The sequence below is a fragment of the Lemur catta genome, chromosome 2, assembly GCF_020740605.2.
Source record: "Lemur catta isolate mLemCat1 chromosome 2, mLemCat1.pri, whole genome shotgun sequence".
NCBI lineage: Eukaryota > Metazoa > Chordata > Mammalia > Primates > Lemuridae > Lemur > Lemur catta.
Window position 1 is genome coordinate 107,797,417 of NC_059129.1, and position 117,123 is coordinate 107,914,539.

Consider the following 117,123-nt stretch of genomic DNA (forward strand, 5'->3'; position numbering starts at 1 on the left):
CATGCCCGGCTAATTTTTTTTCTGTATATATTTTTAGCTGTCCAAATCATTTCTTTCTATTTTTAGTAGAGATGGGGTCTCGCTCTTGCTCAGGCTGGTTTCAAACTCCTGACCTTGAGTGATTCTCCTGCGTCAGCCTCCCAGAGGGCTAGGATTACAGGGGTGAGCCACCGCGCCCGGCCGTAACTTTCTCTTAACTCTATTCCACAGTCACTCTCTTGCCCTAGATCTTGGAGTCAACTCCCAGCACTGATTTCCTTCCTATCCCTGTGTTCACTTTGACATCACACAGAACAGTGCCTGACAGTAGAAACTTTGCTAAGTGAACACAGAGAAAATGAAAAATGTGCAATTAACCTAATTAAACTCTCAAACAGCAGACAAATGAAATATTTACCAGTAAGGAATAAGAAAGTCAAGTTGCACTGTCCAACTCCAAACTTACAACCAGCTGAAGTACCTACATTTTTCACTCCCGCAATATTTATATGTGACACTTGCATATGTCTCTCTTCTCATAATTTGTATAATTAATCACACTGTGATTTATTTCAGGATCTCAGAAGTTCTGTGTTAAAACTCTGCAAATTTCTGGGTGAAGACCTGAGTGAGGAGGTTGTGGATGCCGTGGTGAGACAGGCCTCGTTTGAGAACATGAAGGATGACCCGCTAGCAAACTTTGAAAACACACTCTACAGGGGCTTTGGGCCAAAACTACAGGAAGGCCATTTCCTTCGCAAAGGTGAAGTTCAGCAGTGAAGCAGTAACAGCTGGTTTCCACTGTGGTGCAGATGGAACAGAGTGTAGCCCCAGGGTTTCCTGGTAGAGTTTCAAAAAGTGGAGCCCTCTTGGCCCTCTTCCCTTCTGTAGTCAGTTTCTATTACATGATGTCTGCCTGGTGCTCTCCATGTGACTACATTATCTGGTCCCTAAAGGGTATCTGATGGGGAACCTAAAATCACAAGGTCTTCTCTATGGCCTCTGAAAATCGACTGATGCCTAGCACAGTGCCTACCTGCCACCAAATGGATATTCACTTAGGATTAGATGCTTTTCCCTCCCAAACAAGGGCATAGCACCTGACAATGGAATATTGACAAGTCTATTGGCCATCAATGGCCACTCTTGCATCACCATGATTTATCCTGGACCTCTCACTGTGATGAAGGAACAACACATACTAGCTCTAATGTTGGTATTAGGATGGACTACTAGCTACATGTCTTTTATTAAACTAGTGTAACACTTTAAGAAAATTTATAGTTGTATTCCATTTATCTGACCTCTGGAGAATGAGTTTTAGAATACATGGATTCTTCATACAACTGCTAGAATCAAAAATATTAAAATATTTTAGTTACACTACCATTCTATTTATATTTCATGTTTGTCAACTTGGTATTACACAGAAATATAGACATAGGTTTGGCACTTAGTAATTTCATAGGGTTATATACCTTATGTCAAGAAGCAATAAATATTGGCTTTGTATTTCTCTAAGTTAGTGTTTCCTTCCCTCCTCTCTTTGGTGTATCTTTTCCCCTTCTTTTGAAATACCTGAAGCACTGGTAGCATTGAGCTGACCTGAAGAGGCACATGCCCATTGCCATTAGTCCCAGCACATCCTTCTGTCTTCCAGATGCTGAGGCTACTGCATACCTCCGTTAGCACTGCACTTGCATTTTGCATTCGAAAGAAGACATTTTTCTGTGTTTTGGTGTATTTAGGAAACCCTGACAATGAGAGACTGAAATGGCCATAAGAAAAAAAAGAGTGATCCAAATATCTTTGTGAATGTGAGCCATGTATTTATTTTGCAGAGAAACAAACCGGTCTCTCCTTTATTTTATTTACCTGATCACCTTTTGCTTTCGCTTTAGCAGTCCTGCACTAGGTGTTTGTGTTCTTAGTTCATTCAGTGCTTCAGTTGTTTGTTTCAGTTTTCAGTGTGTTTTCAGTTCAGCCTGTCATTTCTTGCCTATCAGCTACTATTCCTCATGACAACTGTGTGTCTTTTGAAGTTTAGTTTAAGGCCATCTCACAAGTAATTGGGGTAAAGGTGGGACAATTTCATCTCTGCCATTATAAAATATATAATCTTGGGCTGTTTTAAAAATTCTCTGAGCATCTGAGTCTTTACCTGTAAGTATTATCTCAGTGATGACTTATCTTATAGAATTTTTAAGAGACTTCTGTAGATTAGGGGAACCAATGTGATCTTGGAACAAAACAGTGATCAAGTTGTAGTTTTCAATTTCCTAGGTGCTGACACTGTAAATGTAGGTGATGACTGTATCTAATTATAGCAAAATTGCAATGATAAATGTGTTTATCTGCTTGCCATAAAGTGAGAGAGTGAAGAGTCTTAGCCAGGTAGAGGAATGCCTGGGAGCTTAATTGGCAGAAAAATAAAAGTGAGAAAAATGTTACTCCCAGTACTGAGTTATATGTTTCTTTTGCCCCTCACCACACCACAAAACTTCACCAAAGCAATTTCTCTCTTATTTTCTACCAGGTACCATTGGAGACTGGAAAAATCACATGACTGTCCAGCAGAATGAAAGATTTGACAAGATTTTCCAAAAGCAGATGAAAGATTTTCCACTGCAGTTCATCTGGGATGTAAATGAATCACAGAATTAAGCTTAGCACACAGAATCCTAAGAAAGCACCTTCAGCAGGAAATACATTAAATCTTACACTTCAATCTTTGACTCTCTGAACCATATTGTAAAATTTCACTGATTAATGAATATTAAAACCTTCATATTTCTGCTATCAGGAGAGCTTTCCATGTCCAGACATTCCTCCTTTTTTGATCCTCTGAGGATTCCTCATGTCGTTTTGGCATATAATCATGAACAGTTGTACTCTTTACTTTTACATTTACTTAGAAACTGGTTATGATTTTCCAGACATATTCAGAATTTTAATTTTCATATAATACTATGAGTCCATCTTTCATTTCATGGCTTCTGTGTTTTATGTTTTACTCTGGAGGGCTGTTTCTCAAATGTAGTCATATATTCATAAGTCATATCTTTCTTTTATTTGGATTTTATTCTCAGGCTGTAAGAATACTATTTAATTATTTCTTCTTATGGACAAGTTCACGCAACATCACTTATTAAATTGTCCACCATTTTCTTACTGCTCATAATAGACGTTATTATTTTCCAAATAATTGTATATACACAAGCTGACTCTGTATACATTGTTCTGCTTTCATTTCCTTTATTAAAACCATGCCACTTAAATTTCTAAAATAATGTTATGAACTCTTATATAGAATCCTTTAGGAATTTTGTTAGTTATTCCCTTACATTTAAAAAAGTCATTTAAAAATTGACTTCATAAATTGAGCCTTGCCATTCAGAAATATTTTGTGTTCATCATTTATTTGCGTTTTTATTCACGTCAGTTGCTACGGATACCTGGTTCTTATAAAACCCTTAGTAAGTTGCCGTTAAGTTTATTCCTAAACAGGTATATGTAGAATTTGTAACTAACAGAAGGACGATGTTTATTCAGTTGCATTTTCTAACTGCTTTGCTGCTGTTTGTGGGTTTCGCCTGCTCATCCATAGTCCGGGATTCTGGTGTTAGGCCTGGCTGGGTGGAAAGCAGCGCAGTTAGCTGGAGGTCAGCAGTACTACAGACGGTGACACCACCAGCCGGCTGAGTGTGCAGTTGTACTGGGGCACCCACTCACTCGGGCCCACCTCGGGCTGCTGGCTGCCTCACTCGCTCTTATTTCAATCCACCCTATCACTCTGATCACCTTTCCTAAGCAACACACATCATTTCTCTCATAATCTACTGCTTGAAAGAAGAAAACAAAGGGCCCTGAAACTGTTGCACCAGGAGAGGATTTACCATTCCCCTTGTCCCTCCTTGTACACTGTCTTTGCCTTTCTGGGCTCCTTTGTTTCACGGGCTCACAAATTCCACATGTGTGGGTTCCACATATGTTTCCAGAGAAATATTCCATTTCTCCTCTTCATTTAAAATATTTTTTATTTTTCCTTTGAGTTAAGTTAAGCAACAGTGATTTATTCATTCATTCTTTCATACAACAAATTTATCCAGTGCCTCCTACATGCTGGGAACTGTGCTAAGCACTTTATGAAGCATAAAAATCCCTATTTTCCTTTCAACTAATATATTGTGAGGAAAGATATACACTAAATAATATACATAAGAAAATTGTTTAGTAAATTGGACGGTGATAAATGCTCTGGAAAGGGAAAACGTGGAGTAGGGAACTGGTGAGGAGAAGCACAGGAGGGTGTCAGGCAGTTTGCATTAGTGACTAGGGTAGTTAGGGTTGGCCTCAGGGACACACAGGTAGGTAGAAATGAATGGAATGATGTAGTAAAAGGCATTTCTTCTTGTATTTCTAGTTAATTCCTGAATATTTTCCTCAGATCGTTTAAACTACGGACAGAAACACATGTATCTCTGAGCCGTATCTGCCCTGTAGGATCCTTACTCACACACAGTTACATCGTGAGGCTTTGCTCTGGTATGCAAGTTGTTTCCTTCTCACGGGATTCGTGTATAATCACCCTAACTCTTTTCAGGACCTCAGAAATACTGTGTTAAAAATCAGCAAATTTCTTGAAAAGCCATGGGTTAATGAAGATGTAGAATCTGTGGTGAACAGGCTACTTTTAAAATCATGAAAGATGACTGCAGAGCAAATTATGACACTGCGGTCCACAGTCTTGGAAGGACAGAGAAAGAAATCTTTTGAGGAAAGGTCATAATAAAGTACTGTGCTTTGTTTCAAAATCAGGGATAGGGTCCTACTATCAGAATGTTTGTTGAAATATTTTTCTGGCATGTAGATCAGTTTTGCTAATGTCTTCTCACTCTACCCCAGCATCTCTTGTGTCTAATTACTTGCCTTGGTTAACTGTGATTCCACACCTCTCAGGCAGTGCTTGGAAATGTAATTGTTTGAAAAGGATGATGTTCTGGGAAACTGATCTGAACTTTGAATATCAAAGGAAAAGCCAAATATATATAAGTCACAGTTCAACAAGAGTTATCAGACAGGTGATGTGGTTAACCAAAATTTTAATGTTACAGTACACATTATGCATACCATGTCTGAAATTAAAACAATGCTTGAATTTCTAATATCATCTCCTATGTTATGATCATACTCTGACAATCCCGCTGCTTTTATTTGGCTACTTGCACTCTTTGTAATAAGATTCGTCTGTGAACCAACATTTACACTATTGCCCTTATCTGGATCTTTGATTTCCAGATTGACATTCCTTAACTAACATTGTACATTTAATTAATTGTTCTTTTTATACAAAAGGCACTGCCTTTTCATGACCAAGTCCCTTGTAATTTTAATTATTCATATTAAATGTGTGGTGGCCTTTTTACCAGTTACTTTTCCTTTGGACTCTTCTATATATTCTGTGGTTTCTAATAAGAGGGATAATTATGATGATGCTATTAAAGCCCAAACAAATTACAGCTCATAGTATCCCTGTTCATTTAGCAAAAATTTGATAGATCTCAAAATAATATTTAGAAATTTATCATTTTTCCACCTCATTTATAAATCTAGGTGCATAATATAGTCCCCAGAGAAGACCACCAAACTCTTTTTCTAACTTGTGCACATGTTGATTATTCTAAAGGTAACAAACTTGAGAGTATCTCTCTTCTCCTTTACGAACTGCGATATTCTTTATCCAGAAAATACAGTCTTTTCTTCATCTTTCACAAGTCTAAATCTTTATCCTTTATGTAAGATAACACAACATTTCAGAAAGTATTTCTTTTTATAGGATGAAAAAGGGTTTCCTTTACCCTAGAAAACACTACTGCTTTATCATCTGTTGCCTTTAATCTGGAGCCACAACCTTAATTGCAGATATATGCTCACATTCAGTTATTTTCTCTAGATTCCTTCTTCACCTTCTCTGAGCCAGACTTACTGAGAAACTAATGAAACTCAAGCTGCAGGGCCCCACAATTGTATAATCCCATTGCCATGCCTTGCAATTAATTTTGTAGTCATAATTTTGTATTATTTTTCTTGAGACCTCTCCAAATTATACAAGCTTCAGGCCCTCAAAATCCTGGCTTTTCCTAATATGGGACTCAAGAGGAGAGGGTTAATGCAATTAAAAAGCAAGCCAGTGTCCTGATTTAAACTGAGATTGTAACTTTACATACTAGCAATCTAATTCTCTTGGGTGACCAACTTTCCTAGGTTAGTTTGAAGTGAATGGATATAATTCGTTGTGGCTTTAGTTAACTTTAAGTGCAGTCTGCTACAGAACCCTATGTTACAATGAGGAATTAATAGTTCTGGGAATACCTGTGTGCCATGTTGTTGATATAAAATACTTTATTTGACCCCTACTGAAATCCCAAACCATAGGAACTATAGTCTCAAACTCTCAGAATATTAAGGTAATTTGTCCAAGGTCAGATAGCTAGAAAATTTGCATCTGGGATTTAAACCAGTTCTGTCTTACTCTAAGGCTCATGGAGCCTCTGCACAACACAATTGTAACGCTCTTTCCCACCGCCCCCAAATTGATATTTCATTTTACCAAGATCATCAGCAGAATACAAAGTTAACAGCAGTGTGGGAGATAGGTTAACCATATATTTTCAAAATTAAATTACTCAATAATGTGAATTAGACATATCACCTTATTTTATTTGCCACAAGGTAAAATTGTCAATGAGGACTATTTAAAGGAAGTGTTCGACTCGCAATGGGATGGTGGCCCACCATTTTGCTCTACAGCAAAAGATTTTACTTCCCCATACGATTAACATTGCTATTCTTTTGTCTGGAGCTTTTACCTGACAAAGGATGATTAAAAATAGAGCATGTCCCAGTTTACTATTTGGCTAATGGCAAACTCATTTAACATTTTGGGAATGGATTTATAAACTCTGGCCATAATTTTGCTAAGCATCTACAAAGCTACTTAATTCCTTAATTCTTAGGTGCAGATTTCCACAGCTTCTGCCAAATGCCTGAAGCTCTGCTCAGTCCCAACTGTGACTCTTCTGTCCTTGCTGCCGTGGGGACTAATTATCACAGTCCGGAAGGTCATCGTAGGAGTAGCCCTGGCAGCCTCTGTATGCTCCATAGGCGATGAATAGGTGGTAAAAGCCAGGCAGGAACACCAGGATGCCAATGACCAGGACAGGAACCGCCCGGAGGACCCCCACTTCGCTGACGTAGCCTGCCAGCAGAAGGCAGCCCGTGATGATGAGAAAGGAGCCGATCAAAAACTGCACGGTGGCGCAGGCGATGGCCTTGTAAGGAACCTTAGGAGGGTTTTTCTTAAACTTAAAAAAGTGAGATCTCAGGACACCTGACCTTCTTTTTGATTCACAGCTGGCTTGAACAGTTAAAGTTTTCTTCTGAAGCTTAACGTGTCTGTCGTCAGTGCTGGAGATCTTCAAGTATTTCGCTTTGCTACTGGGGATCCCAGTGGCCACGCTGGGACGAGTGGGCCCCATAACCTGCGGAGTGGGGAGGGCGCTTCCAGGCAGCCACAGGGGCGGCGTTTCAGCCCCGTTGCCCCAGCCCAACGGACTGTCCCCACCCTCGCGACAGGTTTCCCCAGTGTCTCTCCTTCATCTGCCTGCACCTAATTAACTATTTCTGGGAGACTGCCATTTTTTAATGGTATCTCTTTTTTGTCAAAGTTGCGATTATCATTGAAACTATTAACAGACTCAGTAGATTAGATTGTATTCATTAGATTTTACTCAGTCAAACGCATGGAATTTCCATGTTCTCTCTGGCCTCCCTTCCTTTCCATTTGTCTAACATGCAATAGACATAGCTAATTAAGCCTCAAAAGGCCAGTCAAGAAGAGAGGAGAGATGGTGAGTTTTGGAATCAAACCTGGGGAAAATCCTGGTGCTGCTTCTTACTAACTGTGTAGCCTTGGTCGTAGTGCATATCCAGGAGTCTAGTTCCTTCTGGATAAGAACATAGTAACTTTGCTGCATAAGATTATTGAGAATATTTACTGAACGAAGACTGCAAACTGCCTTGCGTGGCTCCCTCCACGGAGCTCCCACCCTTACATGATCAAGGACAAGGCTGTTTGTTCAAAGAGTTTGAGGCATTTCACTCCTAAATTTTGGTTCGTTTTATAGATAACGGTTTTCCTGCTAGTTGTATTGAATTGGCTGCCTTGTTGGAGTGCTGTGCCCTTTGTCATGCCAGGGTCTGATCAGAAGTAGTGTGGTCTTCTGGTAGGGTATTCTAGAGGGGGTGCCTACTTCATGGAGCTTGAACTGACACTTCTAAGCTCTTTCCCACATCCACCTAGATTCTATGAACCTGAGCTTCAGCCTCTACTCTGAAGTTCTTTATCAAACAAATACATGATTCTCTCTCCTCTGTGCTCTAGGCCTACTTCTTACTAATCTAGGCTCTTAGTAGTTAACAATTCATCTTAAAATTTATCACCTACAACATTTATCATTTAATTCAATTCAACCTCATTTGGGTTATGTATTTTAAATTCAACCAGTGAGTTCTATTTTTAAAATGTATTATTTTTTACTTGGGATTATATCATCATCCCAACTAGAATTACTTCTCTAGGGAAGTAATAGTAGTTCTTCAGAATTTTCATAAACACCAAGAGCCTAGCAGTAAGTCATTTACTTTTGTAAACCCAGTGTTTGTTGTTTAAATTTACTATAAAATATAAATATATAACTAATTAAGATAATTCTCTATAACTTTTTAAATTTGTAACTTTAAATTTAATATGAAAGCTTAAATCTTACCTTCATTTTCATAACATTTCCTACAATCTCTTTCCTCTAATGTATCTCAGAAATATAAAGTTGGACTTGTATACTTTATGCAGTGTCACACAGTTGGTTAATATTAAAGCCAGGAATGACTTACATGTAGAAGATCTCCCAACTATTAAGAAACTGAGGTACAGTCATTTGTAATGGAGTTGAACTTGAATTTCATTTCAATTTAATGTGTTATCTGTATATGATCACGTTTGGTATAAACTACATGATAAAAATAGTGTCTCAGAACTGTCAGTTATGGGTTGTTGAGACTGGATCTTTGTTTCATGAAAGAGAAGAGCAGTTAGGTGAGATCTGTATGAGAAAAGAGAATTAAACTAGGGCAAGAAAGTGCACTCTCATCCTGAATGGGTCAACTTTCATAGCTAGGCTGACACCAGGGCGTTCTAGCCTGGGCAACAAAGTGACACTGTCTCAAAAATAAATAAATAAATAAGCCCCAGAATAGTGCTAAGGTGCCATATAGTATTCCTAAGTGCAAAAAGGCTGTGATGTGCCTTAAAAGGAAAAATCTTGTCTTAGATAAGCTTTGTTCAGGCATGAATTATAGGACTGTAGCCATAAATTTATGTTAATGAACCACCAATATGGTACATCCAAAAAAAGAAAGAGGACATTCACCAATCTATATGAGAGGCCACTACAGGAAGTGCTCAAATAACATCTACAGTGTGTGGTGAAGCTATGGAAAAGGTGGAAAAGTAGCTAAATTGGTGGATTCATGAGATGCTGAACAATAAAAGCAGCACAGTGGACAGCACTATTTTGAAGAGGAAAGCTAAAGTAATTTATGGTCATGTAACTGTGTTCAGGAGAATATTAAGCCTTTCTCTACTAGTACTGGCTGTCTTCCATGATTAAAAAGGCAAAATAGTCTAAAATATTAAAAAGAAATAAGGAGTCCAGCTGCTGATTAAAAACATGTTGATTTTTCAGGCTTGACCATAGGCAATTACAAAGAGTTTACCTGGCAGGCCTCCCCACACCAGTACACAGTCACTAAAGGGAATTAGGGTCAACGATGCTGGCCTGTTGTGCTCTTCATATATTTGCATCCCTTGCCCAGGTAGCTTCTTTCCTATGTCTCTTCATGTGAGGACTTGGGCAGAGGTCTTCCTTAGGCACTTTTGCCCAGTCCTCCTTATTAGGGAGAGGAGGCGGAAAGCTTGAAGACACTTTTCACCATTCTAACTCAGTACCTAATAGTTTTTCACTCCTAACCCTGCCTCCTCCCCGACTCTAAGGTCCATAAAACTCGAAGAGCCTTTGTGCTTGGGGCTCCCTCAACAGTGAAACAAAACCCAAGTCAGTAGTGGTTCACCTGACCCATCACCAGCACACTGTTCACGGGGAAAATGGACAGGGACTTTCTGCTTTATCCTGTTTTAGACTCATGTTTATGCCAGGGCAGCAAGTCATCAAAGACTTCACTGTTACTTTCATTTTGGTTCGTGGTTACTTTAATTGGCTACTGCGAAACCAGACGGCTCAGCTCTGTCTCCAGTTCAGCTGAGCTCCTGACAGAAATACTGAATGTAACTAATTGTAAAAACCATAAATTAAGTAAGGTGTTTATAAACAGAAAAATACATAAAATGAATTTATGTCTTGATCAGCTGATGAAAATATTGTTAACGGAGCCTTGCAGAAACCTAATCCTATATTCACCCTAGGAACAATGGCTCAGTATTCACTAATCCATTGCCCATGGTAACTTTACAGAACATAACTACTACCCAGCAAGAATCAACGGTGTATGTGTGTTTGTGCATGTGTGCATTTCTCTAATTTCTCATTTTTTTCAGAATATTATGGGGGTACAAATGTTTTGGTTACGTGAATTGCTTTTGTATAGATTGAGTCAAAGTTATAAGTGTGTCCGTCATCCAGATAGAGTGCATTGTACCCATTAGGTGTCAGTTCACCCATTCCCTCCTCCCTTCTCCCACTGCTTGATTTCTACTGAATTTTATTACCATAAGTGCACATGAATGTTGATCTGTTAGTTCCAATTTAGTACTGAGTTCATGTGGTTTTTGTTTTTCCATTCTTGTGATATTTCACTTAAAAGGATGGTCTCCAGTTCCTTCCAGGTTGTTAGAAAAGGTATTAGTTCACTATTTTTTATGGCTGAGTAATATTCCATGGTATACATATACATATACCACATTTTATTAATCTACTCATGTATTGATGGGCACTTGGGTTGTTTCCACACCTTTGCCATTGTGAATTGTGCTGCAATAAACATTTGAGCACAGGTGTCTTTCTGATAAAATGACTTATTTTCCTTTGGATAAATACCCAGTAGTGGGATTGCTGGATCAAATTATAGGTCGACTTTCAGTTCTTTGAGGTATCTCCATACTACTTTCCATAGAGGTTATACTAGTTTGCAGTACCACCAACAGTATATAAGTGTTCTTTTCTCTCTGCATCGACACCAGCATCTATTGTTTTGGGACGTTTTGATAAAAGCCATTCTCACTGGAATTAGGCGATATCTCATTGTGATTTTGATTTGCATTTCCCTGATAATTAGAGACCTTGAGCATTTTTTTAATATGCTTATTGATCATTAGTCCATCTTCTGTTGCAAAGCTTCTATTCCTATCTTTTGTCTACTTTGTAATGGGGTTGTTTGATGTTTTCTTGCTGATTTGCTTGAGTTCTTTGTAGATTCTAGTTATTAGCCCTTTATCAGATATATAGCTTGCAAATATTTTCTCCCATTCTGTAGGTTGTCTATTCACTCTATTGATCATCTCCTTGGCTGTGCAGAAGCTTTTTAATTTAATCAGGTCCAATTTATTTTTGTTGTTGCTGTGATTGCCTTTGGGGTTTTCTTCATAAATTCTTTGCCTAGGCCAATGTCTATAAGAGTTTTTCCAGTCTCTTCTAGAATTGTTATAGTTTTACGCCTTAGGTTTAAGTTTGTTATCCATCATGAATTTTTGTGAGTGGTGAGAGGTGTGGATCCTGTTTCAGTCTTCTACATGTGGCTATCCAATTTTCCCAGCACCATTTATAGAATAGGAAGTCTTTTCTCCAGTGTATGTTTTCATCTGCTTTGTCAAATATCAGATGGCAATATGAGGATGACTTTATATCTGGGTTCTCTGTCCTGATCCACTATTTAAAACAATGATTATAATACAGTTTATTGAATGTATAAAATACATAGATATAATGTAAGTACAAAGCTACACAAATTAGAGATGCTTTATTATTTTTATCTCATTGAAATAAAAAGAAATTATAATGAAACTTAAAAAATAATTTGAATTAAATGTAAATGAAAATACATAAAATTTATGAAATGAGCCCAAACAGTGCTTACAGGGAACTTTATAGCTTTAAATGTCTATATGAGTAAAATGATCTGAAATTAAGAACCTAACCTTCCACCTTAGGAAACTAGAAAAGTAGAAGAAAATTCTTCAAGGAAAACAGAACAAAGTAAATTATTAAGATTAGAGTAAATATCAATTAAATAAAAGCAAGAAAACAAAAATCTAGAGAAAATCAATAAATCTAAAAGTTGCTTATTAAAAGAGATCAACAAAATTCTCAAACCTTAAGGTAAAATGAATAAGAATAAAGAGAAAATACACAATTAAAAATGAGAGAACATCAGTACAGACACTACAGAATGAATTTCAGAATAGAATAGAATAGAATAGAATTTCTGAATAGAATGTTCAGAATGAAAAGGGCAGTAGGGATTATTATGGTGAATGTCATACAAGCAAATGTGGTAACTTAGAAGAAATGGAAAAATGCCACAGAAAAACACAAATTACCAAAACTGACTGAAGAGGAATTATAAAATCTGAGTTGATTTATATCAATTAAACAAAAAGAATTGCTAACTTAAAATTTACCACAAAGAAAAAAATCTAAGCTCAGATGGATTTTCAGGTCAATTCTATCAAACACTTTAAGATGACACACCACCAATCATTCACAAATACTTTCCAAAACTAAAGAGCTAGGGAGAACTTTCTAAATTGTTTTATGCACCCAACACATACAAATATGTGCCAAGAAGTAAAACTATAGACCAAAATACCTCATTAAATTGTTAACAAAATATTAGCAAGTGGAATCCAGCTATTTATATAGGAGAGTATGACAAAGTGAGATGAATCCCGAGAATACAAAGTCAGTTCAAGCATCCAAAAATTAATTTAATGAAATGTACAATATTAATAGAATGAAGAAAAATATCATAATAGCATCTAGTTAGGCAAAGAAAAGGTAATTGACCAAATCCAAACTTAGTTTTCATAAAAGCTCTCAGCAAACAAATATAGTAAGTAACTTTGAAAAACTGATGAAGGAGATCTACAAGAAACTCACAGTTAACATCATACCTAATGGAGAAAGACTAAATGCATTCCTCCTAAAATAGGGAACAAGGCAAAGATGTCCATTCCCATCACTTTTATTCTACCTTATACTGGAGGTTTTAGCCAGTGCAATAAATGTAAATGAATGGAAATTAAAGCATCCAGATTAGAAAGGAAAGGGTAAAATTGTCTTTAACAAAATATATTTTATTTCCAAGATACCTACGAAAACAATTTCAGAAATAATCATTTTAGTAAGGTCATGAGATATAAGAATAATAAAAGAAATGCATTATATTTTTACATAATGATGGAAAGTATGAAAAAGAAATTAAGCCAAAAATAAAATTCACATTAGCACCCAAAAAACAAATTTAACAAAAGAAATGCAAGACCTTACATTACAAAATGTAAAAACTTAGTGAGAGAAGTTAAAGAGGATCTAAATAAATGGGAAGACTTACCAAGTTCCTGTATCAAAGTTCCAATATAGTTAGGATGGTAGTTCATCCCAAATTTATCCATAGATTCTGTGTAATCCCAAACAAAAACTAAGTAGGGTTTTTAAGTATAAATATCTGAGGTGGTACTATAATTTATTTGATGATTTTGAATTTGTATGATCATTATCTTAGTGGTTGCTCTAGGGCTTACATTTTGCATATTACCTTATTAGCCTCTACTTCCAAACTATACTAATGTCATTGTGTGAGATATAGAATATTTACTTCTGTATAGGTTTATTCTCTCTTCTCTGTTTTCGTATTATTATTGTTGCACATATTATATACACATATATGATACATTACATATATAATAATTTTATGAGTTTTATTAAAATCCCCAACAGTGCATGGTTATAACTATTGTTACATACCTTTGTTTTCTAAAAATGTTCAGAAAACGGGAGCAAGTAGACATGTATAGAGTTTTTGTATTAATCTCCTTACCATTCTAGTTGTGTTTAAGCACAAAGTAGGAGGAATGTGACCCTGTGTGGGAGAACTTTAAGGGTGTGAGAGTTTCATTCAAGTTGTGCTGTGAAGAGCAAGTTTTGCATTAGTGGCAGGACAGTGTATTTAGTGTGTGCACACACGTGTTCATAGTGGAGTAGGGTGGGCCCTTAATCCAATATGAACTAGTGTCTTTATAAGAAGAGAGAAGATACAGACACAGACACACAGAGAAGAGAACTCACGTGAAGACAGACACAGAGGGAGAATGCATTGGCAGAAAGTGGAGTGACACGGCCTCAAACTAAGGAATGCTTGGGGCTACCAGAAGCTGGAAGAGGCAAGGAAGGATTCTCCCCTAGAAGACTGATTTCAGACTTCTAGTCTCCAAAACTGTAGAAAACAAATTTCTGTTGTTTTATGTCACCCGTTTTGTGGAATTTTGTTACCACAGCCCTAGGAAACTAATACACTTGATAATGTATGTTTAACATCCTCCATGGTATTTTAATACTTACTCATTCTTTTCTATCCTTAATTCAATATTGCTCATTCATATTTTCTCTGGAAAAGCATTAAAGCCACCAATATTTTACAGCTTACTAGCCAGGTGTTGTAATGAATAGTGTCATTTGAATTGTGGTCATATGTATAACTTACTCTTTCTTGTTTGTGTTTTCCCTTTTAGTTAGCCTGCCAGGTTGTACCATTCATCTTTTCAGGAAAACAGAAAGAAGATGAGCATTTGTATTTATTTATAAATCCCACTATTAGTCTGTTTTCAAAATATTAGTTTCAGTTTTTGTCTTGTGAATGCTTTTCTCCTTTTCTATTTTCTAGCTTCTTGAGTAAAATGCTTAGTTTATCACTTTCATTATTATATGTTAAAATAAAAGTACTAAAGTTGTACATTTTAATTGACATTCATCAGCAGGTTCTCCTCAAATTAGAGTCAGCACAATTAGATAAAATTAATCTTCTCCCAGCTTCTCCCGGAAGTCAAGAGGGCATTTCTGCACACTGTAGAATAACCACTTTTCCAGGCAAACATGCACCCACCAGCAAGCTCTCAGCATGTGCTCCACAACCTGTGTGATCCTGGCAGGTCTCCCACACTCCCTCTCCTCAACTCTCACAGCAGCCCCACTCTCTTCTGCCGTGGAGTCTTTAAGACTAATCCTATTATACCCTTGATCTCAGACATGTTGGTTTTCACAAGAGACCTGGGATTCCAACTCATCCTTCCCACTCCTCTTCCCCCTTGCCCAAACTCTGGACATTACTTTTGTTGAGTACATATTCTATCACTCCAAATTCCTGAAACACTATTTCTGTTCCCTTTGAAATCATGATTAATTATTAGTCAAATCCTCTAAAATCTAAGCCTTTTCTCAGACATTATACCCTTCCCCCTCTCCTGAAACCTTTTGAAATCCATGGCCAATTATCAATCAAATACTATATAACTTCAACCTCCTCTGGCAAGGTGTTCTTCATCATCTTGTAACAAACTTGTCTCTTCCCAGTGAAGTTAACGCTTCCCTTGTAACTCTTTCAAATAGTAGCTGTTTTCTTTCTCATGAGTGTGGTTTTGTCTTCCTTTCATCTTATTGCTTCTTTCAGACAATGAGCCCACCCTCCTCCACAAAAACACCCAGTTTTGAATTTCATGTCATCTACTCGTATCACCCATGTATGAGCTCCCCATGAATTCTTCTTGGCCCTCTGAAGTTCTGATGAAAAATCAACTTGAAAAAGGCAGATTAATTGGGAAAAAAAGGAGTACAAATTTATATAACATGTACACATTGGAGCCTTTAGAATGAAGACCAAAAGGTATAGAGGAAATTGTCCATTTTTATGCTTAGGTTAAACAAAATATAGGCAGCATGTAGCAATATGATTGGACAAAAAGGGTATGATCTAATGTTAACAGACTAAATGGGGAAACCCAGCAAGGCCTGTCTGTCTAGATTCTTCTTGGCTTCTCTGAGCATACATTCCTTCCTTCTGGGTTTGGGTCAGGACCCTCTCTGGAATGGGGGTCTTTTGACCTATAGCCAAACAATGACCTAGTGGTAAACTCTCCATTGTTTATTTTTTCCTCCTATATATCCAAGCCTGGCACTAGAGCAATCTACACCTGGAAATTCCAATGTGCACAGACTTTGAAAAGCCCTAAGAAGGTCTGCTTTCCATAGACAAAGACTGAGAAAAGAGAAGCCTTGAAGAACAAAATCCTTTTTCATCCTACCACTTTACTCAAGGCAAAGACGGCAGTAGAAGCCACACTCTGTCTCCTGCACATTGGGTACTGCAGAGCCAGTGGGTTATAACCTCTTTAACCATCCCTTCTCTACATGAGCACCAGCAGAGGTGGCATCCCCTCCCGTCCCCACTGCGCCCTGCATTTGTGGAGACTGTGAGGTAGAGTCCCCTCAATCATCCCCACCCTGCATTAATAGGAGCAGAGGCAGTACCTATTTCCCTAATTTTCATTAAGTGAACAAGGGCAAAGAGGTAGCTCACCATCCCCTCTCAATTACAGAATGGGGTAAAGAATATGGATAAGAGGCTGGGGGTGGGGTGGAATTCTCTAAGTCTGCGTATAAATTTCTAAGCAAAATCCCAAATGGCCTATGCATAAAATCAATAAGAATCAACACAACAAAAGCTGTGAAAATTGAATTATTGTGTGAATACTGCTCATATTTCAAATTGACCTCTGTGTAGCACATACAGAGGCAGACCAGAATTTTACTTCACAGGTTTTCAAAACTAAATTGACTTTCAAACTATAGCTTACAAAATTGGATTTGGACATGTATTATGAATTTAAAAAAGTTGACTGCCTACTAAAATAGAAGATTTATATAGGAAACAGGGTCTCAAAATATAAAAATATCTAGGATACAATCCAAAATTATTTGTCATACCAAAAACCAGGAATTCTTAACCTGAATAAAAAAAGACAACAGATGCTAATGCCAAGATGGCACAAATGTTGGAATTCTCTAACAAAGATTTTAGAGCAGTCATCATAAACATACTCCAAGAAGCAAATATAAACACTCAGGAAACAAACGGAAAAATAGAAAATCTTAGAAGAGAAATAAGGGGGTAAATAAGAATAAAATGAAAATTTTAGAACTGAAAAAAATAATAACATTAAAAAACTCGCTAGATGGGCTCAAAAGAAGAATGGAAATGACAGAGGAAATAACCAATAATCTTGAAGATAAATCAGTAGAAATTATCTAATTGAGCTTTATAAGGTGAATAGACCAAAAAAAAAAAAAAAAAAAAGAAGACTAGAAACTCAGGGATCTATGGAACAATAACAAAACTTCTAACATTTGTTTCATTGGAATAGCAAAAAACAATGAATGAGTGCAGGATGGCTGAAAAGTTCTAAAATTTGGTGAGAAGCAAAAGCATACAGATTTAAGAAGCTGTGTAAATGCCAAATAAAATAAATCAAAAATCAGAAATTTAACTTTGATATAACATCATACAAAGTATATTCTCTGACAGTAATGAAATCATATAATTATATATAAATTAATCACAGAAAAAATAATAAGAAAATCTCCAAACACCTAAAAACTAAACATCACACTTAAAAATAATTTATGGGTCAATGAGAAAGTCTTAAGGGAAATTTTAAAATATATATTGAACTGAATGAAAAAGAAATAAGACATCAAAATCTGTGGGATAGAGCTGAAAGAGAGCTTAAAGGAAGTGTATAAAACCTTAAATGCTTATATTAGGAAAGAAACCTCAAATCAATAATCCAAGTCTACTTCAAGATACTAGCTAAATAAAAGCAAAATAAAGACAAAGTTAGGTGAAGGAAAGAAACAATTAAGAACAGAAATCAATGAAATTGAAAACAAAAAACAATAGAGAAATAAAACTCAAAACTAATTTTTTATAATATCCAGTAGAATTTATAAACCTCCAATAAGACTGACAATGAAAAAAAGAGAAGACAAATCATCCAAGTCAAGAATGAAAGAGGAGATGTCATTAATAGACCCCACAACCATTAAAAGGATAAGAAGGGAATACTACAAAGAACCCAGCGTACGTAAATTCAACAACTTAAATGAAATGCATAAAATGCTTTAAAATCACAAACTACCAAAATGCATCCAAAATGAAAGAGATCACCTGAACAGTCCTATAACTATTTTTAAAAATTGAATTTGTAGTTAAAATCCTCTTGAAGGAGAATTCTCCAAACCCATACAGTTTCACTATAAATTTTACTAAAAATTTAAAGAAATGATGCCAATTTTACACAATCTATTCCACAAAATAGGAAAGGGGGAAACACTTCTCAACCCATACTATGAAGGCAGCATTAAGGAGAGTGGCTTATGTTGAAGATGGGAAGGAAAGTAGGCTAAGAACTTTGGTCTTTATCCTAAGAGCAATGAGAAGCAACTTTAAGATTACTACAGTCAAAGTCTTGTTAGAGCTTTGGGCTGAAAAATGAAGCAGGAATAATAATAGGCATTTTCTTAGATTGTTCCTTTCAATTTTTCTTCTTTCCTAAAGTAGAGAGACAAGCAAGTTAAATCTGTCCCTTCATGCATCCTTTCTCCTGTCCCTACCACTCTGCTCAGTCTTGTCTTTCCAAGAAAAAAAGCCTCCATCATAGCTTGCCAGCTGCAAGGGAGAAAATAAGGAAAAAAATGCTAACTCCTTCAATCCTTCTACCAATTACCAAAAAAAAAAAAAAAAAAATTATATTTCTAGTTTATCCTAACCTTTCGTTTTGTTTTCAGAACCCCAAGCATTCTATTTAAATCCCAGGAGTCTGACTTTAAAGAGTCCTGTACCAGCAGAAATTATATGCAACATTTTGGGTGTGTGCACACGTGTATTTTGGAAAGGGTAAAGATCCAAAGCTTTTATCAAATTATCAAACTGGGTGGAGGAGTATTATGTTCTCTCATTAATTTAGAATTTATGACAAACTTTTTGCTAAGTGGAAGTTATTTCAATGTAAAGTGTCAAATACCAGTTAAGAGTTGGTATATTTTAAAAGAGAGAGAAATACAGAACAAATTAATATTAAAGACTTTAATTAATTTATGGATTATAGTCAAGGCCAGATATGGTCCATTCCTCTATATCTTCTCATGTTGGACACTGCATAGTATAAATTAATAGTCATAATCCTGACCTTAAATCATTTCAAGATTATGAAATCACATTTATACAATCAAATAAAAGTTATATTATGCCAGTGTAGTTTAGTGTTAATTTGAATTTCAGTAATCAGAAAACAGGTAACCTACAATCTGTCTATTCATAACATAGGGTAAATTTCTACATCGCCTTCTCATGGAAGGTAATATTCTGCCTACTCATCAGAAAGATTCCATATAAGGGGGAAGAATGAAACTCAAGACTTCTCTGTTTTCTCTCCAAAAGTCTCCAGAGCAGGTTGGTTAGCACAGATGAGACATCACTCTAAGACTTGGGCTCTCCTGGTCTGTACACTGGGATCCCACCGTCACCTGAACCTCCAAGATTCCCAGAGTCCCAAAGTCTCTCCCTCTCTCACGTCTTTCCTTCTCTCTCTCCCTCTCTCTCTCTCCCCCGCATCCCCCTCTGTAAGCGCACTGTCCATACACTCCACTAAACCACGCCTCGCTCCGCAAAGCACAACTTGGATCAAACTCCTAGACCCTTAAAAATCTCCCGCTCTTCCGCGCGGGGTCGCCACTCCTCCTATTTTGTGCTCTGGCCTCAGAACGAGGCGTTCTTGGGTTTCCAACCAAGACTGCGGGAGTCCAGGTCGGATTGGCTGCAGTAGAAAGAGGGGCAGGGGCTCCACCAAATCACAAACCTAGGATTTTCATCTCTTTTAGTCTCCTCCCTCTAATCCCGGCAACAGGTGTGCATTGTTGTCCCTGCCCGGGGTTGCTATGGAGACAGGACGCTGCAACTTGCTGAGCAAGTAGGGCCCAGAAATCGCTTAGGAAACGGCGGCAAAGCGACTGCCCTGCGTTGTCTTCCGTATCTGCTCGCCCCCTTCTTCCAGAACATTTTTTTCTCTTGACTCCTTTCATGGAAGAAGATTCGACCTTCCTGAAGCAAGAACAAGAAAACCAAGAACGGGGAAAAGCAGGGCCGCCATGGGAAGGAAAGACAGCAGCCTCTCCCCAGTCTCCTGAGCCAGAGTCCTCTGAGCCCTTGGAGGCGGAGCGGGGACCAGAAACTGGACCCCAGCCCAGAAGCAGCCCTCCTTGGAGCCCCCAGTCTAAAGTCATCACGTCTCTGGGTGACCCCAAAGGGCCAGGAGCATCATCTTCCCCTTCCCCTCTCCAGGAGCCCTCTCCCACTCCTTCTCCCCGGGCTCTGGCCGCACAGGACCCTGCCGCACCGCTGCAGTCAGACCCGACCGCTAGTGCGACTCCGGAAGCTGGGACGCTTCGTTCTGATCCTTGGGAACAATCGTCTGACAAAAGAGAATCCGCTCCTCATCACTCAAGCCAGTCAGAGGCAAACACCTTTCAACAGTCTCAGCAACCCGGATCTCCCTTGTGTGGATCAACGGATGTGAGCTATAGCAACTCTAAACAAAAAGAGCTGAGATTTGACACTTTTCAGGAGGAAGACTCGAACAGTGAGCATGAGCTAGGCCAGCCCGGGCCTGGGGCCTCTGGAGCGATGCCCAGCGTGCTTGAGACGGCCGTTCAGAATGCCAAGGCTTACCTGCTGAAGACCAGTACCAAGTCGGGCTTGAATCTGTAAGTCTTGGAGAAAAAAAAAAAGAAAAGTTTGGCAAAGTAGAAGGGTGTGTATGTGTGAGAGTGTGTTTCTTTAGTGTTTTGTTTTGTTTTGTTTTGTTTTGTTGAGACAGGGTCTCACTCTGTCACCCGGGCTAGAGTGCAGTGGTGTCATCATAGCTCACTGCAACCTCAAACTCCTGGGCTCAAGCGATCTCCTTCCCTCAGCCTCCGAAGTAGCTGGACTACAGGCATAGGCCACCATACCCCGCTAATTTTTCTATTTTTTGTAGAGACGGGGTCACACTGTTGCTCAGGCTGGTCTCAAACTCCCAGCCTCAACTGATCCTTCTGCCTCTGCCTCCCAAAGTGGTAGGATTACATGCATGAGCCATTGTGTCTAGCACAGAATGTGTTTCTCTGGGTGAATAGAATTATATTTGAAAAGATTGTGTTAGTTAGTGATTTAAGTCCTTGGATCACAGAACTCAAAACAGTCACTGGTAGAGATTCTTCTAGCTTCTTTTATTTTTATTTTTATTTTTATTTTTCTTCTAGCTTCTTTAAAGACCCTAGACACACACAGAGAAATAAAACGTAGGAATTACAGAGTCTCAGGCTTGAATGAGACCACAAGGACCATAAAGTCCAAACATTTTTCCAGGACACATATAAAAAATAATTTTCTACCAGTGTTAGTGAGCTAATGTCTAATCTAATCATTCTAGTGTTTGCATGGCTTGGTTTTGAGGCCCTACCCAGACCAGTGCTTGGATGACCAACCATCCCAGTTTGCCTAGGACTGTATTGATTTGAACATTGAAAGTTCTGCATCCTATGAAACCTTTTAGTCCTGGGCAAACTGGGAGAATTGGTCACTATAAAGACCACCCAGAATACTTGCCATTTAATCCAGGTCTCTCTTAAAATGTGATGACCAATGACCCAGGTATGTTCTGGCCATCCTATTATATCTTTAATTTTAGAACTCATGATGAGTATAGATTCCTAGATAGTATTGCTTCCAGGGTTGCATAATCATAGGGTCAACAGAATTTTAGGGCTACAAGGGATTTTAGAAAACACCTAATACAATCTATTTGTTTTTTAAATGAGGGGACTGCGTCTGGAGAACCTAATTTGCTCAGGATTCCAGTGGCTCACAGCACTCCCTGACTCTTGCCTCTCCCTCCACCACTGTGCTCCATCCAGCCCATGGCTTCAGTTCCCACGCTGCTCCCTCTGCCTAGCAGACTTCTTCCCTGAGTCTTTCCCTGGCTGGCTCCTCATTCTCCAGAACTCAGCTTCCATAGAACGCTATTATAACACTCTATTCTTTTCCTTCATAGCACATAATGCAATTTTTATTTATCTATATCTATATTTATAGACTTATATTTTAATGTCTGACTCTCCCACTACATTACAGCCCCAGAGCCCGAGGACTGTATGAGTTTTCTATGTCACTATGAACTTAGTGCCTAGCACAATGCTATCAACTATTAATAAATAAGAATGAATGAATGGGCCAGGAGCAGTGGCTCACACCTGTAATCCTAGCACTCTGGGAGGCTGAGGAGGATGGATCATTTGAGCTCAGAAATTCGAGATCAGCCTGAGCAAGAGTGAGACCCCATCTCTACTAAAAGTAGAAAGAAATTATATGGACAACTAAAAATATATATAGAAAAAATCAGCCAGGCATGGTGGTGCATGCCTGTAGCCCCAGCTACTCGGGATGCTGAGGCAGAAGGATTGCTTGAACCCAGGAGTTTGAGGTTGCTGTGAGCGAGGCTGACACCACGGCACTCTAGCCTGGGCAACAGAGTGAGACTCTGTCCACCCCCCGCAAAAAAGAATGAATGAATGAATGGCAGCACAGAGACTAAAGTACACACCTTCTGGATGTAGTTCAGTTTTCTGGAGAAAGAACTTACGCAAACTCAAAGTGCTTTTTCTATTCTCTCAACAATAATCAACATAGAAGACTTCTGTGACCAAATATAGGACAGGGGGTTTCCCCACCAACAAGCAAACAGTCAGTCCTACAGTGGACACCAGCTGGGAATCCTCCAATTTAATTCTGATACTATCTACCTGCAGATAGCATCAGATCCCACAGGTTGAGGGCTTGGTCCCACAAAACCACCCCCCACTTTAGATACCGGTCTCAAGTCTGGGCCTACGGAACTTCTGACCTACCAGCTGTAAGTTGGGATTCCTACAACCCCCACTTTGGGTTTGATTAATTTGCTAGAGTGGCTCACAGAACTAAGGGAAATTCTTACATTCACCAACTTATTATACAGGATATTAAAAAGGATTAGATGAAAAGATGCACAGGGCGAAGTATGGGGGGAAGGGGTGGAGACTTTCCATGCCCTGCCCAGGCAAGCCATCCTCCAGGAACCTCTACATGTTTAGCTATCCAGATACTCTCTGAATCCTGCCCTGTTGGGCCTTTTATGGAGACTTCATTGGGTAGGCATGATTGACAACCATGCAGAAATGTGAGTGGACAAAAAGAGTATGATCTAATACTAATAGACTGAGTAGGGAAACGCAGCAAGTCTTGTCTATTCAGATTCTTCTTGGCCTCTCTGTGTAGCATTCCTTCCTATCTGATATGGGATAAGACTCCTTCTGAGATGGGGGTCTTATGACCTATAACCAGACAAGGTAAGTCAGAAAATTTCTTTATGGCCAGAGGTGGAGGAAGATTACAGTATATTTTTGGTTTCTAAGGCCTGCCTTGGGGAGAAATAACAAGACTATAGGAGTTATGAGCCAAAAACTGTGTGTGAAAACCAATATATATATCTCACAATATAGCAAGTTCTCATCATAATCTGCTAAAGTGCTTCCTGATTAATCAGTAAATATTAAATGAATGTCTACTGAATATACAATGTGGCAAATATTTGCAGCTATTATTAGGATTTAAAAATATGAGATGTAATTTTAAGGTCTAATGAATAAAAAAAAATTTATGTGAGAAACCTTTCATTAAACCTGATTGGAAATTTAAAATATTATATATAAGTTATTTTAAACTATAATTTACTTAAGCTGTAAGAATGTGAGTTGCTACTCAGTAGTGGATTCCACTTGAATTTCGGATATAAACTTCTTGTTACAATGCCTTGAATTAAATAACAAGCATGAATTTACAAACTTGTTAAAATTGCAAAAGAGTTCATTATAAATACATATGAGTTCACTAACAATTTTTTCAATATATTTTTTTTAAGAGACAGTCTCACTCTGTCACCCAGGTTAGAAAACAGTGGTGCAATCATAGGATCATAGCTCACTGTAACCTTGAATTCCTGGGCTCAAGTGATCCCCCTGCATGAGCCTCTCAAGTATCTAGGACAACAGGCACATATTACTAAAGCTTGGCTAATATTTTTATTTTTTGTAGAGACAGGGTCTCACTATGTTGCCCAGGCTGGTCTCAAAATCCTGGGCTCAAGTGATCCCACTGCTTCAGCCTCCCAAATGCTGGGGTTACAGATGTGAGCCACATTGCCTAGTGAGTTAACTAACAATTTAAAACTGAATACAAAAACATGAAATGAGAAAATTTCCTTAATTGAATTACTGTATAACTGACATTACTTACATATAGAAATTTAATTTTTATTTCCAAATGCTATATCTGAGCCAATAAACAAATATCTTCCATAATATTCACTGTTATCCTCTAAATACTTTCAGCCCTGTAGTTAAAAACTGCTTACTAAAAGATTATTTTATCTCTGTCTCTTATATGTAGATCTAATTTGACAGCTACAAAAGCTATTTCTGTGGTAATTAAAACAATCTTTGATTACCCTGATCTGATTACCATACATATGTATTAAAACATTACTATGAGCCTCATGAATATCTACAATTAATATTTGTCCATTTAAAGAAATAAAAATTTTTTAAAACAAACTTTGACTAAAACATAGGATCTGAAAATAGTTTTTCCTCATTGAACAAAAATCCCACAGATAAGAATTGCTTCCTTTTTGTCTACCATTCTATAGAGCAAGTTATTAATCCTCCCTAATTAAAAAACTATAATTATGAATCAAAATCTAATAAACATACTTCATAATTTTACACAAAGGCATTTTCAGATGTGGACTTAAAGAACATTTATATAATATCTGGACAGAAGAACAAGGAATAAAGCACATTAGATATTATATTGAAACCTGAAAAATAAATGAAAATTTGGACTTCAAGTCCCTGTTTTGATGTTATATCATACACATTCCCTATTGGAGTAAATCAAACACTCCAATTACAAACCCAGCTATTGCCTGGTAAGCAATAGTATGTTTAGTCTTGAGGCTTCTCCATGAGTTTCAACACTAAATGAGTAGCAAAGAAGTTTGATGGAGTTTTAAAGAAACTCCTAGCGAAAACATTTCTGTTCATTTATAAAAATAGTAATATTTGAGGAAAGAATAATATATTCTTCAAATACCATATAATATTTTTAACTGCCCTTTACATTGGTTGCCCATATAATCTACATATTTTTCTCTGACATTCCTAAGGTCCGTTAGATAAATACAGACATTAAAGAAAAAAAATAGCTCAGATCAACAGAAAGTAGGCTATTATTAAACATCTATTTGTTTTGTTTCACTATAATAAGAGAGCAGATATATTAAAAACAAAACGCTAATCTTGGCCATTGTAGAACCTAAGACAGTTGCTGAATAGGAAATACATAATATATAAAATTTCATAGCAGCGTATTAGTGTTTTCAGAAAGGGCTACTCTAAACCGAGGAAGAACGGTTAGGGAATGACTTGAGTGCTAAGTCCTTGAGGATAAGGGAGTTTTAGATTATTTTTGGAGAGAAATTATATATGTGGGACATAGTAAAGGCTCCTAGACTTTCTGTCTAATTGAATTAATAATTAGAAACAAAGTTGGAGAAATACAATGCATGTCCACTGAAGAGGCAATTTATCCAAGTTTCCACATTAAACAGAGGAGTTTCTTTTTAAGAAAAGAGCACTTTAACATGACATGAGAGCACTTTGACAGACATTTGGCCTCTTAAATGGTAAATCTACATGTGAATCTGGTATTTGAAAGAGCACACACTAGCAGTTGTGTATAGAATGTAATGAACTAATGGGAGAGTAGAGGCAATTTCACTGATTCAGTTGTGAAATAAAAAGCTAGGGCAGTGTTTTCAATAGAACAGAAAAAAAATATGAGAGTGCATTTCATTTTAATAAAGGTAATATTTAATGACATTTTTCTTTTAAATGTGTGTGGCTGGAGGTTGCAATATGAAATGCGTTCCCTGTAGGTCTAAGAAACACTGAAGTAGATAATTGGCTTTTAAAAAAATGGAATGAAAGGAAGAGAACAGATCTTAAAGACAGAGTAAACAGGATAAGAATTTAAATTGGATTTGGTGAGAGTAAGGGAAGGGGAATAAAAAGAAGTTAGGGTAAAAAAGTAAAAAATAATGTTAATCACTTTTAAATGTATAACCAAGAGATTTTAATTTCAGAAATAAAGTGTGAAAAGTTACCTGCTATGGAATATGTATGTTGTTGTAATATGTTTTTCTTTAATAACTTAATCATCCTGACCCTTTTGTAGTTCCTAAGTGTGATGACTGGGTGTTCACGTGCACGTGTGAGATGTGCCTCCCTTAAACTTTGTTACAACATCAGCACATTACCCATCTGACATGAAAAAAAATTTAAAAATTAAAAAACAACTTAAACATTCATATCATATTGGAGGCATTTCCAAAGGAAAATTCTAGGATAGGTTATTTCTGGCACAGTAGAAATTACTTTAAGTGTTTATCCACTGAAGGCATCAAGATATTGCAGTTTCCTAAAAACCAACTAGCTGAGTTTGCATAACATGCTTCTCCAAATGCTCTTGACATGTATATTGTCTGGAATTTTCTCTGTTTGAGTAGATATGATCATCTTTCTACTATGCTGACTAAGATATTAGATGAGCGTCCTGAAAATGCTGTTGACATCATTGAAAATATTAGTCAAGATGTGAAGATGGCACATTTTAGTAAAAAATTAGATACACTCCAAAATGAGAAGGAGATGCTTCCAACCTATGAAATAGCAGAGAAGCAAAAGGCTCTTTTTCTTCAGGGACATTTGGAAGGAGTTGACCAAGAACTGGAAGATGAAATAGTAAGTTACTAATATAAATTTTAATACTTAAATCTTAAGTTTTTATTTGGTATGCATGAGTTGTGGCTTTAAATTTATACCAACTGTCCTTTATAGCTTCCTAAATAGAATATGCATCTTATTTTTTTTTAAATCTCTTCCACCTTTTTCTAATCAACCTCATTTCACACCACCCATTTCCTTGTTTATGGGTTTCTTATTTTTTCACAGTGTGTTTTGGTATTTTACAGGCCTTAGCTGTTTCTTATACATTTGTGAGCTGTTTCTTGATATCAGGGAAAATGGCTTCTTCATATTTTATATTCTCCAAGGTGCCTGATATAGACCTGGGTATATAGCTGTTTCTTGTTAAATATTTGTTGAATAATGAATGTATTTCAGATAGTTAAAAATTAAGTTTTAAATCAAATTACATATTTCCCCTTTAATTTACTAGAAAATTTAGAAGTATTTCTGATAGCATTTGCATTCTCTTCTAAGGCAAACTTCTCATATTATGGTTTGATATTATGGATACTATGTCAGTGGGACATAATATAAGAGGAGAGCTGTAAAATACTTCTTTTAATCTTGGTAGACAAGTTGTTGAAAATATTTAGAGAAAAAGTTGGTGACAGAGGAGAGCAAAGCTATAATTAAAGAATAAAATCTGGCCGGGCGTGATGGCTCATGCCTGTAATCCTAGCACTCTGGGAGGCCCAGGCGGGTAGATTGTTTGAGCTCAGGAGTTCGAGACCAGCCTGAGCAAGAGCGAGACCCCGTCTCTACTAAAACTAGAAAGCAATTATATGGACAACTAAAAATATATACAGAAAAAATAAGCCGGGCATGGTGGTGCATGCCTGTAGTCCCAGCTACTTGGGAGGCTGAGGGCAGGAGTACCACTTGAGCCCAGGAGTTTGAGGTTGCTGTGAGTGAGGCTGATGCCACAGCACTCTAGCCTGGGCAACAGAGCCAGACTCTGTCTCAAAAAAAAAAAAAAAAAGGAATAAAATCTGGTACATCACAGAAATTTTAGCTTTAAATATTTCAAAATACTATCCCACATTTTATTTTCTAAATGCCTTTATATATGTTTGCTGAGCTTCCACATTCTATTACCACTAGACTATTTAAAATATATCTATCTATGTACTTGCAAATCTGATGCTCAGAGTAAGGTATGGAGTCCTTCAAAAAAAGGACTCCATCGGGGAAAAGGTAAGAGAGAGACTTAGACGGGAGGTGTACCCTCTAGGGCTCAGCAGCCTGTGGTAGGAGACCCGACTTGACACAGTGAGATCCATAGTATTCAGACAGAAGTAACAGGTGATATATGTCAAGAAGTTGACATCAAACAGCTTCAACAAGGTGACATTTGGTTATGTAGCAATATACAGTGATGATAAGTCTGGAACCGAACAGCATGTGGAGATCAGGCAAATGGATATTTTCATGGAAGACTTAGTCAAAGAAAGGTCAGATTCCAGTATAAGAATGGGGCATTGCGTTATCTATAGGCACAAGATTACATGGTAGGGATGTGCATCCTAAACTAGGATATGGGATGAGAACACAAGCTCTTTTGATCCTGGAACCTGAGCCCCTTAACAAGATCCCATAAATTTTCCTCATAAAGGGTAGAATTGGTTTTAGAATCTAGGACAGCTGGGTCATAAGTTAAATATTAAAAGCTCCACCTCAGAGAGTGGAAAGATGCAGGAACAGGAAGAGAGGCAGGTCTCTGAAGCATTGAAATATGAGCCATGTGACCAACTGTGTCTCAGACTTACATGTTTACAGTATTCATGATTGCATTCCTGTCTTTGCACCAGAATTCCTATGCTTAGCCTTCAGCATTCATTTATTCATTCACCCATTCATTCGCAAATATTGTGGCTACCTACTGCACACCAGGTAATGATATATACATGTGAAAAAAACTTTTTCGACTTTGTTTACAGTTCAGTGAAAGAGGCAAAAAGATTGGAAAGCCATTCGATTAGTACAATAAATAGATAACCTTGTTACTGAACCAAACTGGGTCCATTTGCCAGTGGGAAAGCCAAACACTGAAGCACCGGTTCTTTTGTAGAAAGAAAAGTTTATTGCAAAACTGCTGAGTAAGGGAACAGGAGCTGGGCTCAAATCTCTTTCCCCAAGCTGGGGGCTGGGGCAGGTTTCACATGCAGAGAGTAATGAGGCATGATTTGATTGGATCTTGCAATGAGGTGGTGCCAGGGTTGGTCTGATTTGATCATGTATCATGCCATGAGGTGTCCGCTTCTTAATTAGATCCCTGTTCCTTAGTCCTAGCAATTAGGTTCTGCCTATTGCTGCACTCCTGCTTCATTGGGGCATGCCCAGGTTATGTAACTTGCAACCTTGGGGTCCATGGCAACTGAAAAACAATTCGCTATTTATTATACAAAGTTGAACCAGATTGAGCTGTTTCTGTGGTTGTAGCCTCATATGATAGAAAAAATCATGGGGATTGGAGTTAGCCAGGTCTGAGTTAGAATCCTCATTCAATCACGTACTAGTTGTGTGACTTTGAGCAAATGACCAAACTTTCTAAGCTTCAGGGATAATCATATGAAAACAACCTGAGGGGTAGAGGTGGTATATATAATGGATCCGGCATATACTAGGAACTTAATCAATGGTAGCAATTGTTACTATATTGTTTGGACAACAGGCTACAAGACAGAATGGAACGACTAATTCTGCTATTGGGACTTGGGCCAGGTTTTGTAGTGGAGGTATTTCTTTTGGATCATGGATAAGTCAGAGTTCACCAGGTGAAGACTATAAGAAATAAAATTTTGAGAAAAAAGAACAATAAAAAGCAAGATTATTTCATGTTTGGAAAAGAAGAGTGTCAGTTTGAGAGAGTAAGTAACGGATATGAAGCAAACAAGGTGCTTAAAGCCAGACTGCTGTTTGCAGGTTGATAAGAAATTTCTTTCTTACGTACGATGAGAGGATTTTAACAGAGAATAACATGGTCTGACTTTTGGTTTAGAAAGATAACTCTGGTAGTAATGTGAAGGAGAATGAAAAAAAGAAAGGTAAAATAGGGGGAAGGAGGAGAGCACTTAGAAGCGTTTTATTATAGCACAAGCAGCAAGGATGGTGACTAATGTGACAGAAATGGGTAAAAGAGGAGAGGATAATGCCAACAAATTTTTATGTGCTCAAATCAATAGTACTCTAACTACTTAAATATTAAAGGTCAAAGGAGTCAGAGGAAGCAAGGATGACTGAACTTATTGGTGTGAGAAACTGAGGGAATAGTGATGTTATCAGTGAAGAAAGAATATATAGAAAAAAGAGAAAACTTTGAAATATGAAATAAATATTAACTTGAGATATCTGTAGAATACTCAGATTAAAATTTCTCCTATGTGGCTAGAATTACAGGTATGAAACATGGGAGAAAAGTCAGAGTTCGAGAGAGAAATTTTAAACAGCCGTATGTTACTTGCCATGGTGTGGAAGAAATTTTCCAAGCGTACAGTATTGAGTAATGAGATGATTGAGAAGGAAATTTTGAGGATACCACTAGTTACAGCTCAATTAAAGAGAAAGGAACCAATAATTAAAGAGACTAAGAAGAAATAGTGCTAGAGGGCCGAATAAGATCAAGAGAGAGTGGTGCAGCAAATGTCAAGGAAAAAGTTTTAGAAATCTAAATCAATGGGATGAAAATTGAAAAATGTCATTATATTTATGTTGACACTACAGTTATAATATAAATAAGAGCAGATCATTTGTAAGGGTAGCAAAGTGCTCTCAATTTCTTCATCTTGAGGGTCATGATGCTGTCTTGCAAGTTATCTTAATCTCAGTTAAGGTTCTTTCCTACCTTTTCACAAATATTTCTCTCCAGTATCCTTGAGACTCTGCTTATTTATTTTTCTATATTTCTTTTATGGAATTATTTTTCTCTTCATTGTTTTAAATTATTTATTATAAGTAGAGGCAAGTATCTGACAATGTTTTATCTTCAAGTGTAGTCATGCTGAGCATTTACTTCATTATTCATTTCCTTTATTTATCCTATATGTTGCCTTATATATAGGATGCCATATTGATTTTTATTTACCCTATGTTTATAAAACCATGTATTTAATGAATATTTTATAAAATATGCTAATATAAACATACATCAAACCATGTTTTTCTACATATGTGTGTACATAAGTTATACTACATCTTATTTTAGGATAGTAAGAGAGTTGCTTAAACATTTTTCATAAAACAGGGATGTTGAACTGTTATTGTTAATAGTAGTTATTAAATCTCTCTGCCTAACGTACACACATAGAACAAGGGAGCTATTATAATATATTAATGAGTATAAGATACAACGGTAGAAGCTACATTTATAAGTAATGAGAGAAGAATTGAAATTCATGAATTATCATAGTTGGATCAAACTCTTGAAAGAAATGTCAAAGAAGTGGTGGAGAGGGAAAAGTAAAGCTAATATCAAGATGTATAAAAGGGAAACAAGCATTCACCTTATTGATAAAGTTTTAACCACAGCATTTGTTTTCCCAGGCAGAAAACTCTCTTCCCAATGTAATGGAGTCCGCTTTTTATTTTGAACAAGCTGGAATTGGTTTGGGCACAGATGAGACTTACCGCATATTTCTTGCCCTCAAGCAGCTTACTGACACCCACCCAATCCAAAGATGCCGTTTCTGGGGCAAGATCTTGGGTCTGGAAATGAATTATATTGTAGCTGAAGTGGAATTTCGTGAGGGGGAAGATGAAGAGGAGGTTGAAGAGGAAGATGTAGCTGAGGAGAGGGACAATGGAGAAAGTGAAGCTGATGAAGATGAAGAAGATGAATTACCGAAGTCCTTTTACAAGGCCCCACAGGCTATACCAAAAGAAGAAAGTAGGACAGGTGCCAATAAATATGTCTATTTTGTTTGCAATGAACCAGGGAGATCATGGGTGAAGTTACCGTCAGTTACACCTGCACAAATTGTTATTGCAAGAAAAATCAAGAAATTTTTCACTGGGCAATTGGATGCTCCCATCATGAGCTACCCACCATTCCCAGGAAATGAGAGCAATTACTTACGAGCACAAATTGCCCGAATTTCAGCAGGAACCCACGTCAGTCCTCTAGGATTCTATCAGTTCGGTGAAGAGGAAGGAGAGGAGGAGGAAGAGGTAGAAAGTGGGCGAGATAGCTTTGAGGAAAACACAGATTTTGAAGGCATCCAAGTGATTGATCTAGTTGAATCCTTATCCAATTGGGTTCATCATGTACAGCATATTCTCCCTCAGGTATGGGTTTTGCGATTCTCAACCTATAAGCTAATTAGCAAATATTTCTTAAATTGTCCTACCTTGCATAAAGAAATACAGAATGAAGACCTTCAGAGTATAGATAAAGAGATCATTGAAAAGATGAGTAAAGGCTAGGCGTAGTGGCTCACTGTAATCCTTTCAATGTGGGAGGCCGAAGCAGGAGGATCACTTGAGGCCAGGAGTTTGAGACCAGCCTGGACAAAATAGCCAGACCCTGTGTCTACAAAAAGTAGAAAAATTAGCCAGGCGTGGTGGTATGTGCCTGTAGTCCTAGCTACTCAGGAGGCTGAAGTAGGAGGATCGTTTTGAGCCCAGGAGTATGAGGTTTCAGTGAGCTATGATGACACCACTGCACTCTAGCCTGGGTGACAGAGGGAGACCCTGTCTCAAAAACAAAACAAAACAAAACAAAACAAAACACAGAGTACTATGTAATTGCCAGGGCCCCAGGGATCTTCAAACATTTTTTTATATTTTCAAATGGAAATAAAGCAAATACTTCTGTGGAGTATTTGACAGATGATGTATGGATTTAGATTGATGTGTTCTGAAATTACTCGATTTTTTATATGTTAAATACAGATGAGTACATCAATTTTGGAAACAGTGCTTTTATTCTATCTCTATAACACATGGCAATTTAATGCCAAGAATAATAAAGGAGTATAACAAAAGCAAAAAAGAAGCAAACAGTGATATATAGCAGCTATATATAGCACCTATTGTACGAGGTGCTGTTAATAGCATATATGTATTTACATAATTTAATCCTCACAACAACCCTATGAAAGAGTTAATATTATTATCCTTATTTTACATATGAGAAAATTGAGACAGAGAGCTTAGGAAATGTGACAAGGGGAATAAAGCTAATCAGAATCAGATGTGAGGCTGTGCAGAATGGACCCAGAGTCCATCCTCTTAACCCCTCTGCTCTACTGTCTCACCTACAGGTAGAACATCTTCATCATACTTTTATCTAGATAAGATGTAATCTTAATTATCTCTATGTAAGAGTTAATTAAATGGAAATTATTAATATAAACCCCAAACCTCCATATATAACCGTATCACCACATTTAAAATTTTATTGTTAATCATTATCATCATCATCATAGCTTTACCTCTTTCATATAAATTATTTATTACAAACCAGCAAAATGCATTATTACCTTTTCACTAAGTTTCTGCTAATTTTAAAATATAACTGAACCCTCAAGTTCTGTAACTTCAAGAAATTAGCAAATTCTTGAAATAAATAATACAATCTTTTCCTTGAAAGAACCCAGATCAATATAGCGCTTGGAAAATAATGTATGTTAAACGAACAAATGAATAATTGATGAAATACCTACACAGTGAAACCCCCTGCTGATAATTGCTTCAATGCAAATGAATATTTTGAGATTTTAAGTTCCTCATTAGACTACTAAATCTTGCAACCTTGCAATCTTTCTAGGGTCGCTGTAATTGGTTCAACCCTATACAAAAAAACGAAGAGGAAGAAGAGGAAGAAGATGAAGAAAAAGAGGAAGAAAAAGGAGAAGAACCCGAGTTCATAGAACAGGAAGTGGGGCCTCCTCTTTTGACACCAGTCTCTGAAGATTCAGGTTATTTTACATAGCTATTATCACACAGAGACACACAAACTATATCATATACTATATACATTATATAGTAAATATATGAGAATTGTAAATCTCTAAAAAGTGGACAGGAGCCAAGGTTTCATCCCCTTCCTCCTTTGTGTGTTCTGTGATGGTGGGGAGTAAAGAATGTAGTTGGCACGCCAATGTTTGACAAAGCTGAAGGAGTGATGCATATGAGAAACATAAGGGGGCTGCCTCTTATTGGAAATGCTGACAGTTGTCTTGTGTATCATTCTTGTCTTGCATTCTGCAGACTATAAACAAATGGCATAGTTAGTTATATTAAAATACCACATATGATACTTTTAAAAAAATCTACTTTTGTCCCTATATTCTTGTTTCTTCCCTTTCAGTTTTGGAGTATATATGCTTATAACCCTTTATCTTTTTAATAATAATGATTTGACCTTTCATTTGGTCATCAAATATTACTCCCTTTACCACATAAGCTTCCTCTTCCTTAATAAAATGTCTTGTCTCTGTTGCAAAAATAGAGATATATATTTCAAATTTCATTGTTCCAAAAAATTCATCAAATATCCTTGATTTAGCTTCTAATATTTTATTTTCCTTTCTATATCAAGTGTGTGTGTGTGTGTGCAAGTGTGCATGAAGATTTATTAATATAAAAATAGCTTCTGTATTGCACGGTAGATTCTTGTCTATTTAGGAGTTAAGATTTTGAATTTCTCTTTGGGTTGCAGAAATTCAGAATATACCCCCTTGGACAACACGATTATCCTCAAATCTTGTTCCACAATATGCCATTGCAGTCCTCCGATCCAACCGTTGGCCTGGAGCATATGCCTTTTCCAATGGCAAGTAAGTATCTGACCACTGACAAAGCTATCATTGTGACTGTTTAAGCTCTGGAAATTATAAATTATCACTGGAATGTTAAGTTGCTATTGTTTTAACTCATCTTTGGCATATTAGGTATGTGCCATAGGATTTATTAAAATAACATTTGTATTATACAGTAAAGCATCAAATTCAGGACATTAGAGTAATTCAGACTTCTGCTTCTTCATCTTCATTATCCAATTAATCAAAATAAGATATAATTTTTCATCTGTGATTATTTGGGTAATTGACTTAGTCATTCATTTAATAGATTAATGGAGATAATTCTAAGCAATGTTTATTTTAAATCTCAGATCATTTTTGTTGGACATCTCTATAAAAGATAATTAAAAATATGCCTTATTTAGCCCATCACTTTCAAAGGAATTAAGACCTAAAGAGGATACTAAAAATCCTTTTATCCCTCACCTAGGACATATACTTCCGTTTGTCTTATGCTTCCATTTCTTTCCTAAATAATCCAATGTCAGAAGCTCAGCTTGAGCTGGAGAGAGAGCTGAGTTGCCAGGTGTCAGAGTAGCCATTAAAACAACAAGCCAAAAGTGAGAGTTAAGTCTTTAATCATTTACTGTGATAGTATAAGTAAGAGAAAGCGTTGACTTCCTCCTGTCTCATTTTCCCCCATGGAATGGCCCACCGGTGGACGGTTGGGTGGGTCAGCACAGATGTAGATATCACAGATACTGAGGTCATGGGGATCATCTCACTGACAAGGGAGTCCCCAGACAAAAGGCTTCTCCAGTTTTCTGGACCTGGAGGCTAGGAGGAGGATGTGAGGGCTAGAAATGTAAAAGTACTGAATACAGAGAGGGGGGAAAATAAGTGCCGGAAGGCCTCCTAAAGAGACCTAGAAATGAGGGCACCTGGGCTAGGAATACAAATATATGAAGAACATGGCCAGCCAGAGGGGCCAGCGTCCTTGACAGCAATTTCCCTTAGAGACAGCAATGCACTGGTGGTGCACCAAGTCTGGTGGGGAAGGGCATCTTTCCCTGGGTGAGGCCTGCCAGGTAGTCTTTGAAGTTCCCTATGGTAGTGCCTGAAAAATAACACATAGCTTTTAAACCACAAGCCCAACTCCTCACCTAGCCAAGAATTTGCTGGGTTAGCAACTTTTTAAAATCTAACTGTATGAAAGATAGTAACTTTTGTTTTCCTGAAAATAACTGAATGAAAAAAGCCTTTTACTTGTGGTCTAGTTGTAGGGTAACCTTTTGACAGCGTCTGGCCCCATGGTTTTCTTAACCAGCTTAAGTGGTTCGGATCAAAATAATTCTGAGGTAGAAGAATCATTGAGAAATATTTCACAGTTAGCATTTTAAATTTTTTTTTTTAATGGGACGATGATACTCCAAGCACTTTACTACAGAAGGGTCTTTTCTAACAGAGAAATTATATGCTTTTTTTATAGAAAGTTTGAAAATCTCTACATAGGCTGGGGTCATAAGTATAGTCCAGACAATTATACACCCCCAGTTCCACCAGCGGTTCATCAAGAATACCCCAGTGGACCAGAAATTACAGAAATGGATGACCCTAGTGTGGAAGAGGAGCAGGCTTTCAGGGCTGCACAAGAAGCAGTTGTACTTGCAGCTGAGAAGAATGAAGAGACTGAGGAAGATGAAGATGAGGAAGATGATTATGACTAAGAAAATCAGCCTGGTCTTATGTGGCACTGATACACACTTCCTTACATGGGACTGATTTTATACGTGTGTGTATATGTATGTGTACATACACACACATATAGGAAATTATTCATCTGCAATGTCATTCCTTAAAAATACACAACTTGGAATTTTATAATATTCGTGTTTATAGAAAGATGCTCAATGGGTTTTCTAGAGGTGAAATGACAGGCAATCACATCACTGCTCTAATGGTCATGGCTAATGTGCTTGTATATTCTTGTTTTAAAAAGTTCTCAGGTTTAAGTTCTAATATGGCAAACATTGAAAGATATAACCCACAGAAGCTTCTTGGAAACTTTAATACTTTTTAAAAAGTGTCAAGGGCTATGAAGACCAAAAACAAAAAAAAACCAAAAAGCAAACAAACAAAAAACTGCACAAAATAAAATAAAAAAAAAAACCTGACAACCACTGAACCAGAGCATGTATTCTTCAGCCTGTGTAATTGCCTATGTTGGGTCTGTGACCCTGTGTGCAACTACTGTGTATTCATTTTTCACCCAGGAAGTGTTCATAATTCCATCACCTGCTCAAAAACTGTAGGAAAAAATTTTTAACCCTTTTGTTACTTAACTCTCTCAATCTGACTCCTTTATCCTACAGAAATTAATTTGAACTGATTGGGGATTGAAGAAAAATAATTTGCAGATATGGTTAGTTGGGATATACAGTGACTTCAGATTATATTTTCTACCACTGTTTCCCTAAAACATTATTTTCCTTCACTAAAAAAAAGTATTTTTAAGTCCTATATGTACCAAACATGCAGCTATGAATAAAAAGTAGGCACTGCTCCTGAAATCAGAGCTTTCGTTCAAAAAAGGAATATAAAAAGATAAATAGAAAATTAGAATAGATTGCAATTTAGCAAGGACTGTGATATTACAGATATTACAGGGTACCACAGAACAGTGGCAATTCTGTGGTAAAGAACCAATTAAAAAAAATTCCAACCCATTGCTGTTATTTTTGTAAAATAAAATGACACAGCGGTTCTCAATTTCTGCACTTACCTTCTCACAGACTGCAGATCACCAGTCTACACTTTGAGTAACATTGTTATCAAGCACATGGTAGGTGTGTTTAATCCAGACTTGAACAGGTCAGGAAGCTATAGGGGAAAGGTTCTAAGCAGCACTAGCTACATTTTGGCAAAAGATTTTTGTCTAGAAAAAGTGAAACTTCCTCTGAAGAGTGAGCCTGGCAAGGTAAGCAGAAGCCAGATTGTATAGGAAGTCTGGATTTTACCCATAATGGAAAAAAAAAAAACCAAAAAAACCCTAGAAAGTCACACAAACATATTTGTATTTTAGAACATTTGTTTTGGCTTCAGTGTGGAAGGATGACAAGAGAATCAACACTTCAGACAGGGAGACCAGTTAGGAGGTTATCACATCTAGGTTAAGAGATGTGGACAGCATGAAAAGAGTATAACTGCATGGGGATTATAAAATAGAGAACTGGTTACTAGTCCAACAGACAGAATATTAGAAGGGTTTCCACAACTCTCCAGTTGGCAATACTATTTCATCCTTGAAATGCAACTTTTGGGCTTTGTTGGAGTACCTAAAATTCATAAAACTTAATTCAAGTAGGTTCTTGTTCATTTTTTCATGATGTAATAGACACTTGCTTTTCTTTTTTGTTGCTTAATATCCTTTTCCTCATCTACCCTGATTTCCTTTTGAGGAACTACCTCTGTCCCATTAGATAGTCTTGTGCCAATCAGATGTGCCCTCTTTGGAATCTGAATGTTGAGCTGAGACATTCTACCATGGCTCCTAACTGCATTGCTCCTGCTATAAATTAGACCATGTTCTAGCCTCCACAATTGCCTTCGTTCTACCCTAGTTTTCTAGCTGCCCATTGATTGTGAACTTCTGATAATCTTTTAATGAATTTCCTTCTGTTTACATTGGCCAGGGTAAGATTCTTGCTTGTAACCATACATGGCATATCCAACAAGAATTTGAAAGATTCTTTCCCACAAAACACCTTAAACACAAGATTCTAAATCATAGTTGTATAGTGTAAATATTTAATAAAAGCAAATCCATGTTTTTAAAACTATCTTAATCTTAAGATTATTTCTAAGCAGTGAACAAGCAATTTCATTAAGTATGTTCTCTAACAAAAGACAGCCAAACAGTGTAATGGTAAGAGCCTGGAAGTGAAACAGCCTAGGTTCACAACCTGAGTCACAATCATTTTCTTGGGCAAATTAGTAACCTCCCAGAACTTTAGCTTCCTCATGAGGCTAATAATAGTACTTATCTCACAAAACTATTTTGAAGCTTGAACTCATTAATGTGTGTAAAATACTTAAATAAAGGTACCTAATACAAGGACCCAATATATACTAGCTTATGGCTATAAAACAAGTTTCTGAAATGTGGATAAGAAAAGAAAAACAAAGCCCACAATGCAAACAAGATACTTTATTGAAATAATTACTAAACAATAAGGTTACAGGAGTAATTAACATTAAGCATTTTAGAAATGAAATTATAAGTTGAGTAGTTAAGAGAATTCATAGATTCGTAAGTTGTTATTAAGGAGTTCAGTATCTGAATTGGGAAAACAAAGCAAAATTTTCAAGCACTGAAATGCTTAATTCTTCAAGGAATCTTCTCAGCTGTAAAGACTTGAGAGGCTTGTCTCCTGGCCTTGAAAAGGAATTTTAAAAAACCATCAATTATAAGCTAGAAGTCAGTTAATTAGAATATGTATTATCATTCTACTATAAAAATAAAATCTGGGATTTTTTTCAATAATGAAAATTCCTATAGAAAAATTACAATCTCAAACTTATGAAATTAGGAATAAATGTTTTTAAAGATAAGCCATAAAGAAATTAAACAAATGAAACAGAATGTGTTGCTTTTTTATGAATAATGATCAAAAGTAAAATGCTGGCTCAAAGTCAGAGAGAGAGGGAGATAAAACACAGAAGACGGCCAGAGGGAGATAGGGATATGAGCAAAGAAACTTTAAGAAAATTATCTCAGGCCGGGCGCGGTGGCTCACGCCTGTAATCCTAGCTCTGGGAGGCCGAGGCGGGTGGATCGCTCGAGGTCAGGAGTTCGAGACCAGCCTCAGCAAGAGTGAGACCCCGTCTCTACTAAAAATAGAAAGAAATTATCTGGCCAACTAAAAATATATATACAAAAAAATTAGCCGGGCATGGTGGCTCATTCCTGTAGTCCCAGCTACTCGGGAGGCTAAGGCAGGAGGATCACTTAAGCCCAGGAGTCTGAGGTTGCTGTGAGCTAGGCTGATGCCACGGCACTCACTCTAGCCCGGGCAACAAAGTGAGACTCTGTCTCAAAAAAAAAAAAAAAAAAAAAAAAAAAAAGAAAATTATCTCCATCATTATGGCCTTAAAAATATCACTTCAAAAAGCTTTTCAATGATTGTGCTATTTTCACAACCTAAGTTCCAAATCAAGATATATTAAACCAAGCTAAATTAAAACAAACTAATTAAATCAAGTTGGCACAATGGAAAACTAAGAATGAAGTGAGGTAATTTTATAACTGTATATCAAACTGTGAAAAAGAGTTGAGGAACATGGTTATTACATAGATGTATATTTATTATTTGACTGAATTGAATTAGAAGGTATTTTCTAAAATAAATCCCTTCACCTAAACAAGTGCTCTAACATCTAGAACAGGATCTGGAATGGGCAGATACTCAAAATATTAATATATTTATGTCAGAAATGTCTTATGGTAATTTTAAGACAGTTGCCAGTATAAAAATATTTTTGAAAACCACTCACTCTCTTTGAATACTAGTTGCATGATTATTAAATATCAGAACTAATCAGAAGTCCAAATATGAAGAACAAAATATAAAATATAATTATAAATATCTATATTTTGGTATACTGTAAAATATCAAATTTGTTTTTAATACAATTTAAAAAGTCATAGTTATTACTTAGAAGAAAATGGACATTTTAAAACCAAGTTATAAAAACTAACACAAAATAAAAGTCATTATTTTGTCATTATTTATTTAAAGCTGCAAATTTCTGATGGTCTGTAGATCAACCACTATGTCAATATTTGCTGAATTCCTACAGTATATAAAGCACTGTTGAGAAGAACAGAATAATTATAAGACATAGATGCTAGAAAAAAACCTGAAAAAAACCACAAAGGCTTGAAGGCAATATGCAAAAACCAGTTATGTTAAATTAATAAGATTACATATTTTTGTTTCTCAAAATGTAGTATCTTTTCAACAATAAATGTGAAATTATTCATATACGAGGTCAGCAAACTTGACACTATGAGGCCTTTTTTTCCTTACAGAAGAGGCAATATTGGGCAGGGCTTTAGATGCAAATTGCCTAAATTGGAATCCTGACTGCTGCTTAGTATCTGTGTAACGATAGGACTATAAGGACTTCTTTATGCCTCAGCATTTTCATCTGTAACATGGGGTTGTTGTGTGGATTAAATTAGTTAATATATGTAAATTGTTTAGGATAGCACCTAGCACAGAATAAGCATTATACAAGTGTTATTTCTATTATTATTATAATCATATTATACTTATTATTCTTTTTCTACCTGATGGTATTGTGCATTGTTAGCCAAGTTATGATTCTTATAAAGACACAGCTACACAATTCATGGCTCAAAAACAATGGAACAGCATGAAATGCACAGTGTGGAAAGTATATTTTTAATATTCTAACCCCACCAGTGACTCAGTTTCCAAAACTAAAAAGATAACAGCTAACTAAAATGTTCAGCTAGAGTCCACAACAATATTTAACCACTCTCAAAAGTTATGTGTATATTGGTGAGCAAGGATCTTAGTATTTTAAAATAATTAAAATGAACCCTCAACTTTATTTGGCCAAATTAATGATAAGGTGAAAAAAGTGAATGCAATTTTGGTATTTAAGTCCTTGCAAAGAAATCTTTTAATGTATTATAATTAAACTGAAGAACCTCTTAAACAATCTTTGCTTTTATATATGTTATGAGGCTGAAAAGATTACTCTAACTCTCTTTTCAAAAAATTATAGTCCTTTCCCCCAAGATCCTATTATTTTCCCTAACTGTTTCTTTCCAATCCTCTGTTTATGTAAATCAATGTGAAGTACTCAAATAGGGGCATTACTTTAAGATACCAGGGCCTGTGCATTTTCTAGACTTAATGTGCTATCGCATAGCTTCAGTTCATACCAAGTAGAGGTTTTTTAATTTTTAGAAATTTTTCTATAATATACCACTCATCACTTAACTGCAAAGGATAAAGAAAAGAGGCAACTCTCCAGTTAAATTCTGGAACTGTGCATATCCCCAAGCACATAAAGTAGAGCCTCAGGAAACACAAGAATCACATTTTAATAAATAATAATTATAAAACTAGTATGAGGTATCTTTGGATTAAGTTAGGTTTTCTTACCATACATATTGTTAGGATTCATCACTCACCTGACATTAAACATTAAATATTATAAAACTGAATATTTATTTGAAGCTCTAAGTAACTGATAGTCATTCTGTACCATTTCAAATTTAAGGATGCCCATTCCAGAAGTGAAAAACCGTAAAATGTCTTTGCTAACTTAACGAAACAGAATGAGGTGCTAGAAGATACAAAGGGACAGCACTGATTTTAACTAAAAATTCTAAACCAACCCACTCAAGCCTCACATAATAAATAGATACTTACAATTTTCTCCTCTGGAGAAAGTGCACCCTCTATTGCCACTATCTGGTATTGCTTATGTTTTAAATTTCCCATAGATTTCCTAAGTTGCTTGAGACTGCTGGCTTCTATGTCTTGCTTTAATAGTTTCTGCATTTCTCGAGAAGGACATCCAGGGTCAAATATTAGTAACCATAATGTTCGGTTTTTTCTCTCTTCAATTCCAACAACTGTTCGACTATGACCTATCAAAAGATTTAAAAAAACAGCTATGTCATATTAGCTGTAGTTATAGTCTCTCTATATAGTGTGTGAGCATATCTATGTTTAGAACATAAATACACATATAGCCAGTCTCTCTGACATTTATATACCTGAGCTCTCCTAAGACACAAGAGTTCAATTCTACTTCAGTTTTCTTTTGTTCAATTTTGGTTTTCTAAAGGCTTCATTACAAAAAATTCTGCTTCTACTCTGCCACACTTTTCCTTTCCCAATCCCTTGAGTCCTCTTATACAAATTATCTCAGATGAAAGGATTTGAAATTTACCTATGTACCTATTCTGGAACAAAAACTCTCATGGTTCCAAAAGGTAAACAAAAGTAAAATTATATATACTAGAATATCAATGGGGAGAGCTTAATCTCTTATAGTTTGTATTCCTAAATAATGAAATTCCTAACATTTACTTCTCTTTATTCCTGTCAATTCAAATCATCAATTCAACAAAATATACCAAGTAGCTATGTGCCAGGTACTATTCCAGGCAGTAAGGTATACAGTAAAAATCAAAATAAACACGCTTGCCTGTTTTCATGGAGCTTATATTCTAACAGGAAGAGATATTCTATGAACAAGGTAAATAAGTGAAGTAAATGCCAGTGGTGGGAGGCTGGGATAATGAGTTGCACTTTGAAATAAGGTGAGGTCAGAGCAGGCCTCACTTAAGTGACACCTGGGTAAAGATCTAAGAAGGTAAGGGAACAAAAAAGGAAGGGTAAACAAAAAAACCCAGCAAGTCCAAAGGCCCAGAAGATGCCAGGAATCATCATTCTTTATTACTCAAGAATGTATTGTACTAACAAAGTAGCTCTGAAAATCAGACAGACTAATGTCACAACCCCTCCCCATTATCAGAATCTTAACCTGTCCTAAAGTAATAGTTTGTTGTTTTATAAATAACATTGTTACCTATGATTTATACTAACCTTGATGCTGAAGATAGATAGGAGGTTTAGATGTACACACTACCTTTGGACTTCCTTCCCTCTCTGCAGAATAATAGTTCAATATCCACTCAAATAAGCGAGGGTGTGTACCCAAAGGACCAGTCGACTTGTGAAAATCAACAATACGGCACCTATGAAAAAAAAATTGACAAAATGGATTATGTAGAGAATATTTTTAAATACATTAATTAACGGAGTTTTCATATACAAAGAATTCTTAGTTTGGAACTAATTTTATCTAGCCATTACTTCTCTATGAAGGAAGAAAGAAAATTAAATAGACTTTTTTAAATTTATCTACAAAACTGTCATTTTTGCAGGGAAAGTAATTATTTAAATAACTATTCATAATGCTGATGACTAATCTAAAGGTTGCAAACCTTTTCTGATACATAAACTTTTCATGAATTATAAATGAGGACCATACTTGATCAAAAAGTCATCTACATATAATCTGGGACACAGCTTTTATTCTAATGTTTAATCCTGATGATCAATTAGAAGCTGACTTCTGATTTTAATTTAATAGCCATTTGCATATATCAAAAATATCCTGAATATTTTTCCTGTCAGTTCTCTCAAATTCCAGTAACAGACAAGAATACCTGTAAAGATCATCGAAAAATGTGTGTATGCCCACATCTATACAACTATCTCCTATACATCCTCAGTAGTATTCTATCTTCAAGTGGGAGTCACTCTTAAATAAACAATTTTTTAACCAGAAGCACTGTATATACTACTCAACAACCATTTTAAAAAGAGTCAAGTATAACCAAAAGCATTTAATAGGTTTATCACTTTAAACAGATACCTGTACTTGTCTCTCTTGGTGATAAAACACCCAAATTGCAATGGTTGTTAACCTTAGCCTAAGCAAATTTACTGCTGATACCTTGCAATTGATTACTGAGTTTTAAGTGCTCAAATGAAACTTCTGAATAAATTGTTTAGAAATAGAAAGAGTGCTTTTGGGTTAGCAGTTTTCATGTTTACATTTAAAATATGGAATAATACCTACAGAGTGTGATTCATATAGAATGCAAAAGGAAGGCATTTCAAATAACTAGTAAACAAATTAGGGGATATTAATAGAAAAGATTTACTAAACTACTTAAGGTAGCAAGAAAAAAGCTGGATACATCAGGCATTTTAGAAGGAAATTTTCCTTTCCTTAAGAATTACTTAAAAGCACAGAACATGATAGACTATATATAACTGAAGGTGTGAACAGATTGGCAAAAAGAAAAAGAAAAAAGCAGAAATAATTTTAGAGGGCATTAAAATAGTTTAAATAATTCAAGAAAGTTATATGCACAATATTAGTTTTCTGTTAAAATGTAAGAAATATTTTTAGCCCTAAAATTAAGAACATGGAGGGATCATAATTATCAAACAACAGTTAACATCTGAATTCTTACTACATGCCTGTCACAGTTCTAAACACTTTATCTCATTTAATTGTTGTTTCAATTCTATAAAGTAGTTCCTATTAACATATTCTTCTATCAATGGTGAAATTAGGATATAGACAAATTAAGCCATTCACCTAGTAAGTAGGAAAGCTAGTATCAAGTTTAGGTAGTCTGACTCCAAAGCCCAAAGTCTTAACTGAGATCTTACAATTCACAACTCCAGACTTAAAGGGAAAAAGAAGTGCCCAACACAATGAATCAAACCCCACACTCATGGGGACATTTCATAATATCAGGGCCAAGAGAAGATGTGAAAAATTTCCAAAGAAAATAGATTATATGTAAAAAAAAAAAAAAAAAAAAGAGAATCAGATGGCATCTTACCTTCTCAACAGTAATACTGGTTGCTATAAGTCAATAGATTGGAAACTTAATTTGATCTGAAAATGATTTTAGAGATAAAGCCATCCAAACTATCATTTAAGTAATAAGGACTAGACACCCTTTCTCACGAAGCAAAGGAAGCAAGTGCTCAAGAAAAAGGGAGTAATCCAAAAAAGAGAAAGACATGGAATCCAGAAAAATCCGGGTCCCGTTACAAGAAAATAGTGAAGAAATGCTACACGGGAACAGCTGTGGAAGGGATCTAGAAGGCAAATAATCCAGATTGGCTCAACTAGGACAGATGGCTCCAAGAAGGAGGTGTCTGGAAATAAGGAGGACCTCAGATGGAGAGTTTAGAAAAACTTGAGACCATGATGCAAACAGAAAAAGGGGAAAAGAAAGACAATTATTAACACAAGAAAAATGTTAAAAGCTTGTTAGAAAAGGAAATACAATTAGTAATGAGCAATATTTAAGAAATTCTAAAGATGTAAATTCGATGACTTCACTAAAAATTGAGATTTAATCATATTAGAAGGATTGAGAGTGAGCAGGTGGAAGATTTAAAAAAACACAATAGACACTACGTCAAACTGATAAAACAAGAAATAGCTACAAAAGCATATTATTTAAAAACAATGGAAGTGACAGTTGCTGTGAGAAACAGAACTTGAGAGTAGAGAGGGGCATGAGATAGGGAATAAGCTGCTAGTTTTCAGTATAAGACTTTTAATACTACTTAATTTTATTTTTTAACTATTTCTTTGATATAAATAAAATTTAAAAACACAAAAGAAGCTCCCAGATATGGCACTAATATTTACTTGGGTTTTTAGGTACATACTTTATCCTTAGGGAGGTCAGCAGTGTATATACTTCACATGCTCCAATCCAGGCCTTTGTTCCCTGTAACCTATTATTAAGTTGAGAGGCCCCCTGAGGATCAAAACCTTCCTTCCATGCATCTTCAATCATAGACTGAATTTTTGGAATGCAAGGAACCGACATACCTAAAATCACACAAATAAACATGTTATGTGACAGGTACTAAAGTACTGAACATCACTTAGCAGTGTTATCATATACTATAGAGGAACCTACAACACAGTGTTTAGGACTGTTATTCCTAACATCTTCTATTATATCATCTTCTCTTCTTCCAACCAGAATTCAGGTTTCTTATGTAAATATCCCCTAACTTTGTTGAAGCTATAATTGTCCCTGCTATATATTAATTCATTCCACATCAAACAAATTTTATCATATGACAAGTTCAGAGTCATACCTTTCAAGCAATCATCATAAGTATCATTTTGTAATAATGATGAAAGCAGCATCTGGAAATTTCTATAACCGCAACCCCAACCTTTGTCACCTAACGATGAATGAAAGTGATCCACCATTGTAGAAAGCCACACGTGCCTCACATCTGTGGCAGCATTCTGATAATACCTATGAAGTGCTTCCATAATTCCTAAAGCAGAAAAGAGATACAGAGATTTAGAAGGATTTGTTATCACCTTTATATGGCTACCTCATACATTTTTAGTATCAACCTCTCCCTCAAGTTACACATCTAAACCCTGTCAATTCCATATTCTTCTTTCCCTTCTTACTGCTCCAACTTTAGTTCATGTCCTTGGCTTGTTACTACAATCCAATTTTCCTAACACTAGCATATTACGTGTTACACAGAATTGAAACTGTTTGCATCTTTCATCTCTGCATTTGCAGAGATTTTATTATGTGACAGAACTAAAATTTGAAGATGACTGTCCCAGGAAAAGGGTAAACATATGCACCCCTTTCCATGTTCTAGTCTTCAGATCTGGGTAGAATCGGAAGGCCAGTCACTTGAAGTGGAAATGCAGTGTTCTGGGGGAAAGCACAGGCCCCTGCTTAGGAAGTGAGTGGTTTTTATAAGAGTTTTTTGTTTGTTTGTTTTACTACCATCTCCCAAATTTTAAAACAAGATATTTGGTGAGGACTGTGGATTTTCATGGTGGCAGGGAATATGGAAAGTATACACTGCTAATCTTTTGTCTAACAATAAGCAAGTAACAACCAAATGCAAGAAGACAAGCTATTTGAGCTCCCATGTGTACACAACACAATTCAGAAATAACCAGGAGGACTCCTGCAGGCTTAACGGATGGCATCCTATTAACGTGTACTAACATTTATTACAAGAGAACATAAAACTTGGGGAAGCAAATTTTCTTTTATTTCTCACCCAACTGAAAGATAAGGAAGGTGAAACCATCACCAGAACAAAACAAATTTTTTCCAAATAAGTACATTCATAGTACTGGGTTGGCAGTTAACTCTTTTGCCCGCCTACTAAATACGAGAGAGTCTCTACCTTGTCCTGCATATTTTCTACAGCCTGAGAAACATTTCTATTGTGAGGCTACTTGGTAGTGTCAATGGGCTACTTTTAAAACTTCTATTATTAATAGCTCAAGCTAGTAAAACCTTATACTTCTCTATTGTGCTGCCATTAAAAACACCATTAGTGCAAAAAAAAAGACAATAGAATAGGTAATTCATTTAAGAGTAAATTAATTCAGGCATAATCAAGGAAATGCAAATTAAAACATATGTCATCCCATGACCCACTAAATGGCAAAAATTAAAAAGTGTCACCATCCATATTGTGAGAGTACACAATGAATGCAGATTACAACCACTTAGAAACTCTTGAAGAAGATCTGTTCCTAACTTGTAACAGTAAAAAACTGGAAACAACCTAATATTTGTCAATATGAAAACAGGTAATTTGTATATAATTCATAAAAGGAAATACTAGAGAGCAGCTAAAATGAATGATACAGCTGTAAGAGCCAACATATTTGAGCAAAAAAATTTATAGCATACATATTGTATCCCATTTATATACAGATTAAACACATATAATTATATATTATTTATAGAAATGTACATACACATATGTTTAGAGTATTCAAACATGTATGAGACTGATAAATATCAATTCAGGATAACAGTTCCCTTGTCGGGGAGAAGAGATTAGAATCAGAGAAAGGGTACACAAACGGCTTAAAAGACACATAAAAGGTTTTATACCTTTAAAAACTTTTAATATGACAAAACATTAACATTAAAAAAATCTGGGTGATGGGAACAAAGCTGTTTCCATATAAATTTTGTTACTACACTAACAGATATACAAAGAAAATAATTTTTAAAAATACTCATCAGGAAAAAAGACATGCTTTGGAGTGCAGCAGACCTGACTGTGAATACTGGCTGAGCCAATTAACTGGCCGTGTAACTTTGCCTTAGGGAAGTCATTTAACCTCTTTAAACATAATGACATCATCCAGAATATGTAACAGTACACAAGAGGATGTTTGTTTTGAGTTAAATGATACAATGTATATAAAGCCCTTAGTGTCTAAAAATGTACTGAATGATAAATAGAAAAGTAGCTAGCCACTTGTGGCTATTGAGCATTTAAAATATGGTTTTTCTAACTGAGATGTGCTGTAAAGCAAAAAATACAACATGCATTTTGAAGAATGTATAAAGAATGTAAATCATCTCATTAATTAAAATATCTCAATATTATTTAACATTGATTACATGTTGAAATAATAATATGAATACATTGGGTTTAAACTATTAAAATTAATTTCACCTGTTCCTTTTTACTCTTTAAAATGGATTCAAGAAATTTAAAATTATACATGAGGCTTATAGTATATCTCTACTAGACAACACTGGTCTTCTAGACCATCGTTAGTATCCAACAAAAAGTTTTTTAAAAGGTTCATTTTTAAATGTCAAAAAAATTAACATAATATATAAGAAAATTATCTTTAAGTGAATTATTTATTGTAAAAACAGAAGTTCAAAAGTTTCAAAACAATATTTGAACACAGTCTTATGCAAAACTACATAAACCATGGATCATGAAAATTAAGCAAAATTCAAATGATTTTGATTATTACTTCAGTGGTATATGCAATATTAAAACTATGATTTTGCTGTACTCACCAGAAGTTTTTGTATTTCCATCATCGATACCAATTGCTAGCGATTCCATCATATCAGCTTTTCTCCTATGAAATTCAGATGGATGCATTCTTCCCCTGTTTACTTCTATCTCCATATTTCGCAGTTGCTGTTGTTTGTAGCCTCCGGAATTATCTAAACCATACTGTCTCTATTAAGACATAAAAGACATAAAAAAACTCACGTAACTTTTATGTCCCTGTGCCTTGATGAAGATGTAAACTTAACTACATTTTTATTTTAAAATATTTGTTGAAACATTTTGGCTTATAGACTTTATACAAGTCAACTTAAAGATTTCTAGGAAACCTAAATCACACACACGCAGATCCCTGACTTAGTAATAATCACTTCTCTATAGGCAAACTCTACGGCAAGAGTCTTACTTTCCTTGTAGTAGGGAAAGTAGAGGATTCCTGTCTTTCTATTACAGGTATTGTGAAAGGCAGAAGAGTTCTGAACATATTGTTGATTTTTTTCCAGGTAACTTGCCAGTCTTTGTTATTTGGTTCCCAGGCTAGTCCACAAAGGCCTATTTATTTCATAATTCATTCATTCAATCATGCCATCCAGTAAATGAACTATGTTTCTGCACACTGGACTGAGAATCTCAAATTGTATGTATAGAACTGATTCTATCTAAAGAACTAACTTGCAAAGATATATAATAAACCTCCTTAAATATTGGAAACTTTTTGTATTGATGATGTTCAAAATTACATAAGGCAGGCCGGGCGCAGTGGCTCACGCCTGTAATCCTAGCGCTCTAGGAGGCCGAGGCGGGCGGATCGTTTGAGCTCAGGAGTTCGAGATCAGCCTGAGCAAGAGCGAGACCCCGTCTCTACTATAAAAATAGAAAGAAATTAGCCAAAACAACTAAAATATATACGAAAAAATTAGCCGGGCATGGTGGCACATGCCTGTAGTCCCAGCTACTTGGGAGGCTGAGACAGAAGGATCACCTGAGCCCAGGAGTTTGAGGTTGCTGTGAGCTAGGCTGATGCCACGGCATTCACTCTAGCCCAGGGAACAGAGTGAGACTCTGTCTCAAAAAAAAAAAAAAAATTACATAAGGCATAGAAGACTTAGGAAAACCCTATATTTTCTTTCCTCCTCTGAATCCTGGTGGGAAAATATTTTGCAAGTAAATGAATCATCAGTGAGAAAAAAATCCTAAATTACACCTTCCAAAGCACATTCTAAGGAAAAATAGATATTGTGAGATGTCTGACAAAAAAAAGGTCAAATAAGTCTGGGAAAATTATGATATGTACAATGCATGTTAGTATATTAAAGGCTCTGAGAAGTCCTGAAGTATACAAACCTGTTTAATTGAACACTTTCAAAACTACTCAATCATAAACCCTTTTTATTTATACGCTATCCTATTAACACATAGAAAAAGAACATTTAAAAACTCTATGAGCATTATTAGCACAGATGATGCTAAGGTCCACAAATTGGGACTGAAAAAAGTAGAAATGGATGTTAAAAATGAAAATGTATTAAAAATATAACAGATGCCGCCAGTTTAGTTCAGTAGATACCACGACCCACCTAAGATAAATAAACTCTCAAATATCATCAAGAAGTATTTTCCATTAAAAATGGTTCTTTCTAAATACCTGAAATTGCAATCTGTAAAAGAACTGAAGACTCAGGAGACATTAATTCTAAGTATAAATTTCATTTCCAAGTACCTATAAAAACATTTAAATTCTAAGTCTTGGTTTCCTAATTTGCCCCATCAACTAACAGAGGTTTGAATCCAAGCTTTACCACTTAATAACTGCCTGACCCTGAGCAAGTTACCTAACCATTCTTTGTCTCCATTTCTTCATCTGAAAAAAAACAAAGGGGGGCTAAAATAACTTCTTTATGTGTTTGTTGTAAAGATTTTGAAAAGACTATATATGAAGGGATTACCCCAGTACCTAATCAGAATGAGTACTCATAAATGGTGGCTGTTATTAACTATAAAATACATATAACAATTTTTTTATTAACGACAAAAATAATAGGCTGGAGTTTTGAAAGCATATTTGAAAAATAAGAACTCCACCAAATCAAAATATATAATTGTTATTAATCTTTGTACCTGTAGCTTCTGAAATTCTTCTCTTTCTTGTCTTGATTCCTCAGATTTCCTCTTTCTGTCTTCTTGTTGAAGCTGGTGAGCCAATTCTAGACCACTGGAACACTGGACTCCATCCATGCCTGTTAGACATTTTTAATGTTCAAAATGAAATAACTACTGCAATCAAAGCTTATTAGCTAATACACATTTTAAAAAGAGTAAATGCTATTATTTGTCATTTATTCATGACTATAATGTCATGGAACCACCAAGTAGAAACCTAGCAAAATTCAAAACTGCTTCGGTAAGGGCTAACCTCCATATAAGTAACAACTAATGTTCACTGAGGGTTTAAGCTATGACATTTTCATTAGTTATCTCATTTTACCTTCATGACAACCCTATGAAGTAGGTATTACTATTTGCTGAGGAAATCAGAATTTAAAGAGGTTAAGTAACACCCTTCATTGATGCTCCTTAACACAACTAAGGCAGATTGATTTTTCAAAGAAATACTAGGGGAGAAAATGAAAATAATAGAAAACATAGAAATGTATGCTTACAAAGTACAGGTGTTAGAAAACTTAATTACAGTTTGGATCCAAACAAATGGTGCTACTTTGTAACATCTTGCCCTGCTTCCTCTCTCCCCATTGTGCCCCAGATCCATTAGTAGTCAGTGGCTTCTGGCCAGTACCTTGTCTCCCTAACTCCACAACCTGATGGTTAAATTATGTTACTAAATATTCTTTCTTTCCTTTCAAGCCTCTCAACAACTGCTTTGGTCCCCCCTTCTTTCTATTTGGTGTCCCCTTCCATTCCTGGGGATATACAATTCACGAATGATTTTTTGTATACCCTGACACTATCTACAGTGATTTACTCAGACCGTATCTTTCTCACATTACCCACTATTGGCTTACAGCATAATACATGTGCCCATACAAAGCCTATCATAAAGAGTGAGAATTATCAGATATTCAGCTTCAAAAGGATTATCTATCCTTCCACAGTACTCTCTTGCAATCTTGTCCAAAGGAAGATAACTCACCAGCTGGAATAGTTAGTAGAAAACCACCAGAATAGAGAAGTATTCTCATCTAGGGGTTAGGCTGAGTGAGCAGATAATGCTGTCCATGGAGATCACTGATATGTAGTAGGATCATTGATACTGGACAGTAAAGATCCCTGCATTAATAGGAGCTATCTATGTACCTTAAGAAACTATAATAGGGTAGAACACAATTGGTTTCTCTCAGGGTCCACTTTATATTTTCTTTCAGTGGGTTTGTAAAACTCATATAGGATCTTTTCACTTCTAAGGCATCATAATGATTAATTGAGCAATGTCATTATTAAAAAACATATGGGACAAAGGAAACTTTTATAAAAGAGTCACTAAAAAACCAATAAGTGATTTTGGAAGCTGGAGTAAGCAGCTAGAAATGCACTGAAAGACATTTTGGTTATATAGTTCGTATTCATTTTAAAAGTGTATATGCCATACAGCAGTTTCTAATTTAACAATTTTTGCTGACCATATGCTAAATTCAATTACTTCTAGCTGCTGAAGGAATGCCCTCAACTTGTAAATATAACACTTAAAAAAATTAAATCACAACATATTCATCTTTAAACATAAAAACATACCTTGTCGAAAGGCACTTTCTTCTAAATGCAAATCAACATGTTCCTGGAGAATATGGTAATTTGTACATATGAGCCCACACATAGGGCAGTCATAGAGTGGTTGATCACAGTCTGTATAAGAGACGTCATAAAGTAGATTTTATTTTTTAAATTTTTATATTTTTCACTTCATATCAAAAATTGTCTACAACCTATTAACCCTACAAAAATAAGAGCTCTTTAAACTTGGATTTAAAAGTTATTTCTCCAGGTCTAGGGTCAAGATAGAAGACTGAACATAGCACAAACCTCTCTTACCATTCAAAAAAAAAAAAGGAAATATTAATAATAAACATTCAGATCTGTAGTCAAAACAAGAAAAGTAGGAAAGAAAACCAAAATGGCAAGTAGGAGCCAGTTTGGATATGTGTTTTTAGAGCTAAATTCTCAGCACCCACCAAAATGAGTGGTGGTAAGATGCTGAACTTTAGCATCCAGCATAAAGCTGGGAACTGGGACCACACTGACTACCTCAGATCAGGGATTAAAAAGCTGTATCTATCAGCACTACAAGCAGATAGGTCCAGCTTGCCAGTAACAGAAGCAGCAGAACCTCTGTAAGACCAAGGCCTGGCAGAGAACAGGCAAAGAAGAGGGACCCAGAATTATGCATATACATAGAGTGAAAGCACTGAGCAATCCATACTAACAGGCCTTCTCTGGAAGTGGAGACCGAACAGCCAAGGTGAAGGAACCATGAAACTGCTTCACTGGGAGGAATCATGAGAGAAAACTCCCATAACAGATGAATACTAAAATTTGAATTGCAGAACACATTGGGAGGGCTAATGCCATGAAAACCAGTCCCAAAATCCACAAACTGAAGAAGTCACTTGTGAAGAAATGGAGTGAACAGTAATTTATAAAGGATTGTAAAAATGAGTATGTTCCAAATAGTCACTGAAATAAAGGAGGAACTGAATCTTTGAAACCAGGACAGAAAGCTATGAAACAGAAACAGAAAGGTAAAAAAAACCCATAAATATTAAAAATAAATGATATAATCATTGAAATAAAAAATTCAATGGCAAAACTGGAGAGAAAATGAGGTATGTAAAAGTATTCAGAAAATATTTCCAAAAGCAGCATTAAGCAATAAAGGTATATGGCTTCCATAAGTAATGCTGCAGGATGTGAGAGGACATTCAGCCAGTTCTCTACCATAAAATGCCTCAGAGTTGGCCAAGAAGGCCTTTGTTCATCTCTTTGATCATCACACTACTGCAAGCCAATTTCTAGTTTGAAGTGATCACCAACCTTCTTCAACACTGAACCACTGCACCTCACATCTCTGTATACTTTCTTTACCACTGGAAGTCTAAGCTTCATAAGTTAGCCATTATCATTCAATGGAGTCATCGAGGGCTGACTTAACCACCAACACTGTTGTGGGACAATCAATCCATTCTAACTGGTTATTGGCTGTGTCTTAACAGCCTTTAAATATTTGAAGTACATCCACAAATCTGACCCAACCTATCACCCCTCCCAACTTCTCAAGGCCTACTACCTCATCGTCCAGAAATCACAGTCTATTATCAGTCAGCCTCTTTATAACCACAAGCTTTCTCTATATATTCACTAAACCTTCTTGCCTTAACTGAAATCTGGTCGGCCCATGAGACCCCATTTTTCCTATTGCCCCCTAAGACACAGGCAATTTTTCTTTCATAATTCAGGGTCCTAGAAGTAGAAAAGGTGTCCCCTTTGCTCCATTTCATCACTGTCAAACCAGTGTTTTTCCTACCTTTTTGAAAGCTCCATCTTTTTACCAGTTCATGTTACCAAAATATATAGCATCCCATACCTTTCTTAGTGGCTAATGTTTTATTAAATCCTACATACTTCCTTTCATTTACTATAGATTTTAGCACCTGAATCGAAATCTTCTTTTTCTAGCCCTTATACTGTGATCATTCTTAGCAACTTCACTATCCATAAGGATAGTTCTTTGCCTTCACTTCCAACAATCTTGTCCTTCACACTAATTTAGCCACTGAATGGCATAATCATAACCTTGATTTCTCAGCACCAATAACTAAACCACTTTTGAAATCTCAATTTCAAACATCCCTCTTCTAACTACCTATCCTTCCACCTCACTTCTTTTAATTGCACCACTCTAAAGTCTTTGCCCTAATTAAAACCACCAATATAGAATATAATGGCCTATTTTTTTGTCATTCATCACCTCTCTGATGTTTTTATTTACTAGATTCCATGCATCCTCTAAATGATAATCATTCCTTTAAACTACCTGCAAACTCACCTAATCCATTTGTTGTAACTAAAAGTTGGTTACATCTAGCTGTCTACCTATTCCACTTCTATACTTCTAATGACAATCAGGTCTTTTTTGATACAACTAAATATATGGACTCAAGACTACCATAAGCCACACACCAGTTTACTGAGAAACTTACAGGAAACAGTGTATAAGTGCAATGTGTCTGGCATTTCTCATCAGTGGGAATCCTTGCAGCAGTCCACAAAATTTTCATTATCAGCAGATAATAAAATCACCTACTTAGAACACTCAAGGTAATCAATGGACAACTATTAAAATTACTAAGGGTTGAACAAGATTAGATACCTTAGCTATATAAAAAAATTGATAATGCTTCTATAAACCTGCAAAAGTTAATTAAGAGGAAAAAATCTAATTTACAAAAGCAATACAAACTATAAACTATGCAGGAATAAAACTAACACAAATGTATAATGAAAATCAACGTAAAATTTTATTGAGGGATTAAAAAAGATGGCCTGAATTCAGAGGTGTATCTTGATCTAATTTCAAACAAAATTCCAACAGAATTTTCATGAAACTTGACGAAATGGTTCTAAAACTCAAACACCAAATGAGAAGGTCTAAGTTAAAAATGAAAATGAAGAATGAGGGAAGTATTATCCTATCTGATGTTGATGACATCTAACAAAATTATAATTTTTGAAATGGTATGATAATAAGAAAACAATAGCCAAGCAGATAAATAAAGCAGAACTAAAAGACTTATCCAAATAAATATGAAAACTTAATAAAAGATAAAGTATTATGAATCAGTGGTAAACCTCGTCCATACAGGAAAAAACTAGAAATTTGTTTTTTAGTTCACACAATACACACAGTACACACAATACACTCACAAACACACACAAGCCAGATGGAGTAAAAAAGAAACGTGAAGAAAAGAATATAAAACATTAAAATTTTTAGAATAAAATAAGAGAATACCTTTTTGATGTCAGGGTACAAAATACTTTTTTAGACAATACATAGAAAGCAAACATAAACAAAATTTAAATCCTGCACAAAATTAAAGGATAATCAATAGCCTATGGCATACAGCTGAAGTCCAGGATTGGTAATGAGAATATATTTCAAAAGCAAGTGAGGAAAACAACTCAATAGAAAATCAGACAACATAAATACAGTTGAAAAATGCACATAACTTAATACATACATATACAAAAATATAGAATGCTACTTCACAATAGAGGAAATTAAAATAACTGCAAAAAAGATATTAATTTCACTAAGAATCAGGGAAATGCATGAAAAAAAGAATCCACACACTGACTTTATACCTTTTGCAAAGATTCAAATGGATCGTAGATCTAAATGTAAAATGCAAAACTATCAAACTTTTATTTAGAAGTTGGTAATAAGTTTTTAGATACAACACCAAAAGCATGATCCATGAAAGAAGCAATTAAACTGCTCTTCATTAAAATTAAAAACTTCTATTCCACAAAAGTCCCTGTTAAGACAATGAAAAGATAACGCAGAATGGGAGAAAATACTTGCAAAATACTTCTCTGATAAAGAACTTGTATTCAAAATAAACAAAGAATTCTTAAAACTCAAAAAAAGAAAAAAATATAAGATCCTAAATGTGTACACACCAATAAGAGAGCCTCAAAATACATAAAGCAAAAAACCTTACAGAGCTTAAAGGAAAAACAAATAAACTTATAGTTAAAATCAGGGATTTCAACAACCCCTTCTCAAAAATTGGTATAACTACTAGTCAGCACTAGACAGGGAATCAGCAAGGATATATACAATCTAAACACAAACAATAGGAGCTAATTGACATATATAGAACAGTCTGCCCAACAAAGCATAATACTCTTTTTTTTAAGTGCCCACAAGACATGTACCAAGATAGAACATACTTTGAACCATAAAATACGCCTCAACAAATTAAAAAAAAAACAGGTATCATACAGAGTATGTTCTCTAATCATAATGGAGTCAAACTAGAACTCAATAAAGAGTCCAGGACAGTCCAGATGCCATTGAGCTGGTGGAAATAAAAAGAATAAGCTCCAGAAACTGGGCAGAAAGGTTTCAAAATTACTCTCAATATAGCTGAAACATCTTATATCTGCATCAAAATTCTTTCTCATAATTCTATTTTTATATTGCAATAATGGCAAATGAAAAATGTTACAGACATAAGATGGAGTAATGCAGTAATCTGACTTACAAAGCAACTTTTAAGACCAGATATTAAATTGAGAATACTGTTACTTTTAATAATTTATAATAAAATGAACACTTTACCTTCTAATGGATTACCTAAAAGATTGGCATGCTTTGTTTTCACGTGAGTTTCCATATCTTGACTACACTCCTCTATTTTTCCACAGAATGGACATTCGGGAAGACTGTATACTGTTTCATAAATCGATCCTTTTCTTTCAGTTACGCCAGACTGTTCTTCCTTACTTTTCAGGAATTTTTTAGATTCAGTTAAGTTCTCTGCATAAAAGGCTTCATGTTTTAAAGTACTATCTTTAGGCAGGCTTTGAGCTGAATTTTTCAGATGATTAGATGCACAAGCTGAATGAATACTTGAACTAACTTCTGTTCTAGACTGTAGGATGTTGTCCTTTTTGTGATTTGAAGCTCCATATTGCATTGTATTTATCCTCTCAAAGTTTCTTTCCAGTGTATTCTGCTCAAAATGAGCAGTTTCAATATGAAAACACATTTCATCATAATTCACACCTGACAACTTGCAAAATGGACACACAACTTCATTTTCCATGTGAACAATTAGTAGGTGAGTCTTCATGTCTGATTCTGAGGTTACTGTTTCACCACAAATATCACAGGAAAGCATGGTATGACAGGTAGCTAGGAAAGAACACAACATTAATTTAAGTTTCAAAGAACTGAATAAAAACTCATGTCATAAAATGATTTGAGACAATTGTTTAGTATTTAATGCTAGGTTATTTAGATGAAGTAATTTTCAATGTACTTACTGTTCCTCACATATACAAACTTATTTATAAATCTCAACCAAAATTTCAGGTTTATGGTTTCAAATAAAGGCAATAGTAATGTAAACAAATAATTTTTAAAATAAAATATTTCAAAAAGTGTCTGGTCCAAGGTGAAGAAAAAGTAATATTTAAAAAATGGCCTGGCTTGAGCAAGAGCAAGACCCCATCTCTACTAAAAAAATAGAAAGAAATTATATGGACAACTAAAAATATATATAGAAAAAATTAGCCGGGCATGGTGGCGCATGCCTGTAGTCCCAGCTACTCGGGAGGCTGAGGCAGGAGGATTGCTTGAGCCCAGGAGTTTGAGGTTGCTGTGAGCTAGGCTGACGCCATGGCACTCTAGCCTGGGCAACAGAGTGAGACCCTGTCTCAAAAAAAAAAAAAGGCCCAGGTAAGGTAACTCCAGTAACAGAAAACAAAGAGAAGAAACCTGTTTATCAATTGATGTATCTAAATATAGAACACTAAAGTTGATTATAATGGTGATGGTAAAAATAATCTCTAATAATAAGACTTAACACTCAAACAGCTTTATATGTATAAAACTAATTTAAGCACTACTGTTAGAATAAGAGATTAGAAGACAGGGCTGAGACCGTATGGTGAGGCTTGCAGATTTGGGTGCAGGTGTCAACCCTCAAGCAGAAGCTCTAACTAGAGGGGCTGATAACCACAGACAAGAACCACCTTCAACTGGCTTGTCAGCTATCTCTGCCACCTTTCATGAACTTCGGCTAATTATAATATCATTTACGTTGTGATTTCAAAATTTCTCTGCCTTTTAAATCACCATGACAGTTCCCAGACAACCATATAAAGTATGAAAATGGGAGGGAACCTAATCCTAGAAATTACTACCCAAATTTTTAGTAAAAGCCAACCCCTTGGTCTTGAATATTCCTCCCCCCAAGTAGTACACCTACAAAAAATCTAAAATCATTTCCTCCCAGTACGGCCGCTCTCTTTCCTGTCTGCTTTCCCCACTGAGAGTATACTTTTGTTTTCAACAAAAACCTCTCCTTGCTTGGCTTACATGAGATGTCCAGAAATTCTCTTCTCCCAACGTTCACAAAAAACCTGGAAGAACCACCATGCGGAGGCAGGTAACACTATTATCATTCTACACATAGGGAAACCTTGGCTCAGGTAGGTCACCAAAGCCAGAATACAGTGGAAGCCAAAATCCTAACCCAGTCATGCTCCATGGCCTAATTTACTCTCACTCCAAAGTAAAAAAGCGGAGGCGGCATGGTAGAAAAGAGCACTTATTCCAGTGTCGAGAGAACTGGGTTAAAAATCTCAGGTTTCATCATTTTTTATAATCTCATCTCTTTGAAGCTCAATCAGTAAAATAAGTCATACTAGATCAGTAGTCACTTTTGGATTTTATGGACTAAGGAAGTACTGGCTACTGACACAAACGTAATGTCGAGAAATAATTTGTAAAAAGCAATCGCCGCCATCACCTTCCTACTACACACCATCGTTCAGCTAAGGACTATTTAAAGACAAACAGGAAAAGAAAAATAATGACACTATTCCCTTCGTTTAAATAAGTTTACCTTTACAAGACCTCCCTACATTGTCTGTATGTTTCTCATTTCTCTCCAGCTAAGTGTTAGAAGGAAGTTCTCCCTACCTCCCCTCCCCAGCCGGGAAGAACGTCACACCCAGAGTTTCTTCTCTTCCGGCGGCTGGGACGCGGCCAAACACAGGATACACTTGGATATGGACTCAGAAGCGGGACAGAGACATAAGAAGGCCAGTGGCAGGTGCCGGGCTGGGTACGTGCTGGGGGAGGCGGTAAGGGCCGGAATGCCACAAGGCATGTCTGCGCCAACGGCCAGAGCCAAAACACAAAACCAGCCCAGACACTAACTAGATCAAAGCTTTTGGCGGGGAAAAAAGGGATGCAACCATCAGTTCTTACCCGCCCGGAAAGGAGGCAGCTGCGACACTGAGCTCCGCTCGGCTTCCTCTTCGGTCCTCGCCGGAAGAAGGGTGCTTGCGCGGCATCCAATACCTCTCCCAGCCAGGCCCTCCCAGTAACCAGAGAGTCACCGTTAACCGAGAAAAGAATCAGGGACTCCAAGAAATTCTTACGCCTCAGTACCACATTCAAAAAAGCACTTCCTTGGTCTTCCGGAAGGGAAGGAATCCCAGCATGCCCCGCTCCACGCCGATCTCGGATGTAGTGCATTCTGGGAGACGTAGTCATTTTTTTTACATCCTTCCCATTCCCATTTTTTTCTCCCCCATCTGGGTTCCAAGTCCTGATTTGCTAAGAGAGAAAACTAGGCTCTGAGGTCTTAACTCAATCTGGGTGAGCTCATACGGCGGGTCCTAGGCCAAGCACGAGTCTACCTTACTCTGTCTAGGGCCTCCTGAATAGCACTCTCTAACTACAAACTGTACTCCGCAGATGGAGGATAAGTAAGATAGGTTTTTTCCTTGCAGTTACAAGATCACAAATATCTTATTTTTGTCATTCATCCCTTATTTAATTCAACAAATATTTAAAGAGTGCTTATTAGAAAGGTATTCTGTTTGGAAAAGGAGCTGCCGAAGTAGTACACAAAATCCATGACATTTGAAGCTGACAGTCTTATGAGGCGGAGAAAATAAAAAGTAAATGAACAGATCATAATAAGTGCTATGAAGAAAATAAAATTGGGTTATAGAGATACTAATGTTAGGAAAGGTCTCTCTGATGAGGTGAGTGTGCTGATGAAGAAACCTTGCACCAACAGGAGGAAGAGCATTTCAGACAGAGAAAATATCAAGAACAAAGGCCTAACGCTGGAGCAAAAAGCACACTTTGTGACCAGAACATAATGCAGTAGGGTGAAGAGATTACAAAATGAGGTCAGAGTTATAGACAGGGACCAAATCACGTATGACCTGGTAGAAAGCTATTAGGATATTTAAATAGGAGGATGACATGATCTGATGATAAACAGTATATTTTTAAAAATTATTCTGGAGGTTTGTGGTTTAACATGGCAGGTTGAACATGTACATTTATATTCCCCTGTCTTTCAAAATCTACTAAAATGATAGTAGTAGAATAAAAATAATAACAATGAAGAGCTAAAGAGAGTCTTACAAAACTTTGAAAGCTAAAAAACGGATAAATGAATAATAATTAACTTAGCTAAGAACAGAAGTCAACAAAAAACAAGTCAATTCATACCTCCCCAAAATCTGGAAGTCTTCAGAAGTTAAAGACATGATACTTCTGAAGAGGTTGAAATTTGGGACTGAAAAAAGAAACATTATGCTGAAAGTCTGAATAAGGAGCACTTAGAATCTCACCTTCAGATTTCCTTTGTCACCAGTGTGAGTTAATTTTAGGTATTAACTTGACTGGATTGGGGGATGCCTAGATGGCTGGTGAAGCTTTGTTTCTGGGTGTATCTGTGAGGGTGTTTCCAGAGGAGACTGATGTGTGAGTCAGTGAACTGACAGAGGAAGACTTGACCACAGTTTGGGAAGACACCATCTATTACTAATTGGGGGCCCTGCTAAGACAAACTGATGAAAGAAGGGTGATTCTCTCTCTCTTCCAAAGTAGGACACCTTTTCTCCTCCTTCCCTTGGACATCAGACTCCAGGTTCTTTAGCTTTTAGATGCTGAGACTTGCACCAGTGGCCTCCTGGGGGCTATCACTTTCAGCCTCTGACTAGGGGCTGTACCCTCAGCTTCCCTTGTTCTGAGGCTTCTGGACTGAGCCACATTACTAGCTCCTCTGGTGCTCCAGCTTGCAGATGGCATATCACGAGACTTCTTCACCTCTGTGATTATGTGTGAATTCCCAAATAAATTTCCTCTCATATATCCTGTAAGTTATGTCTATCTGGAGAACCCTGACTAGTACAACTAGGTTGTTATGTGACTCAACTTTTCTGTCCAGACAGAAGGCTAAAGATTTAGTTCATGAAGAAAATGAATCAGAAAGGCTATGAACCCAGAAATGAATAGCTAAGGGTAGGGTCAAGGTGCTGGACTGAAAATGGGAAATGGAGAAAGTTAAATACTAAATCATGAACCCTCTAACCCTTTTCCCCATCACATTCTGATGTCTGATTTGTGCCCCCAAGGCAGGAGATTAAAAAATTCCTCTGCAGAGAAGTTGATTGTCCCAAGAGAAATGAGCTATAGATGTCAACTTTTAGGAAGTTCTGCAATAGAACAGTGAGGTCTCCATTTTACCACTTTATAGGGAGGCCACCGATTGACAAATAAACAAGCCCCATTGACACGCAGCTTGCAGTAGGTTTCTTTAGTGTCTTACTCTTAAATATGAATGGATACATGGATACTCAAGGACTATCAGGCATTTGAGTACATCCTATGGCAGGTAAGATGGAAACCAAGAAAAAAAAAAAGAGTGAACTCTGAAGAAACAAAGAAAGGAGAAAAACGTTCAATGGAAACTATAATTAATATCTTCAGAGTGATAAGAAAATTTAATCTTTTAATAAAAAATAGGAAATAGTTCTTGGGATTAAAAAATGTAATCACAGATTTTAAAATACATATGTCATTAGAGGGCTGAAAGATAAAGCCCAAGAAATTTCTCAGAAAACAGAATGAAAAGAACAAGGGATGAAAAAGAGGGGAAAAAAAATCAAATGATAAATTGTGTTCCACATCCAACTAATAAGAGATACAGAAAAGAATAACAGCAAAAACAGTGGAAAATTAATTATCAAAGAAATGATACTGAAGATAATTTTCCCAAAACATTACTTCTCATCCATTCTAAGTTCCCACTAAAATGAAAGAGGAAGCAAAGAAAGTGTAAGATACGGAATTCAAGAAGCTCCTCCAAAATGAGGGAGAACAGAAAGAAAATGAAGGAAGGAAGGAATAGAACAGAGAGAGGGAGAAAAGAAGCAATTCACAGATCACTTTATGTTTGTGATCTTTCTGAGAGAAATATACCCTGTAGTAAGCAGAATAGTGGCTCTCAAAGATGTTCATGGCCCAATTTACCAGTACCTGTGAAAATGTTACCTTACATGGCAAAAGGGAATTTGCAGATATGATTAAGTTAAGGATCTTGATGGGGAGATTATTTAGATAGTACAATTAATCACAAGGGTCCTCATAAGAAGGAGATAGCAGGTTCATTGTCAGAGAAGATGTGACAACAGAAGCGTAAGTCAGAGTGATGCAATTGTTGGAAGGGGTCCAAAAGCCAAGGAATGCGGGCAGCTTTGAGGAACTGGAAAAAGCACAGAAATGGATTCTCCCCAGGGCCTCCAGAGACAACACAGCCTTGCTGACACCTTGATTTTAGCCCAGTAAGACCCATTTTGGACTTCTGATTTCTAAAACTGTAAGATAATACATTTGTGTCATTTTAAGCCAATAAGTTTGTGATAATTTGTTAAAGCAGCAATAGGAAACTAATGCACATCTCTAGTAGTGTCTTTGAGGATGAATTAATGATTAGTATGTAGAAAACCAAGCTAATGATAGAAAACAGGCAATTATTAACTTTAGAACAATAAAAAACTATACAAGGAAGAAAATATAATTATAGTATACCATGAAATCTAGCTCTGACCATTATTTATGTAACATTATTTACATAAACATTAAATATTGATTTAACCAAAATAATTTGATAGAACTATACTGGAGGCTATGAGATGAGGAAGTAGGTATAAGAATGTGTGTGTGTGCATGTGTGTTGTGAGGCTAGTGTGGTAAGAGTATGGTAAATTCTCGTCTTATATAAAAGGATAACAATAGATAATATCTATGATTTTTAAAAATGAAGAAATAGCATTATAAGTATATGATTTAAAATTTTTATTTAGAAAAGAGATACCAATATGAAATATCTAAACCAGTTGAAAATGGTCACTTCTGGGAACTGGCATTGGGGATGGTCAGGAGGGATGGTCAGGAGTTAATTTTCATGACAAACTTATGGGACTCTTTAAATGATATACTTGTATTATTTGATTAAAATAAAAATTTAATTTGAAATTACTCCACCTTCTGGACAGAAAATAGATTGCAAAGGAGTCAAGGTGGATACAGATCGCTCGGTTAGGATACTACTGCAGTTTATAAAAGAAATGGTGGAAAGTTGGGAGAGGTGTCAGTAAAGATAAACCAGGCAAAGATGAGGGGTATTTTGGAGCTAGAACCAAAAGACAGGAGGCACTGTTAAGGGAAAGATAAGGATGACTCCTGAGTTTTTTAGCTAGAGTTTCTGGCTGCATGATAGTATGATTATAGAGATGGAGAGGCCTACTAAATGAACAGCGTGGGATGGGAAGGGGTGGGATGGAATCAAGAAATCTGTTTTGGTTTATTAAACTTGAGATACCCATCGGTCATCCAAATGGAGGTTGGATATATGAGTTGAGGCCTCAAGGAGGTGGTCAGGGCTGGAGATTTGAATTTTGGGAGAAAGCAGCTAAAAGGTAGATGGCTTTTAAAAGTACCAGAGTGAATTGTAGCACCTACAGAACTAACGCAGAAAAGTAAGAAGCCTGGAGCACCAACATTTAAAGTTCAGTTAGAGGAGGAGGACTAAGTAAGGAGGATGAGAAAGAGGAGGCATGAAGTTGAAAGAAAGCCATGTGTTTCTCTTTGGAAAACCGAAAAAGCATGTGAACTGGAATCTGTGGTGCACTGCCCAGATCCTTCTTCAGGCATAAAGCACTTTTTCCCTCACTGCTGAGGGTTCTAGACCAAGTTCCACTCCAGAAACTGCCTTCTGGTCAAAGGGAGCTGCTGCCTTACTCAAGATTAAGCCCTCTCTCTGGATCTGATTCAGTGATATCCACTAACTTCTTGATTCAGGGATATAAATATCCAATAATTGCTTGATTCAGGGTTATAAACATGAACGTCTAGCCACACAGGGAGGATTATGAAGGGCCATTGCAGCTCCTGCGCTTCCTGTAATATTGTCTAAAGACTCTGTTGCAACCGCATCATAATTTATCTCCCTGTAGAATCCTGTCTTCTCACCCCTCACATTATTCCTGAGGAGTACTATGCAATAAATGTTAGGTGGCAAATCTTGTTTTCTGGATGAGACCTATGACAGCAAGGATACTGGTATAAGAGTGATAAATTCTCATCTTATATGAAAGTATAACAATAAGTAATGTCTATGATCAAAATTCTTTACAACTTTATTATAAAATAGGCTTTGTTTTAGATGATTTTGCCATTCTATGCTAATATAAGTGTTTTGGGCACATTTAAGGTAGTCTAGGCTAAGCTATGACATTCAGTAACTTAGGTGTATTAAATGCCTTTTGACTTACAATATTTTCAACTTATGTATTAGGACATAACCACACTGTAAGTCAAGGAGCACTTGTGTTGCTCGTAGTTTTGGAGGCTAGAAGTCTAAGATCAAGGTTCAGGCAGACTTGGTGTCTGGTGACAGTCAGTTTTCTCATGAGCAGTGCCTCTAGCCTCACATGGTGGAAGGGGCAAGGCAGTTCCTTTGGCCCTCTTTTACAAGGGCACTTATGCCATTCATCAGGGCTCCACCCCCATGACCTGGTCACTTCCCCAAAGCCCTACCTCCTAATACCTTAACACTTTGGGAGGTAGGTTTCAACACATTGATTTGAGGAAGCATAAACATTCAGACCATAATATCTGCCTAAGTAAGAAAAAAATAGCTGAGTCAATGGGATAGAACCTTTTTCTTTTCCATCATGGCCTTTGAAAGAGGTAAGCCAAAAGGGCAATAAGCTCCCTACTTTTGAGGCAGTAGCTTTTGGGATAAAGAGACCACTGAGAAGTAGATTCTATTTTGATAGGCAGAGTTGGGAAAGATGCCATAGAAGGTCAGATCTTAGAAATTGCTGTGGTTGGCATTTTATACAACAAATGAAGTAAACATTTTGATACCAATCCTATACCTTCAGTTCTTCCCTAAAGAGGAAAAGCAGGGACTCAGACCCTGCTGAGCAGAGGTCCAAGAGACATCATTACCATCTACTCAGCCAGATCTATCCTGAGGGGAGACATGTCCAGATAGCAGGAATCTTCTTCAAGAGTGTGGAAACAAGTGCAGACCATCCAAATGTGAACAAGCAAAGGGAAATTTATTCTAACCATACAATAGTAAGGGAGTCAACCACCATCACTTGCAAGACTCAAAGACGGGCAGAGGGGTGGGAAAGCTTTATAGTGGAAAAAAGGGTAGGCTTCAGATAAGCCCTGATTTGAGGTTGCTTGCATGGAGAAGCTGTAGACAGACTAATTAGAAGCAAGGCATCCTATGTAATTATCCAGGGTTGGATGCGTGTTTGGCTTTCTCTAGTTGGTCTTAAGTTGGAAGTGGAGACAAGAATTAGGGAAGCTGTCAGTTATTAATCAAGTCCTGGCCATTTGGGATAGATTGCTACAAGGTTATTGTTTGGCTTCCTGGACTGGTTGCCACACATAGTAGTCTGATTTCTTGGACATTACTGTACATAGTAGGTTGGCTTCCTGGGCTGGTTGCTGCAGGTTGTAGTTTAGCATTCTATTTTTATATATAATCCAGCCACTGTCCATTTATATATTTAGTCTCTCAGGAGGGAGGAGGGAGGAAATAAAAAAGGAACAGGGTGGTCAGGTGATTACGGCAAATAAACTTCTCTGACAGTACTTCAGTAGTCCTATACAGGTTTCCTTTGTTAAGCTTTTCTTCCCTTCTCAGTCATACATACCTACAGGTAAATAATCTCTGTTTATTTTTCAACTATTGAACATAGCAAACATAACAATTTGTCATTATGTTTTTCCTCCTAATAAATTGCAAATTTCTTCAGGGTAGGAATCATGTGTCATTTGTTTTATACAGTCTGTTCCTAGCATTGCATCTGGATATAGTCTGTTTTCAATACTGTTTGTTGAACTCCAGCGTAGATTACAGGGCTGCACGTGTGTTATAATTTACAGTACTTTATTTGGAGTTATTCGTTTAATGTCAATGACTACATTTTCGTCAAAAATCCACAGGTGTTATAGAATCCAAAACTATAAATAAATGACATACTAGAAAGCGCCAAAGAAAATGAGCAGAGCATATAGGAAGAAGTTAATGAAGCTGAAGAAAGCGAGACCCCCCCTATAAGCTTCACGAGGCTGAGATTTTTACCACTTTCACCGTTGTACCCCCAATACTGTATGCGGCGTTTGGCACGGATTTCATCCTCAGGAGTGAATGAATGACAGGTCGCCCCTTGGCACACGGAGACATAGGGACAGCATGGCACCGCCTCACCACAAGAAGCACGCCAGTAAAATCCCGGAGTCGGGCGCAGACTTCTCCCTCGGCGCGTGGAGTCTGGGAGCGCATTTGTCTACGCCCCTCGGCCGGTCTGCGCGGCGCCGCCGCCTCCTCCTCCTCCTCCTCGGCCGCCGCCGCCGCCGCGTGCAAGGGCTTCTGGGAGCCGAGCCTCAGGGTCTTAGAGAAGGGGCGCAGGTGGCCGCCATCTTGGGTTGCGAGCCGGATCGCTACGCTCCACGCTAGGGGCGGAGTGGCTGCTCCTCTCTTACCCGCCGCAGACGTCGCCGCTGGGGACTTGGAAGTCTGGGCACTGCAGAGGATCACGTTAATGGGTAAGTGGGAGTGACACAGGCCAGGTCGGGGGAACCTCGGGTTTGGACCCTTTGGGAGCCACTAGTTCCTTGGGGGGGGGTCAATATTTTTATTTGTCCCTTACTTTACGAAGGGTTCAGGACCTGGCCTTTCCAGGGTGTTTTTCATCTTTCTCTTGGGGTGACAGCGGTCGCGGGGGCGTGGCAGCCGGACCTTCACCTTGCAGCCGCGAAGGCGCGGTGTCCTCGTAGGGAGCTTCAGGCGGCCGCTCTCATCCTCTCGCTGCTCTGCCTCACCGTTTCTCCGTAGTTCTTTTCGCTAAATGGTCTTGCCAAACGCTGCCACTCACTCCTGGTACCCGGCGACGGTGTGTCCGACAGCTTATGGAAATTCCCCAGTGCCCAGAGAAGGGGCTGGTTCCCTGGCGTGGGCCCGCTGGCCGCACCCTCCGCCTGCCTGCGGGTCCCGGCGCCGGCGAGCCGACGTTCCACGCTTCCCACAGCTTCCTTCCACGACGAAAACGTAGCGGTGTGTCATCGGTAATGAGTTAAGAGATGAAAGGATTTGAAGCTGTGAAATCGCATAGTGATACCTCAAAAGAATATGACATTGGCATTAATCTTGAGCTTTTTAGACACATTTAAAAAAAAGACAAAAAGACTAATGACTTGTCCGTCAGTTACAACACTCAATAATGACATCTTCTGTAGGAAAGTGGCTTTCTTGGTAAGCAAGGAACAGCTCTATCCTTAAGACCTAATAAGTATTGCTTATTTGGTGTTAGAGGCTCTAGTAGGCACTTCCTCCTTTGTGCAGTCTTGTAATTTTGGTAATGAGGCACCCACATCCATAGAAATGAAGGCTTTACTGGCATAAGAAATTCTGTTAATAGGTATTAAAGAAAGAAAACCCCAAGTTCAGATTCTAGTTATTTGCCCAACTTTAACACAATTTTTCTAAAAGCTGGGTTAAAAATAAGCTTGTGAATGAAAAAAAAAATCCTCTGTTAGGCAACTTTAAGGCATCTGAACAGCATTTCTTATGTTTAAAATAATTTATGAGACCCCCTCCCCAGCCTTTGATGTAAATTAATTTTCAAAACAATCCCATTGGGTTGAGGCACCTTCGGGGATAATTTTCCTTGGCCATAACGTTTCCTTAAGGGAACTGCAGTGACGATGCAGGTGTTAAATAAGAAGCAGGAAGTTAGTACTATAGTTTCCCAAAGAAACAGGTGATGCATGAGTTGTTGGGTCTACATTTTATTTGGTTAACAAATTTATATTGAACCATTTTAATGTAGTTGCCTGGATTAACGGTCTCAGAAATAGTGTGTGTGTGGTAGAGGAGTGGAGCACAAAGTGATCCAATCAGATGTGGAAAGAAAATATTAGAACTTCTGTTTGCTTACCTTTTAAACCTATCCTATTTAAAGACTTTTTGTGTGAATTTTATAATGCAGTAGTATATTAAGATAGTAATACATACGTGGAAAATACATGGAGGATGAGTGCACAAAAATATTTTACATACATATGTCGCATATATAATTTACCCAAATATATTTCACATATATTTGATGTGTGATGAAAAAAGTTTAGAGGCCAATGGCCTAGAAAATGCCACATGTATAGGCGATAAATATTGAAGAGGTTTATTTCCATGAACATAACTAAATATTTTATACTTGTTGATCATAATTCAACAAGTAATGTTGAGACCCAGTTTGCTCTGTAATGAACTCTGATCTTTATTTTTTCCTTCCAAGAGCCTAAGCTCTTAGTAGACAGTTTTTTTATATATAAGATAGAGAATAATGATAAATATTGTTATTAATAAAGCTGTATCGAGCAGTTTCTAATAACTGTAGGTGCACAAAATATTGCTGAAATCCATTAAATATTTAATATTTTAAAGTAGGATTTTGGTCAGTTATAAATGCATTTTAATTTTTAGAATGTACAAGTGTTAACTTCAAAAGTTAAGAGTACCTTTTAAATCATTCTAAAGCCCTCAGCTCATTCCAGTCTACCTTTATTTTCTCCACTAGTGAAATTGATCCCGCTGTCTTTACAGTGACCTAATTATCAAATCTGATGCCCGGTATGGTATTTGGCTTATTGTAGGTACTTAAGTTGGCTGGATGACAACTTAAAATACTCCTCTATCTCCTGAACTCCCTTCTTTTGTAGTACTCTTGTTTTCTTCTGATTCTCCTACTTCTCTGATGTATTTCTTTTTGGTTGCCTTTCCTTTTACCTTTTTCCGCTAAGATGTGGATACCCTAAAGATTCTCCTTTGATCATCTTTCTTTTGCACCTCTACATGATATTGGATGATCAGTCAGGACTCCTGTCCTGAGTTCTGACCCATAGTTTTAACCATTTGTAAATCAAAGCCTCCTTTGTGTACCCTACATACTATAAATTTAACATGTTTAAAACTGAAGTACTACACATCTGTTAGAATGGCTACAATTAACAGCAACAACAAAAGTCTTGACGTGATACCAAGTAAAGACAGGAGATACAAAGCAACTGGAACTCTGATACATTGCTCATGTGAATGCAAGACGGTGCAGTCACAGGGGAAACTGTCTGGCAGTTTCTTATAAAGTTAGCATATACTTGCCATATTATTCCTCAGTCCTACTCCTAGATGTATACCTGAGAGCAATGAAACCATATGTTTTCACAAACACTTATGCATGAATGTTTACAGCAAATTTGTAACCATCAAAAACTGGAAACCACCACAAACTGGAAACCACTCAAATGTTCTTCATGTGGAAAATGAATAAACTGGGATATGCCCATACAGTAAAATATTATTCAGCAATAAGAAGGGGCAAACTATTGATACATGCAAAAAACATGGATGACTCTAAAGTACTGTGCTAAATGAAAGAAGCCAAATTCAAAAGACTACATACTATATGATTCCATTTGTGTAAAATTCAGCAAAAGGCAGAACTATAGGGATGGAGAACAAGTCAGTGGTTGCCAAGTGTTAAAGGTTGGGGGAGGCCAATAGGAGAAGGATGAGGGAGTTTTTGGGGATGAAAGAATAGTTCTATGTCTTGATTGTGATGATTGTATGTCTGTTCATTTGTTAAAGTTGTAGAACTGTACATTAAAAGAGTGAATTTTTAAATTTACATTTTTAAATGTAAGTTTAAAAATAAACTTGAAATAACTGAATTAATTATTCTTGTCTCAGAAACAAGCTGGCAAGCAAACAGAACAACTGCTGTTCTGATCCTCTGTATTCTCTGTCTTGGGTATTTTGTCATACTGCTGAAATGTCTTAAGCTAAAAGTCATAGAGTCATCCTCAACTCCCTTTTCTTCCTCATCACATGTCTGTTAAATTCATTTGGCCTCTAATTCTTGTTGAATCAATTTCAGAAATGTTTCTGGAATCCATCCGTCTTCTATATTTCCATTGTAGTTACTTGTTTAGTTCAAGTCTTCATCATCTCTTTTATCTCTCCCTGGAATATTGGAAACAACCTTCTCCTTCACTTCTTTAATTCTGCTCCTTAGGATCAAGTCCAAATTTCTCAGCTGGGTTATAGGAACAATATATGTTCTTATCTACCTTTATGTTTTATTTCCTGTCCTTCTTGTTCAGGTATACTGAATTTCTGACTGTTCTGTGGTTATGCCAGACTTCTTGAAAAACTTTGCATATGTTTCCACTGAATGCTTTTTGCTTCCCATTTCTCTTTCCATCCTCTTCCCTGGCAACTTCCTTCTCATCTTTTAAGATAAAATAACTGTGAAGCTTGTAGAGCTCCCTAAGACACAGTTAGTTGCCCGGTCTTTTGTGCTCTCACAAGCCTTAATGCATATGTTTAGTGTATTTTACTGCTTGAATTTGCCAATTCATTAGTCTGTCTCTTCTATATCAGGTATGGCAGATAGATGCCAACCTCTCCTCTTGTGTTTACTTCGTGAGCTAATTGATCAAAACATTGTCTGTGGTTGGACATGAGTATGTCCTCTGGATTTATCAGACTAACATACTAGGTACTCAAGAATTATCTCTCACATTAAATTCAAGTTGAGACCCTGCTTTAGACTGATTTTTTTCTTGATATGTAAATCCAGAATAGGTTATAATATCGGTATTTTGGTAGTCATATCAGATCATGCTATTGATATAAAAATATCAATAATGTTACATTATTAAAAAGTTTATAATTTACTTTCTAAAAGTAAAACTAGTACATATATTTCAAATATAAAATTTCATATTTATTTATAATATTTTATATATACTTAAAATATTTGTGTAAATGTTAATGTTTTAAAATATATTTGTAATAGAACTATTTAAAAATAAAGTATACATATATTTTAGTATTTGAAAAGAATTAATTATACTGGAGTACTGAAAACTGGTATTGTAGTTATAACTGAAGCCATGATTCTTCTGGCTTTAGTTCTTAAGGCAGTGCCTTAAGTGAAAGAAGCCAGACTCCAATGAGTATTTGAGGTGTGTTTATTGAAGCCTAATAACTGTATTTCATTAAAAATAAGATGATACTATATTGGTTATTTCCTAACTAACAGTGATATAAGATGCTTCAGAAAGGTTAAAATACTGTGGGGGTGTAGGAGAATGGGGAAGGTTGTTCCATCTTAGGATCAGTAAAATAAGGGTAACAACTTTGTGTTTCAACCAGAATTATTTATTTAATATGTTATTTCTAAAATATTTGGTCATTTTGCTCCAATCTTGATATGAGAGTTAGGGAATTATTCTTTGTACATAATTTTCAGAATGGGTTTTGTTGGTCTGTTTAATCAGTGATACTCAATTTAATTGCCCTGCAGTGTCTTGTGTTGTTTTGAGAATTATCAGTCTGTTTTCTTCTCTCCTTCCCTTAAGATGCCATGGCTAGTCCAGGGAAAGATAATTACAGAATGAAAAGTTATAAGAATAAAGCCCTAAATCCTCAAGAGATGCGTAGACGTAGAGAAGAAGAAGGAATACAGCTTCGAAAACAAAAAAGGGAAGAACAAGTAGGTGTCTTTAAATATTTAATTTTGTTTAACAAAAAAATTTATATAGAGAGATTTTTAGATGTTAAATTATTATTGCTAATTTTTAGATAATTTAAATGGAAAATTAGGATTGAACATAGCTAAATCTATTTTTTAATTTATTATATTCCAGGTATAATTGCAGATTCATGAATCAGAATCCTTTGGTATTTTTAGTCACTGAGAAGAATGGCTTTTCTGTTTTGTTGATAAACTTAATGTTAATCATAGCTCTACCTCACAGCAAAGAAATTTTTATTCTTGAGTCTGTTTAGGTCACTTCCATTTGTCATTATAAAATTGGCCACCTACAAAAACATGAATATATTTATTTGCTGCTTTGCAGTTTTATAGCTCTTTCACTAAGTTAATTATAGTCGTCTTTCAGTGCTACTCATACTGTTACTCTTATAGTCTTGTCATCCAGATCTCATAGCCTTCTCTGTTTATACATTGCATATGTGACATAAATAATAGAAAATCATTTAAGAGTACATCTCAACATTTTTCATTCCAAGATATACTTAAATTTAGAAATATTTAAAAATAAATAGGAGGGTGTGGTCTTCACATATACAAATTAAAACTGGTGTGTGAAAAGGACTAGCAACAAAGAAAGTAGAAAAAGGCCTGCTTTAGAGATGTGATTATGGTTTGTCATCTCCCTATCTATAGTATCTAGCACAATCTTTGGTAGGTGCTGAAAAAAAATGCTGTCCAATGAATGATTAGAAAGAGAAGTGGGTACAGATTGAAGAAGAGCAGTATTTATTTAGCTATCAAAAAGAATATAACCATATTTTTTTCCTTAAATTTTGATTTAGGAAATATATAGTTATCCCTCGATATCAACTGGGTGAATGGTCCCAGGACTCCTGCGAATACCAAAATTTGCTGATGCTCAAGTCCCTTCTATAAAATGGCTTAGCTAGTACTTGCATATGACTTGTACACATCCTCCTATATACTTTAAATCATCTCTAGATTACTTATCATACCTAATACAATATAAATGCTGTATAGAGGAGTTGTTATACTATATTGTGTTTTTAGTTTTTTTTAATTGTTGTATTGGTTTTTTATTTTATTTTATTTTTTAAATAAAGAAACAGGTTCTCACTGTGTTGCTCAGGCTGCCTCAAACTCCTGGGTTCAAGTGATCCTCCCACCTTAGCCTCAAGTAACTGGGTCTACAGGCTCATGGCACCATGGCTTGCTCATTTTTTTTTTTCCTGAAATATTTTTGTTCTGAAGTTGGTTGAATCTTGGGATGCAGAACCCACAGATAGAGAGAGCCAGCTATACCTATAAATCTCCCTTAGTGACCTTGCTGTGTCTCCTTCTTCCTCTTTTTTTTTTCCCTTCATTTTTATTCACTCCTGAATTAATAAGCATAGGGCTATCTTTCCTGAGAATTCTTTTCTATTCCTTGTTAATCAAGTATATTAACTCTGTTAATATACCATGTTAATCTCTCCTATGTAACAGATTTGCTTTTTAATTAAGATTTTCTTTGAAAAATACTTAGATATCTATCTCATAGTCTAGTATGGGAATATATGCATTTTCAAACACTGTAAAATGTAAATGTGTACTCTACTGATGAGTTGGCCATTGGTAAAAGATCTGGGATTGAAAATGACCCCAAGTAGTCTGTGCAGGGCAAAAGCTAACCCAGCCTGGGAATTTTGGCTTCTCATAAATACTTCAGGTCTTCCTGGTATAATGATTGGGAAATACCAAAATATTCAGAATTTTAAATTATAAAATTGTTAACTTTCTTTTGTAAATGGAATTTTATGACAATTGGATGTTTTATGGATAGCTTCATGTATAAAATGGTTTCTCTTTATTGCAGTTGTTCAAACGCAGAAATGTTTCTTTGCCCAGAAATGATGAATCTATGCTAGAAAGTCCTATACAGGATCCGGATATCAGTTCCACTGTACCCATTCCAGAGGTATATTTTACAAAACTGGATTTCAAATTATACCTTAACAATATTTTGGTGCTGTTATAGACAGCAAATATTATTTATGCAAGATATTTAAATGTTAATTATATTTTATTTTGTATGTTTTAGGAAGAAGTTATTACCACAGACATGGTTCAGATGATTTTTTCTAATAATGCTGATCAACAGCTAACAGCAACACAAAAATTTAGAAAGCTGCTTTCTAAAGGCAAGAATTCTTTTCAGTATGCTTATTTGATATTATGGGATTTTGAGCTTTATTTTATTAGATTTTTTTATTTTAGGACACCTTTCTTTGCCAGACACAGTAGGTCTTATTTTTTCTATAAAATATATTTTAAAATAACATCTGTTTTTCAATATTATATTATCGAAGTTGCACGTTAATTATGTTAAAATTGTAAAATATAAAAGAATTTACAGAAGCAAATATAAAAATCATCAATTTTGCTGCCAAGAAATGAAGTTAGAGATATAGAATTTTTAAATTCTTGTAGAAATATTTTTCAGACGTGATTTTCCTAAATGGCAACATAACATTACAGAGAATGAATATAAAATAATTCAATCAGACATTTCATTTTTTTTTCCTAATTTGATTATCATAAACAGTGCTATAATAATTATACAATCTAAAACTTCCTTAATGTACACTCATAAAAGTGAAAAAGTGGGTCAAAGGAAATAAACTCAATTTACACTCAATCATCAATTTGTACAAGTATTTATTTCACTGTATTTTTACCAACACTCACAATTACCTTTAAGAAATAAATAAATGCCTATGTAATAGTAGCTCATCGTATTGCATTTTTTTGGTAAGTATGTTGAATATTGACTATAATTCATAATTGCTTGTCCGTTATTTTTCCAATTTTATATTGAGTTTATAAGAACTCATTATTAAATAAAAATTTCAATCTTAGTCTATCTTGTATGTAATTTATAGAATTATTATTTTAAATATATGGAATTGTACAGTACATATGAACTGCTGAGATTTTGAAAATGCCCTTGACTCAGCTGCCTTATCTTCCTAAGAGACATATAACTTAGCAGCACATGAAGAATGAAAGAAATCTTGTCATCAGATCAGCATAGATTACAAGGTTTTTACCTTTGCTTTCCTTTTGTAGAACATGTTTATAAATACATTTAACTTTTGTTTTCCATTCTTTACATCCCAAGCTAAAGTAGCTTAGCAAATGTTAAGAAATCCTTATACAATCAAGAATGGCTTCTCTCTTCCTAACCAAACTTCACAGTTTTTAATTTTTGTAATTGGGGTTATTTTCTGGGTCAAATTAATATTTTAAATTGTTTTTTACATTGTCATATTCTCTTTTATGATTTCTTTTTGACATGCGTATCATAACTAATTAACAGAATTTCTTTAGAGTTAATTTTTTCAGAGTTTGGCACCAGTGTTTTTATACCACAACTTCCCCATTATTGAATTCTTTATTTTGATTAATCTTTTACTAAAGTAGAACATTGCTTGAAGGAATGCCCCCTCCCAATGAAAATTGCATTGGTACAATTTCTTTTAAGCCTTTACATGTCTAAATAATATATTTCTGATGTCTTTGAGCAAGTTGTCTGGGTTTAGAATTCTTCAGTCAGAAGATTTTATCCTTATATGCTCTAATTCCTCAAAGTACTGTTTCTGTTAAACTGTAGTATCTTTTTTAAAATTTTTATTTATTTATTTTTTTTGGAGACAAGGTCTCGTTTTGTTGTCCATGCTGGAGGACAGTGACATGATCATAGCTCACTGCAGCCTTGAACTCCGGAGGTCAAACAATCCTCCTGCTTCAGCCTCCTGAGTAGCTGAGATTGCAGGTGTGCACCACCATGCCTGGCTAATTTTTTGTTTTTTATTTTGTAGAGATGGGGTCTTGCTGCATTGCCCAGACTGGTCTCAAACTCTTGCCACAAGTAATCCTCCTGCCTTGGCCTCACAAAGTGGTGGGATTACAGGCATGAGCCACTGTGCCTGGCCTAAACTGTAGTATCTTTTTCATAGGGATAATCATTTTCTCTGCTTCTTCTTTGTAATGGAATTATGCTTGCCCAGGTTGGGCATACAGCAGGAATTATAGATGTTTTCTTTTACTGATTGATATGAGTTCCTGCCAAATCTATCAGGCCTAGAAAGATTTACTATATTTTTATTTGATCTATCAATGTGGGAAATATGGAAAAGCAGCTAGAACTAGAACTGGAAGCAGAAATAGCAAGAAACTTTGCCTCTGTTGTAAGCATTTCTTTATTGTAATTAGTGTTCTTGCTGTTGACAGTAGGGATATAAATATTCCCCTAGCAACTGTGTAGTCTACCTAAGCCAGCCTTTACTCCTCTGACCTAAGTCTATGATGGTGACCTTTTGCTGTATCTCCTTATTATTTCCCTATCATGGCTACTCTTTGGGATGTAAATCACTAGTCATCCTGTTCTTCTATCCCAGTTTTGTAGAAATTTCTCCAAAGCTTTTTTGTTTTGCGTGATTCTTGCCTAGTTTTGAGTGCTGAAGCAGATATTCCCCTTATTCTGCTTATTGCAATAATGACTGAAAGTCATTGCCATGACTAAAAGTTTTCGTAGTTCATCACATTTATAAGATGATATAGAATATTATTCTGTAAATGAATATAATAGTAATAGTTCATGATACCAGAGTAACTAATGATGGAAGCGTACTTTAATTGCTTTCTTTTAGATGAAGGTAAGCATAAATGAGTTGCTTTTAATTCTTCAGGAAGAGACTATATTTGGGTTCTTATATGGAGGTATATGTCATATCTATAGCTGTATTTACCTGCGTATATAGATATAGCTGACAGTCTCAGTGCCCACTTCTCCCCACACTCTAATCACGAGGCCCTATTTTTTTTCCATCTCTCAACCTCATCTTCTCCCTTCAAAAAGAGCAAGACAAAATTTCTGTCCCTTAAATTAAAAAAAATTTAAGAGAAGATAGTAAATTTAGAATTTTCTATGGAAATAAAAAACAAGGTGAAAGTCGTAACTGCAACACTCTAATTTTGTTTTGATTTCTTTTTTTTTTGAGGTAAAGAGTAAAAGGGTTACAAATATATATTGTTTTACCCTGTATAGCTATAACAACAGCATAAGCTAGGGTCTGTAATTAACATTTTGCAGAATCTGGACTTTTCATTTAGAACACCCAAACAAAACTTTATGGGCATAACTTTACTAACTTTGCAGAAATCTCCTAATTTTTGACCAGGTTAGAAAAATAGCAAATTTGTAGGAAAATGAAGGAAAGGAAAAAAGAAGTCTTTTCCTAAGTCAACCTTTTTTTAAGAATTAAGAACATGGTTTCTAGGATTTAAACTGACTTAAAATTTAATGAAAAGGTTTTTCTAAATCAAGAAGAAGGATTTATTCAGATATTTGATGGCTACCATTTGCTTATTCATCCTACTCATTAAATATAATATATTAGAATTTATATATGACTTTTTTATGATCAGTGACAGTCAAATAGAGGAAATAAGAAGAAAAGGAAGACTCAAAAGTGGAAATGAGAATTCTCTCCTGTGTGACTAGATGTTTAGGTAACTCAGTAATAGACAGATTTGGGTGGTGGATGCAGGGCAAGGGGAAGGAGTAAGCACAGTGATATAGTTAAGTTTGGTTTTGGTTATGCTATGTTTTTAAAGAAGGTGTGAATATAAAAATATATCTGATAGGTACTTAGAAAGATGGTCTGGAATCTAGGAGAGGAGAATTCAGTTAAAGAGGTTAAATTTCTGAGTTATCACAAATGATAATGATAAGTGATACTTGAATTAACAAAATAGGTAAATTTTCTAAGAAGAGAATAAACAACAGGAATAAGAATAACTTAAAGGAACACTATCAGAGAAGTTACTGAAGAACCACAGAGGGCACTTTTTGCTTAAAAGCCAAGGTAGAAGAAAGAGTTCTTTGTACTTAGATAACAATACCTGAAATAACTTTCTGTGAATTTTACATGAATTTCCAGGAGATTTTGTAATTTTCAAAAGGCCTTTGCATTTTATGAAAATTTATTAACAATTATATAGAGTCCAATAGCATGTCTATAAACAATAATACCCTAACAAAATATGATAGAATCTCATCTGGCTGAGAGACAATAGACAAGGCATGGTTGATAGTGAAGGAGATAGCCTTAGAAATTGAAAGTAGTACTATAAAAAATTAGTGGAAAATTTATCTCTCAGTTGGTGTTTTGAGTGTTTGCCTGAAATACTCAGAGGTGTAAAGGTTACCTCCTCAATAGCCTTTAACTTATGAAATTTAAATGTTTATTTAGGAAAATTTTTTATTTTTTTTACGGATGGGAAGAGGTAGAGACCACCATTCCAGCTGCCACTTAGGAGTGGCCCATGTAGGAAATTTTTAAAATTTTCTTTTTGTAATTAGTGAAAGTAGAAGTTACTTTGTAAAAAAATTGTAATTATGAGAACATTATTAAGTTACATGCAGCTAAGAGTTTTAAACTTGGTTGAGTGAAACTTACGAAAGAGTTATTTTGTGTGCCCTGTTAATTGACATAGGGACCAGATCATTGTCTTTTCTTGTCTATTTAATAACTGAATTCTTTTTTAATTTGTAGAACCTAATCCACCAATAGATCAAGTTATACAGAAACCAGGAGTCGTACAGAGATTTGTGAAATTTCTTGAAAGAAATGAAAATTGTACTCTACAAGTGAGTCTAAAGTTTGCTTTCTTAATTTTTCTCGAAATGACATATGATTAAAGTTTTTAGTGAAAGCAACTTCCACAATACTGACTATATTGTAAGCATTCAGTAAATACTTGGCAATTGAAGGAAAAGGTGGTGTGAACTGTCTTGCCTTGGGCAGGGTTGCAGTGCTGATTTTTTCTCAGAATTGTTATTTTACTAAACAATTTTGGAAAAATATATGAAATCATTACTAATGTTAATAAAAATTTTATAGTTGTGAACCTTTAATAACTCTCTATTTTTCAAAATCCCAAACTAAAATGTTAATGGTTAAATTTATTTTGGTTCTTAGCTAACTAGGGTTGTAACTTTTACCTGTTAAAACATTTTTAGCTGATCAATTAGCTCTTTTTTCCAAAAAAGAATAAATTAGTATTATCTACTAAAAATGTGACCAAAGTTAGAGTTGTCCTAAAAAGCATTGCTTCTCAACCATGATATAGTTACAGTTAATATGTCTTAAGTAAGAATACAGGGTGGAATTCTATCTATGTATCAGGAGTTGCACAAGATTTACACCTGACTTATCAGCACTATTGTTGGTAGTGGAGAACTGTTATTTGAGTAACAGTTGTTGAATTTACAACTTAAGAGTTGTAAATAATTTGGGAAATATTTTAGGTGTAAGCAAAGGAATGTGTTGTACGTATGAATGTGAAAAATTGTTGAAAATGTTTAAAATAAAGGTCCCTGAGGAAAAGTCTACTTTATTTATGTTATAATTTTATTGTCAATTATTTTGAACTAGAGATCATGAGATCTAGTTCCTTTGCTTTATATAAACCCTGAGTCCGGACTAAAATCCAGGCCTCCTGATATCTGCTTTATTATTTGCCTTTTTAATTCCAACTGAATGAAAGAAGAAATGAGTGAATGTGAATAAATAAAATTGAGTGCTGGTTTGAGCCAGATAGTATGGAAGATATTGTAGTTCCAAAATTAAGATGACGTCCCTGTCTACAGAAGTTCTTTACTCTCTGCTGGGAAAGGCAGACATAAAACATGTCTGTGATAAACAAAGTACTCTGGGAACACAGAGAATATGGCAACTTACTCTATTTAGGGGAAGTCAGGAAAGACTTCACAAAGATAGTGTTGCAGGACTGGTGTCAAGGATGGAGAGTTTGGCAGACTGAAAAGAGGAAAATTAATATTAGGTTGAGAGGATAGCATATGCAGAGAGCTTCAAACTGGGGCCCATAGGCCAGATTGGCCTACAGACAAATTTTGTTTGGCCTGTACCTGTTTTAAAACATGTGAATTAGATGTTTGACTTTTAAAAATTGGGGAAATTCAAATGAATATCCAGATTTTTGGCTTCTTTTGACAAATCAGAAGAGTAGGCATTGTTGCCAGATAGTAAAGATGAAATGGAGCTGAGCAAGAGTTCTGGCTCTTTTTTTTAAATTAGAGAGTCAAGTTTTAAAAAAATTGTAGCCATACACTCCAGTTTTTCACAGTTTTCACTTGCTTATAATTGTCTGTTGGTAGGTTTATGAATTTACCAGTCTTCACTAATGCTTTCTCCTAGGGATACCAAGGGCAATTTTGTAGAGTTACTTTTTAATTGTCCTTTAGTTTATTTCATTATCTACAATCAGGATTATGGTCTTCATTATTTTTTTCATAAATTCCTTCACAATATGGACAAAGCAGAGCAACAACAAAAATAAATTAAAATAAATTCCTTCCTTAAAATTTTTTCTTAATTTTACACATAATAGTAACTGTACTTTTCAGTATTTCAGTAATGCTTTTTGGGTGCATATTTTATTATTCATAGTGATGTCTCTGTTCATGTGAAGAGCTGTCCATGTGAAATATTTTTTAAACTATAGTTGTTGCTTAGATTGGCTGTGGATTTGTAAGTTGCTTTCAGTAATTCACTTGTGTATTGTTTTGGAGTCATGGTTGAATTTTCTCAGTTGCTTCTGTTATAAATCCATAATGTATATTTGAATTTTAATTGAATTGATACTGAGTAACTTTTCAAATGTTCTGCTCCTTAAAGAATACCAGAAGTCCTAAGCTTGTATCTGCTAATAATGAATATTTGATGTTGAACAAATACCTATATCCTTCAACTTCTGATTTTCTTGTTTCTTAAAAGAGGAGGTTGGGGTTACTTGATCCTTAGGGAAATTTTATGATCTTAAGTTCCCTATTGCTCTATTAAGTAGTGTCTCTTATTTATTTATTTTTATTTTTATTTTTAATTATGAGTACATAATAGTTGTATCTCTTTATTCTTATTTTTAACTGCTTGCTTTAGAAAACTTGGCTCTCTAATAGTAAATATTAGGAATTTTATGAATTATAAATTCAAATGTGTTTATATTTTGTTGATTTTGTAAATTTTCATTATATTTTTTCTCAGTTCTTATTTTTCCATAAGAAATAATGCTTTTTCCCCCCTGAAGGTTTTCGTCTATGAAATCTGACTTCACAATAAATCTTATTATGTCAGTCTTTCTCTCACACTTGTCCAGTTAAGTCTTTACTCCTTCTCTTCTTCCCCTCTCCTTTCTAACATTTCTTTGGTGCTTTTATTTATTTTACTTTTTTCCCCTTAGTTTGAAGCTGCATGGGCATTAACTAATATAGCATCTGGAACTTTTCTGCATACCAAGGTAGTGATTGAAACTGGGGCTGTTCCAATTTTTATCAAACTTCTTAATTCTGAACATGAAGATGTTCAGGAGCAGGTAAGTTTCTAATTTGTATTGTTATATATAATAGAGTTTAATTTTCTCTTGAAAGTACCATTTGTGACTATGATTTGTAGTTAATTTTCTCATATTTTAAACATGAAATATAACTTTCACAATTGAAAAGTAACATGTACTTTTGTACTTACATGAAAAATTTGAAGTGAGAGCATAATAAATGAAAATTATATTTACACATTTTCTCATCTAATTGAAATTTAATAAGTGAATAATTTGATCTTTTGCTACCATTTATTTTGTTGTTGAGACAGGGTCTCACTCTGTTGCCTGGGCTAGAGTGCACTGGCATCATCATAGCTCACTGCAACCTCAAACTCTTGGGCTCAAATGATCCTCCTGCCTCATCCTCCCAAGTAGTTGTAACTACAAGGCTTTCATCACCAGGCCCAGCTAATTTTTTTTTTTTTTTTTTTTTTTGTAAAGATGGGATCTCACTATTCCCCAGGCTGTTCCTGGCTTCAAGCGATCCTTCTGCCTTGGCCTTCCAAAGTGCTAGCATTATAGGCATGAGCCACTGTACCCGACACTGCTACCGTGTATTTTAGAATTATAATGACCCTCGACTAATCTTAAAGTTATTTTAAGGGATCAATTCAAGCTAATTCTCATATTAGCTATTAACTCATTTTTCTATGCTTTGTCTCTTTCCCCTCTTCTTTTACAAATCAATCCCTTCCCATTGAGTGAATTTCCCGATCAGACCTCTACTATAAGTACAGTCACGTGTCACTTAAAGACAGGGATATGTTCTGAGAAATATGTCATTTATGATTTCGTGGTTGTATGAACACATAAATCTAGATGGTACAGCCTACTATTCTCCCAGGCTATATGGTATAGCCTATTGCCCCTAGGCTACAACCTGTACAGCATCTTACTGTACTGAATACAATAGGCAATTGTAACACAATGATAAATATTTGTGTATCTAAGCACAGAAAAGATACAATAAAAATAGGGTATTATAATCTTATGGGACCACCATCATATATGTGGTCTGTTGTTGACTGAAATGTTGTTATGTGGTACATGACTACCTGGAAAATTCACCAAATAAATATATTTTGTCTCTCCATGTAGATTCAGAGTAGAAAAACTGTGCTTTGTTGACCATTATAGATACTTCACTTGTATGCAAGGACAACTTTTAAAATGCCCTGTCTTTCAATTTGATTAAAAACATTATTAAATTGCATTTTAAAAGTTTTCCTTTCTTACTGCCCTACTTTTTTTTTTACATGTTGCTAAAAGCTATCACTTTGTTCATTCTGTACTAAAATCTCATTCTTAAAGGAGTTATTTAAGATATTGTCTTAAGATTATATTTTGTTCTTATTTTTCTAAGGCGGTTTGGGCACTTGGTAATATTGCTGGTGACAACGCAGAATGCAGAGATTTTGTATTGAATTGTGAAATACTTCCACCTCTGTTAGAGTAAGTACTTTGTTTAAATTTATCACAAGTATATGTCACAAACTATATATACCACTATATTTCTACATACACAATTAAGTTCTTCAGTGAGGCTTTTAAATTTGGCTTATGGTTAACCTTCATTAGTGCCTTCATTAGTTAAAAATAGGTAAACCAAGAGAAATTTTCAAATTCTGTCATTTTATGTCTTTTATGTTATCTTAAGCCATACTTAACACTACAGTGGTCATTGCTTACTTGATGCTTACGGTGCTAAAATAATTATTCTATAAAACAAGGATATATAGTAGTATTATAATAAAATATAATAAAATTTAAATGTTGCTGTAGCAGGGAACCTTTAATACTTGAACAGATGGTGTATTTAGGATGTCAGGAGGTTTTTATACTTGATTTTGAAATGTTCAGAGAACAAAAATCTTAAGAGATTTTTCTTTCAGGATTAGAATTTTATTTAAAGGGACTTATCTAGTGGTTTCTTCTTCAACTTTACACATTTTTAAAAAAGAAATTGCCCTGTAAAGTCCTTTATAGAAATTACATAAAATTATTTGAAAGATAGGTTTTTTTATACATGTTGTTTATGATTCACTAGGAGGATCTTTATTATTCAATAGCAAGTAGTGAAAAAAAAAACTGAATTGTGATGGTTAGAAGGAAAAATTTTATCATTTCTGTGCTATTCTCCATCCTCTCTAGCTAAGGTATTAAATTGGAAGAATGAATTTCTGGACATCAGTTTGCAAAAGACATTTTATTCCTGTAGATAAAGTAGTTTTCTGTGGAAAGAAGTGATTTCTTATTTAACCATGGTTAATTGAGGAACCACTGTGTGCAAAGCATTGAACCACTCAGTACAATTTCATTTGCTATGGGCTTATTCAGAGGTAATGTTTGATAGTATTTGACAATTTAGCTGAGCCTGTAAAAGAAAATACTAATTTAGAATTCAATATCAGAGTCATTTTGCAGTTTATACTATTAAAATATCTCTTGAAGTTTCAATTTGAGATTTTTCTGACCTGATTTACATACTTTTTATTTTTGGTTCTCTATCTCTGGGTCATTTTATTATTTGTTAATATCTCAAGTTGGTACCGGTTTACGAACTAGTAAGCATTTCTTAGGTCTAATCCCAAGAAAAGTCCTAAGTAGCTTTTTAATCATAACTGAAGAAATCAAACTAAAAAATAAAACTAATGGAGAACAAACAGTACCTAGCTATGTAGTACTAGTTATAAACACAATACATTTCAGAAAAAACTGTTGGAAAGTTGGAAAGTTTCAGAGTTTCATTATAAAATTTGATTGTAGAAAGTTTTAAAGTTTCATAAAAAATTGAGAAAGGTAATAAAAAGGAACTTACGTCAAGGTACTAGATGCTCTTTATTTGGGTAAGAGGAAAAAGTTATTAGCTTAATGATTATAGATTATCTGTTCACACTGAAATTCATATTTGGCTAATGCCTAAGTAAATAGAAAACTCCTATTTATATATCATTTGATCAGTTCTGTGAGTGATATTTTAATTTATTTATTACTAATCCATTTGATTCTCAGTAAATGTAAATCTTTTACTACTTTAGACTATATCCTGACATACTTTGTTGTTTAAATTTAATTCAACTTTAATTTATAATATATTAATAGCCTATCTGGACAAGAAAAGATTTACTTTTTCATAATGACCTCACTGATACCAAAAAAGAACAATAATATACAATAGGGGTCAGCCAACTTCGGCCCTCAGACCAAATCTGGCTTGCTCCTTATTTTTGTAAATTAAGTTTTATTGGAACACAGTCATACCCATTCGCTTATTTAATGTCTTTGGTGCTTTCATGCTGTGTCAGCAGAGTTGGGTAGTTACAACAGAGGAAGAGAGCCTGCAAAACCTAAAATATTTACTGAAAAAATGTGTCAGCCCCTGTTATACAAAATCAGTATAACTATTTTATTTCTAAATGAGTTGTATTTTAGAGAGGCCTCATCTATTTTGAAAACCTTTAGAACAGAGGAAAAGGTAAATCTGTAGAACAGACTTTTTTTAGTGTGATAAAATGCATGTAACATAAAGGTTACCATCTTAACCATTTTAGAGTGTACAATTCAGTGACATTAAGTACATTTGCAATATTGCGCAGCTGTCACCACTGTAGTTTCAATGCTGAGCACAGTGGCATATGCCTGTAGTCCCAGCCAGTTGGGAGGCTTAGGTGGGAGGATTGCTTGAGACCAGGAGTTTGAGACCAGCCTGGGCAACATAGGAAGACCCATCTCTAAAAAAAAAAAAAAAATTAGCTGGGCATGGTGGCACACACCTGTAATCCCAGCTACTCAGGAGGCTGAGATGGGAGGATAACTTGAGCCCATGAGTTTGACTCCTGCCTGGGCAACAACATAGTAAGACTCCATCCTTACAAAAAATTTTTTAAAAAATTAGTTGGGTGTGGTACTATGTGCCTGTAGTCTTTGGTACTTGGGAGGCTTTGTCACCTGGGCTAGGGTGCGATGGTGTCATCATAGCTCACTGCAACCTCAAACTCCTGGGCTCAAGCCATCTTTCTGCCTCAGCCTCCCGGGTAGCTGGGACTATAGGCTTGCGACTCCTTGCCCGGGTAATTTTTTCCATTTTTGGTAGAGGTGGGGTTTCACTCTTGCTCAGGCTTCTTTTTTTTTTTTTTTTTCCTATGTGCGATATCTTTTTTTTTTCACTGTATATTTTTTAAGTTATTTTCTTAATGGTTACTCTAGGGAATACAATTAACATCTTAAGCTTCTAATAACCTTGTTTGAATTATAGCAATTTAGCTTCAAAATTATACAAAAACTCTACTCCTGTACATTTATGTCCCACTTTTTTAAAGTTGTTCACACAAATTACGTCATTATACATTGTTTGCCCATTACCATAGATTTATAATTATTTTTATGTGTTTGTCTTTTAAAACACACAGGAGCAAAAAAGAAATTACGAACCTAAAACTGCCATAATAGTGTCTGTTACATATACCTATGTAGTTATCTTTAGCAGGGGTTTTTCTTTCTTTGTATGGTTTTGAGGTATTGTCTATTGCCCTTTCATTTCAGCTTAAAGGACTCCCTTTAACTATTATTGTAAAGCAGATCTGCTAGTGATGACCTTTTTCAGCTTTTGTTCATCTAGGAATCTCTTACTTTCTCCTTCAGTTTTGAAGGGTAGTTTGCTGGATATAAAAGTCTTGGTTGACAGACTTCTCTTTTTTCTTTCGGCACTTTGAATATGTCATCCCATTGCCTTTATCCTCCATGGTTTTTGGTGAGAAATCAGATGTTGATTTTTTTTTTTTTTTTTTTTTTGAGACAGAGTCTTGCACTGTTGCCCAGGCTAGAGTGAGTGCCGTGGCGTCAGCCGAGCTCACAGCATCCTCAAACTCCTGGGCTTAAGCGATCCTACTGCCTCAGCCTCCCTAGTAGCTGGGACTACAGACATGTACCACCATGCCCAGCTAATTTTTTCTATATAGATTTTTAGCTGTCCAAATCATTTCTTTCTATTTTTAGTAGAGACGGGATCTCACTCTTGCTCAGGCTGGTCTCGAACTCCTGAGCTTGAGCGATCCACCCGCCTCGGCCTCCCAGAGTGCTAGGATTACAGGCGTGAGCCACTGCGCCCGGCCAGATGTTGATCTTTATGCAGAATCCTTGTACAATGGGTCACTTCTCTCTTTGCTTTCAAGATTCTGTCTTTGGCTTTTGACAGTTTGGTTATAATATGTCTTGGTGTGTATCTTTTTGAGTTTATCCTACTTCAAGTTTGTTTAGCTTCTTGGTTGTGTAGGTTTATTTCTTTTATCAAATTTGAAAAATTTTCAGCCATTATTTCTTCATAATTTTTTTGCCCTTTTCTTTCTCAGACTTTTGTTATGCATATATTGGTATGCTTGATCTTATTTGATAGGTCTCCTCAACTCTGTTCATTTTTTTATCATTCTTTTCTTTCTCCTCCTCAGACTGGTTAATTTCAGTGGGCCTATCTTTAGGTTCATGGATTCTTTCTTCTGGCTTCTCAAATCTGCTTTCAAAACCCCTCTAGTGAATTTTTAATTTCAGTTATTATACTTTCAGCCCAATAAGTTCTATATAGTTCCTTTTCATAATGTCTATCTCCTTATATGTAATTCTCTATATGTCCGGACATTGTTCTCCTAGTTTCCTTACTTCTTTGTCTTTGGCATTTTTAGTTCTTTTTTTAGGCATATTTCAGACAATGGATTTAAAATCTTTGTATAGTAAATACAATGTCTGTGGTTTCTCAGGGACAATTTCTTTTAATTTATATATTTTACTCTTAATGGGCCATACTTTTTTATTTTTTTGTGCCTCGTAATTTCTTATTGAAGAATGGGCATTTTGATTATTATAATATGGCAACTATGGAAATCAGATTCTCCTCTTTCTCCAGGTTTTGGTGTTGCTGCTTGTTATAATTATTTGTTTAGGGACCTTTTGAATTAATTTTGTCAAACCTGTATTCTTTGTTATGTGCAGTCTCTGAAGTCTGTATTCTTTTAGCTTAGTGGTTAGCTAGTGATTTGACAATAGAGGGTTCCTTAAATGTCTAGAGCCACAAAGACAGAAAAAGAAAATTTTCCACGTCTTTGCAGATTGGCTCTGTGTTGGGCCACTCCTTCAAAGCTGAGCCAGGCTGATTATAACTGTGACTTAGGCTTCATTACCTGCTTGTGCTAAGCTTATAGGTCAGTCAGAGGTGAAAGCTTAAGGTCTCCTCAAGTTTTTTCTGCTTACACACTCTGGCCTGGGCATGTACATGGCTTTCTATATTGTCTGATACATGTAGGAGCTTTTCGAATCCCTCATTCCCAATAGTATCTCACTCCCAGCTTTTCACCCAGGCTTTCAGTGTGTTTCTTGTTTGCCTCGATTATATCCTTTTTGCAAATATCTTATTTATTTGCCTTTTAATGCTTTTGAGGAACATTCTTTACATAGCTACTTTGCCACCTTGAGAGAATTCCCAGTTAGGAAAAACAAAGACAAGCGCCTTATATGAGTTTTTCAGAGAGCATCCAAACCAGTGCAAACAGACAAACACAATTCCTTTGAAACAAGGTATGCTCTGTTCCCTCTAGAACAAGGAACCCACAGTGGAAATGCAGGCTGGCATCTTAAAGGCTGCTGCCAGGCTGGGGGGAGGATTAGGCAAGGGTAAGTTAAAATACCAGAAAGCTTTCCTACCATGTTGCAGCCCTTTCTTGGTTAAAAGTTCTCTTAGTTGGTGCAAGCTTTCGACTATCCTCCAGAGTTCCAATACAGTTGATTCTAACAGTGTTTGCAAGTATTTTCAGTGTTTCTGGGGAGAGATGGGCCCTCAAGAGTTCTCTTCTGTGCCATTTTTGCTTATGTCACTCCAAAACAGGGATTTTTTTTTTAACTTAGGTTCTCTGTACTTCTAGCAGGTTTGTGGAAGTCCTTAGGAAGTTAACAAACTCCTGAAATTGCATGCCAAAATTTTGATGTATGTGCTTTTTTTCTGAGGTAAGGATCCATTATGGTCTCAACAGGGTCCACAACTCTCTAAGTTTCAAAGACTACTATTAACATTTTAGGTTTAAATATGAGTAACTAAAACATAACTTACTATGTTGTTAAAAAAATACCTGTAAGTAGTAACTCCTTAAGAGTCTGAGAAGAAAAAATCTTGTTTTAGACACTCAGTTTCTTAGTAGATACCAGGGTTTATTGCAAATCAAATAAAAAACACTGAGACATGCCATCTGTTAATAACAAAACAGAAAACTTCCATGTCAATAGATGATCTTCATTTAACTTGACCCTATATTCCTTGCTTTCTGAATTGGTATAATGTTTTATTTTCATGATTAAAACAAAGGTAATCTAGTACTTTTTAAAATGTATATAGAGATAAGTAAATTTCCCATGACACCCTTTATTTTCAAAGGTTTTATGATTTCTTTTAAGAATCCATTCAGATCATAGATTCAAACTTTAGAAAATAGAAATGTAATATGTTTATTTTTGTTTCTGAAAACATAATTAATTTTAAAGACACTTTTATCCTATTTTACCAGTTTGAATATCTTATAAATATATTGAAGAGAATTTTTATGTTATGATAGAAAATAGCTAATGAGGAAAAATGAATGTAAAGTGACAGTCCTTTTTTTCTTTTTCTTGGCAGCTTATTAACAAATTCAAACAGACTTACAACAACAAGAAATGCTGTATGGGCTCTCTCAAATTTATGTAGAGGCAAAAACCCTCCTCCAAACTTTAGTAAGGTATGAGTAAAATACACAGATTAACAAGTCTATCTCCATAAACTTAAGTTTCTTTGTGGTAGATTTTTTGAGGTTGAAAGGACTCTATTTTTTTGTTAGTGATTGTGTACTTTATTGATGAGACAATATTTACACATATACAAAATTCAAAAGATTTACAGTTAAATAGAAATTTCCCTTCTCTTCTTCCCACTGCTCAAATTCCTGTGCCCAGAGATAACCACTATAACCAGTATTTATGTATCTAGTTGACTTTAGAAATCTTCTAGTTTACAAGAAACTGAAGCCTCCTGAGAGAGTAAGGTAATTCCTTCAGGTCCACTGTTTGTGCTTTCCCATTGTAACTTTTATGTCCTAAGAATATCTTTTTCTCTGTCTACTAATATTTTTGCTTCTAGAAAGATAGATTAATAAATTCCAATTTAGTTCTATTGCTTACCAATAAGATGCTGTTGTTAGAAAGGCAGAACATGGGTAAATTTTTGGAATACCATTCTACTTCTTTTGAATTTAGTTTCTATGTGAACTAAAGGGCACAATGAGCAATGACTATATAGCACTAAGAGAAGCTCAAAATTTGGTAAAGATCTGATGATAAAGTTTCTTGGGGTAAAAAATAATAAATTTCAAATTCAATAAAGATAATGCATGAATTGGTATGCCTTCTCATTTATACTTTCACCATTACGGTTTTAAGAATTCATGATTTTGCCACATTTCATCTAAACTGCAAGTATGACTTAAAAATCTCATTGTACTATGTCCATTCATCTATTATCATACTCTGTGGCATATGATGTATTTAATCATAATTCATAAAACTTTCTCAACCTTCCATGCCTGTTTTGTTCCATGTTTATTGACAAATATATAATGTAACTAAAAAGATGATTTAAAGTATCATAAAATATGCAGAAAATAAAATAGGGAACAAAATTAAAATTTTAACCAGAAATTTGGTTTAATAGATACATCTTAGGGAAAAAAGTTTTGAGTAAGGTGTACTTCACAGCTCACCAAGGGAAAAAGTTATGCAGTAATGTTACAACAAGGGCCTTATTCAGTTTTAAACTATTTTGTATGATTTGCAGTTTAATAATAGAAGGGAGGAGATGAGTATTTCAAGTGAGTATAATGCAAGGAAAAGAATACTTCTGAGGTACACAAGGACCCTGCAAAAGGCCCTTTCAAAACAGATATGAGCATTTTATGTTAAGACTGATAATTTGGCAATGATTGTTATACAGTTGAAGGGAAAAATGTTCATATTTTGTCTGCGGAGATAATAAAGGTCAATATGGCTGATGACAAATTTTTCATCTACTGTTTCTATGTTTAAACTTGCGTATATAGAATTGGCTTACTAATTAGAGTCATAGTTTTAGCAATCACAGTAATTTCTTTATTTTGCCTCTTAGAATGGTATGTACCTGTTTTTAAATTAAGTTCTTACTAAAAAAACCTCAGTTTATACATTGCACTTCTCTTTAAATTCTTTTCTTTAAAATGCAGTTCTTTTGAGAGTTTCATTTTTCATTTTTCCCCGATGTTTGAAATAGAGGGCATGCATCCGTACACGTTTATGTTGAGGTATTAATTATGTGATACTAATTGTAAGGATATAATTAGTTTAATATGCCATGTTTGATGTTTTTCTTTTTTTTTTTCCTGCTTAGTAGCAGTATTAGATTTTTCTTAAGAAATGTTTGCAATTCGAGATCTTTTTGTTCTAAATACATTTCATGGTTTTTTATGAGTTCTTTTGTCATAGACAAATAGTAAAGATTTTCTAAAACTTTGTAATAGCAAACACCTTATATAAATAATTTATTTTAAATAAATTTTCTCATTTAATTGATAATACCTTTGAAATTTATGTAGTTATGTTTTTCCTGAAGAATTTCCTTATTTGAAAGTTACTGAAATTTATAAAATTTTTACAACTGGTAGTCTAAACCAGAGGTCCCCCACCTACCGTAAGTTTTGTAATTATTTCATTATATATTACAATGTAATAATAATAGAAATAAAGTTCACAATAAATGTAATGTGCTTGAATCATCTCAAAACCACCACCACCACCACCGCCGCCCCACCCCTGCCACCCCCCACCCTGGTGGAAAAATTGTCTTCTGTGAAAACGGTCCCTCAGGGCCCTGGTGCCAAAAAGGTTGGGACTGCTGATCTAAACCACATTTTTCTAAGCATCCTTTTAAAGTTATTACCTTTAAATGAAACATTACACGGGAAATAAAGGACTTTGGAAAGTTATGTGGACCTTGAGAATTCATATAGTGATCTGAACTTCAGGCAAATTCACATTTATATTGGTTAATATTAATACACATTATTTGATAACTGGCAGAGAAAGGATTATTAATAAACAGGCTGTTTCTTATTTTGTTTCCTGTCCTCCTACCTCTACTCCCTTCTCATTTACCATCACTCTTAGCTTATGACCTTGCTTCCTATTTCACTAAGAAAATTGAAGCAATCAAAAGAGAATTTCCGTAGTTTATCATTACCACATTTACTATCATGTGGTTATTTGTACCTACCTATTATAATTTCTTGTCATTGTTTATTTATTTTTTTTGTGCTCCTTTATAAAGTTAATTACACCATTTATGTACTACATAGCCTTTTCTCTTCCCTATTCAGGGTCATCACTCCAACAATTTTCTTTGTCCAGCATTATCAATTTGTTTCCTCCTCTAAATCATTGTCATTACTATAAAAATACACTGTTATTTCTCATCTTAATTCTTTCTGCCTCTGAGAACCCCTGTGAGTTAACTCTGTGGCCCCCAACCCCCAGGCCACGGACCACTGAGGGTCCGTGGCCTATTAGGGATGAGGCCACTGGTCCTGCCTCTGGTCAGTGGAAAAATTGTCTTCCATGAAACTGGTCCCTGGTGTCCAAAACGTTGGGGACTGCTGTTTAAGTAATACCCTTATTTCTTTGCTTCCCTTTACAGCAAAAATGTATTATTTGTCTATTCTTGCATTGTCCACTTTCTCTCCTTGCGTTCTTTCTTGAATTCATTCCAATCAGATTTTTCCTCAGTCACTGCCCTGAAATTGCTTTCATCAAGGGCATAACTATTTCCACATTGTGAAATCTAGGGGTTAGCATGTAGACTTCTTACATGACCTGGTATGTCCAGTGGTCATTTCTCAGTCTTTATGTTACCTGCCTGACTTGCCTGCATTTTGACACAATTTAATCACTCCCCCTTCCTGTTTAAACTTTTCTCACTTTGTTTTCAGGCCACTACACTCTCTTGATTTTCCTTCCATCTCGGTGATTGATTGTTCTTTCTCAGTTTTATTATTAGTTCCATCTCTTCTTTTTTACCTCCTAAACTTGAGAATACAAAGTATGTGGTTTGGACTTTTTTCTCATCTCTATCTTCACACACTTCTTTGTGATTTCACCCATTCTGTGACTTTAAATATCATCTGCATATGAGCAATTTCCAAATTTCAGTGTTTGATTCGTACCTTCCTCTGTACTCCACACTCAATGGCTTTATTTGGATATCTAATAGGCATCTTTAACTCAATATATCTAAAATATAACTCCTGTCCTTTCCCCCCAAACCTGCTCTGCCAACAATATCAGTTAATGGGACTTCTGTTTTCCATTACCTAGATGAAAAACTTTAACATTATTCTTGCCTGCCTTCTTTTATCTCATATTCTACATCCACTCCACTAGGAAATTCTGTTGGCTCTACTTCTGAAATATATTCAGATAGAGTTCCCTGTAGCTAAATTTGGAATATTGAAGGATGGAAAAGAATAAGGAAAGGAAATATTTTTAACACATTGATAAAAAATCTAACTTTATCCCCATAGTAAAATTAAAATTTAAAAAGGAAAGCTCTTTTTTACAAAAGAATGCCAACTATTAATACACACAGAAGGACTGTTAATAGAGAAGATAACCACCTTAGTAATAATTGATTTAAGTAGGAATCACAGTTCTAAAACCTTAAGTTAAAAGGAAGGAAACCACACACAAATGTCCAAGAAACTGGACAACAAAATGTGAACCACAGAAACTGAAGTTTGGAATATCAGGCACAGTGGAGACTGAAATGCAGTACTGGATTGGAAACTTGGAGAGTAAAATCTACATACTGGTTGGTAAAAACCTCTAGCCCTCTTCCAATGCCCAGTTCCCACATTTCCAGTAGTGCTACAATTTCTTAAAATAAACTTTCAGTCTTTGGTAGCATTGAGAATGCTAGTCAACTGCCTATGAGGTAGGGACCCAGACCTGCTTCCTATTCAGATTTTTAATTTTTCCCTCTATTTTAGCACCATCTCCCCTGCCTTCTGTGATACCTGGTGCCTCTGATTTCTAAGGCATTTGGGGGTGGTGGCGGGGGGATAAATAAGTTCCTTCTTATTGGTAGCTTCCTCTCCTGGCACTAAGATTCCACTTTTCCCTCCTTCCTCTTCTAAGTCAATTACCATTCCTTTTTTCACTTTCATTTTTATGTATTGTGGGCAGGATTATAAATGTCAGTCTCCTCAAAGACAGAATTTATATTTCTATTTCTTTTCCTTATTTCTGAGAAGACAGTAGGGCAGAAATGTTTGTTTTTTTTTTTTTAATTTTACTCCCTTAAAACTAGAAATATGTAGTACTTCATTATTTTTTAACTCAGTAAAAAGGTATATACAGGTACACTGATTTTTTTTTTAACTCAGAACTTTGTATTTGCTTTAAAAAACTGATTTCACCATTCAAGAAGAGGTGGTTAGGCCGGGCGCGGTGGCTCACGCCTGTAATCCTAGCTCTGGGAGGCCGAGGCGGGTGGATCGCTCGAGGTCAGGAGTTCGAGACCAGCCTGAGCAAGAGTGAGACCCCATCTCTACTAAAAATAGAAAGAAATTATCTGGCCAACTAAAAATATATATACAAAAAAAAAAAAATTAGCCGGGCATGGTGGCTCATGCCTGTAGTCCCAGCTACTCGGGAGGCTGAGGCAGTAGGATCGCTTAAGCCCAAGAGTTTGAGGTTGCTGTGAGCTAGGCTGATGCCATGGCACTCACTCTAGCCCGGGCAAGAAAGTGAGACTCTGTCTCAAAAAAAAAAAAAAAAAAAAAAGAAGAGGTGGTTGGTAAGGGTGGAATCATGATTGTTGGGTAAGGATCCAGCTGTGCCAATTTTAACTTACAGATGGACATGTCTATTTTGTAAAGTAACTGATTTGTGTACCTGGATCCTAGGATCATCCTTAAAGGAAGAGCCCGTCAGAAAAGATAACTACTTTCAGAAGATTATAGTTCATATTCTGATAGTCTTTAAAATAGAGATAAGGGGAAAACTCATCTAAAATATTAGAACATAAAGAAGATGTCGTCACTTATTATTTGTGACATATCTAACATTTAACATATAGCTCTTACCTGAGGAGAAAGACTAAGGGATATCTTAGTCTTTTCAGTATGTTTGCTTATTTAAAAAAGCAACTTTAAGGAATACAGAATCAATACCAATCGCGGGTAAAGAGGGCCAGTATTTAAGTACTTACTGTATGTCAGATACTGTTCATAGATGCTACATGCATTCTTACCAGTTTAATAGTACCTTATCATCCCTGTTTTACAAATGAAGAAATTGGGGTTTAGAGATATTAGGTAATTTCCCCATGGTCTCGTACCTAGTAAGCAATGTTTGAAACTAAGTCTGTCTGAAAGGAAGACAAGAAGAATCATAGCATTTATCTATTAATAATTCAGCTCCTTTGTTTCACAGATTGGGAAACCACATCTCAGAGAAGTGAATTGGCTTGCTTACCTCCACAACTAATTAGTTATATTGTTAATGCTAGAGGGATTAAAAATCTCTGGTGTAATGTGTTGTTTCTTAGTTGAAGATTTAGGCTTTTTGTTACATTAGGAAGAAATGCAATTATTAGTGACTTCTAGTTAAAGATCCTTTACAAATATATTTATTTTTATATTTTCTATACCTTTGCTCCTCAGAGTAGATTTATTTCCAATAAACCACATGTAATGAGTAAAGTGAGACTTATTTAAGTTAGATCATATTCTATGATCATTATGTTAAACACTTAAATGAAGCATTTAGACTTACCTCAGTTTTGGTATGTCTTATTTTGTGGGGATGTGTATGGTTTAGACATAGAGAGGAGATCCCAAGTATATATTTCATTAGTTAAAAAAAAACTTTACCACTTATCTTACTCAATATAAAATTAACAGGAATCCTAATCAATTTCATGTTCATATATCTGATCATAATTTTAAAACAACAGAATATTTTAATTTTTCATAGCATTAAATTTTTATTTTAAAATGAATTTCTATATTTTCCTAAGGAAATTTGGCTTTAGATGGAGAAAAAATTTAAATATTGGCCTTTTCTTCCCTTCCAGGTTTCACCTTGCTTAAATGTCCTATCACGATTGTTGTTTAGCAGTGACCCAGATGTGTTAGCAGATGTGTGTTGGGCCCTTTCTTATCTCTCCGATGGACCCAATGATAAAATTCAAGCAGTCATTGATTCTGGAGTGTGTCGAAGATTGGTGGAACTTTTGATGTAATTATAATTTATGTTTAATAGTTGTATGATTGTGTATTAAGTTTAGCAATTAAAGTAATGACCTTGTAAATATCTCAAGAGTCCCTATCTTCAGGAAGAATTAAAAAGCTACCAACCCCACACTTAGGAGAATAGCTATACTCCTAAAATGTTGACCTTTAAACTTATATCTTGTAGTTGGGATTAATTATTTTGTAAATGAATTTCCTTAGTGTGATCTTTTTATGAATGAGAGAGACTGAATTCAACAAGTATTTATGGAATGCCTGTTATCTGCTAAGGTGTTGTGCAAGACATTGTTTATGAAGTATAGAACAAAGTTCCTGCTCTCACAGAACCAATAATCTAGTTTATTATGCATTATAATAATTAATTTGAGTAAAAGTTTATGTGAAAATCCTTTAGTATTTTGATTGTTTTAAAGATAATATGTTTCTCTTTGCTGAGCTGTTATAGCTATTTTCTTTAAAAAGAACAGCTTTTCTATGTAAAGAAGTTAAAAACTTGCAAGAAAACTTATTTTAAAAAGATGTTATGCTGGCCAGGCATGGTGGCTCATGCCTGTAATCCTAGCACTCTGGGAGGCTGAGGTGGGAGGATTGCTTGATCTTAGGAGTTCAAGACTAGGCTGAGCAAGAGTGAGGCCTCATCTCTACGAAAAATAGAAAAAATTAACCAGACATGGTGGCATGCACCTGTATGTAGTCCCAGCTACTCAGGAGGCTAAAGCAGGAGGATCACTTGAGCCCAGGAATTTGAGATTGCAGTGAGCTATGATGACACCACTGCACTCTACTCAGCGCAACAGAATGAGACTCGGTTTGAAAAAACAAAAAGATATTATGGCTGCTTCATCCTCTTACCTTCTTTTAAAAAATATGTTATCTTCCTCCCTTTCTTCTTCTGTCAAAAAGCCATTAGATAGGCCAAACAAGACAGGTGGCACAAAGGAGAGAGGTCTGACAGCATCAGAGAAGGGTGGGCAGGCAGATCCAGTGGTGAGATCAGGGCCCACGCTTGAGAATGGCACTTACCAGAGTGAGCACACAGCAGGCTAGAGTGAGGCTTGGGGCTAACACATCATGAGACAGCAGCTTAGCTAGGTTAGAAGATTGACCATATATAGGGAGATAAGGAAGATAGAAGGTATTTCTTGTTATCAGAGAATGGAAATAATAAATATGGAAGAGGAGAAAGCCTGAATAGTCCTGTGATTTTTAGATTAGAAGTAGAAATATCAATGTGAACTCATGGCTCTTAAAGATAGGTGTAGAAATATGTGTGTGTGTGTGTGTGTGTGTGTGTGTGTGTGTGTGTGTGTGTGTAAGCGTGTGTGTCCTCTTAAAGGGCCTGGGAACAATAACACTCATGTAGGAATTGGCTGAACACCCAAATCTAGGTTTCTGAATACCACTCTTCACTTAAAGGAATCAGGGTTCTTAAGGAAATGACTGATTCCAGGGCTGGGAATGAGAAACATAACTGTGAAAAGTAATGAGTGCTCAAAGAATGGAAAAATATCAAAAGGACACGGAAGCCAACCTGAAGGGGCTCCAACTCTCCAAACCTGGACAATTTGAGCTTTGAAATGAATTATTTTAATGTATAATTTATTGAATAAAATAGGAAACCCGTCCACACTAAAATAAATAGATGGCGATAAGACATGTAGTTAGAATAATAGTATTAGAAAATCATTGGTAATAATACTAATAATTACTAATAATTCAGACAATAATCATCAAGAGATGCTAAAGCTAGTGATAAAAGTAGATTAAGGAATAGGATTTTACATAGTTTCAAAGTATCTCCTCACAAAATATTAATTATAAAGGGAAAAACAATAATGGTAAAGTGGAAAGTCTGGCAGATACCATCTGATTAGTGACCAGAGTTCATCACCACTATAATGGGATGAAATAAACACCATATATCACCCAGTAGAATGTAAAGAAAGGATTATAGCATTTGTGATATTCCAGCCAAAAATACATAACCTGGGTCTTAATCACGAAGAAACATTGGATAAATACAAATAACTGGCTTATGATCTTCAAGGATGTCAAAATCATGAAAATCAAGGGAAGACAGAGAAACTGCTCTGGGTTGAAAGAGACATGAAAACTTGGTGTAAATCGTGACCCTGGATTAGATTCTTTGTTATAAAGATATTACTGGAATAATTACTGAAACTTGAATAAAATCTCAGGATGAAAACTATATGGGAGTTTTTTGTATTTATGTAAATTTTATGTAAATTTTAAATTTTTATTAGTATACAAGTTCCTATTTTTATTATTTTTAGGCACAATGATTATAAAGTTGTATCACCTGCATTAAGGGCAGTTGGTAATATTGTGACTGGTGATGATATTCAAACACAGGTGAGTTCAGACTTCAATATGATAAATTGTTAATGTAATGGACTTTAAGAAATTTATTATGTTTCATACCACTTGATATGTATTAATCAAGAGTTTAGCATTACCATAATTGTATTGCCATCCATAATGTGACAGTAAGTATATTCTTGATAACAAGTGGTCAACCTCAAATACCTCTGTGGGAAAGCATTATCCTAGATCTGTATCAATGCAGAGAAGTACAAGAAATGGGCTCTGCTCTTGAGGGATTTATAATCTAATCAGGGAGAAACTATACATATATTTAAACAATGCAAATTACCCAAGGTAGTATGTTTGCTCTGAACTGATCAGTCAGTAAATGCTAAACAGTTTAATAAAAGAGATCAATATGCTAAGAAATCTGTGTAGTTCCCATAAAGAGGTTGGAAGTAAAGGTAGATACAGAGGCAGACATGCATCAGTTATGTTTAAGAGGCATTAAACTTGATTGTAATAGAAACTGTTAGTAGAGAACGTGATTGATTATAGGTTAGAAGTGAGGTTGGAAATGAGAGAGCCTTTTATACTAGATTGAAGACCCAGATTATGAGGATGGAAGGATGGATGGCAAGGAAACATTTCTGGGATTGTTCATTTGTGTGTGTGTGTGTGTGTGTGTGTGTGTGTGTGTATATTTTAAAGGATGGTGAAATGTCAAAGGTATGATGTCAAGATTGACTCCAGATTTGGGGTACAATCTTTTTGAAGGTAGAAACTTAAACTGTGTAACACATTAGATCACCTAAAAGTATATTTTTTATTCTAACCTACATATTTTCTTTCAGTTTTAATCATTTTAAGTCCTATTTGGATACATACTGGAGTTATTAAACAATTGATCTTTATTAATCGATAATTATTCATTTAAAATAACTCTTTAAATGAAAACGCCTTTGTAAACATGAACTGTATTTTTCAGCTGAATTTACGTTCTTCACCAAGTAAATTTAATATAAATCATTGGGTTATTTTGAATATAGGAACATAATTAATTTTGTACTAGAATAAAGAATGTGAAGGGACAAAGCAGAATACACTTCTTTACAAAAGAGAAGTAAAAATGTTTATGAAACAGACTTATTCTACACATTAAGGTTTCCTAATGGTCATAGAATTAGATACTTTCAGACTGTTGATATTCCCTGTATGTATTTTTTACTAATTCATTTGGCAAAACTAGAGGTTGGATATTGCCCTCAGTCATCAAATCTTTCTTCAAGTTGTTATATCAGTTGAACTCTGAGTACATTTGTAAATTTGAAGTACACACCTATGATTTGCATTTTAGTGGGTTGAAAAGAGGGCACTTTCCTACACGGGCATGAGACAAATTTGGCAACAGCAGGAGAGTAAAAGGCAGCAAGTGCTCAAGTTTTACCTTGAGAAGAAGTTCTCTTAATTTCATTTTTCAGAATGGTTTTTGTACTTCTAAATAATTCATTAATAGATTTTTGTGTATATTATTTGCTGTAAAACTTTTTGTTTCCATTTCTAACTTGTTTTAGGTAATTTTGAATTGCTCTGCATTGCCCTGTCTCTTACATTTATTGAGTAGCCCGAAGGAGTCAATTAGAAAAGAAGCTTGCTGGACTGTTTCTAACATCACTGCTGGAAATAGAGCTCAGATTCAGGCAAGTAAATTTCAGATCTGAAAATAGAACAGGAAGGTCTAAGAAGCCATTTTGGGCAAAAGTCAACATTTTATGAGTGATGTTTTTTAGTGAGTTCCAAAAAAAGATTCTTTAGAAAAGAATTCCTGAAAAGTGTTTTTAAAAACATGGCCTTTTCTCCTCTAAAATAATAACATTAACTTGCAGTATTCTAGTGAGGAATAGCAACTGTATACATGCGTGTATATATGTGTATGTGTGTGTCTGTATAAAAATGCCTGGCACAGTGCCTGACACACAATGGTTAGTCTTTAAAAAGAAATTGTTTTTCATTAGTTTTAGATAAGTTAGGCAATGATCTTCTCTCAAAGCTTTTAATGAATTATTAGGGTTCTGTCAAGATCCTTGTGTCAGTGATTACCTATCCATCTTGATCAGCCTTATGGCCTTGTGCTTTATCATCTTTAAAATATATATTCTGCTATTATCTTCTCTAGTCTTTAAAAAGCTGATTTCCTTTTTAAAAAAAGGAAAATGTGTGAAAGTTTATTGACAGACTAGAAATAAAACATTTGCAAAGATTTCCAAAAACCCTGACATTTTAAAGCCACTGAGTTGCACGACTCCTCTACTTGGTAATATTTTAAAAAGAATGTTTGTACTAATTATGCTATATATTATTTTTCCTCCTCTCAGGCTGTTATAGATGCAAATATTTTTCCTGTTTTGATTGAGATTCTTCAAAAAGCAGAGTTTCGCACCAGAAAAGAAGCAGCGTGGGCTATAACTAATGCCACATCAGGAGGCACTCCAGAGCAGATAAGGTGTGATACAGATTTTTAAAAATTATTTTCTAAATGTAAATGAGACAGAATTTAAAATAAAACATACTTTTTATTTATTGATGAAACTAAAACATTATTTCCAAGTCAGTTTGATAAGCATTTTTAATATGTGAAATGACAGTGTTATATCAGTTATAGCATTTATTCATGATTTTTTAAATTTAAATTATAATTAACATCATTACCACTAGCAGGCTATTTTGAAAAATCAGAGATTAAAAATATGACTAGGAACATTCTATTAATTTGTAAAATACATTATCATGGGCATTAAGTATTTTTTAAACCATTAAAATCATAAAAATGTGGCTTTATTATATAGAAATGGCTAATAAATTTGGATATCTACTTATTTTAATAAAATTGAAGTAGACATTTGTTTATAGAGTGATGGTCTACTCCTAATTGGTTGTTAACCTTGCCTGTGGATAGTATCTTCTATTTTTCTATGCTTTTTTCTCTTACCTTTTTTCTCTTTTTCATATTAACTGATTGAATCTAGGCCTTTATTGGTTGTTTATTTTACTGACAGCATAAATAATAGGTGTATGGGCTTTTAAGTCAGCCTGGTTTTAAATCCTGCTCCTGCAGTAAAAGTTGTGTGGTCTTGACAAAGTCATTTAACCTCTCTCCAGTTTCTTTGGTTTTTTTAAATTAGTTCAAAGAAAATAGTACCTTATGGTAGTACAATCTACTGTCCATATTCTGGAGTTCCACATCTGTGGATTCAACCTACCACAGATCAAAAGTACTGAAAACCCAGTACAAAATAACAATACAATAAAAAATAATACAGTTAAAAAAATACGGTATGCATTTAAAGTGCTCAGTACAGTGCCTAGACTTACTACGCTCTCAACTAAAGTAGCTACTGTTATCATTATCATTTGTAATCATCATAATTTTTATTATCCATATTGTTTCCTAAATCTCTTTTTATCATGTGCTTTTACTCTTTTTATCTCCTGTAGCAAGGTTTCACTTTACACTTCTATAAAAGCCTAACTTCCTACAGAATCTTCTTATTCTGAAGATTCCTCCATGAAACTCAAGGTTTCATGTTTTTAGATTTTTTGAAGTGACTAGGAAATATTTTCTAATAAATACTTGATTAATTTTTTTAATTTATAAAACAAGAAGTCAAAATATTAATACAATGCTGCTTTACAAATCACACAATTTTGAAATCTGCTTATTATGAGATCATCATCTTTTATTGTCTTCACTTGTACTGTTATCTTTCTTAAATTTATATCTCTGTATGTTGATAATATCTATTTCTGGTTTTTATTTTCCATTCCACTCTTTTGTTTTAATCAATATTTCCATTTCATTTTTATCATGAATATATGCTGTAATAAAACAAGATCTTTCTTTTGTTCTGTCTTGTATTTTTTAATGCTAATGTTATTTTTATCTGCTTTGAGTTGAAAGTTTGTTTACCCACAAACAGTTGTGTTTTTTTCCCAATCTATTTTCATGATTACATTCTATTCCATATGTGATTCCTTAAATTTACTAGTGTGGATCAAGTGCCCAAACTGAGATAATTATCTTTCTAACCATTTTCACCATTTCATCGCTCTTCATATTTGGGAAGAAGACCTCAATCTCAGATTAGGTTCAGCATGTATACCACTAATACTTGACGAGTGCCTTCTATTGCCAGTTGTGCTAAGTAAGTCATTTCAGTTATTGAGTAATGTGTCAGGTACTTTAACATATTTTACCTCCTTTAACCCCATAACTGTGAAGATAGTTATTCATTCAACAAATATTTTTTATCAGTTACAGTACAGCAAGCACATGGCAAGTTAGTACTCCAGTGAAAGTTTGTACATGTTTTTAAAAAGGGACAGAAACATTTATTAAATGCCTGTTGTATTCTCACAACAGCTCTCTATCATTATCCCCATTTTTTTTTTTTTTTGAGACAGAGTCTCACTTTGTTGCCCAGGCTAGAGTGAGTGCCGTGGTGTCAGCCTAGCTCACAGCAACCTCAAACTCTTGGGCTTAAGCGATCCTACTGCCTCAGCCTCCCGAGTAGCTGGGACTACAGGCAGGTGCCACCATGCCCGGCTAATTTTTTCTATATATGTTTTTAGTTGTCCAGATAATTTTTTCTATTTTTAGTAGAGACGGGGTCTCGCTCAGGCTGATCTCGAACTCCTGACCTCGAGCGATCCACCCGCCTCGGCCTCCCAGAGTGCTAGGATTAAAGGCGTGAGCCACCGCGCCCGGCCATTATCCCCATTTTAAAATGGGTAAACTGAGACACAGAACAGTTGTTCAAGGTCACACAACTAATAAGGACTTTTTGCCAAGTGAACAAATCAGTTACTTCATGTACATTATGGAGGCTGGAAAAGCAGCTAATAACAACTATAAAAGGACAAAGTATTAGAAAAGTGAATGAAAATTTTTTGTGAATGTTATTTATGAAAATTATTTGCAAGATGGCCTGTTTTGTTCCTACAGACTTTTGTGCTTCTGAAACACAGCATTATGTTGCAGAACATTAGCTATGATTGTTTTTGTGAGAAATTTCCTGAAGTTTAATTTAGGTATCTCTTCTCCCTCTTCATTTCTGCCTACCTCTGTATTACCCCATGTGTGAATGCAGGCTCTCCTTTAAAACAAACAAACAAAACCTTGTACCCACTATTTTTAGTGCTGATATCCCATACAAAAACAAGCCCAAGTACCAATTTGCTTGTGTGTGTATTTTGTAGTATTTGTAATACCATTTATTGCTAATTTTGTCAAATTAGAAAATAGGAAAGAAGGTTTTGAAATTCCAATGTAAGTGAAAATTTAAATATTTTTATATTTGAGTTTGTATAGGCATTCTTTAATTGCTTATATAACATTTCACTATGAAGAATATTTTCATGCTGTTGTTATAAACACTATTTAAGTCTTTTAAAATGTTTTTCCTTCCCATTTCTCTTTTTTAAATTACTCTGAAGGTATCTGGTAGCCTTAGGCTGCATTAAACCACTTTGTGACCTTTTGACTGTTATGGACTCCAAAATAGTCCAAGTGGCTTTAAATGGACTTGAAAATATTTTACGTCTTGGAGAACAAGAATCTAAGCAGAATGGAATAGGCATTAATCCATACTGTGCTCTCATTGAAGAAGCATATGGTAAGCAATCAGTTAAAAATTTATAATTATAGCAAATTTTTAATTATCTGTCATAGGCATTTTCCCTCTCCAATTTCATAAAGATTTTTTGTCATAAAAGCAGTATAATATTTTTTTAAATGTTTAAATGTTAACCGTAATTTTATTACCCTATTTATTTATATTATTTACCTTTGTTTTTACATTGTCCTTATGTGCAAATATTTTACATCGATTTAATTATACTGTATGTACAGTTTTGTGTTCTGCTTTTCAACATTTTGGGGAAATTTCATATTTCTACATAATTTTTATGATTTTAATAGTCACGTGATGTTATATTGAGTGCCGTTTTAGCAATTTGAGTGCAGGTTTAACCATAACACCTGTTGTTGACCATTAGTTTGTTTCCAGTTTGTTTATTGCTTTATATGGCCAAAGTAAGCATCTTTCTGCATATAAATTTGTTTCTTCTGTAGAATTAACATCTTGGGATAAATTGTATGAAATTTATTTAGGAGTATTAGGCACATAATTCTTTTTAAGCTTTGGCTGTATCTTCTCATTTTGCTTTCCAAAGGCCTGTGGCTTGACAGTGTCACTGGCATTGTATGAATCTACTCCACAACCTCATACTTATTTTGTTGATTTTGATGATTTAACAGATGTAAAGTGATATCACCAAGTTGCTTTTATGTGCTTTTCTTGGTTTATTTCATATAGAGGGTAGTCTGTATTTTCCATACGTTATTGTATTTCCTCATCCAAATTTGCATATTTATTGTACTTTATCCAGTTACCTATTGGACTTATTTTTTTTTTTGAAAAATTGGAATTAATTTTATTTTATAGTTTTTTATTTTGATACGGCAATTCTCCTAGTCTTTTTATTTTAATAAAACAAACCATGTTCATTTATATTTAATAAATAACTCAGTCTAATCTTCTATTGCTTCAAAGTTTACAAAGTCATTGTCCGCACAGAAATTTGATAAAAATTAATTTTTTTACTTCTGGTTGGATTCTTAAAACATTTAACTCACATGGAATCTATTTTAGGGTAAGACATGAATCTATTTTTTTTTTTTCTTTTAAGTTACTTGAGTTAAATGTTAACTGTTCTGTATTAAATCCCCTTATATTATAAGAGACATTGATTGAGACATTGATTTATGATACTTAAACAAAGGTTGGATTATCACTTTGCTTTTATTTCAGATTATATAATTATATGTCACTGATTAAGACATCACATAAATATAGGAAATTAATGACTGACTTGAGAATATTTTCTTTCTACAGTCATTATTTTGACCCCAAGTTAGACTAGGGTTTGGGCTATTCTGTGATTTTTGTATAGATATGACTACTTTGCTCATACTTTCTTAGAAATTCTACAATAATGTAATTGAAGTAGTTTATCTGTAATTAGCATTACCCAGACTTATCTGTAGAGTTTTTTCTTGTTAGCAATTAAATAGATTGCTATAGATTCTCTTCATTCTTTCAAAATGAGGTTTTTCATTGTCATTTATATAATAGGTTATGCTTTTCGTAAATCACACAGCAGCCATATGTGGTATTTTGTTGTGAAAAGGAGTCATAGATTTGCAAATACTACACATTTATTCTATATTGATATCCTCTGGCTCACCATGTTTTGTTTTTTTTCATTTGTTTTCTTGCTTTCCCTTTTTGTGCTTTGTTATTTAGCATAATTACTCTGGAAAGGACCTGTGGAGTTTCTTAATCTAAAACTGTCATTTTACATTGAGAGACTAAAGTACAGAGAAACTGAACTTATTTGGCTGACATCACACAGCTAGCAGAGTGGTATCTTTGATCTTCTAACTCCCACGCCTGTGTTCCCTCTTCAGATCACACTACCCCATGCTCTCATTCTTAAATTATAAGGCATAAGTGTTGGCTATCAATATATGCAAAAACTAGATAAAATAGCAGTCCTATCAACAGTGCAGTGATAGATGATGTTGATTTATTATTTTGATATAAATATATACTTAAATAAAAATTTGTTTCTATATATATGCTTTATGTAATAGGTCTGGATAAAATTGAGTTTTTGCAAAGCCATGAAAATCAGGAAATTTACCAAAAGGCTTTTGATCTGATTGAACATTACTTTGGTGTAGAAGAAGATGACCCCAGTATTGTACCTCAGGTGGATGAAAACCAACAACAGTTTGTATTTCAGCAGCAGGAAGCACCAATGGATGGATTTCAACTTTAATTTGGTGAAGGAAAAAAAATTAATGGTTGGAAAGGGTAGCTTTGGATATCTCTTCTTTGTTGCCAGTGTCAGTAGAAATGTTTGTTTTTTACATAGAAAAGGAAGAATTTGATGCACTATTAAAAAGCAAAATGAAACAAGTTTCCATTCAGATGCAACCTTTCTTTGTAGTTTTTTGTTATTTTTTGTGCTTGTATTTATGTCTTTTGTTATTTGGATTTTTGTATCTATTTGTGAACAATTAAATACATTATGCAATTATTTAATAACTTAAGCTTGAAAAGAGAACTTTGGTAAAGTATTACATAACAATTCTGAATTTTTTCAAGCATTCTTGGAAACTGCACATTAGCAGTATGGCTGTTGATAATTGCATTTTGGCAGTATGTCTTACACACCCAATCTTTACTAAATCTACCTCTATCTTGAAGCAAAAAAAACAAACAAAAAAAAAAAACAAAAAAGCTTCAGAAGCATGAAATAGTGTAAAAGCTAAATTAGAATGTGAAAGTATTTACCTTAAATTATAAATCACTGTGCTGTAGGTTATACTTTGCAAAAAAAATTTGCAACAGAAAACCTATAAAATTTATTTATAAAACAAAAAATATTGTGCTGATAATCAGTTAAAATGTGGCAATTGTGAAGAGAGAAGCTGTTCTTCATGTTGAACACATTAAAAAGATTACTTTTAAATAAAGCATTTCAATATTTGTGTTTTTAACATACAAATGCTATTATATTAATATATTTTGTATTTCAACCAAATATGCTACCATTTTTGAAATAGTGTTTTATTATTTTTTCACTCTTCATTTTAAATAGCATCATGACAGATGCCATCATGAATCTAAAGTAGTGCTGCATATCTAAAATAATACTGTAATTATTTTTCTGATTTTTTTTTCAGAAGAGTAATTGAAAAGTTTCATTCTCTATAATAATAAACTTAGATACTTGAATGGCGAAATTATCCTGAAGAACTAATCTTGTTATGTATTAAATGTTATTAGATGCATTTAACATTTGGACACTAAATGATGATAGTGAAAATTACTGAGGATTCTTTAATATGGTTGAAGTCTATATTAGAATTATTTCTTTTATAGAGGGTCATACTGCTGTTTGTTATGAATCATGTTTTAGATTACATTTGTATCAGATTGGTAAATATAATGTGTGTGTTTTATGAACTAACAGCAAAATCCTCTTCAAGCTATGAAAGTTTAAAAGAAAGATTTTAATAGTAACATTATAGATTTATTTATTTATTTATTTATAGATATATATGTGTGTGTGTGTTACTCATGGTACTATGCTTGGTAGAATTTCTAAGCAGATATGGTACTGTTGAACTCAGTCTTTTAATTTATAGTTATATATAGGCTATTTACATTTCCAATTATATACTTAGAATACTTATTTAAAACTTAGTTTACAGCTCTTTTAAGATGAGAACTAAAGCAATTTTGATATGATTCATAATCTATTCTGTAAAGAACGATTTCATTTATGATGGCATTAATAATGTTTCTGCTGGAAATCAGAGGCATGTTCCAACAGGAAAATGTATATAGGAGTACTTTTAAATAGTATGACACTTTGTAAATTATATATCATGAAACTAAGCTTTTGGCAAGACACTTAAAACCTATAGCTATAAAATACAGGTTTAAGTGGTGTCCATAATGCTGAGTGCATCTGCCAACCCTTTTTTATATTGTTAAGTAGAGGATTGTATCTGTGCCCTTTTTAAATAGTGGGAGTTATATAGTTGAGTATAAAAAGTTTTTCTTTTTCATTATATATTCAAAAAACAGGGTAGTTAAAGATTACCAAATTGATGGCAAATTTATCAGATAAACACTTTTCTGTGATGTAGACAGTTCTAAGTATCAGGTGACAGGGTATTCTACTCTTTCTAATCAATTGAAATTGATAATGCAGCATAATTCATAAACTAACCAGCTGTGCCTGCTTTTATTTTGAGGACCCCATAGTCACTATACTAAATCTCTAAGCCAAATTTTTCAAACAAAATAGGTCTTATAGAAGAAAATATATGTGTGTGGGTACACACATAGAATGACCTATGAAGGGAGATTTTTAAATTTTTGCCAGTAAAACCAACATTTTATCTCTAAGTACAGAATACGACCATACTTTATAAGCATTTAAATACCAAGTTATATTTAATTTCTTGGATCTGTTTCTTGGGTAATTAATGTGATTATATTTGAATGCAAAGGGTACTATCTAGAAGTTGGGACCGGCTCTAAGCCTGGTAATATATTTATTGGATAAAGGCTAACAAATATTTTGGTACTACAATTGTTTTTAAAAATATGATTACTCTTTTCAAATGTAACATTTAAAATGCTCCAAAATATGTTTTCATTATTTTTCACTGGCTCTTACGAAAAAAAAAATCTTTTTTTAACTTGCTTTTCTAAGATTTGTTATATTTAAATCTAAGAGAAACTGTGCCAAAAAAATAATAATACTTAAATGCAGTATAAAGGGCAATGTGGGCAGCATTAATGCAAATACCAAGGAAATACTTGAAAGAATCCTTTTCATTTATTTAAATTTGATGTTTTATTTTATTTGAATTTGAATTTCTACTAGTTAATCTATGCAATTTTGCTTACTTGTTTATAAGTACTTGACTCACTGGCCCAGTCTTTTTACTATAAATTTTATTTTGAAAGATTGTTTTAATTTTTAGTGTCTTTAAATTTTATTGTCATTTGTGCACTTACTAGTAGCACCAGAACAAGAAAGCAACTACAACGCAAAAAAGTCATAAAATTTTCTGGCACAGAAATAACATCATTTGGTAACTGTAAAACCTATTTGCAGTTAAAGGTAGATTTATTGGATAAAGGACTAAAATAAAGTATTTATTGCCTTTGTCTTTATATTTTTCTTCTTCAAAGAAGGAGCATTATGGAAAAAGTAAATATAAAAAAGTCTTAGTGAATTTTTGTTGTTCTAAATTCAGCAATCCACTGGCTACTTAATTGTGAAACTGAAATCAGATTGTTCTTAACCTTTATTCATTTTCATTTATAGCATTACTGTTTTATGAAATGTGACATTTTAGGAGCCAATATAATAGGGATCTAAAAAGGATAGTATCTCTTTAAATTCTGACTTGAGGGGTAAGACACGGGGAAGATATTCTTACCTAAGTAAACCAACATTTGAGCAGTATGCAATATTATGAAATGTTACAGCACTATATTAAAAATAATAAAATACTATTTTACAATTGCATTTACATAAATGTGTCTGTTTCATTTCTTCTCATTTATGATTGTGTCTTCCTAACAGAGAGCAAAAACAGATGCCATTATTGGTTAAAATTCCATCTACTTTATAAAACCAACAAAGGAGAGAGAATGGAATCATAAAAAATACTTAGGTAATCTAAATTAGGCAGAAAAAGAGAAAAAAAATATTAAAAAAGAACAGACATAGCAAGATGGTAGATCTAAACTCAGTTACATCAATAATCACAATAATTGTTAATGATTTAAACATGCCAGTTAAAGTACAGAGATTGTCAGAATAAAAAAGGCCCATATCTTATCTATAAGAAACCATTTTATAAAGTAGCAAATTGATTAAAAGATACAACATGTTAACACAAATCAAAAGTAAGTTGGAGTGGCCATATTAATAGCAAAGTACATAGTAGAGCAAAGAATATTTATTACCATATTCAAAAAATCATTGCTCAGAGGATTTGTTTTGTAAAATTAGGATTCAGTCAAAAGGCCACACTCAAGGATCCAGAAGCCCACATGTAGCCCCGAGGCCACAGGTTCCGCACCCCTGGCTCAGACCAATGTCATGGAGCTTTTCCTCTGTGTTTCCTTCTAGTAGTTTTATTATTTCAGGTCTTTTTTTTTTTTTGAGACAGAGTCTCACTCTGTTCCCCTGGCTAGAGTGCCGTGGCATCAGCCTAGCTCATGGCAACCTCAAACTCCTGGGCTCAGGTGATCCTTCTGCCTCAGCCTCCCAAGTAGCTGGGACTACAGACATGCGCCACCATGCCCGGCTAATTTTTTTGGTATATATTTTAGTTGTTTGGCTAATTTCTTTCTATTTTTAGTAGAGATGGGGTCTCGCTCTTGCTCAGGCTGGTCTCGAACTCCGGAGCTCCAACGATCCGCCCGCCTCGGCCTCCCAGAATGCTAGGATTACAGGCGTGAGCCACCGCGCCCGGCCTCAGGTCTTATTTTATTCTTTTGCATGTAGACACCCAGTTTTCCCAACACCATTTAGGAAGAGACTGTCTTTTCTCCTTTGTGTGTTCTGGGCACCTTTGTCAAAAATCAGTTGATCAGAGAGATGTGGGTTTATTTCTGGGCTCTATATTCTGTTCCATTGGCCAATGTGTCTGTTTTTATGCTAATATGGTATTTTGATTCCTGTAGCTTTGTAATATATTTTGAAATCAGCTAGTGTGATTCCTCAGCTTTTTTCTTTTTGATCAAAATTGCTTTGGCAATTTGGAGTCTTTTGTGTTTCCATGCAAATTTTAGTATTGTTTTTTCTGTTTCTGTAAAAAAAAGTCATTGGAATTTTGGTAGAGTGTGCACTGATTCTGTAGATTCCTTTGGGTAGTATGAACATTTTAACAATATTCTTCCAATCCATGAGCACAGGATTCTTCCCATATATTTGTGTTATCTTCAATTTTTTATCAGTATTTTGTAGTTTTTAGCATACAGATCTTTACCTCCTTGGTTAAATTCATCTTTAAGGATTTTTTTTTTTTAGTTCTGTTGTAAATGGGATTGTTTTCTTAATTTCTTTTTTGAATATTAGTTTGTTGTTAGAGTCTAGAAATGCTACTGATATTTGTATGTTGACTTTGCAGCCTGCCACTTTACTGAATTCCTTTATCAGTTCTGACAGTTTTTTAGAGGTTTTCTATATAAGACCATGTCCTCAGCAAACAAAGACAATTTAAATTCCTTCTTTCCTATTTGAGTGCCTTTCATTTCTTTCTCTGCTTAATTGCTCTGGCTAGAACTTCCAGTACCATGTTGAATAGAAGGAGTGAGAGTGGGCATCCTTGTCTTGTTCCTGATCTTAAAGGAAAAGCTTTCAACTTTTCACCATTGAATATGATATTAGCTGTGAGCTTGTCATAAGTGGCCTTTATTGTTTTATGTTCCTTCTATGCCTTCTTTGTTCAAAGGTTTTTTTTAAATCATGAAAATCAGATGTTGAATTTTGTTAAATGCTTTTTCTGCACCTATTGAGATGATCATATTGTTTTTGTCTTTGATTCTGTTAATATGGTATATCACATTTGTTGATTTTCCTATGTTCAACCCTCCTTGGATCCCAGTGATAAATCCCACTGGATCATAGTAAATGATTGTTTTAATGTGCTGTTGAATTTGATATGTTTATATTTTGTTGAAGATTTTTTCATATTAATATATGTTCATCAGAAATATTGGCCTGTAATTTTCTTATAGTTTCTTTGGCTTTGGTATCAGGGTAATGCTGGCCCCACGATATGGATTGGGAAGTACTTTCTCTTCAATTTTTTGGAAGAGTTTGAAAAGGATTGGTATTAGTTCTTCTTTAAATGTTTGGTAGAATTCAGCTGTGAAACTGGTTCTAGTTGGTTGTTTGTTTTTTGATGGGAAATTTTTGATTACTGATTCAATGTGCTTGTTATTGGTCTATTCAGATTTTCTGTTTCTTCATGATTCAGTCTTGGTAGGTTACATGTTTCTAGGAATTTATTCATTTCTTCTAGGATGTCCAATTTGTTGACATATAATTGTTCATAGTACCCTTTTATGAACCTTTGTATTTCTGTGGTATCAATTGTAATCTCTCTTCTTTAAGTTCTGATTTTATTTATTGAATCTTCTCTCTTTTTTCCTTAGCTTATCTGGCTAAAGATTTTAATTTCTTAGTTTTATTGATCTTTTCTACCATCTTTCTAGTCTCTATTTCATTTATATCTGCTTTACTCTTTATTATTTTTTCCCTTCTGCTGTTATGGGCTTAGTTTTTTTTTTTTTTCCTAGTTCTTTGAGGTGTAACATTAGGTTGTTTATTTGAGATCTTTCTTTTTTGATGTGGATTTTCATTGCTATAAACTTCCTTCTTAGAACTACTCTTGTTGTATCCCATGACTTGGCATAATGTGTTTCCATTTTCATCTGTCTCAAGATACTTTAAAATTAACCTTGTAATTTTTTATTTGACCCATTGTTTTGAAGCATATTGTTTAATTTCCACATATTTGTTATTTTTTCAAAATTCCTCCAGTTATTGATTTCTGGTTTCATTTCATTATGGTCAGAAAATATACTTGATGTGATGTGATTTCAGTTTTCTTAAATTTATTAAAACTTGTTTTGTGGGCTAATACATGCTCTATCCTGGAGAATGTTTCATGTGCACTTGAGAAAAATGGGTATTCTGCTGCCATTGGATGGAATGTTCTGTATATGATTGTTAGGTCTATTTGTTCTAAAGGTTAGTTCAAATTCAATGTTTCCTTATTGATTTTCTATCTGGATGGTAGGTCCATTGTTGAATATGGAGTACTTAATTTCCCTACTACTATTCCAATCTCTCTCTCCCTTCAGATTTATTAATATTTGTTTTACACATTTAGGCCACATCCTCCTGATGAACTTACCTCTTTATCACTATATAATGACCTTTTATGTCTCTTTTTTACAATTTTTGACTTGAGGTCTATTTTGTTATAACTAACCTTGTTCTCTTATAGTTACCATAATATCTTTTTCCAACCCTGCACCTTCATTCTATGTGTGTCCTTAAGGCTAAAGTGAGTCTCTTACAGGTAGCGCATTGTTGGAAAAAAATTTTTTTTTGGGGGGGGTCCATTCATCTACTCTTTGTGTTTTGATTAGAAATTTAATCCATTTACATTTAATGTAATTATTGATACATAAGGACTTACTATTGCCATTTTTAAATTGTTCACCGAATACTTTGTAGTTCCTCTGTTCCTTTCTTCCAATCTTGCTGTCTTCCTTTGTGCTGTATTGAATTTTTGTGGTGATATGCTTTGTTATCTTTTGTTTAAATCTTTCATGTATCCACTAGAGGCTTTTTCTTTGTGGTTACCAAGAGGCTTACATAAAACATCTTATAGTTACAATATTTTAATGTAAGCTGATAGCAACTTAATTTTAATTACATATAAAGATTCCATGCTTTTGCTTCTCCCCACCACATTTTATACTATTACTGTCACACTTTACATCTATTTATTAATATATTGTATATTCATTAAGAAATTATTATAGCTATAATAATTTATCTTTAATACATTTGTTTTCTTCCATGTTAGAGTGGAAAGTGATTTACATACCACTGTTACAGTATTAAGTATTCTTAATTTGACTATATATTTAACAATGAGTTTTATACTTTTGTGTTTTCTTGTTGTTACTTGGCATCCTTTCTTTTCAACTTGAATAATTCCCTTTAGCATTTCTTGTTTGGCCAGTCTCATAGTGATGAACTCTCTCAGCTTTTGTTTGTGTTAGGATGTCTCTATCTCAACTTCATTTCTAAAGGACAGCTTTGCCAGGTGTCGTATTCTTTTTTGGCAATATTTTCATTTAGCATGTTGAATGCCATTCCATTCCTTCCTGCCTTGAAATATTTCTGTTGAAAAGTCTGCTGATTGTCTTATAAAGGCCCCTTTATATGTGATAAGTTTATTCTCTTTTGCTGCCTTCAAGATTCTCTTTGTCTTTGATTTTTGACAGTATGATTATGATGTATCTCATAATCTTTTTTTAATTGATCGTATTAGCAGTTCTTTGAGCTTCCTGAATCTGAATGTCCATATCCCTCTCAACGTTTGAGAAGTTTTCAGATGGTATTTCTTTAAAAAAAACCTTTTTGCCCCTTTCTTTCTCACCCATAATTAGTGTATTTGTACATTTTATGATGTCTCATAGGTCCCTCATCCTTTCTTCACTCTTTGTCAATCTCTTGTATTTTTCTTCTTATTATTGGCTAATTTGAAATGATTTGCCTTTAAGTTTGCTAATTCTTCTGCATGGTCAAGTCTGCCGTTGAAGCTTTCTATTCAGTTTTTCAGTTCTGTATTCAGCTCAAGGATTTTTGTTTGGTTCTTTTTGATGGTTTCTATTTTCTTTATTGAACTTCTCATGTTGTTCATGCATTGTTTTCCTAATTTCATTTAGTTGTCTATCTGTATTTTCTTGCATCTCATTTAGGAAGTTCTTACATTTCCATTTCTTTGGGGTTGGTTATTGGGGCTTTATTAGTTTCCTTTGGTGGCATTATGTTTGCCTGATTCTTTGCTATCCATGTAACCTTATATTGGTGTCTGTGCATATGAAGGAGCAAACTCCTGTTTCAGTATTTACAGCCTAATTTTGGCAAGTTAATGTCTTTCTTGTCAGGCCCAGGAGCAATCCCACCTTCATAGAGAGGGGCTGGAGCCAAATATGGCCCCTTCAAGGTCTGCTATGGGATGGAAGCCAGCAAACCTGTCACAGTAACAGAGACAAGTGAATCTCCCAACAGTTCTCTGTGCAAGAGGAATTACTGGCAGAGAGGGACTGGGCAGGGTCTCTTCAAGCTCTGTTGTGGGACAAGCCCACAAGCCTGTCAGTGGCACAAATGGATGATTTCCTTCGGTATCATTGTGCAAATGGACTAATCTGAAACCACAGCTGAGGGGAGCTGGAGCCTAGTTGTAGGGTAATTTGGGGGCCTACTTCTGGAACTGATATCAGCGAGCCTATCTGGTGAAGTACTAGTGTATGTGGTTCCTCCTGGACCCTTTGTTGGATGTTTTTGGTAACAGGATCAAGGCCAAATGGGGCTGTAGCTGAGCCCTTTGGGAAATGGAGCCATTTCCAGATCCAGAGCCACAACCATAGTTGGCAGGTCTACCACCTGGGTATGAGTCTGTTCTCTCAAAACGAACCTCCTAAGTCTTGGGCTCCACTGGAGTTTTACAGACTTCTACGTGAATCCCGAGGCTCCCACAAAGGCACTTATGTCCATGGACAGCTGCAAAATTGTTGGTGGGGGAGCGGATATGAGAAGTAACCTCCTATTTCACCATATTGCTGATGTCCAAAATCAAATTTCAATATCATTAATAACTTCTGCTCTTGTAATTTTCACTGTACATTTTGAAAGAGAGAGAGAAAGGGGAAGGAAGGAAGGAAGGAAGGAAGGAAGGAAGGAAGGAAGGGAGGGAGGGAGGGAGGGAGGGAGGGAGGGAGGAAGGAAAAGGGAAGGAGGGAAGGAAGGAATGAACGAAGGGAGGGAGGGATGAAGGTTAAGTTGATGGGCACAACTTCTTTTCATGGGGAGAAATATATGGTTTGATAGAAGAGATAAGACCTGGTATTAGATAGATCAGTAGAGTGACTATAGTTTACAATCATCAAGTATGTATTTCAAAAATAGCTAGAAGAGAATAATTCAAATGTCTTTAGCATAAAGACAAATATTTAGGTGATGAATATCCCAAGTGCACTGATTTGATCTTTACAAATTATATGAATGTATTAAATTATTACATCTACCCTGAAACCATGTTCCTCTATTATGCATCAATTTAAAAAAATAAAAAATAAAGCAGCCAATGCCTTGGTTCATCTGGGGAATAGACTCATAAAAATGCTTCGTGCCTTCTCTACCTATCTTAGAATTCAAAAGTGAGATTATTCTCACAAGAATGTGTATTAACATTTTAATTTTCAAATCAAAGTAAGCCTTTTCCTAACAGAAAGTACAGTCATGCACCATATAACAATGTTTCGGTCAACGATGAACCACATATATGACAGTGGTCCCACAAGATTATAATGGGGCATATATAGTAATAGAAAGCTCATATATAGCATTTGACATTGGCCCTCCAGATCCAGCAGGGGAAATGACTCATATTTAGTAATGGTGCTGGGACATTGGGTTTTCCATATGAAAAAATACATATATAAATAAAAATATCATACTATTTAGGTTTGTGTAAGTACATTCTAGG

General features: G+C 35.2%; 5 protein-coding genes and 1 non-coding gene across 10 annotated transcripts in view; 4 read left to right on the forward strand and 2 right to left on the reverse strand.

The window, feature by feature from the left end:
* The window catches only part of LOC123632224 (amine sulfotransferase-like), a 3,940-nt gene extending 1,241 nt beyond the window's left edge, over positions 1 to 2,699 (forward strand). The window contains exons 2-3 of the mRNA XM_045542297.1: positions 556 to 742; positions 2,516 to 2,699. Of these exons, the coding sequence (XP_045398253.1) occupies positions 556 to 742; positions 2,516 to 2,643 (315 nt within the window). The 3' untranslated portion in view covers positions 2,644 to 2,699. The remainder of the gene's footprint in view (positions 1 to 555; positions 743 to 2,515) is intronic.
* Positions 2,700 to 7,079: 4,380 nt separating this feature from the next.
* On the reverse strand, positions 7,080 to 7,563 carry LOC123632225 (transmembrane protein 230-like). Its single transcript, XM_045542298.1, has 2 exons — positions 7,404 to 7,563; positions 7,080 to 7,343 (listed from the first exon to the last, which is right to left on the reverse strand). Exons 1-2 carry the CDS (start codon positions 7,515 to 7,517, stop codon positions 7,080 to 7,082), a joined length of 378 nt encoding a protein of 125 aa, XP_045398254.1. The 5' UTR covers positions 7,518 to 7,563.
* Positions 7,564 to 20,107: 12,544 nt separating this feature from the next.
* Positions 20,108 to 38,519, forward strand: RSPH4A (radial spoke head component 4A). Of its 2 annotated transcripts, XM_045544237.1 has the most exons (6): positions 20,108 to 20,921; positions 26,858 to 27,092; positions 31,638 to 32,378; positions 33,862 to 34,012; positions 34,756 to 34,873; positions 36,327 to 38,519. In XM_045544237.1, the coding sequence occupies exons 1-6, from the start codon at positions 20,239 to 20,241 to the stop codon at positions 36,562 to 36,564; spliced, it is 2,166 nt and encodes a 721-aa protein (XP_045400193.1). In that variant the 5' UTR covers positions 20,108 to 20,238; the 3' UTR covers positions 36,565 to 38,519. The 2 variants fall into 2 exon arrangements, with proteins under 2 accessions (XP_045400193.1, XP_045400195.1); XM_045544239.1 differs by lacking the exon at positions 33,862 to 34,012 and having other exon boundaries at positions 36,327 to 36,349.
* On the forward strand, positions 26,515 to 26,618 carry LOC123633789. Its single transcript, XR_006733790.1, has one exon. It is a non-coding gene; the product is annotated as a small nucleolar RNA U13 (small nucleolar RNA).
* A 510-nt stretch (positions 38,520 to 39,029) lies between the features above and the next one.
* On the reverse strand, positions 39,030 to 60,545 carry ZUP1 (zinc finger containing ubiquitin peptidase 1). Of its 4 annotated transcripts, none has more exons than XM_045544242.1 (10): positions 60,344 to 60,545; positions 57,698 to 58,258; positions 53,074 to 53,184; positions 51,445 to 51,563; positions 49,329 to 49,497; positions 46,597 to 46,785; positions 46,156 to 46,321; positions 43,492 to 43,643; positions 42,307 to 42,527; positions 39,030 to 39,272 (listed from the first exon to the last, which is right to left on the reverse strand). In XM_045544242.1, the coding sequence occupies exons 2-10, from the start codon at positions 58,242 to 58,244 to the stop codon at positions 39,225 to 39,227; spliced, it is 1,722 nt and encodes a 573-aa protein (XP_045400198.1). In that variant the 5' UTR covers positions 58,245 to 58,258; positions 60,344 to 60,545; the 3' UTR covers positions 39,030 to 39,224. The 4 variants fall into 4 exon arrangements, with proteins under 4 accessions (XP_045400198.1, XP_045400196.1, XP_045400197.1 ...); XM_045544240.1 differs by having other exon boundaries at positions 57,683 to 58,258; XM_045544241.1 differs by lacking the exon at positions 60,344 to 60,545 and adding an exon at positions 59,976 to 60,056 and having other exon boundaries at positions 57,683 to 58,258.
* Positions 60,546 to 67,832: 7,287 nt separating this feature from the next.
* On the forward strand, positions 67,833 to 107,783 carry KPNA5 (karyopherin subunit alpha 5). The gene is made up of 14 exons (XM_045544244.1): positions 67,833 to 68,014; positions 72,890 to 73,023; positions 74,903 to 75,004; positions 75,128 to 75,227; positions 79,647 to 79,741; positions 82,354 to 82,485; positions 83,855 to 83,943; positions 90,146 to 90,245; positions 96,662 to 96,825; positions 99,134 to 99,212; positions 100,739 to 100,864; positions 101,540 to 101,667; positions 104,658 to 104,836; positions 106,879 to 107,783. Exons 1-14 carry the CDS (start codon positions 68,011 to 68,013, stop codon positions 107,064 to 107,066), a joined length of 1,620 nt encoding a protein of 539 aa, XP_045400200.1. The 5' UTR covers positions 67,833 to 68,010; the 3' UTR covers positions 107,067 to 107,783.
* Positions 107,784 to 117,123: the final 9,340 nt, after the last annotated feature.

Bases quoted from the DNA above. Each gene is read 5' to 3' on its own strand.
- LOC123632225 (XM_045542298.1), bottom strand. From the start codon at position 7,517: ATGGGGCCCACTCGTCCCAGCGTGGCCACTGGGATCCCCAGTAGCAAA. The intron at 7,344-7,403 runs GTTCAAGCCAGC...CACTTTTTTAAG, and splicing joins TTCAGAAGAAAACTTTAACT to TTTAAGAAAAACCCTCCTAA.
- RSPH4A (XM_045544237.1), top strand. From the start codon at position 20,239: ATGGAAGAAGATTCGACCTTCCTGAAGCAAGAACAAGAAAACCAAGAA. The intron at 20,922-26,857 runs GTAAGTCTTGGA...CTGTTTGAGTAG, and splicing joins ACCAAGTCGGGCTTGAATCT to ATATGATCATCTTTCTACTA. The intron at 32,379-33,861 runs GTATGGGTTTTG...CAATCTTTCTAG, and splicing joins TACAGCATATTCTCCCTCAG to GGTCGCTGTAATTGGTTCAA.
- ZUP1 (XM_045544240.1), bottom strand. From the start codon at position 58,244: ATGCTTTCCTGTGATATTTGTGGTGAAACAGTAACCTCAGAATCAGAC. The intron at 53,185-57,682 runs GTAAAGTGTTCA...TCTCTTATACAG, and splicing joins TTTAGGTAATCCATTAGAAG to ACTGTGATCAACCACTCTAT. The intron at 46,786-49,328 runs GTGAGTACAGCA...TTTCTGCTTTAG, and splicing joins TGGAAATACAAAAACTTCTG to GAATTATGGAAGCACTTCAT.
- KPNA5 (XM_045544244.1), top strand. The intron at 75,005-75,127 runs GTATATTTTACA...TGTATGTTTTAG, and splicing joins CCACTGTACCCATTCCAGAG to GAAGAAGTTATTACCACAGA. The intron at 96,826-99,133 runs GTAATTATAATT...TATTATTTTTAG, and splicing joins AGATTGGTGGAACTTTTGAT to GCACAATGATTATAAAGTTG.